This window comes from Nothobranchius furzeri, chromosome 12 (assembly GCF_043380555.1).
Source record: "Nothobranchius furzeri strain GRZ-AD chromosome 12, NfurGRZ-RIMD1, whole genome shotgun sequence".
Taxonomy (NCBI): domain Eukaryota; kingdom Metazoa; phylum Chordata; class Actinopteri; order Cyprinodontiformes; family Nothobranchiidae; genus Nothobranchius; species Nothobranchius furzeri.
In genome coordinates, this window is record NC_091752.1 from 19567169 (window position 1) to 19710828 (window position 143660).

The 143660-nt window shown below is 41.3% G+C and overlaps 6 protein-coding genes and 2 long non-coding RNA genes across 17 annotated transcripts; 3 read left to right on the plus strand and 5 right to left on the minus strand.

Moving 5' to 3' along the window:
• Window positions 1-5293: 5293 nt before the first annotated feature.
• On the minus strand, window positions 5294-60950 carry prim2 (DNA primase subunit 2). Of its 2 annotated transcripts, none has more exons than XM_015944428.3 (14): window positions 60834-60950; window positions 59995-60147; window positions 58914-59026; window positions 57230-57324; window positions 57027-57147; window positions 56007-56102; window positions 52870-53007; window positions 43910-43977; window positions 40519-40591; window positions 40079-40264; window positions 15576-15702; window positions 15092-15174; window positions 11138-11206; window positions 5294-5637 (listed from the first exon to the last, which is right to left on the minus strand). In XM_015944428.3, the coding sequence occupies exons 2-14, from the start codon at window positions 60137-60139 to the stop codon at window positions 5407-5409; spliced, it is 1545 nt and encodes a 514-aa protein (XP_015799914.3). In that variant the 5' UTR covers window positions 60140-60147; window positions 60834-60950; the 3' UTR covers window positions 5294-5406. The 2 variants fall into 2 exon arrangements, with proteins under 2 accessions (XP_015799914.3, XP_015799915.3); XM_015944429.3 differs by having other exon boundaries at window positions 60859-60882.
• LOC107375729 (uncharacterized) lies at window positions 45587-47610 on the plus strand. 2 transcript variants are annotated; one of them, XR_001571731.3, is made up of 7 exons: window positions 45587-45818; window positions 46291-46342; window positions 46493-46633; window positions 46878-46967; window positions 47043-47161; window positions 47237-47306; window positions 47385-47610. It is a non-coding gene; the product is annotated as an uncharacterized lncRNA (long non-coding RNA). The 2 variants fall into 2 exon arrangements; XR_001571732.3 differs by having other exon boundaries at window positions 46496-46633.
• A 3760-nt stretch (window positions 60951-64710) lies between the features above and the next one.
• rab23 (RAB23, member RAS oncogene family) lies at window positions 64711-69788 on the plus strand. The gene is made up of 7 exons (XM_015944427.3): window positions 64711-64940; window positions 67473-67688; window positions 68657-68742; window positions 68919-69075; window positions 69156-69238; window positions 69321-69413; window positions 69496-69788. The coding sequence occupies exons 2-7, from the start codon at window positions 67534-67536 to the stop codon at window positions 69627-69629; spliced, it is 708 nt and encodes a 235-aa protein (XP_015799913.1). The 5' UTR covers window positions 64711-64940; window positions 67473-67533; the 3' UTR covers window positions 69630-69788.
• Window positions 69789-76290: 6502 nt separating this feature from the next.
• Window positions 76291-79491, minus strand: bag2 (BCL2 associated athanogene 2). Its single transcript, XM_015944426.3, has 3 exons — window positions 79113-79491; window positions 78819-78928; window positions 76291-77223 (listed from the first exon to the last, which is right to left on the minus strand). The coding sequence occupies exons 1-3, from the start codon at window positions 79235-79237 to the stop codon at window positions 76829-76831; spliced, it is 630 nt and encodes a 209-aa protein (XP_015799912.1). The 5' UTR covers window positions 79238-79491; the 3' UTR covers window positions 76291-76828.
• A 3029-nt stretch (window positions 79492-82520) lies between these two features.
• Window positions 82521-95922, minus strand: znf451 (zinc finger protein 451). Of its 2 annotated transcripts, none has more exons than XM_015944425.3 (13): window positions 95796-95922; window positions 94930-94986; window positions 94636-94719; window positions 94445-94558; window positions 93179-93290; window positions 92943-93093; window positions 92723-92849; window positions 90952-91111; window positions 90719-90866; window positions 87176-88644; window positions 87033-87095; window positions 82799-82855; window positions 82521-82655 (listed from the first exon to the last, which is right to left on the minus strand). In XM_015944425.3, the coding sequence occupies exons 2-13, from the start codon at window positions 94984-94986 to the stop codon at window positions 82615-82617; spliced, it is 2583 nt and encodes an 860-aa protein (XP_015799911.3). In that variant the 5' UTR covers window positions 95796-95922; the 3' UTR covers window positions 82521-82614. The 2 variants fall into 2 exon arrangements, with proteins under 2 accessions (XP_015799911.3, XP_070398489.1); XM_070542388.1 differs by having other exon boundaries at window positions 92699-92849.
• A 3091-nt stretch (window positions 95923-99013) lies between these two features.
• On the minus strand, window positions 99014-100162 carry LOC129166772 (uncharacterized). The gene is made up of 3 exons (XR_008565674.2): window positions 100035-100162; window positions 99774-99817; window positions 99014-99138 (listed from the first exon to the last, which is right to left on the minus strand). It is a non-coding gene; the product is annotated as an uncharacterized lncRNA (long non-coding RNA).
• Window positions 100163-100590: 428 nt separating this feature from the next.
• On the plus strand, window positions 100591-105601 carry LOC107375723 (leucine-rich glioma-inactivated protein 1). 2 transcript variants are annotated; one of them, XM_015944422.3, is made up of 8 exons: window positions 100591-100991; window positions 101198-101269; window positions 101670-101741; window positions 101834-101905; window positions 102424-102495; window positions 102866-103047; window positions 103132-103296; window positions 104644-105601. In XM_015944422.3, the coding sequence occupies exons 1-8, from the start codon at window positions 100795-100797 to the stop codon at window positions 105459-105461; spliced, it is 1650 nt and encodes a 549-aa protein (XP_015799908.3). In that variant the 5' UTR covers window positions 100591-100794; the 3' UTR covers window positions 105462-105601. The 2 variants fall into 2 exon arrangements, with proteins under 2 accessions (XP_015799908.3, XP_015799909.3); XM_015944423.3 differs by having other exon boundaries at window positions 102866-103035.
• A 1716-nt stretch (window positions 105602-107317) lies between these two features.
• Window positions 107318-140387, minus strand: mark1 (MAP/microtubule affinity-regulating kinase 1). 6 transcript variants are annotated; one of them, XM_015944418.3, is made up of 19 exons: window positions 140161-140387; window positions 132229-132429; window positions 123978-124031; window positions 116642-116690; window positions 116185-116250; window positions 115908-115978; window positions 115585-115641; window positions 115252-115488; window positions 113688-113807; window positions 113478-113577; window positions 113274-113386; window positions 113040-113193; window positions 112261-112442; window positions 109475-109566; window positions 109237-109377; window positions 108905-109156; window positions 108681-108707; window positions 108062-108106; window positions 107318-107973 (listed from the first exon to the last, which is right to left on the minus strand). In XM_015944418.3, the coding sequence occupies exons 1-19, from the start codon at window positions 140209-140211 to the stop codon at window positions 107628-107630; spliced, it is 2358 nt and encodes a 785-aa protein (XP_015799904.3). In that variant the 5' UTR covers window positions 140212-140387; the 3' UTR covers window positions 107318-107627. The 6 variants fall into 6 exon arrangements, with proteins under 6 accessions (XP_015799904.3, XP_070398490.1, XP_015799899.3 ...); XM_070542389.1 differs by having other exon boundaries at window positions 112989-113193; XM_015944413.3 differs by having other exon boundaries at window positions 109475-109569; window positions 112989-113193.
• Window positions 140388-143660: the final 3273 nt, after the last annotated feature.

A 143660-nucleotide genomic window follows, 5' to 3' on the forward strand; every position in this document is an offset into this window, starting at 1 on the left:
GAATGCATATCATAGAATAACTAAATATATGGGTGATTAATAAAGAGGTGGGGATTATTAACCCCTTAAATTTACAGGTTTAGTGAATGCATATTATAGAATAACTAAATATATGGGTGATTAATAAAGAGGTGGGGATTATTAACCCCTTAAATTTACAGGTTTAGTGAATGCATATTATAGAATAACTAAATATATGGGTGATTAATAAAGAGGTGGGGATTATTAACCCCTTAAATTTACAGGTTTAGTGAATGCATATCATAGAATAACTAAATATATGGGTGATTAATAAAGAGGTGGGGATTATTAACCCCTTAAATTTACAGGTTTAGTGAATGCATATTATAGAATAACTAAATATATGGGTGATTAATAAAGAGGTGGGGATTATTAACCCCTTAAATTTACAGGTTTAGTGAATGCATATTATAGAATAACTAAATATATGGGTGATTAATAAAGAGGTGGGGATTAATAACCCCTTAAATTTACAGGTTTAGTGAATGCATATTATAGAATAACTAAATATATGGGTGATTAATAAAGAGGTGGGGATTATTAACCCCTTAAATTTACAGGTTTAGTGAATGCATATTATAGAATAACTAAATATATGGGTGATTAATAAAGAGGTGGGGATTATTAACCCCTTAAATTTACAGGTTTAGTGAATGCATATATAGAATAACTAAATATATGGGTGATTAATAAAGAGGTGGGGATTATTAACCCCTTAAATTTACAGGTTTAGTGAATGCATATTATAGAATAACTAAATATATGGGTGATTAATAAAGAGGTGGGGATTATTAACCCCTTAAATTTACAGGTTTAGTGAATGCATATTATAGAATAACTAAATATATGGGTGATTAATAAAGAGGTGGGGATTATTAACCCCTTAAATTTACAGGTTTAGTGAATGCATATTATAGAATAACTAAATATATGGGTGATTAATAAAGAGGTGGGGATTATTAACCCCTTAAATTTACAGGTTTAGTGAATGCATATTATAGAATAACTAAATATATGGGTGATTAATAAAGAGGTGGGGATTATTAACCCCTTAAATTTACAGGTTTAGTGAATGCATATTATAGAATAACTAAATATATGGGTGATTAATAAAGAGGTGGGGATTATTAACCCCTTAAATTTACAGGTTTAGTGAATGCATATTATAGAATAACTAAATATATGGGTGATTAATAAAGAGGTGGGGATTAATAACCCCTTAAATTTACAGGTTTAGTGAATGCATATTATAGAATAACTAAATATATGGGTGATTAATAAAGAGGTGGGGATTAATAACCCCTTAAATTTACAGGTTTAGTGAATGCATATTATAGAATAACTAAATATATGGGTGATTAATAAAGAGGTGGGGATTATTAACCCCTTAAATTTACAGGTTTAATCTATCCATCCATTTTCTGAACCCGCTTGTCCATGAAGGGATACGCCGGGGGGGGGGGGGGGGGGGGGCAGCTCTTAGACATGCTGACATTGTGGGGAACGTTAATCTGGGAAGGGGAGGCCTTGGACTAAAAACTAGCCGCCCAGCCTGGAGAACTGCTACTGCTCCAGCACAGAGGAAGATGGTGGTGGATGAGGTGCAACGTCAGAAGGAATCTGCAAGGTGGGCCAAGGCAGTCACCCTTGGCAAATGGGGACGGTGGACACGGTGGGAAGGTGTCGAAAGGAGGGGGTTGTGCTGGAGGGATGTATGGGCCATGGAAGCTAGGAATTTGAGCTTTTCCATCCACATATGATGTCCTACCAACACTATCTAATCTCCACCAGTGGTTTGGTGAAGATCGTGGGTGCATCCTGTGCTCCAAGCCAGCCTCCCTCCGGCACATACTGACTGGCTGTAAAACCAGCCTTACCCAAGGACGATACACTTGGCGGCACAACCAAGTTTTGAAATGCCTTGCTGCTGCACTGAAGGAAAAGCGATCCAGCATCAATGCCCTTTCAGTACCTAACATCTCAACACCACCATGGGCAACTGCCTTCGTCCGTGAAGGCACAGTAGCCACTAAGAGCAGCTCTAAATCATCAGAGAGAAGCCAGCTGTGCCTAGCACGTGACTGGAAGATGCTGTCAGACATTGGCCAACAACTGGTGTTTCCCTCAGATATAGCTACCACCACCGTTAGGCCTGACCTGGTTCCATGGTCCTCCTCCATAAAGAAGGTTTACATAATCGAACTCACCGTACCCTGGGAGGATTCCAAGGAGGAGGCCTATGAGCGAAAGCATCTGCGGTATGCTGACCTAGCCGCCGAAGCAAAACATCGTGGCTGGAATGCGGCGGTTCGCCCAGTGGAGGTCGGGTGCAGAGGGTTTGTGGGAACATCTACCACAAAATTATTAAGGGACCTAGGAATCATGGGCCAGAAACAGTGCAGAGCCATCAAAGCTACATCAGAGGCTGCAGAAAGAAGCAGCCAGTGGCTCTGGCTGAAGAGGAATGACCCCATTTAGGCCCCCAAGTTGTGTGCCAGGCTGTACACTTTCATGGCTAATTGGACTTGGGACACAAGCTGAGGTCTGACCAACCTACAGCTGGCCGCCTCTGAGGAGGGTGTGTAGCGCTAATGGCCGAAACACCCCATGATCCAGAGGAACACTACCGAGGATGCGTCCCAGAAATTTTTTCCTGCAATTCTACCATCCACCATTAAGTAGACCAAGCACTTGTATGTTCTTGCACAAGGAAATACGATCTGATCCTGTGTTTTCTGGAATCTTACACCTATTATTTAGCACTTATAAAAATAAAGTGTCATAAAAGGTGATTGGTGTCAAAACATATTTGATTCGGGTTTGTTAAATAATGAATGCACTTCTTCCACACAAAAAAACTGCTCTATGTCATTTTATCTTATTTACAGATTGTTGTTACTATAGTAACATTGGCTCCATTAGGCTTTGCTTTGAATCAGCTTAAATTCGTTTTTACCTTGACAAACGGTGTGATTGCAGCATAATTCAAGAGCCAAGATACTTTGTTAATCAACCCACTAAAAAGCAAATATTTCCTGTGAATTAACACCCTTTTAACAATTTAATTATCAAGTATGTCGTGCTAATTTTTATGCGGCTCAAGGGCGAAACGTGCCTTTCTTGGATGGAATCAAATTCCTAAAAATAAGCAAATGCACACAAACAAAGCAGAGCTGCCTCTGGTGAAGCATAACTCCGAGACCATCAAAATATGGCTCCTCCTGGGTGAAATTATGTTAAGATGAAGACAAATGGAGACATCAAGCACTGAATGAAGTCCGTTTAATTATTATTACTATGCAGGAATAATCGTTTTGGTTTTTGTTAACTCTTAAAATGACTTATCAGTTTACAACATATAATGAGGACATACATATAAAGCAGCACGTGTTTCAGTAGTCAGATCTTACATTTTTGAATTATTGTCAGCTGTCATTATTTATTATATTCAATAAACACAATAACTTTCCAATCTTTTTTCTCCTTTTAATTCAAGGAATAAATGGGTGTGATAGCTTTTAATTTAAAGTGAAGAAATATGTTGCCATGTGTGCATCATAAGTGAGCTTAACACAGCAGGATTTGGAGTCTTATTTCCTAATTTTCAAACATCTCGCCTCAGATTGGATAACAGCAATGCAACTCTACGGCTGTTTGCTCTGTGACACGGATGTTTTATCTCCACAAATAACTCAAGCCGGGAGTGGTTCTGCTGTGTGGTGGAGTGGCTAATGCTAACGGTTAGCTTCTACCAGCCGAGATGTTCTCTGCTGTATCCTGGACGCTAATGGCGTGTTTGATTTTCCTCAGATGTCTACCCAGAACTGGGAATGACTTCACACTCGATTTAACCGCATTCTGGTTACCTTCGTTGGAGAAGTCAGGATTTCAATGTGGCGACCCCTCTGAAAACTGTTTAGTCAGCTATCTGCAAAAACAAATGACTACTTAACACATATGCTGCTCATCTGCAGCTTAGAGTTGCAAGCGCTACATGTAACATTGATTTTAAAGGCACTTTTATAAGTGTGTCCTGTTAAATTAACACATTTCAACTGAAACTTGTTGATACGGAGAGCTGCCATACTGGATGTTGTGGTCAGGATTTTAAAATTTTTCCAACTGTCTGAATGGGAGGTCCAAATTTGGGGGGCTCTTTAGTTGATTTTTCCCACTCGGAAGTCACAGTTTCTGAGTTTCCAACGACAAAAAGCTGTCCCCACCCTGGGTTAAGACGGGCGAGCCTATGAATGTTTTAGTGACAGTGTGATGTAAATCTGTCAGGCTTTTCAAATCCTAGCTAATGCAGGAGACAGGTGTAGACCATCTTCATGTTTAGCCTGCATGAAAAACTCAAGTGACAAAATTATATTCAGAAATAATCATTAAACTTTTTTTTTTCAGTGTTTCACACCTTTAAACCAGTGTCACCACCTACCATGTGTCATTTTGTAGATTTCAGAAGGAAAACACAAACCTGCACACAGATGATGCTCAAAATATGCAAGCAGGTTGATGAATAATGATTGTAGGAACCACCTGAAGAAGATAAACAGTCTCAGAATGAGGCCAGCTGTGTCAAACGTAGTCATGCTCTACCAGATATTAGACATCAAGAGTCTCTTGCTGACAGCAACCTGCCTGACTCCAAACTGTTATCCAGTCACCTTATTATACTGAATAAATCCTCCACGTCAAGCACCGGTCATGGATTTAATTCTAGATATGTGCAGCTCTAATGCCCCAATGTTGGTTCAAACAGCAGCAACAATACATTTCATTTATTCATCAAAATTTTATTTCTAAGAAAAAAAGGATCAACTTTACAGATCTACTAAAAATCCTGTATTAGCTCTTGCTGCAGCAGCATCACAGCAGTATAAAGGCTTTTCTACTTTTAGACAGCCATCATTTATTTTTCTCCTGCAAATTATTAAGCAGACAAGCTCAAGAGAGGAGGGAGGGAGTATCTCTTGACCACGCATGCTTTGAATAAATTGCCCTGCGCACCATGAGGCAATATTCCAAGGCAGAGTAATACAACTGTGGAAATAGTTTATTTTTTCATCCATCCTCCTGTCGCCATTCATCCACACTGCTGCCAGCAAATACAATGACACTGTTTCTGAGACGGCAGGGGAATTCTCAACTCAATAACACCCCCACACAAGCCATCCCACCCCCATTAAAAAATCCCTGCCAAGACTGAGGACAGGCCACCAGAGTTCACACAGCAAAGGAACAAAACAAAGTGTTATTTTAAGGACGCTGGTGAGATGAATATTAATGACTTTATTCCAACATGTCGCCAACAGTTTTCATCTAATTTTGCCGATTTCTAAACATGCACAAACTCTGGTACATTTATATATTTAAACAAAAACATCAGACGTCTTCAAAGAAAGCGTTCAGGTCTTTCGTCATCTCAGCTTCATGCTCGGAGTCTGCTGCCTCCTGAGCTGCCGAGAACCCTCTGCTGGAAGAGTTTTCCTGCGACCTCTGTGAAGCATCCACCTCTCGCTTCAGCTCCTTTCCCCCTCCTCCTCCACCCAGAAGCTTCTGGCTTTCTGAGAAGTACTGGTTGGGGTGACTGAGCGAGAAAGGCGTGTCCTCCACCTGCACAGAGAAATGAGAAAGGTCAAAAGAGGATAATAACGGCGGGTTGTCAGAGAGGTGGCATGTTGATTGACTGATTCGTCGTAATGTCACCTTTCATAAAACCATCATTAAACATCACCCTCATTGCTGACGATGAAAAACGGTTTAGTGATTACTTCAGGCTCAGACTGTCACAGCCGCATTAGAAAGGCTAAGTCATCATATATCTAAAAGCCCAAGAGAGGAAATCATCGCTCAGAAAATAAAAATGGAACTCAGTTATCACCAATAAAAGTGTGTCAGGGTGTCAGCTTAGAGCAGCAATCCAGTTTTCCTACTTTAAGGAATTATGTATGGTCTTTTAGAGATCCATAAAGCCTGAGGGATATTGTGATATGCCATTCACAGCGCTCTATTGGTTTGGTGGGCCAATCACAGCGCTCTATTGGTTTGATGGGCCAATCACAGCACTCTATTAGTTTAGTGGACAAATCACAGCGCTCTATTGGTTTGGTGGACCAATAGGAGCATTCTATCAGTTTGGTGGACCAATGACAGCACTCTATTGGTTTGATGAGCCAATCACAGTGCTCTATTAGTTTGGGGTGGTGCAGTGGCATCAGCTGGCATATGCTGGATGATGCCCGCACTGCCCACTCACCACAGCCATGGAATACACCTCATGATCACACAACACTATATTGGAGCAGGCGGAGGGAGACTAGGGGTCTTAGCCACCTCTGTTGTTGCTTGGCTTCCTGGGGCTGGAGGCTAGGAGGGAGATCTGGCCGTCTGGTTGGGGTCTGGGGTGGTGGGTTGCTGTGCTCAGCGTTGGGCGGGGGAGCCTGCTCATCAGCACCCCAGCAGAAAGGGTCAAACTCTGGTTACCGGTGATGGTTGTACCCAATGTGCAGCAGTACCGGGACCAGAGTGAATAGGGTGTGTATGGGGAGCATGAGTGGGTGTCCGGCGTGCATTTTTGTAAGTCTTGGGTTGTATGTGCATGTGTGAGCATGAGGGAGGGAGCGTGTGACTGTGTTTGTGTATGACTGTATATGTCAGGTGGGGCCTTTGGGTCCTCCCCTCTCCTGGAACTTCTCTTGATGATATAGATCTCTGTCCCCCCTCCCCCTGCCACACCTGGTGTGGTGGCTTGTGCCTTGGTCTGCCTGAGTGTTCGTGGCAACCGGGTCTGGGGGTTTAAGATTTTGGCATCTGCCTGTTAGATCCCGGTGGCTGCCTGGTGGGGTCTGGGTCCCTGGGCCTGCTGGGTCCCCGGCGGGGGTGGTCGCCCCTGGGTCCCGGGTCGCTGGGTCCCGGGCTCGGCCGGCTAGGGGGTGGGAGGCTGCGGGCGGGCCTGTGGGCTTGCCGCTGATGTCTCCCGGGACTCTGCCGGCTGCTGGTTGTGGCCCCCCGGGGCGATCCTCTGTGCCTCTCGAGGGGGGCGGGGGCCTTCCTGGTTGCAGTCTCCTTGGGGTTCCTGCGTTCTGGGGCAGCGCCTGGATCTCTGGGACTTGGAGCTCCCCCCGTCTCCTGCGCATCTTTGGGGGGCGGATCTGTGGTCCCTCACACTCTCTGTTGGACGCTCCTATAGATAAACCTTCAATAAACAAGCGCGTGTACACACACAGGTGCTCACATGGTGCTCTCAAAAGTATGGGCTTGGGCACGTTAAACACAGGTCTTAAGACTATGGTGGGCACTTAATGCGTTGTGATTTATTATCGTGATTCTTCAGTTAAGCAATGTTGATTATATATATATATATATTCTTTTCATCAAGTTGACGCAGTGATAGGTTGATCTTGTTGTATTGTTGTTGTGTCCCTTTTTTTTGTGTCCCTTTGTTTTTTTTTGTCTTTTTTTCTGCAGGTCTAGAAGCAGACTCTTGTTCATTATTGTTTATTTTTGTGGAAACCCCCCCCCACCACCTTTTCTTTTCCTTTCTCTTTCACCTCTGTCTCCGTGTCTGGTCGGAATTACAAAGCATTCAACAACAATAACAATAAAGTTTTAAGTATCAGGCATGACATTAAAAGCAAACGCTTTGATGCTCCACCTGAGAATAAATCTGTAAGGCTTGTCACCAGCATTCAGACATCAATTCTGCTTGCTTCACAGCCAGACAGGACACGGTAAAAAAAAAAAAAAAAAAAAAAAAAAAAAAAAAAGGTTGGTGGGCCAATTACAGCACTCTCTTAGTTTGATGGGCGGGATGATGCAACAGAGCGAAACAACTAAGGCAGTGGGAGCTTATTTGAAACAGCTTTAGTATCGACTTTGGACTATTTAGACTTTGGCTTTTCTTTGAGTCAACAGCAAATGGAGGTACTTAAGTCTTTTATTTAGAAAAATGATGTATCTTCATCTTCTCCGACAGTGTATGGTGGATTGCCTCGTTGACTGGCATCCAGAGCGGTGAGTATGTCACATTGTTTGTTGCCCAATAGCGTGCAGAGACAGATGACCGTAGATTCCCCCATGACTGAGCTCTCTCAATGGGTTGTGGCCAGACTCAATTTTCACATATATGGGATGGCTTGCCAGGCTAGTCTTACCCTGTAGGCAATCTGTCAATTATTTTTTGATAATTTTTCTGCCACAAGAGGTGCTCTCTCAGGAAAAAAAAACTCCAGGATTCTGCTTTAAAACATAAAAAAAATTAAGTGCAAAAATGTTTTTTGTGTCACTTTTAAAATTTTTGCACCAGCAGCACAAGAATAAATTATATCAAATCAAATCAACTTTATTTGTATAGCACTTTTCATGCAAAAAATGCAACTCAAAGTGCTTCACAGATTAAAATGACCCCATAGATCCCATATTCCCATCCCAGCCCCCCTCCCCAAGTATAAAACAATTGACAATTACGGTTCCCCTCCCGCACCCAACTTCCACTTCCAAGGTGAACATACAATCACCCAGACACTCGAACACGCACACACACACACGAACAACAGAGTAAACAATAGGCTGACTTCAGATGGGTCAGGTAATGAACGACACATCATCAGTGGAGCCATCTGCCCTAACAGTAACAGATCCACAGCAGCAGCCAAGACACCCGCCCATGACGCCAGGGGGGGAGGGCGGAAACCCCCCCCCCCACTACCCAGGCACTACCCGAGGAGCGCCCCGGCCGCCGCCGCTGACCACCGGCCCCAAGGCAGAGGGCTCCGCAGAGGAAACACTGGAGGATTAAAATATATAACTGTAAAATAACAAAAGCTAATATGGATAGAAAGTAACTGATAAAGTGATTATAAAGATGGTAAAAGAAAACATAATCATGTAATAACACCAAGATGTAAATAAAATAATAAAATTAATTAAAAGAGATAAATAGGTATATATATAAAAAAAACAAATATGACAGGTGATACAGGTAGATAAATAGTAATCAGTTAAAAGCTAAGCTAAAAAGGTGGGTCTTGAGCCTATTCTTAAAAGCCTGGACGTTCCCTTCGGCCCTGAGGTCCTCCGGCAGCCCATTCCAAAGGCGAGGGCCGTAGTACTTGAAGGACGCCTCGCAGTGGGTGTGAGTCTTAACTTTAGGAATAATTAGGAGACGGCTGCCAGAGGAGCGCAGAGACCGCAAGGGTTTATATAGTAAAAGCATTTCTGAAAGATAAGAAGGCCCGAGACCATTAAGACACTTAAAAAAACATTAAAAGAACCTTAAAATCGATCCTAAAACATACGGGGAGCCAGTGCAGTGATTTTAAAACCGGAGTGATGTGCTCCCGCTTCCTAGTCTTCATCAGGACACGTGCTGCTGAGTTTTGTAAAAGTTGTAAACCTGAGATGCTCTTTTTGGGGAGACCAGAAAGCAGCGCATTGCAGTAATCAATTCCATTGGTTATAAAAGCATGCACTAGCGTCTCCGTATTGGCCCGAGAGAGAATGGGGCGGACTCTGGCGATATTCTTAAGATGGTAAAAACCTATTTTTGTGATGTTTTTAATGTGGGGGATAAAAGTCAGCTCAGAGTAAAAAATAACGCCCAGATTCTTCACTTGTAGTGATGGATAAAAAGGCATTGATTGTAGTTTAGGTAAAAGTTTCTCTCTCTGGGCCTCAGGACCGATGACTAAAACTTCAGTTTTGCCTTGGTTTAGCTGGAGAAAGTTTTCAGTCATCCATGATTTAATATCTAAAATGCAGTTAAAAAGTGTTTCCATTGGCTGTGCGTCATCACGGAGATGTACAACTGTGTATCGTTAGCATAACTGTGGAAATTCACCCCATTTCTCCTGATGACGCTGCCCAGAGGGAGCATTTAGAGGTTAAAAAGCACTGGGCCTAGAATTGAACCCTGAGGCACACCGCATGTGATGCTGTATATGAACTAAATAAATAACTCAACACAGTTGGAGGACAATTTTGTGTTAGTGTTTTACCTCTGCATTCTAGTAAAACACAGAGAGAAACGGAAAGATGATTGAATTTTTTAAATGCCATTTATTTTCCTACAAAGAGCTCAAAATTTCGAAATCACCGACCTCCTCAGCTGTTTGGATTAAACACTTAGAAATTCCGTGTCTGTGCAAGTTTTCCTGCAAGGCCACATGGACTCATTTCACAGATGACTGCAGATCCTTTTTTTTAACCGACTGCTTGCAAGGAGCAAATTATTCTACGTGTAACGACTGTAAGTAAACAAATAACCCATAAACTATCTATAACTCTTGATAAGCAGCTGCTGAAGTAGCCTGGGGTTAAAACTGGGCCTGCTCCACACAAAGAAAGAAATAAGGACCGACCTTCGACCAACTCTGTTTATATCAGAATGATCCTAATCGTGCAAGAAGTACAGTGGACCTGGGTTTGTTCCAGAAGAAGGAGCAACATTTAAACTGTAACAAATCTTTGTTCCGTTCAGAGAACTTGGAGGGGTTTTGCTGCCACGGCACACTAGATCAGATTAATCTTCTTTGTTTTACTGTTTTTAATATTTGTTCCACAACCCAGGCCCTGGAGTTTGTTTTTAATAAACCCGTGCATCTTTCAAATCCGTGTATGAATGTGTGCTCACTGTTATTTTTTACAATACAAAACCTATAGGTTATTCATTCGACTGTGTATCTTCTAAAATCAACTCAAAAACAATCACTCGAGCTCAAACGTTGTACCTCACGTTGAGGAAAATGACAAAGTCGAGATAAAAATAAACCATGTTGTTAAAGATCTTCTTCGAGTGTTTCCTTGTAGGGACGCGTCACACTGTCCTGAATGGTCTGCAGGCACACTGTGATATGTTGTGAGTTTAAACACTTGCTAAATTTGGGCGGATGACTCAGACATACAAAGTAAAACATTAAATTATCCAAATATCCAAAACAGGTTGGAAAAACATGGAAAAAGCTCTAAAACCTGAGTGGCTGAGACAGCCGGCTAATGATAGATGCGATGACAGTTCTGGGTCTCCTGAGGTGTAAACTGGGTCTGCGACACACATGCGGCTACATTTAGTACTCCCCCCTCACACACACACCCATCAAAAGAGGTGAGCACTTACATTGTGTGTCAGCTCAAAGTACTTCTGGCACGCCAGCTGGTAGTGCATTCCTTTGACCAGCTCCATAATCTACAACAAAAAGGTGAAAGGTACAAAAGAGAGGTTGCACATTAAACACTGATGCAGTCCATTTATAGAGTCAGCATCTTTCACTGCTGCAGATTAGTCGTTTTAATTAGGTTTTGTTGAAATACAAGCACACTTCATTAATCATACGGACAGCAGAGGCATATTTAAGAAAAACCTTTGTACAAGTAATTAAAACTGATTACATCTGTTGTTAATTTAACGTAGTTAATACGTAAACTCTATATAATCAAGTACAATTATCTCTATTGAGGTGAACAGTTCACATTTTGGCTTACAAATTTCTGTGGATGCTGATCTCCAGGTTGCACAATGTTACATACTCTCAAAATAGTTCAAAATGTAGAATTTTCAGAGCTATTTTGCAGCCAATGAATCCATATCTACAGTAGTTTATTGACGTCAGCGTGAGGAAAAAACAAAGCACCTGTATCTCGTTATAACAAAAGTTTCTTGTTATGAGATATAAATCATTCTCATAATAACAAAAGAAAAGTAGTTTTAACGAGATAGTTTCTCGTAATAATGTGTTTAATATTTCATAACGAGAAAGGTCGTAACAGTAAAATGGCGATTTTATGTTGTGGCGTTGTACTTAGTTATTCCAGGTGTTGATGTTAAACGTAGACGACTTGTAGAAGCAGGGCCACAACAAAAGGGGGAAAACCACAAAACAATGGTGCCTAACTCAACAAATTACCCTTGCTCGACTTCTTGTCAGGAGCAATCGGAACCGTGGAGTTTGATGCGCTCTGTAAGCGTAGTGCATAAAAAATAAATTGGAGCACAAGCATGTGCCCGTTATTAATTTATGTAAATAGTTTTTTCATGTGAAAAAGCAGAAATCTACTTGAGGGTGGTTTTCTTTGTTGTTTTCAAAGTGGAGGACAGCTTGACCAAAGTGTGGACAAATAAGCTCCTCTGGCAACTTTCAGCCAGAAAATGGAAAACTCCCTTTTCTCTGTGTCTCCTAGATGAGAAACATCCCGCGAGATGTCTGCATTTTGCCGTTATGAGCTATCTCTCTTTATTATAACCGTTTTTACAAAACAATGCCATCAATTAGCGCTGCGGCACTCGTTTGCCGTTTCAGCTGATTTTGTTCAAAATGTAAAACTTATTTCCAGTGTTTACTTTTATTTTGAATATATTTGCCAGCCAGAGCTCGGCATCAATCTGCTTAAAGTTCCTCGCACTTACCGCACTATCGCACTAGAGGTGACCGTTCATTTGAAGCTGTAGCTCCTAAGCTCTGGAATAACCTATCCCTCACTCTGCGTCCTATTGATTCTGCTAACAAGTTCAAGAGTGAGCTTAACTCATTTATTTGTTCAGGCATTCGTCTAGTTATTTTAGGGCTGTTGTGTTTTCTGTGTGGTCTTGGCCTTTTATGATATGTATTTTATTTTTTATTTATTTTTAATAATTGGTTTTATTCACAGTTTTTAGTTTCTCATTTTTTTTGTTTAAACTTTTGCAATGTTGTCAAGCACCTTATGGCTTAATTCCTGGCAAAGGTGCTATAGAAATAAAGTTGACATTAACTCCTCACGTCATCATGACACTTCCCTTTGTTGCGCCATGGCGTAATTGCTGTTTATAACACAGACCATTACCGCAATATTACTACCAAGCTAGGTGGAATGAATGCCGCAAAATTCGCGCCACACCATGCCGGCACGGCGCGTTTATAAGGCACACTGTTGCAGTAATATTATGCCGATTTGCCGGTATGGTGCATCTTGTAAAAAGATACATACTATTAGTAGACACTCTCATTAAAGTGAAAATATGCAAATTTTTCATATTTTTAAATCATTGTCTTGAACTAGTATGTCCTAAAAGGACCCTTTACATGGTTAATGACATCTTACTCAGACCACCCCACCCTCTGTGGCCAGAATGCCAGACTGGCAACTCCAGAGTTGGCGGGCTACTCCCTGCTGGTGGGACGAGCTGTGGAACGGAGTGGAGCTAACATGGTGGAGCTGCAGTCTAGCGCGTTTCCTGCATGTTTTAGATCGTGAACATAGCTGATTTGCTTGATTTAGTGATGGATCGCTCCTCTAGAAACTAATGAGAGCTGAGGGGACATTTCAGCAGTTAGATTAAGGTGTTAAAAAGAAACTCACAGTGAGGGGATGAGTTTCTTTTTCGGTTTAAGCACAGTGAATTAATAACGGACACTAGGGGGTGCTGAAAATGAAAACTGCCAAGTATCCCTTTAAATCAAGATATACACCACGTTAAAACAAGAAACTGTCTCGTTATTATGAGATAGTGCTCCTTTATCTCTCCCCACCACCACCACCAATGGTAATAAGCTTCTGTACACATCTACTCTTGTGTGCTTCTGCTAGATTAACTGATGTTGTGGCTGTATATACAGCGTGGATGGCCTGCAGCAAAGCAAACCCAAAGTTTCCCCTCTTCCTGAATCCGCTTCCTTCATAATCCCTTGCATCCCAGCACGGCAGCCTCTGGCGTGACACTGCCACCAGCATGCTGAACTCCACAGCTGGTGATGATGGACAGGTAATGAGCTATGAACAGTCTCTGCCACATATTACAGTTTTCACTTTAGTTTCAACTTCTTCAGTGGAAAACGAAATGCAATTTTGCCATAATGTGCACCAGATTGATGAAGAAATGCTGTTCTGTCATTTATTTTTTGTCTAATCTGGATGATTCCATTGGGATTGGAGAAAGAATTATGACATACTTCTGAAATAAGGAGATTCTGCTTTATCTCATTAATCTTTACAGGTCAGGACTCCCAAAAATACAGAAAACAACTAAAGTAAGTAATGTACAGCTTTTTTTCTACTTCATTAAAAAGAGCTTTGCCCTGTTGAATATACTGTTGTATCATCCCAGCAACACTTTCTGCTATTAAACAATAAATCAATAAAGACTAGATTTTCTTACACCATCCTCATCAACAAAACAGAGATCTCATTGTTCAGAATCAATCCAGTATCCGCCTCCGTTAGGAATAAAGATGTCATCTTGTTTATTGCACACAACAGCTTTTTCAAGCTTTGATGAGCTGACCATTATAGTCAAATAGATGATTACATGCCCAATCAACTGTTTCTATTTTCTATTGAAGTAACAACACTGATATACATAAATGAGAAGAATTCCTCACAATGTGGCCAAAGGCTCAATTCTGAAAAATAAATCAAAGGTGCTTTCTCATTTCAACTAGTGTGAATAATTGAGTTTTTGTTCAAGTTTTGCTTTTCTAGTTAATGATTGTAATTAATATATGATGTTTGCAGCAACCTCACAGCAAATTTCTGTTTATTTTGTTACAGTCTGATAATAAGGCATTGATTAGTTTGGTCTAAACTGTCAAAGTCAATGTTTTAGGTAACGCTTTAAACGGTTAGATGATTACACTAAAACAGAATGGAAGAATTTCTAAATTCCCAATGCCAAAAATACGGAGGAAATCCCCCCAAAACATTGCAATAAGAAATTGCGCTTGTTCTGGTTATTTAATGATTTTTCTTACATAGCACTTAATTAATTACAGCATACTTTCATTGAATAAAACTTCTTAAAAGTTTTAAATGTCCTTGAAGGGCTTTTAATCCTGATCAATGCCATCAATCACTGCTGATGCAATCATGATATGCTGACGTTTTAGCAAAGTCCTGAAAGGGACGATATTATATGGAGACAAGACGACTGAGCCATCGTATTATTCCTGTCACCTTACGCCCTCCCAGAAATTCTCCGGAACTCCTATATTGGAATTCAGCTATAGTTGCAGTTTATTGCAAATTTTTGAGGTCAGAAGAAATAACAATCAAGATTGTGTTGTTGGAAACAGATAATGATGGTCTGCGTGTCACCCACCTGAACGATTCCACTGGGAGACACTTTGAAGACCTGGAGCTTCTGCTTCAGCAGTTCGGGGTCACTGTGACGAAATGGACACCCTACCAACGGGAAAACATTTATTAAAATAACAAAAAAATCCAAATCAGCCTCTTTTGTACATTCGTTCTTGGTGCTTTTCATAACACAGCCAAGTAAAGATTTGTTTTTAACTTTTAAGCTGACAAGTTTTGGCTAACGCTGTAGCCTTCCTCACAGCATACGGCGTTAGCCGAAACTTGTCAACTTAAAATATAAAAACAAACGCTGTGTTTAGAAAAGAACCAAGCAATGGAATCTAAATCAGCTATTAAGACAATATACAGCAAACAAATGTGAGACTTCAGTTCACAGAGCACAAGTAAAGAGCTAAAATGACTTGTGTTGGGATTATTTAGGCCAACTATTCAACTAAAAAGCTTGGATAAAAGAGCTGAACACTGTCCCAAAGCCATCTTCTTACCGTGATAGTCTCCTTGGCTTGGTGGGTTTGATAAAATCACCTTCATGCAGCTGTAAGGCGTGTAGTCTGTCCGCTTGCCCTCTTTGCCAAACATGTGGCGGATGCTGTAAGCATATGCTTTGTCAAACTGAAAGAGAAAGAAAGAAGGGAGGAAGAGAATGAAGGAATTAGTACGGATGAAAGTGGGAGAGAGACAAGGTTGGGGTGAAAGAGACACTGTCGTACATCATGTCAGTTTTGACAAGGAGTTTTCCTAAATGAAATATAGAGCCATTAGAGCGGACCTGCCACAGATGTGTCGCCACACTTGAGATAGCTGCTTTACAGGTCCTTTAATGAGGCCATCCTTCTCTGTGCATTTGCCCCCTTGTCCTGCAGAGCCCTCTTACACGATATTAAAAACAGTGCTTTAAATCAAAGACTAAACGGAAGGTAACTCCAACGCTATCAATGTTTATTTAAAAGGGACAATGGACATATACATGTACTGTACCGGACAGAGCTGAAAGCTAATTTTCATTGGCAGTGTCTGGGCAGAGCTGGATAAAACAACACAATAACAAACTCAAAGACGAGCCACACAGCAGCTCCTAATTTAAGGAACAGCAAAACAAATACTGACATCTAGCCTAAAAGATTTACTCTTGATCCTACAATTAAATCACACAAAAATACTCAGCTGTTTCTTCACACTAGATTTTGCAGTAAACAATAACACAGTTGTCTAAACTGAAAAGTACAGGGCACAGCACAATGTGCTCTGCCTTTTTACCCCCTAAAAAAGTCTAACATTTTCTTACTTAGGAATAATGTTACAATATTCATCCCAGCAGCAGACGTTTGTGAGCTTTTAGTTTGAAAGTGTATTTCAATGTGAAGTTATTGTAACACCTTTTCATTAAGCGTGATTCGGCAGAGTGAATGATCCGTTTTGTTGTAAGAAATGGAACTTATCAAAAAAGACCCGAGGAACAACGTGTTCCTTTAGAAGCGCGAGGACAGAAAAGAGTTGCTGATGTTCACCGAGGAAAATGTAATGAAGTCATCGCCAAACAGTTGAGACGAACGTCAGACAAAATGTTATGTTGGCAGATGAGATTGTTATTGCAAAATAAAGGACAGTTTGAAAAGAAGAAAACAACTGAGCCTGTGAATAGTCAAAAAGACCTGAGGAGGACGTGCTTGGCCATCTGTGTAATAAAGTCATGGTCGAAAAAGTGAATAAAACCAAAAACTGGATCAATCTGGGGTTTTATATATATATATATATATATATATATATATATATATATACACATATATACATATACATATATAACTAACCATTATATTGTGTAAGGTTATGAAGTTCATCATTTTCAGCTCCACACAGCTGCCCCCTGTGCACAGTAACACCCGTGTAGAAAAGCCAAGGTCGGGTGTTCCTCAGACTGTTTACATTCCAGGAGAAGAGCCAGAAGGAGGAGAAGAAGCTTTACTTAATCAAAGTACTTTATTTGTGATTAAAAATATTAAGCAAAACATATGTTGATCAATAATAATCAAGTGAATGATCTGTGAAATAAATATGTCATGATTTATGTTTAATGAAAACAGGACTACTGCACAGACAGACTGACCCTCATCTCCATAGAAACGCATGACACATTGTTCCAACCAATCAGAGCTTTCGGCTGCCGCAGGAGAATCTGGCTTGTTGACTTAAAGTGTCCAATCCGCTTTACTAAAACTTTCAACAATTCAGAGATATAAAACAAGGCAACGCCATTTTAAGTCAGTTCCATTTTGACTTCAGTTCTAGTCACCGTCATCCTAAAGAAAAGCACAGACTGGCCAGATGTGTTTTCTTCTTTAAACTAAGAACTGTGAAGCTGGAGATTTTCGTCGTTTAACAACCAGACGACATCCTTTCAAAATAAGAGCACCTGCTGACGCCGCTGAACGGTACCGGGGTCGACCCTCCAGACGGGCTTTGAAACGCTGCGACCGCTGCGCCGACAGCTCCAGCGCACATCCGAGGTCTCCAGACCTGGCATTTCCTGATCTACCTGGGAGGCCCCCACTGGGTACGTACACGGCAAAATAGCGGCTCATGTCATCACTTTATAAGCCTCGTGATATCTAGTCATAACAAAGACTACCAGATTCAATGACGTCAGCCTAAAGAGTCTGAACAAACCACACACACACACACACGCACCAACACAACATCCAAATCCATTTTCATCCATCACAGAGTTAGTCCTGGTAGATTGTTTAGAATTTATAATTAAGAAATTAAAGATTCTCAAACGATCCCATCTCTCTCTCTTTTCTTGTCTCAAAGTCAATACAGAGTGCTTAATTAAACTCCCTGATGATAAAAACAGCCTATTCTTCTGTTTATAAAAAGTGAACTACTAACAGTGTATTAAAATACAACTTTAGATAGTTTCATCACTCTATTCCGTTACAATTGGATTGCTACTGATTGTTCTGGATTTAACATATTGTGTACAATGTCTCCAGGATTAATACTGATGTTGTTTTAACAATCATTGTCATTTTTATAATATATCAAATTGTGTATAGGAGTGTAAGTTGAATTCATTACAGTGTTGATACAGTGTTGATTTAAGTAATATTGAGATAACTATGGTGAATATAATATGGAGGTGGGATTAAATAAGTTATTCTTCCTCCCACTCCTTTTCGAGCATTGCCTGTGTGCATGATTGTTTCTTTAATTTAATTCAGTTTTGTTTGTATGATGTACAAGGTTGCTATGTATAATATATACTGTATGTGTATATATATATATATATTTTATATTTTTGAATTTTCTTTTTTATGTCTTGAAAAAAACTTAATATTTTCATTTTCCTTTACCAAAATGTTTTTTTTTTTGGTTTATTGTTATATGTATGGTGGCCCATAGATGTTTAATAACAAATAGAGTCCCAATGGTCATCACACACTGGTGAAATTCGTCTCCACATTTGATCCATCCTCCTGGGGAGCGATGAGCTACAGCAGTGGCTTCACTTGGGTGATCTAACCCCCAAATCCAACCCCATGAAGGTGCGTGTCAGGCAGGGAGGCAATGGGTATTGGATCGCATTTTTAAAGTCTTTGGTATGACCCGACCGGGATTTGGACCCCGATCTCCCAGTCCCAGGGTGAACACTCGTACCACTAGGACACTGAGAAGGTAAAAAATAAAAGGCAGAACAAAAGCTAAAATGAAAACTAAAAGAAAATTGAACTTTTAGTGAAATGGGACTTAATGTATACTAAAACTTAACTTATGCTATTACCTTAATTATGCCAAAAACACAAGTATAAAAGACAACAGTGTTTAGGACCTGGAGCCTCATTTATAAAACTTGCTTATTCACAAAACAGGGTCTGGAAACTGTATGTGACTCGCACACACACTTAGTGATTTATAAAGGAAAACTTGATGGTAAAATATGCATGACTTTAGGCAAACTTTGGACATTTTTGGGATTTAATCAGGCCCCCACAATGCGCCTCAAAAATTGAAGCAATCCTGGAAGTACCAAAAATTGCAGTTCCACCCTCATCGCTGGGGGCTGGTGTCAGAAGCGAGCAAATTCTCATCGACTCCCATGTTAAAAATACCAATTTCACAGCAGAAATAAACATGTTTACAGCCTGGTACCAAAACATGTTTTTGGTTTAAATGATCTAGTTTACACTCATGACAACTCTGAGGGGTGTGAATTTTTTTCTCACTCTTCTGTTTAAGTGTATTAAAAACCTAAAATTCTGTATAATTAATGAGCATCAGACCCACGTGACCACAGAGCTAGCTCCAGGGAAAGGCCTCAGTAGAGCCTCGGCCTCGCCTGAAAACTGTTCCGGGATTTGAGTCTCTGCGTTTGTGTATTCTTTTTTGGATATTTTTTGTGCAATTGTTGGACAAAATGACTTGCTGTGGCATTAATTGCACTAATAGAGCGTCCAAGGAGTCTCCACTTCATTTTTTTGGTAAGTAAAATTATATTTATGTATTTTAGGTCACTGCCGAGCTGAGCTTAGATTTTAACATATACTGTTTAACCATGAAATTTAAATGTAATAGGGTAAAACCCAGTACATTTAACATAATGCTGCACTTTAGAAAATGGGTTGAAATATAACATGTTGGTGGAGCTGGGTTCTGACTATCGGCTTGTGGAGCTCTCGGGAGACCGATGTTTTCCACCCGGTTCTCCCCTCCCTGCAGCTCCGCACATCTCTGTCTGATCGCGGCTGCTGTGTGCTGCGCGGGCTGCCGGCTTGTGGAGCTCTCGGGAGACCTCTGTGTTCCACCCGGTTCTCCCCAGCGGCAGCTCTGCGCATCTCAGATTGCAGCGGTGCTTGTCTGCTGTGCGGCTGCTGGCTTGTGGAGGTCTTGGAGACCTCTGTGTTCCACCCGGTTTTACCCAGCGGTCAGCCCGGCGTATCTCTGACTCAGAAGCTCTGGTGTTGTGCACAGTTAACTCCGGTTGTAGCTAGGTTGCTACCTCCGTTAGCTTAGCTCCCACCTCCGCGTTAGCTTTGGCTTAGCTTCAGGTTAGCTTGTAGCTAGTTCGACTGGGTGTCGTCAGTTGATCCCAGCCTTACACCCCCACCCTCAGCTCCACCTCTCTTCCATTTTATGGAATTGTCTGGGCTTGACGGAACCTGTGACACGGTCAAAATGGCAGTGGTGGCCACCTCCCATTTATCTTCAAAAACGCATTATTGGAGCCTAGCAGCTTCAGACCCATCTCTAAACTTCCGTTCATCTCCAAGATCTTGGAAAAGGTTGTGGCTAAACAACTCACAGCTGCTCTTGATGAACATAGCATCTATGATAGCTTCCAGTCAGGTTTTCGTACAGCTCATTCTACTGAAACAGCTCTTCTTAGGGTTTCTAATGACCTTCTGACTCTCAGTGATGCAGGGGACTGTTCTGTTCTGGTCCTGCTGGACCTGACTGCAGCCTTTGACACTGTTGACCATCACCTGCTACTGGAGAGGCTGAGACACGGGGTAGGCCTATCAGGATCTGCTCTGGAGTGGTTCTCCTCTCATCTCTCTGAGCGCTCCTTTTCTGTGGCCGTCTCCAAGTTTAGGTCCTCCACCACCTCTCTTACCCATGGTGTCCCACAAGGTTCTGTGCTGGGGCCTCTACTCTTCCTCCTCTATCTGCTTCCTCTTCAGCACATCCTCAGCTCCTTCAAAGGAATATCCTACCATCTTTATGCAGATGACATCCAACTGTACATCTTTAAGCCCCATGAGATGTCTAAGCTGCAGCTGTTACACACCTGCTTAGACTCTATCAAAGCCTGGATGGCTGGGAGCTTTCTACAGCTGACTGAAGATAAGACTGAGATCCTCATCTGCACCCCAGACAAGCTGGTTCCCAAAGTCAAAGACTCTCTTGGTCAGCTTGCTTCCCACACCAAACCTTCAGTCAGGAATCTTGGCGTGACCTTTGACCCAGCTCTCACCCTGGATTCTCATGTCAGTTCTCTTGTTCGCTCTTCCTTCTTCCATCTCAGGAACATTGCTAAGCTGAGTCCCATTCTGTCCCGCTCTGAACTTGAGACTGTTCTCCACACCTTCATCTCCTCATGCTTAGACTACTGTAACTCACTTTTCACGTGTCTGAGCAGAACCTCCCTGAACCGTCTACAGGTGGTTCAGAATGCCTGTGCTCGGCTTCTGACCAAGTCCTCCAAACACACCCACATCACCCCGCTTCTCCTCCAGGTTCACTGGCTGCCAGTCAACTTCAGGGTTCATTTCAAGATCCTGGTTCTGGTCTATAGGGCCTTACATGGACAAGCACCATCTTACATTGGTGATCTTCTTAGTCCCTACACCCCCAGCAGGTCCCTGAGGTCCAGTGATCAAAGCCTACTGGTTGTGCAGCACCAGGCTAAATAGCAAAGGTGACAGATCATTTGCTGCTGTGGCCCCCAGACTCTGGAACTCTCTCCCCCTGAGTCTGAGATCAGTGGACTCAGTGGTCTCCTTCAAAAAGCAGCTGAAGACTCACTTGTTCAAGCTGGCTTTTGTTTGACCTTCTTCACCACTCTCTCTTTATTCTGCACTCCCCACCTATTCCACCTTCCTCAGGATCCACTGATTTCCCTCTTTCCTATTCACTCTCTCTCTTTCTTAAAATTTTTTTCTTTTAAATTGCAATTGCTTATTCTTGCTCATTTTAAATATATTTTTAAACATTTTCTAAATGCTTTTTATATTTTTACAAGTTTTATATTTTTTGTTTTTGTGAAGCGCCTCGTAATTTTTATCTTGAGAGGCGCTATAGAAATGATATTTTCTTCTTCTTCTATGGAAACCCATTGTCCAATATTTATATGTCGATGGATTTAATACAATTTTTTTTTAGAACAATAAAAAAAAAATACAACAAACAGTATAAAAGGATTAGAATTACGGTGCTGAAGGAGTCAAAAGCCAGTGAGGCTTACCTGAAGCCTTCACTTTTGGAGACTGAAAACCTGGCAGCACAGCAAGTGAGATCGTGAAATGCTTCATTTAGGATAGACTGCGCGCGCACACACACACACACACACACACACACACACACACACACACACACACACACACACACACACACACACACACACACACACACACACACACACACACACACACACACACACACACACACACACACACACACACACACACACACACACACACACACACACACAAAATCAACAATCAACCCCCATCTCGGAACTGAGAATAAAAATTATACCTGTACAGGGTATATACAGCAATCCTTAAGTAAAATTTACTACTTTTTAATACTTTTTTTTACTACCTTCAGAATTTTTTTAAAACCATCACAACACTAAATTGCATGTGTTAATCAGCGACCTATTTACACATATTTTAACATATATAACATACAAAAAGAATAGACTTAGAGACTCACTGATGTTGACAACGTATTGCACATATTTATTTTACAATAAGCCAGGCACTTCTTTTCAGCGGTTCAGACAGTTGACCACGAGGCCTGAAATGATGCAGAACGACCACTGAATATGACGTCATCATTATGTGACCGGATATGCTTAAGTAGGGCTGCTCGATTGTGGCAAAAACAATAATCACGATTATTGTGACTGAAATTGAGATCTCGATTATTTAATACGATTTTTCAATTTATGTAATTTTTATTTTTTTATTTTTATTCAGTCATAAAACTGCTCAGGGCACAATCAGGGCAAAAATAAACAAGAAACAAGATGATCACTAAAATAACTCCTGATTCCCAGTATAAAAAGACCAATATACTTATAGCTCCTAGTTTATGACCCAAGGGCTATAGACCTTGGTTTAACTCATTTAAGTCTAACCAGTACAGACCCAAATACCAATATCTTGCTAATACTGACAGCAAGAATTATACAGTGGCATTTATAACAAATACATGCAAATTGATGTTCACTAAATTTTGCATAACATTTATTGAGTCGTGTCAAGGTGCTGTAGGAGAGTGCACTAGCACCGTGTCCTCAGAGAGATTAGTTATTTATCAGCGTGAGGAACTTATTTCTACCTTATTTATAAACTATTTATTTACAAGTCCATCAGTTAATGTAATAATTGTCCCAACCACAGCTGCACCCCCCACCCCCCAACCCGGTCTCACAACAATCGGGGGCAAGCTGCACATGTGTTTAACGCGCCGCACGCGCACATTTAGCCGTTTTTATCGGCTCAGGAGTCCGCAGGTGCGGTGTGTGTGTCACTCACTCTGGTTACTCCAACAGGGAGCCGACTCTGAGAGCTGTTTCTGTAGCGACTGACACATCACTACATCATTCCCTTTCCTAATGTCCTGAAGAACGGTCCGGAGTGTTTAGCTAACTTGCAGGAAATGTCGACGACAGTTATCCAGAAAGTAGCTAAGGGTTACCAGAGATGTTTCTGAGGTGTTCGCTAGGTAGTTGGTACTTTTAAGATTTAAAAAGTCAAGAAGGGGGTCTGAGAAGCTGTTAGAAATAGCGTCAAAGTCGCCAAGTTGGCAACACTGTGGAAGAGCGCTTCATTTGCAACTCAGGGCAGCGCAAGTGGGAGGAGCAAATAATCGGCTCGTTTTATTTTTATAATTGTTCAAAACATTTCATTCGGAATATATTTCTATGTCGATGTTGAGAATACGACATCTGATAGTCTGAAAAAATAATACCTAATTTGGAAAAAATAATACCTCTGAGACCAAATTTAACACTTTTAATGGCCTTAAATTTGACTATTTTTATTTATCACTTTTTAATACTTTTTAAAACCCCGCGGACACCCTGCTGTATACTGTTTTTAAGATTTACATTCACAAGAATTACTTATTGGTGCATTCATTGTGCAAGGATTTGGTATGATCCTTAGGTTTGTCTAATAATAAAGTAACTCCCCAAGTCATTAATAGATTTCTTCATTTTGAACAGAGTCTGGACGGGGTGAGGTAGAAGGTTTTTTTTTTTTGTTTGTTTGTTTTTTTTTTTTTGCTTTATACATAATTTCAAATGAAATATAGTGGAATGAGTTGCTGAACTTCAGAATGTTTAAATGGATGAGTACTGGATGAGTTGGATCACTGTAGGGTTTATTACTGATGATTCTTATGGCTTTCTTTTGTGATAAAGTTAGTGATTTGGTATTTGTTTTACATGTATTTCCCATACATCTTTAAAACAGCAATAACTGTTTTCTGTGAGTCTTGGCTGTTTTTGTCAAACGTATTAAAAAAAAAAAAGATCATTTATGGATCTAACTCTTTGAGCTTTATGTTTAAATAGGTTGGTAAAACAGTGAAAAATATTCCAGATATAGCATACCCCTAGGGCTGCTAAAATACATTATGTGCTGTTCCAGTCCATTGCTCCGATTCTTTGCCGGTGCCTCTGTCTGCTTCTTCAAAGTGAGGTTGGGCAGACTGCCATTTACTGCAGGTAAAACACTGATTATGGATAGAAACTTCATAAAAACCCACTTCAAAGATGTGGAATAATTCTTTTAATCTTCATAAGTGTATCTATGACAAAATACATAGAGGTTTAAATGAAGTTAACTTATGCAAGGCTCTGACTTTTCAGTCTGGAAAATCCTTAATATAATCTCCCAAAAAGCCAAACATCAAAGTCAAGAACACAAACACGCCCGTATAAATACATTTTTAATGTGTTTAAATTTAGCAAACGTTCTCATGAACAGATATCTGGGGTGAACTTAAAAGATGCCTCACACTTTTTTTGATCAGGGTCATTTTATACAATCTTCACAGTCAACTCTTTTTATTCAACAGTAATTTTGTGAAGCCATTAAAATCTATTTTGGTGACCCTGTCGGTTAAAAGAAAAACTGAAATGCACACAGAGTGCACCGAGAAAGGTAGACTATAATCATGAGGACTGCACCCACACATTAATGTTCAAATAAAACCCTTGAACTTGCTAATGTGACAAGCTGCAGTGGCAATTTAAAACCTATCAAATCTTTTTGAGTACAATAAATCAGATATTAATTATGTAGAGCTTGGAAAGATTCATTTTCTGATTTAAGACCTCTTTTCTTGATCCTCCATGGAAACTCGACTGGCACTAACGAGGGTTTCATATGTGTTGAATGAAATGATGCAAACATTAAAGAGACAATGTGTAGGTTTTACAATTAATCTCTGGAAATATCCATTGAAATGTTATTGAAAATGAATTACATGATGCCCAGGTGTTGAAAAATATTGGCGGCTTTGTGACATATTACCATGAAAATTGGGTCTAAAATACATGGGAGTGGGTCTAAGTTGCTGGGCAACGCCATGTTTCCTTCTACAAGACTCAGTGAGGATGAAAGGCATTTACTGATTTTTAAGAAATGGTTACAAAACTTTTGCCTTTTTACACATTTACCTCTTTACTTGTTGCCAGTGATGAAAGTGCATCTGATGTGCTTAGAGGCTGAACAATCTGACGAAGTACTGGGAGTGAATTTTGGGCTCCAAGGGACTTTTGACCCTAATGGCCATCCGTTGGTAAGTTCTTACTCGAACATAAAAATATAACTTGCTTGCAATGATTTACGTAGGTACTGCTCTCTACCTCCAGGGAAAATATACACTGTCACTTTAAGAAGTGGTTCAAAGTGACACAAAGACAAATATAATATATTAAATTCTGGTGATAAAGCTTTTTCACATTGAATGAAGACCTTGGTAAGATCTTAAAGGTCTTGCTTACTGAGAAACAATGTAATACTTGTTATTTTAGCAGTAAGGATTGGTCATTTTGAGCTGCATTTGCATGCTGAAAGTGAAAACTTTCAACACCAATAGGGAGCCTAAGTCACACCCATCTACTTCCAGACCACGGGTCCAAAGAAGAACGAAAAAATTAATGCAAGTCAATGGGGCTGAAAACGCTATTTTCCAAATCCGCTTGTTTTGTGCCATGGATTTCGCATATGATGTCTGTGAATTTTAAAGACACATTTTGATACCAAGAATGCGCTTATTTTCTCTCAGGGGGAAACATTATTTTAGGCTTTGTGTGAAAATAAGTCCAGGACTACAAATGCGCTTCACGAAAGTGACGTCATCGAACCAGACATGGAGAAAACTGAGGGAAAATGGCTGTAAGTTCAGCAAACTTCCCACACGAGGAAAGAACCACCATAAATCAGGCCATTTGTTAAGTATCATCTACTTTGGGGAGAGGCGATTATGTGATGACGTCACATATGCGACTTGCCGATTTCTGGTGTGTAGTCATGCTAATTACGAACTTTTACAAGCTAATAAATCTCAAAGTATGTGACTGGTGTGGTCGAAACACCCATCATTACTTTTCATTTAAATTGCAGTACAACATATGTGCTATCCAGGGTCTAAGGCAAAGCGGAGCCGACCGGAATGGGAGGAGACTTAGGCTCCCCATCACCTGTGTTAGCCACTGAAAGGAGATAAGTCTCATTACTCATCACAAATTGGTGAAATTCATCCCCGCATATGGCCCATCCCCGTGGGGAGCAGTGATTTGCAGCTGCGCTCGGGAACAAATTGCTGGTTTAACCCCCCAATCCAGCACCTTAAAGCGTAGTGTTAAGCAGGAAGGCATTGGGTCCCATTTTTAAAGTTTTCGGTATGATCCGACCGAGATTTGAACCCCGATCTCCCAGTCCCAGGATGGATGTTCTACAACTAGGCCACTAAGAAGGTTGCGACAGGATTAGGTTAAGACAGGAAAACAATTGAGTGATAAAAATCTAATCTCTTATACGTCAAAGGGAACATTAGATGGCCTAACTCACCTTGGCTTGTGAACATAGGAAGGATTGAGCAGAGTGCATCTCGGCTAGTAGAAGCTAACCATTAGCAACTCCACGACATGACAGAACATAGTCAGGCTTAAATCATTAGTGGGGATAACACAAATCTTGCATTTTTACCCAAGGAAGAAGAATTAACAAAAGCAGCAGCGTCTTCTTCTTCTTCTAATTCTGTTAGCCAAGCAAAGGTAAGGCATTTGCATATCATAAATATGCATTATTTCAATCCCGCTCCTCCTTTTACTCTCTGAAACAGGCGCTTTTTCTTCATTAATACTAGCGACAACAGCAAATTTATTGAAAAGGCGACCAAATGAGAAACAGTCCATTAGAGCACGGATAGTCTTTGCTGGGTATTGGTGAGGTTTTTGAGCCTGTATGAAGAACACAGTGATGCCCCGGTTGTGCATGATAGAGTAGGATAGGTCAACAATGGTTTTGAGATTGCAGAAACCTTCCATTGACTGGTGATGGTGGTATTTCATCATGGTGTAAGCTCATCTAGATTCTAGGTAGTGTGATGGGATACGCATACTGGTGTGTCAAGAATTTTAAGCAGCACAGGCCACGTTGAACCAAAGTCTTGGCTAAAACTCAATCACACAGTCAGGCCTGCGCTACTGTGGTGCGATTTTTTTTTTTTTTTTTTTGCACATGGTAGCATTCTGACATGATTTGAGAGATCTGTGTGCATAAGAGTCATGTAGCACAGTGTGATTGAAAGCATGTTAAATTCTTCATGGGAACATACTAAGGAGAGAACTACTTGTGTCTTAAAGCCTTCATACCAACATGTTCAAATTCACTGCGTCCAGCCATGTTCTAATAGGTTGTAGAGAGCATAAAGTTTTAATCCAGTGTGAAACAGCCTTGGCATGTGAATGTGGCAGTCTTTAATTCCCCCCACAACTTTTTTTTACTGCCAGCAACACTCCAACCTACACTACACGTAATCCTGAAGATAACACTGACCACAAAAGATGGATTAAACTAAGTGAGACCAACTCCTCCAACACTTCTTGGACCATGACACATGCATTAGGCTCAAGCCACAATGACTGATGTCTACAATCCCTTGATGCTAGAAAATACTGATTGAAAGTTGAAGTTTTTGCTTATCTACACAGGACCTTTTATTCAGTAAAAGCAATACAATGTGACAAACAAAAGAAAAAAGTGCATGAAGTTTAGGATTCATTATGGTGGGGAAATGGATTACCTTTGTTTTTAAAGAAAGTTGTTTAGAAATAAGCAAAGTTTGAAATCAAAGGCAGTGGCAGCTTGAGCTCCAGTCATAAAGCTGCACAAACTGTTCGTGTATATGCATGCAAAGAAGAAAATATCCAATTTTAACTTCTGTAGTTTCATCTGCCACAAGTTTTCCATCCGTATCTGTCATTTTCTAAAGTGCTACTTTCTTTCTAGAGTTGGGGCTTTTGTAATTCAAAGGCATACCTTTAATAAGCTTAAAATGTCTTCAAAGGAAAAAAGAAAATGTAAATTACCATAATAACGCCATGTTTCAGGTAAAATACAGTACAATCCCGGTGTGATAAAATCCATTTTCAGATGTTACACTTGGAAAAACATATTTGCAGATGGCTGAATTCATTTAGCTGCTTCAGTTTTCACGCTCCTGGTGTGGCTCCTGCTGGCTCGCTGTCACACTGTCATGGCTGACTGGGATGCTTGAATTGAATAGAGCCATAATGTCATTAACGAGCAACACCGGAGCGTCTCCTGCTACATGATGCCACAAAAACATGTGTTGTGAAGGACACTTGCTGCAGCTCAACAAAAAGCAAATTTGTGAGGATGCTACTAACAGAATGTGAGAGTCAGTGCTCATGTTTTTTGTTCAAACAGCTGACATTGTTTTAATTCATTAGGATTTAAAAATAATTTGTGACAAAAGTTGCAAGGTAGTATGGTTATTCAGTGACAAGCTGTAAAATTAACTACGATGGTCGAGTCAGATAATGGTGTTCTTGGTATTAAATGAGGCTTTTAATGATCGAGCTCCATTGTGTCTTAAAGACTTAATAGTGACATATTTTCCCAACAGAGTTCTTTCCTGTCTATCCTCTCAGGCCCAGGGCTTATTTGTGGTTCCTCATGTGTCTAAAACCAGTAAAAAAATAAAATAAAAGAAGTTTGAAGCTTACCAGTTAGATAAAGTTCACAGTTGGGGCTGGATCATGTTATCCTTAGTGAGGATTTTTTTCTAGGGATGTTAAGATCATGTTTTTTTTTTTGCTCCCGATCCAATTCAGAGTCATTTGATTTTAGGAATCTGCCGAAACCGAGTCCTGTTTGGATACTTTAGAAATGCATTGAGAAAAGAGGAGAACACGCTAGAGTGGTCCTTCCTATTATTTTTATTAACTATTAATGGATTTCTGTCTTTCTGTACTTAGGTAATTTCTTTAGTTAATCTGCCTTAAAACATTTGTTTAGGTAGTACATCAATAAGAAACATGTTAATATTAATAATATATTTAAAAGTAAATTGTCATTATCATTTATATTAATAATAAATGTGTTAATATTAAGAATAAATGTAAAAGTAGCCTTGTCGCACATATTTCTAATTGTTTACTCAGTGTGCAGCTTTTGTTTTTTTAAGGTGGCTCATCAGATTCGTAGTGTTGAACACAGCACTACTTTTTTCCACCACGTTAAATGCCCAGTTTGGTCACATTAATGAAATTCAATTCAGTTTACTCATATAGTGCCAAATCATGGCAAGAGTCTTCTGAAGGCACTTCACAAAGTAAACATTCCAATAAAGTTCTGTTCATTAAGCCAATCAGTAAAGTTTCCTAAATATACAGTGCACGTGTCTATAACATTCCCTTCTCTGTTTGTTTAAAAATACATTCAAATTCCAGACATTTTCTCTCTCAAGGCGACAAGTATGCTCTGTGTTAGCTAACAGCTACATGTTATGGTGTGCGAATTCCCAGGCTACCTTAAATAGCGGGGCTTTACGAAGTTGTCTGTGAAACGAAGAATACTGATGTGGAGGAACTAGTTCAATTTAAAACTAAGCCATTGTTATTCCGTTAGAAAATCTGTTTCTCAGGATGAATTTAATAATGTTGGTTGTTTTTTAAGGTTAAATACATTTTTTCCCATCCGATTCTGATTTCCTGATTTCACGTGATTGGACCAGATTTCTGATCGCGTGATTGGATTGGAGCATCCCAATTTTTTTCAGTTGTTATCAATCAATCAATCAATCAATACTTTATTAATCCCAGAGGGAAATTAGAGTTTCAGTACACACAATTCAGAGATCAGACATACATGGGCAAGACACATGACAAGAATTGGTGACTGTGGTCATTCTCAACCCTGAGTCGCTCTATCTTAATAGAGATAAGAGGGTTACATGAGGATTGGTTCAAGTGGAGGGGAAAAAAGGCACTTCAGAGTTACCCTCCACTGGGAGGGCAGCTTTGCTCTGCAAAAAAAAAACACCTCAGACAGATATGCAAAGAGTCTTCAGACATCACACAACATAAGTGTCCACTAGGTGGGGTGGTGGGTTGGGACTATACATACTTCAGTTCCTGCAGCCACGATAAGCAGCACATGTCACCTCAGTGTGGATAGGGGGAGGAGCATTGAGGGTTGGAGGGTTGCAGTGACCCTGGAACGTTTCAGCGGTCTTCCCGCAGTCCCGCCCAGGCTGGGATAGGAGACAGAGTTGAGTTGCCATAGCGAAGGCACATTCCACATATTTTCTGAGGGGGGAGTTTTCGTTGAAGCCTTGCAGGCTCAAGGGCGCCAGATTCCGATTAGAAATTGTTTTGGGGCCAGACAGATAATTTCCTCTCTGTCTTACAGTTTGTTGGTCCTCAACCTCTCAAAATCCCAATAATGGACATTAAACTATCCCAATCCGTGCTGATTCGTCCACTCTCTCCTTGATGGCATCCATCTTTTGTGCCAATGAATGAATCTCGGCCAAAGTTCCAAGCTTAGGATTCATCTCAACAATTATGTGAGTCTGTGAATTCACAGCGCGGTGCAATCCATCTCTGAGCTCCGGGATCAGGCCAATATTCCTCGACAGCTCGTTAATTTTCCGGTAAGCCAGGTAGCCTCCGAGGCCAATGAGCAGGAAACCTGACACCAACACCACAAATATCCACATGTCTTCAGAGTCCTCCACAGACAGCTGAGATAAACAAATCAAGTTCCACTGTTTCCAGGAGTCCATGATGTGTCCAACTGGGTCGGTCCTGGAGGGGCATCCAGGAAACCCTTCTCCCGTTCTCATCGTTGAAAACATTGTATCAATCGCGTTGAGTGACCAACTGAAGAGATCCATTTTAGTGAATTTCAGTTTCCAGAAAAACGCAGAAGCAGCCGTGCACACAGAGACAAAGGGCCTTGAGGATAAGATATGGAGGAGAGGAGGAAAAAAGCGTCTGCACCCTCCAAGAGCTGGAAGAAGGCTGTGGGAGAATTAATATTTTAATGGTATTTTAAAGGTGTAAAACTCTGATAAAATATTTTTATGATATTTCTATTTACCGCAATTTCTGGACTATAGAGCACACCACAATATAAGCAGCACCAACAAAAAAAAAAGATTTTCTACACACACGCCACACTCAAAATACAAGCCGCGACGCAGCAGCCACGTGCAGGTCTCTGGCGCACAGCGCATATATGGCCATAGCATAAGATAATTGGATAGAAAGAAGCTACACAGATTTTCCGTTGTTTTAATTCAACAAAACAAATTTTAAACACGGGTGAACGTGCCTGCATGTTTAGAAAGAAAACAGCACTGACAGCATTCATATCTCTGGGTGGTTATAAAATAAAAACAGAACTGACGTTATTACCGGTAATTTGCATGTTTAGAAGAAAAGAACAGCGCTGACACAGCATTAATAAGCCCTGGATGATTAGAAAATAAAAACTGCACACAAAACATGCCTGGTTAGTAAATAAAACACACTTGATACACGAAGAAGTCATTCGCTCTCATCTTCCTCTTGCGCACTAAAGCCATTAAAGTCCTCTTCTTCAGTGTCGGAGTTGAACAGCCTCAGAAGAGCTTCGTCACATACCTTTTCTGTGGCGATGTCAGTGTCGCTGTCCGTGTTGCTGTCATCATCCCCGGGTGAAGCTGGCTTGAATGAGTTCTTCCCGCTGCCGTCTCCGGCGCCGAACCATGGATTCATTCATGCCAAGCTTACGTGCGGCAGCACTGTTTCCCTCCTTTACTGCCAGATCGATGGCCTTCAACTTAAATGCGGCAACATATGAACTCATTCGTGTAGTTACCATGATGGGGGGGGTATGGATTTGAAAAAAATTCTTCGTCGTGCCGGCTGCTTGCATGTGCTAAATTAAAATGAGCACTTTCTTCGATTTCCACTTTTGACTTCCACCTGTTTCACTTTCTGCTACAGCGCCCCCTGGCAGGTGAAGGAAGATCTTCATTATCAGCCGCATGGTTCAAAGCGTGGGAAAAAAGTAGCGGCTTATAGTCCGGAAAATACGGTATATTTGGTCACCGAGTTTTCCATGCAGGCTGAACATGAAAATAATCTCCTACAACTATCTCCTACATCGCTTCGGACAAAAAATAGATGGTGAAAATCTAGCGTTTGAAAATATTTATTTTACCATTATTGTTTTTTTCTTTTATTCCTTTCTTATAAAAGTAATCTCTGGCTTGGTGTTTATATCTTTGTTCTGTTCTGCAAGACAAAATTAAATCTGTTTTAAACCCAATTCATTATAATGAATTAGGTTTAACTAGACTAAATGAATTTTATTGAATAGGAGAGGATTTGATTAGATTATTCTGAATTAAATTAGATTGAATGCTATTGATTTGCAATTTGAAGGTCTGCATAGCTTTTAATTGGTCATGAAATAAGCCTTTTTTTTTAAATTTCTGGGAAATAAAATATTGTTAATTTTTAAAAAGAACAAAATAAAGTGCCATTTAAATACTTTATTTGTTCCCCAGCAGTGATTTAAAAAATGTGTCAGTGGAAATTCATTAACTTCAAGTAACATCTGTAAAACAAGTAGTTTAACAGCAGTCCTAGCCCAAGGCAACAACACGCTACAATAATGTGGCACAAATAGACACTCCTCCAAATGAATGGGTAAACTTCTGTGGCAAGAAGAATGGATAGATCAACTTAATTTCATCAATTCTCTCTCCCTCTAGTCTAATTTTACATTGCCTCTTCCTTCGGGCCTCCCTTTCGGCACCGCTGCCTCTCATCTTCTTTCTGTGTGCCTGTCGCATACTAATGAGACAGCTTTGTGCAGCGTGCCACAAAGTGCAGTCCCTGACACAACACATACATCACTGTGAAAGCTGCGAGCTGGTCAGTACCATTCTGATGCTGCCTCTGTAAGAACAAAAGCGGGGCGTTTTGTAAGAGCCATCACAGCCTGTGCACGGTGACTAGGGCGCCTCAGAAATGGGACACCAAAGAGGGTTGCAACTCGACTTCTACTGATGAGAAACAAATTCCACAGTCGATGGGGCACTGCTTCATTTTACTTTGCATAATTCAGACTCTTTATGAATATTTTCTCCAGCTTAAGTTATTGCACTCTTATAATAGAAGATCATTTGAAATCTTTGTGCTGCTTAGAACACTGAAAATCTGCACAGAGTGAGGGAAGCAAGAACTTAAATGAGCCAAAAACTATTTTGGAGCAGAATAAAACCTTTTATTTACGTTTTATATGTGATAATTAGGCGGTCTTGTGTGTTTGTGTGCACCCCTGTCAACTTAAGTGGATTTAAGAGACCCTGTCCGGACATATTAACAATATTTCCACATTTAAAATCTTTTATAAAGTATTTATGGTGCTTTAAGGTTGGAGTTTGTCACTTCTGATGTCTTCATCTCTAAAGTACCAACATTGACCTTAGAACATCTGCCGAATAACAACTGCCAGACTAATAAAAACCATCCAAGCACAACAAGAGAGCTGACTATTCTGATTATCATGGTTTACAACTATACTGCGAATTATCATTTTTATTAGGCGTGTGCTTCAGTATTTAGTGAGTGCCCTGATTATTAAATTGGGTATGGGGTGGAGGGTGAATCCCTGTTTGTTGACACACCCTAAAGGTTATTTACGTTACACAACTCCAGACCACTGAAATCAATCCAGCTCATGTTCCTCAGTCACACGAACCTCCTTTAAAACTAGGTTGCTCGTGTGTCGCTCTCAGGGATGCTTTGGGTGTATTTCAGCAGCACAGATGCTGAATGATCATAAAACTACTAATGAGATATAATAGGAACTCCACTGGCAGCAGCAAATCTACTCCTCTCAGTCTGAATGTAAATGAAACTGTGTTCCAGTCGGAGCGCTGGATTTAATTTTAGGATGGTTATTTTTTAAAGGGACATTATGGAAGTTTGACAGCCAAAGCATGTATAGAAATAATAAAGGTCTTCTTCATACATTCTCCTGCAATGCCCTGGTCCTGTAGAATGAGCCCTGGCATCTTTACTGTGACGGCCTGTTTTTCTGTAAAATCACAGAAAAAGAGAGCTGCTCGGGTCGAGCAGGCTGCTTCATGCGCGTTCACATTCAGGCATCGCCCGTAGCATTTGCTATCAGTAGCTTTAGCAGCAGGTAGTGCCAACTCAGCAACTTTGTCGCTGTTCCTAACACCTAGTGACAAAGCTAGCTACATTTCTGAGGACCTTAGCTACTTCCTTCTAGATATTTCCTGCAAATTAGCAACAAAATAGCCATTTTCGCTCTGAGCCGTTCTTTGAACGTTGTTTCAGCTGTCATCAAGGATATAAAAGTTACGGGTACAAAAGATGTTACCAGCGCATAGCTCATCTAGTTAGACGTCGGACTCTCGTGCTGAAGATCCGGGTTCGATTCTTGGTGTGAACATAACTTATTTAGAATTTATTTTTTACATTAATGGTATGTTTTTTTACAGTAAGATGCCCAAATTTTTATTTGAGACTCGCCGAACGGCATTGAATTCACAGATAAAAAAGATGTGGGTTCAACTTTCATTTTGGAACAATTTTTCAAGCAAGGGAAGGGAATGAGCTGTGAAGCTGACGGACTGACCCATCTTAAACCTTTGTCATAAACTGTGCATTCTCCTGTCCTCTGGGCCCCAGACACCCACCCACCCACACACACACACACACACACACAAACACACACAGGACTGTCTCAGCTGTTATTTTCGTTAAGGAGTGTGCACGTACAGCATGCGAGCCTCGTGCACGACCCTACTATTGAAGCTGCCGTTATGCTTTTGGCCTGAGGGGGCATCTGCGAGCACAAAAATTCAAAACTCCCTAAAGTCCCTTTAAGGTATAATAGTTCCATGGTATACAGGTCCTTCTCAAAAAATTTGCACATCATGAAAAGGTTCTCTAAACGACATATTAACCAAATCACCTGAATCAACTAATTAACTCTAAACACCTGCAAAAGATTCCTGAGGCTTTTAAAAACTCCAGGCCTGATTCATTACTCAAAACCGCAATCATGCGTAAGTCTGCCGACCTGACTGCTGTCCAGAAGGCCATCATTGACACCCTTAACCAAGAGGGTAAGACACAGTAAAGACATTTCTGAATAAATAGGTTGTTCCCAGGGTGCTGTATCAAGGCACCTCAGTGGGAAGTCTGTGGGAAGGACAAAGTGTGGCAGAAAACGCTGCACAACGAGAAGAGGTGACCGGGCCCTGAGGAAGATTAACATGCACTTGTATTGGAAATGGTAACAACATTTATTGTCTGCTGCTAACAATGTAATAGTGGCATGTCTATTATGTACGGGTTAGGGTTAGGGAGGTGTTCCATTTCGCCTTGGCCTCCAAAATGCCTTGAGACGGCCCTGGGTGTGTGACTGAGTTTTGAAGGTGATCTGAATTGTATCATGTATAAATATGACATGTGTGTAACTTATTGTTTTATACAGGTAAAAACGTGTAGTGGAGATAAATCTACCTACATTTGACCATCAAGTTTTGTTTTCTTGTTTTCCTGTCCTCCGTCTCTCATCTTCCTGCATCTCCTCTAAACTCTCCAGAAGAACTGCTGCCTGGCTTCTTACTTTTTCACCTCATCAGTTACTTTTGAACTAAGAAGATCAAAGGGATCTCCTGACCGCAAAGCGGAGTGCACGTATCGATGCTGCGTCAGTGAGGTGAAATCACCGCAGCACACGATGAGCGGAGCGCGTCAGGAATGATTAAAAGACAGAGCACCAGAGGATATAAACAGATATGAACGATCATTTGTTCATAATAATGTTTTGTTGCGTCACCTTGACAATGTATCATGCGCCGGACGCAGCGGGCGCACCAACGATCAGCGCTCTGCGTCTTCTCCTCTCAACAGAACCCCGCTGCTGAGTCCAAAATATTAATTTATTAATAATATATTAATAAATATTGTAATATAGGTAGAAACGGGATCTTTCCCTGAAATATATCTAGCCCCCATAACTCGATCCCTGCTCCTGGATGAAAACCCGGACATGTTGATCCATGTAGGAAACCCCCCGGGCGCCCCGGACAGAGAGTGAAAAGTGGACATGTCCGGAGGAAAGAGGATGTATGGTCAGCCTACAATAGCACCAACCATAGATATGTACAGACTAGCGAGAAAATCAATTTTGATCTTTTTCTGCAGCGGTTTTAGTGCTTTTCGGTGCACCGCTGCTGATGCAGCGCCCCTATAGTGGCGCAGCGCTGCAACTGCAGTTAAAATAACATCCATTTGCTGGGGGCAGAGTGAAATCAGGCTGGGGCGGCACAAATTAGCTGGAGGCGGTCACCTCGCAAATCTGAACGCAGGAAAAACTCTGGTGTGTTGCTGATGTTTTTTAGGATGCTGTGCTACGAACAGGATAAGGTAGAGTCATGTGACTTTGTGTAGTCACATGACTCTACCCCAACAGTTCTGTGATAAGAAGGGAACTACAGTTAGGAAAATGAGTATGATTCAAATGTTGAAGCAGTGGGTGGGTGCACTGGGTAGCGGCCAGCGAATGCCAGCGGCAGCAACTGAATCCAAAATGTTGCCAAACTGTTAAAAGGTTTTTTGTAGGAACAGGCTTCTCCTCGACTAAATCTTTCTCGCCATCGCTGTCACTGTGAAGCTGTATGGGTGGTTATCGTCCATTTGCCGTTATCGAGGTGAAGTGCTCAGTATGTCATGATACTGATTTGTGGTCATATCACCCAGTCCCCGTTTGCACAAATATTATTCCCAATTATTGCTGGGAGCGTCGCTCCACGTCTCGGTAAACAAAAATGTTGGATGCTCAGCGATTTTGGTAGGTGGGAACTTGGAAGGTGAGGGGTGGTTCTATGTTAATTTACCGAATTGTTACATCACAATCGGGAAGTCTTTTTAATTGTCTCATTTTAGGCACATAATTCCTAAACCGAACAACTGAGAAAACAGACGAATGGGATTTTTTTGTTTCAGGTGTTTAGAAACCCACACGGCAGCACAAAAGACGCTAAAATAAGATTTTCTTATTTTCCTATTATTATTCTTAAAGACAACACAAAATGCTTCAGCAAATGAGAATATTGGAAATTAAATAGAAATGAAAGACATGCACACCAATCAAGCCCTAGTTTGCTTCAGATTAGACACAAGCAAACAAAAGTTTGTTAATGACGAGTCGATCCCATACTACCCAGAAAGAGATCAATTAAATCCATGTATTGATTTTATGTGATGTATGAATGTATCGGTGATGCTGTGCTGGGATAGAAGCCCTTGAAACCTCATGTCATGCACTCCATCTTTAGATCCCTCCAGTGTCATCCATCACTTTTTCATATTTTGTGCATTATCATGCAGAATGGTGTGGACATGGCACTCGTCCATTACCCGCGTGTTGGACATCTTTTCGCCTGCTTTGCATGCTCTGCTGCATGAGATTCACAAAACTGCTGGGCGTCCAACACTGCACAATTCTGATCCAATGGCAACTTGATCCAATGAGAACCGAGGCTAACGTCCAAATTGCTGCAGCAAAGCCTTTTCAGATCAGAGAAAATGCCTCTTAAGAGGTATCAAAGTCTCTTGTACAGCTAGGTTACACTGTTGGATATGCATGATGAGAGATTAAGGCTTAGAAAGAGCCCGACACAAAAATAAACAGAAAAAAGAACAAAAATATGAAGACTACTGAATTCAATACCCTCTCAGTAATCCTCTAAACAATGTCCTGAAGAAACCTGTGCACTCTTTGAAGGCCAAGGCTTTGCACTTTAGATGTGTAGTAAAATTTTCTGTCCTAAAACTCTTCAACAAACCTCACAAAAGGCAAAATTGCACAAATTAAAATACATCCATCAGAGAGATATGCTGACATAGTCACCTTGTACCAAATCTTTCAAGCAGCCTCTGACACAAAGACAACAGAAGCTGACTGCACTAAGTGACCTTAATCCATCAGAACATGCTTATATCGGGACCCTGATTCTATCTCAGGCATCAGATTGGATGAGACGTCTGTAAAAAGTTATCCAAAACCAACAAATGGTCAGCACTTTACTGGAAGAGCAGCTAATTAATTCTACTATTCAGCATCAGGAGTTGGAGCTTAGCTCAGCTTTCTGTCCAGCTAGCAGTGATGATTAAAATTAGGTTCATTAATCTCCCCTAACTTGAAAATAATGATAAAAATGAAAGCACTTGGCTCTAAATATTTTATTCTGTTTCAAATTTGATTCTGGAATGTTTGTTTCATGTGTCTCGCAAGTAATGTGTGGACAGCGAAAAGCGGGTCGTGTCATGATCACGTGTTCGCTGTAAATCTGAAAAAACTTTGGCGGCTGCTAGTCCGCTGGATTGATCACTGCAGCTCATTCCTGTTTTCTGTTGAGTTTACACCCTTGTCTGATAGTGGAGCCAACTGTGCACCAAACTATTTCCATTTTACTGTGAAATCAACTAACTTCAACCAATAAAAGGCTACAAAATGGCTTGTTTTGACTAGCATCAATGGATTTTCAACATGTGTAAACAGTGTTTCCACCATCTGTAATGGCAAAGGGGGTGGTCCCATGAGCGGCGTGACATCACATGCAAAGGGTAAATCATCAATCGTGTAATCGTTTCTGAAAAGAACATTATTGCACCAAATTATCAGCACCGTCTGACCACTAATGACCAAAAGCCCCCCGATCACAGCAGCATGTAAAAAGGAAACGACAACAGAGCTAAATGTAATTTAAATAATCTAAAAGTGCCCCGCCCTTTTGGTGTTTTGAACATTTCAAACAATATAGCAAAAAATTCTCCAGAAAAACATCTACGGGACTTTTAAACCACATAAATACAGTTTTTAAGTGTCTGCATCCTGAATAGAGGGAGGAAATGTATGAACAAAGTAAAATCTGAATCAGGAGCACGCCGACGATCAGCCTGGCAAGATGAAGAGTGTGATTTGTCTTTAATAGTCTTTGGTGTACAAACATGTTTGTAAAAGAAAAATCGATACAACCTGAGCAATTACCCATTTAAGAGGAAGTTATTTTCTTCAGTCAATAAAGAAATGCATTGACATTTATAAGCCCGGACTTTAGATCCATGTACGCGAGTGGAACTCGGTCAAACACATCTGCCACTGTCAAATGACTCAACTGAGAAAATTAACGCCGTACGTGTTGATGCCTGGAATACAAACGACACAATCTAGTCAGAAGTAGTTTTCTATAGAACGCGACAAGGCTTTCATGTAACTTAATTTTTAAAAGCAGTATAAGACTAATTGGCGTGATTCGTTTTGATTTGAAAAGCAGGAAATGATTTTTGTTCTTTAGGGTTGCTGCTGCACGCCGAGTCAGCGCCGTCTCCGTGGAGGCTTTCTTCATGCACAACTATTTAATTTAACCGTTTCTGTCTCCTGCAAGTTGTAATAAATTATACCCACTTTACTCTTCATTAGAGTCATATCACCACTGTGAACAAATAACACAGGTAAACTTTCTTCATTAAGTGAAGCTTTCTGAAATTAACGGCCTCCATCAAGATCTGAATAACAGTTGAGATGCAGAACCTTGTTCAGTCTTGCCGTGGTGTTTAACGCACAGATCAAACCAGTTTAACATTACAGGTAAATGCTTGTGAGACGTAAGTTACCTTGTCTCCATCCACTTTGCCCCTTATGAACTCCGACCTCCAGAACTGTAGAGCCTGCTCCAGAGAGAGGCCGATGCCTTTGAGGAAGAGACCGTACTGCATCCTCCCTCCGTGGCGAAGGTGGTGGTTCTCTCTAAGGGCCTGGTGGAGCTGCCTCATGCAGAGCGGGAATGATTTTCCTGAAAGCTAAAAGCCCTCAAATGTTAATGATTTGCATAAAGACATTTGCAGCAAACATGAATGTGTGCCTGTGAATGATTAGTAATATTAATAATAACACTGCTGTCATGGGAGGCACGGAAATCAATATTTTTTGGACCACCTTTGGCTTACATTGCAGCAACATTTTAATAGGCTTATGAAATGTCTTTTTCCATATCTGGGATACAAAATGAACCTTGAAGTTTGCGTTTCAACCAGAGACGATTAGTGCAACTTACTGAATCAATCTGTTCCAAAGAGATTTTCCCAACATTCTTCTGGATGCTGTAATCCTGTCCCAAATATGCATGGCTGCAGGAAGATATGAAAACATCAGCACCATGATAATGAGGCCATTTCTCTGTGATAAATGACATTTTGAATGCAACCAAAGTGGTTCAACAAAGCTGCATTGTATAACAGTCATTTAAAGAGAGATAGATCTATATTGCTGCATTCGATATTGCATGTGTGCTTCAAATCAACTTTTTCTTTTCAACAAAGCAGCTCTCGCTGTCAGAATTAGAAAACCCTTGCAAAATGTGTTTCTGTAACTTGCCTAATTTAAAACCTGTACATTTATTATGTTAATTTAAAAAACTGCAAATTAACTCATTAACTGCCAATGACGACTAAAGTCGTCATTTGCATTTTTTTTTTACTGTGTGGGCATCGGAACGAGCCCCCGCATCGTGAGAACAAACATCTCAGCTCTAAAGCCGATCTTTATCCGCATACGTCACACGTCACGTGATCAGGAAGCAGAAAATCCATGTGTTAGGAGATCATTTTGGGCCGCTGCTGTAAAAAAAAGTGAGGCGCAAACCTGAAAAGCTTCGGCCGATCACAATTCAACAACGGATTATGAAAGAACGGATAAACCTCGAAACGCACGGATTCTTCCTGATGTAAGAGGTGAGTCTCCACTTTGTTTTGGTTGTTTTGGCGTCGACATCATCCTAGCGTGCAACGTTCTGTGACTCTTAAAAAAACAGCAAAAACGGAGAGAAACGCTGGCAGCGAAGGGCTTTAGCGATCAGGAAATCGCTGGCAGCGAATGAGTTAAAACAAAATTACAGTAACTAAGAAGCCTAAACATTTTAAATAAGTCACTATAAAATTGTAAATTAAATTTTAAATTTAAAAAAAGCTATAAATGATGTAAAACAATAAGCTTCTAAACCTGCAGAAAGAGAGAAAAAAGGGGGGACACACAAAAATACAACAGAACCAAAATGTCATTGCGCCAGATGCATGAGGATTTACAATAGTGACAAATTTAAATGAAAAGCACACGCTAATAACTCATAGTGCATTCTGCACCAACCACAGCAGTGGGGTATGTGTCACAAACACCCAAGTCCATACTTGTGCGAGCACCATGTGAGCACCTGTGTGTGTAGATGGCTGAAAACTTTCTCCAAATAAACAGCAATAAAACTGAAGCCATCAATATTGGCACTCCACATCAAACACAGTCTTTCCCCCTTAGCAGTATCCCCATTTTTGGCCACAACATTCCCCTTTCCTCTTCTGTAACAAATCTCGGAATCAGACTCGACTCTAATCTCACATTTGACACCCACATCCGCCACCTTGCAAGGACTCCTTTCTCCACCACAAAAACATTGCCAAACTTCACCCCTCTCTTTCCCAGACAGATGCAGAGAAGTCAATCCATGCATTCATCTCCTCCAGGTTGGGCTATTGCAACGCCCTCCTTGTTGGGACCCCTGGCAAGAGCCTACAAAAACTCCAGTACGTCCAGAACTCTGCTACCCAGGTCCTAACAATGAGGCGCACATATGATCATATCACTCCTGTCCTGAAATCCCTCCATTGGCTGCCTATCCGATATCAGATTCAGTACAAAATTTGCCTTCTCACCCACCAGCTCATCTATGGAACTGCCCCTGCCTATCCAAGCGAACTTCTCTCCCCACACACCGCGCTACAAGATACCTCCGCTCTACCACCTCTTCACACTGGCCGCACCAACCAGGTCCTTCAAGGCAGTGGCCCCTTGACTTTGGAACTCTTTTCCAGAGTCTCCGAGGGCTCCACAAGACATTTTTCTTTAATAAGGCTTTCTGGAGATATTTTTTTATGACCTACTGTGTGATCTATTGTATTGTGTTGTTTTTAGATATAGCCTGTATTCTGCTGTAATGGTTGTGTTTATCTATTCTTGGATTGTTTTTATCCCAAACTTTGTAGCACTTTGAGATTTCTTCTGGAATGTAAAGTGTATTATAAAGAAAATGTACCCTTATTATTATTATTAACTCATTCACTGCCATTGACGACTAAAGTCGTCATTTTAGATCCAACCGTGCAGGAAGACATGAAAACATCAGCACCATGATAATGAGGCCATTTCTCTGTGATAAATGACATTTTGAATGCAACCAAAGTGGTTCAACAAAGCTGCATTGTATAACAGTCATTTAAAGAGAGATAGATCTATATTGCTGCATTCGATATTGCATGTGTGCTTCAAATCAACTTTTTCTTTTCAACAAAGCAGCTCTCGCTGTCAGAATTAGAAAACCCTTGCAAAATGTGTTTCTGTAACTTGCCTAATTTAAAACCTGTACATTTATTATGTTAATTTAAAAAACTGCAAATTAACTCATTAACTGCCAATGACGACTAAAGTCGTCATTTGAATTTTTTTACTGTTTGAGCATCAGAACGAGCCCCCGCGCTGAGAGAACAAACATCTCAGCCCTGAAGCCGATCTTCATCCGTATATGTCACACGTCACATGATCAGGAAGCAACACATCCATCTATTAGGAGATCATTTTGGGCCGTTCCTGTAAAAAAAGTGAGGCGCGAACCGGAAAAGCGTCTGCCGATCACAATTCAACAACGGATTATGAAAGAACGGATAACGCTCGAAACACACGGATTCTTCCTGATGTAAGAGGTGTGTCTCCGCTTTGTTTTGGTTGTTTTGGCATCAAAATCATGCTAGCGCGCAACGTTCTGTGACTCTTAAAAAAACAGTAAAAACTGTGAGAAACGCTGGCAGCGAAGGCCGTTAGCGATCAGGAAACGGCTGGCAGTGAATGAGTTAAACAGAGCGCACATTTTGAGCGCTTGTCTTGGCTAGTAGAAGCTAACTAATAGCAACAGCATCTCCTCATGATGGAATATGTTCAGGCATGTGTTATTTGTGGAGACAAATCAATGTGGCGTTTTTTACCCAAAAAATAAATGTGCAAATGAAGGCAGCAGAAAATTTGCGTTGCTCTTAGCCAATCAGACACATGACATTTGCATATTATGAATATTAACGAATTTCAACCCCCTGAAACAGGAGTGCCATATTTTTTTTCCTGACAGGAAAGACTCACAAGGCATTCCTTCATAATAGACCACAAAAAATGGAACCTTTGGGACAGAAGTGTCCACTTTAGTCTTGGCGTTTCTCTGATAAGTCTCTCTAAATGGAAGCCTTGCAAAAGTTCTTCACAATAATATTCAGAATGGTTCCACACAACCCCACTTCAAAAGGTCTCTGAACTACGGCTTTAAATCTCCAAATTTTCTTGGTGCTCCACCTTTTAACTTTTCAACAAAACCCTTGCAAAATGGCTGTAAAGTTCCTATTCCTCCTGCTTACCTGAGATGGTTGAGGAGTGGCTGGAGACGCTCATCGGAATGCACCGCTGGTAGCGAGCGAGCTGTCAGCTGTAGAAAAAGATGGGCATCACATAAGTAACGGCACTAGGTCTTGGTGAAAGGATGGCTTGGCTTTACAGGTCAGTGCAGATGAAGCATTTTAAAAAACCGTTCACTTCAAACCAGCTCCTAATTACAGCTCTAAAGTGTTTAGGACTACTTTATTCAAACTAATTAAAAACATTTCACCGAAGGGCATTCATGCCAGAATATCTTTAATTAATTTACTTGACTGTAGTTTGTGCAGTGTTCTCGCTAACAAAATTGCACTTGTAACTTCTTAGTCAGCTGATAAATCCTGCATCTGATGTGCTTATTCACACTGACAGTTTTTTAAAGTGAGTGGAATATTCACACACCTTTTCTGAATATCTGTTGGCAGTAGCAGGGAGCAGACAGTTAACTTAGTGTGAGAACGCCTTTAAAGTGCTCATGCTCAGACAACTGCATAGAAACCCGGCGCCACAGTGCCATCCTAAAACATATGTAGCATATAAAACAACCGTTGGCTAATATTTCACAACCCATGCATTTTGCAGCTGTGACTGGTTAAAACTTTTGTTTTAAAATTGATTTTTTTTTCCCATTATTGTTTCAGCTAAGGGAAATAACCAAAACAGGAACAAAAATTGTTTTGGAAAATTGTTCAATTCCAACAGTTAGTGGTCCAGATAATTACTTGGGAAGAGAAGAATGGAAGAGCCAGAACCAAACTGCTCTTTATATTTTTGTTTTGTTCTCTCCTCTCATTCAGGCCCAGCCTGTCTAATGTTGGAGGACACGTATTTAGACCAAAGCCAATCAGAAAGTCTGTTTGCCAACATCAGTCAGGATGCAATTAGACTACCAAACAAAAAGAATGTCAAATTATGACTGCAGCCAAAACTGAATTCAACAGCCAGTCTGTTGTTTTATTAAAAAAAAGAGAGACAGGAAGCATTTGTCAACAAAACATCTGAACTTTTTCTTCTCAAAATAAATAAATAAATAAAAGAATACATACATTTTTTTAAAATGCAAAATCAGAGCAAATAAAGGCGTAGAGCAGAGCTACTCTGAACCCACTCCAAGATTAGATGGCACATGAAAACCACACTCTAAAATCACACTTCTGTAATTCTAGTAATCACACTTCATTTAACCAGAAGTGAGGTGCAGACGAGTTATTCAAATCGCCAAAAAGCATTTTAGATCAGTGACTGAGTGGAGCCCAAAGTTTGACAAGAACACATACATAACGTGGAATAACACTGATTGAAGGCGACTTCACTGTTAAAGAGCAAGTCACATCAAAATCAACTTTTTTTTAGCTGATAACTAGTATAAATGAGTGTTGTAGACATGTGCAGTTATTAATTTTGCATTTTGATGCATTTTCTTTGAAAACACTAAATTCTGTCTAAAAATGTCAGTCTAGTGCCATCTTCAGCTCAAAAGTATCGAACACGTTTACGTTGAGTCTGTTCTAGCCACCGGCTAACAAGAATGATGCTAAGTATCCAAGAACAGTACTACGTAGCAGCTCTGTGGCTGTAGGTTATAAAAGCACAGCGGTCTCAAGCAGCCTTGTAGCAGTCGGCTCGGTTTAGGGGCAAGTGAGTTGTGCTGTAGTTAGCATTAGCATTGTGTCAGAGTCCCAGCAAAGCTTCTAGTATTATAGTTATTTAGTTCTAGTAGCTTGGCTGTTAATATTGTAGTTAAGTGTTTTTTACATGTTACTCTTTCACCAACTTGATGTGAATTTTAACTGGTTTGAAGAGCATTTCACATTAGTCCAAGCCATTCCAGTAATTAGCCGGATCCCGCCAACTGCTGCTTCCTCAAAACGGAGATTTTAGGTCCAATTTGAGGTGAGTAAGCTAAATAATTCATTTTAACAGCTTCTAAAGATCGTTCCATACCTGTAATTTTGCAGCTATATTTGCTATATTTATAATTACAAAGTAAGAGAGACGTGGACATGGTTCACGTAATTTAGACAATCAGTCCACACTGCTGCAGGCTTGGAGCCAGTGTTGTGTGTGTTATAATGTCACAAACTGGTTCGGGTTAAGTTTTTGTGCCAGTTAGTAATGTCAGTGCTGATGCAGAGCAGGAGGGACACTGGAGTAGCTCCTCCTGCAGCAGACCTGACCCGGTTCTGAACTGGTGCTGAGTCCGGTTCTCATTAGAACATGTCTGATTCTGGACACTGAGTTAGCTCTGAGAGCAGTCCAACCACTCACCAGCCGTGTTATAAAGCACATATATGACAGTTTGTTTTGTACATGATCTAAGTTACTAAACTCCCACAACAATGTGATAATATTTTTTCTGCCCAAGACTGATGTCATTTTCCACCAGCCTGGACCGGTCCAGGCTAGAAGTCTAGCAGGTGAGTTATTTTTAACCATCTGTCTTTCTTTACCTTCTAGATTTAACAATATGTAATAATTTTAGCTTATTGTTACACACGTGTGTTGCTGCTCTTAAAAACAACTATAAATATATTTGCTGTTTCTTTATATTTCACATAACCTCCCAGCAGCAGTATGTTGCGACACTGGGACCATGATGGGAATTCCACCCAGAGCAGCTTCTACACTCCTGAACAGACACACTGTGTGGTGGAGCTTCTGAGCAGCTTCCATCTGAATGACAGGACAAGCTCCATGAACTGATCCAGGTAAAAACATTCTAAATAATAATATTGTACTCTGTATTCTGTTTTTTTTTTTCACACATCTCAGCCTGGCTGCTCACCACTGGAGAGGAGTAGCTTCCCAGACTCACACTAACATCCTGTTTTACCTCAGGGCCTCCTGATCCATCAGAAAAACATGTAGCTCTATCCTCACTCCGCTCTCCACGTTTCTCATCATCTCTGGAAGCTACCTCCCACAACACTGTGATGTTATAATTTTTTTCAGGTTAAATGAACTCAAGTAATCTGCTGTCAGACTGACTGTTGCAGCTACAAATGGTCCAGACTAACATGAAGCCTTGCAGGTGTAGTAAAGGTGAGTTGTTTTTTTATCATGTAATCTTCATTACAACCTTTGAGTTTTAACATTTACTATGTTTTTGTTTCATAGCTTATTGCTACACGTGTGTTGCTGCTGTGAGCTTGGAGCTAGATTACATCATGACATCATGAAAGAGGCTACCGATTCTGGCCCTGTGACACTTGGTATCGCGTGAGCTGATTCACCTGGTAAATACATTTTACATTAAATATTTTGGTTTTTGCTATCAAAAGTAAATTAACTAATAACCTGCATTATTGCAGGACACTAAGCAAAATATGGACTCTACACCATGAGGCTGGCACACGTCAAGATTCTATAAGAGCACATAAGGTGAGCAACACCACAGGTTATTATTATTATTATTGTACACTGTCCTGGATTTGTTTTCTTTCTGCATCTCATCATTAGCCTGGCTGACCACCTGATAACTCCAGTCATCTGGCTATGACAGCATGAGTGTGTCCTCACACACCTGTAACCTATCAGCTCATCTGGCAGAATAGAGAGAAGAGACAACACCACATCTCCTGTTCCTGGAAAGCCTTCAGTCATCCTTCGATGACTGAGAACCTCCATCAGCTCCGTCTCCTGTCTGCCTACAATTATTATAATAAATATTGTGTTTGACAAGTTCTGTGTGCTGCCAAAATGTCTCATTTTAATTCCAGTTTTTATATTTTAATGGATATTTATAAACTGCATTAATTGAATTATCACATTGTTGCATGTTTAACTAGCTCTATTGTGATGAATTAAACTAGTACCTCACTGTTAAAAGCTTGTTTAAAACTCAAGCGTGTTTAAATATTTATGGACATGAACAAAAACAGGAAATATATCAATTGAGATTTATTTGCATAATATAACAAATAACTGTTTTAAGGGGGAAGGAATCATTCAAAGGCACAATCTTCTGGAATCTCCTGATCCTAACCACACCACCAGAGGAGACCCAGCTGCAGACGCTTGAGGATCACCTACGACCAAGAGAAAGCTGGTATCAGTAATGAAATCAGGGCAATTTTAGGTGGATGTTTGTGATTGTGTAAAATAAATGAACACATTACAGAATTTTCTCATGGGGTATTTTTATAACTTTCTCTGCAGCAGACTGTAACTTGAGCCCAGGGCTCCTGGAGAGCTGCTATCCAGCACGTTTCAGTGGATTTTCCTGCTTTAACAGGTTAGATTAGCTGTTAAGCAGCTCAGCTATTTGCCGCTGATTAAAACCAGGTGTGTTGATGCAGATAAACCTCTAAAACATGATTGATACTAGCTCTCTAGGGCCGTGGAGCCAAACCCTGCAGCTAACCTAGTGCTATGGCTAACGGCTACTTACCATTCATAGCTGGTTCTGTTGGGTCGGCTCCGGTGGTTTCAGGCAACTCAAAAGCTCAAAACAATCAGGCTCGGGTCCGCTTGTCTCCTCCAAATGGACTTAGTCCCTTTTTTCTCATCGTCTTGGTAAGGAGGGGGAGAAACGTCCTCCACTTCTAATGACTGCTCAGAGTGAAAAAAGCTAGCTTTGTCTCGTTACCCATCCGTCTTCGTCACTGCCGTGGCTCCGCCCTCTCGGTGCGCCAGGCAACGCCTACTAAAATTGCAATTTTCAAAATTGATATGTGGGTGGAGAAGGACTCTGAGGCAGGGTTGAACTGCCCTTTAAATACAAGAGGAAGACAAGAAAATTCAGTGTTGTCACTGAACAGAAATGAACCGTTGTTTACACTGCCAAGGCACTTCCAAAGTACAGACAAAAGGAAGTGACAGTTTTAAGACTAAAACAACTGAATCTGATGTCTACTGACTCGCTGCTTGTTTCTCTTTTTGGTTTTATACATACAGCTAGAATAGTGCTAATTATTCCAGAGCTCCATTCAAAAACGTTCAATTCTACATATTTGTGCCGGCAATATGGTAAATGGTCTGTATTTGATATAGCAACTTATAGGGTCCTGGAACCCCCCCAAGGTGCTTTACAACACAATCATTCATTCACACACATTCACACTCTGGCGGTGATGAGCTACAGTTGCCCGGGGGCACACTGACAGAGGTGAGTCTGCCGTCCTTCTGAACACCATCAGCAGGAAAGGTGGGTTAAGTGTCTTGCCCATGGACACAACAACAGCATCAGATTGAGCGGGGCTTGAACCTGCAACCTTCTTATTAGCTCCTGTGCCACTGTGCCCCAATAGAAAAACACCTATCTGTTAATCTCTAGCACGTACAAATGTCTGAATGCTTGAGCATCCCACCCACTCTCACCTAAATCAGCTGTGAAGCAGAGACAATCTGCTATACTGAGAGAAAAGCTCAACCTATATATTAGGGCTGCAACAACGAATCGATAAATTCGATGAAAATCGATTACTAAAAGCGTTGGCAACGAATTGCGTCATCGATTCGTTGTGTCACACAACTCTTCCAAAAGCGCCCCCCCCCCTTCCCGCCCGCCGTTGCGCGCAGACCAGAGCAAGTCAGATCAGCGCGAGGGAGAGCCGGCAGATCAGCGCGAGGGAGAGCCGCAGATCAGCGCGAGGGAGAGCCGCAGATCAGCGCGAGGGAGAGCCGGCAGATCAGCGCGAGGGAGAGCCGCAGATCAGCGTGAGGGAGAGCCGCAGATCAGCGCGAGGGAGAGCCGCAGATCAGCGCGAGGGAGAGCCGGCAGATCAGCGTGAGGGAGAGCCGGCAGATCAGTGCAAGGGAGAGCCGGCAGATCAGCGCGAGGGAGAGCCGCAGATCAGCGTGAGGGAGAGCCGGTAGCGGCAGATCAGCGCGAGGGAGAGCCTGCAGACTTGTGTTGCACAGCGATCCAGGCAGCTGCTTCCAGCGCACGGTCCATTCTCAAAGTGGCGCAACCAAAAAACTATAATTAGCACACGATCATTCATGTCTGCACATGTTCTCTATTTTCTGTCTTATTTGTGCCTGAAGCGCGCTACTGCGGAGCTCATCACCTGTGCTGTGGTGATGTCACCTCACGCAGCATCGAAAACGCGCTCTGCGCTTTTTGGTCAGGAGATCCCTTTGACCTGCTCAAAAGTAACTGATGAGGTGAAAAAGTAAGAATCCAGGCAACAGATTTTCTGGAGAATTAAGAGGAGATGCAGGAAGATGAGAGACAGACAGGACAGGAAAATAGTTCAATAAAAACAAGAAAACAAAACAAAGTGTTGAAAAGTAAAATGTAGGTAGATTTATCTCCACTACACGTTTTTACCTGTATAAAGCAATAAGTTATACACATGTCATATTTATACATCTGATACAATTCAGATCACCTTCAAAACTCAGTCACACACCCAGGGCCGTTTCAAGACATTTTGGGGGCCAAGGCAAAATGCCCCCCCCCCCCCCCCAATAACTGGGCTCCCCAGAAGCCTCTGTGTAATTCATGCCCTCTCCAGTAGTGTTAGTTATATGGTGTTTATAAAAGCCCCTCAGACATTACTGACATGTTCTAATATTATCAGATGAAAAACTAAATTATCAGACATGCTGTCTCATCTGCTTCTTTTATAAACTTGCAAAAAGTAACAAAACCATTTGAAAGCCACTATTTGTGGATTCTCTGAAAGTTTCCATGGAGTTTGTGACAACTTATTTTTTCATTGATCCTATCGTCTAATCTCACAGCTGAAACAAGCATCCTTAATAATCTGTGCACAGGAAGCTTACCGATGCTGTAGTAAAACAAAAGGTATAATAATTTATTATTAATAAAACCTTGTTGCAGCACTAAAGCAGAAAAATTAGATTTTGCATTAAATATGCAAAATATTTACATATGAATTGTTTTAGAGCCCTTTTATTGGCAGAATCTGATATTAATTTAGTTCTTACAAAAAATGGGTCCCAACATGGTTTGTGTGGCGTTGCCATAGTGTGACGTCATAGGCACAGATCCCCTGTCCTCTTGTTTGGAAATGGAAATATGGTCACCCTATTAAACAAACTGTCCACACGAGGCTTTTGCGCCGCACAGAGACGCTTCGCTGCCTACGACTGAACGTCAGTTGAGAGTCAGTCTCATGCAGACTGACCAATGAAGAGAGGGCCTCAAGTTAAGACCCTCTCCTCATTGGTCAGTCCACACGAGGTGGGTCAAAGGTTACTCTGGGCGGGTTACGTGTTGTCAGGCATTCAAGTATTGAGTATATTTACTGCATATTACAGTAAAATATTCTGTATGTGACCACATTATGGTGATCCTCGGGTCGTGATGATGGAGCCCTTGAATATTGTTGCCCAGGGTACAACAAAGTGTTAATCTGGCCCTGGTTCCGCCGTCACATTCCCGCAGAAACTGGTTGATCACACCGTGGCCAGACTACTAGCATGTGGTTTTACAACCACAATGTCCTCGGAAGCAAAAACGCTTTTAAAAGGGAGGGAGGAGTCCTAACTGTTGCTGCAGGCGTGTTGTGTGAGAGTGCAGTTATATACTGGTTAATATATTTTTGGGTTCAGTTGCTTTCATGTGGCCTTATGTGAGTCTATTTGGGATCATTGGAATGATCAGCAGCATTTCTTGATGCGACTTTATGGCAGTTGCCCAGGGCATCATCGCAAGGAGGATGGCATTCATTTACTTTTGTTTTATTTGGTATTTTTTCAGTCATTTTTGGAAATAGTGATCAATTTTGATTAATTCACAGCCTATGTTTAATTACATTTAAAATAAATGTCAACAGATGAGATCAAACAAAACAGATGAGAATTGCCCTTAAGCTGTTTAACTTGGACCAAGCATTTTAGGTCACAGATAGATGTAGCTTAGGGTCTCTGTCTATACACCTTATAAGACAATTTAGGTGATGGCATGTTGTTTTTCTGCTATTGAACTGTTTTCTAATAATGTGTTAAATAAAGTGAAGGAAGGAGAGAAATAACGTTTCCCTAGCAGTTTTTAAAAATTTCCCCATGTAATCCGATTAATCGATTAATCGTGTCGAGACCCCATCCGATTAATCGATTATCCAAATAATCGTTTGTTGCAGCCCTACTATATATATAATAGTTTAGAATCTATTGATGCAAAACCAGTTTTTTGCTAGATTTATAATGCAGTGACAGTACATTTTTAACACATTGTGCAGCTTAAAGTTGTTTTTCAACATACTGGTGTGTGTGTGTGTATGTGTATATATATATATATATATATATATATATATATATAATTTTCTTTTTGTGAAATTTCCAGCAAGTCACCCATCATCGAGTGCCTAATTAACTGAACAAGTCTTTTCATGTATGGTACGGTGCCGCTGGCTTCGCCTGTTGATAACGCTCACGCCACTTCTGCAGCTTGGACTTTTCGCTAAGACAGAGCTCAGCCACAGTTGTCCCCTCGCATACGTAATGAGAAAGGCCTCTGGTTCTGAAAACACAGCGTTTCACGTCCCTCGGGGTGTTCGGTTCTTAACATGAGCGTTTCGATACCGCGCCTTCGTGGACCCCCTGCCACGGCTTTAAAAAACATGGTGCCTGCAGGGACAATGAGCTCTTTCCTGCTAGTTTTTACCAATCACCCCTCCAGACATTTTATGTCATGTGTGCACACTTACTTCCCTTATTTGAACCCTGCATTTCTCCAGTTTCCCTCAGGCCACTGAAGGCAACTGCTGCAATTTAACAATCTGTCTAATGGAACCAGGCATTTTGGAAACATAAAACGCATTTGAGTAAAGTGCACGTACACAGAGAGGCAACTTAACTTCAAGTGTTGAAGGCATTATACTTCTTTGCATCGTTTCTAGGACACAGTAAGTTGGTGATTTTTCAAGTGACTTAAATGTTGATTTAAACTCCTTAAAATGCAATTAAAATAGCCGTGTTTGTTTCTTATTGGTGCCACAAAAATAAAAACACAAAACCTGCAACTACTTACTGCCAGAGCTTTGGACAGCCTTGTGCGGAAATCGTTGAGAACAATGGTGACGATGTCCTGATGAGGAATGTATGCGTAGCCTTCCTTGAGGTACACTTTCCTTGTTCTCACAAGATCAAGGGCATCTTGAAATGGAACCTTTTAAAAAATAATAAGAGTATCACTAATCTATTTGAATTTAAGCAATGAATTAAAAAATATGAAGCACAATGAATTTCAGGATTAAAAGGCTACAATCTCCCGTTGTTTGAAACCAGAATTTAAGCTTTAAGGTGACCCATCAATCGGGCTCTGAATAAAGGTTTAACATGTTTCAACACAATCTAAAGACAAATAACCAATGATAAATCCTGCTTAAATGCAAGACAATAGTTACCTTTTTAAATATTTTTAACCAAAAGGCTAAGAACAAGTATTCGGCATATTTCTAAGTGAACGTCTGATTCAATGGATGTTCCTGACCATAAACGGATCTGCTGTGCTGTGCCACTGAAATATCCCGGTCAGGCGACTGTCTGGGTAATTATATCGAACCGTCGTGGTATGCGCGTGTCGTTTTAGGAATAAAAGGAGTACCTGACCTGGGGTATGATTTTGTTAAAGGCTCGGTAGAGCGGCTGGGTGGGACTTGTGATTAACACTTGCTGATTGGTTGCAGCTCAGTGGGAAATGACATCAGCAGACGTCGCCAATCAAACAGCATTTGTAAAATTGGAAGAGTTGCTAGTAAAGCTAAATGGAAGGAAAAGAAAATGAGCAGTCGACGCTGCTTTAACATCAGCATTTTTAAACTTTTATCTAGGGTACATACATCGCCCAACCGATACACTGGGCCAATGTTTAATATTGTTTACATACCTGCATCGACCGATGTACTTTTTTAGTTCGACCGATTTAAAGTCAGGCACATCCCCGGGCATCCCGGTGCTGCTGCCGTATTTAATTTAAATATATATTTATGTTCCTGAATAACATCTGAATAATAAATGCTCCCAAAAATTATTTTCAACTCAAAATGTTTTTATTGACCAGTTTTGAACATTTAATAGTTGTTAGATGTCTGATTTCAACACTGAGCAGTGCACAACATTAATATTTAACAGTTGGTGAAATTCTGTGAATTAAAACGGATTCAGCTTCAGAAATGTGGTGCATCAACTGTTGTTAGTAGTGACATTTTAGCATGCAGACAAGGTGGAAAACGTCTAGATTAGGGTCATGAAAATCGTCCCAAAAGAGCAGCATATATCGACCACCGGCTGACCATGACCTCAACATATCGGCATTGGTATCGGCATAGCCAATATCAGTCGACCTCTACTTCCGACGCCAATAAATGCAGCAGAAATCCCTCAACAACGCCATGATTTTTACTGCTTTTTGTCTCCTGCAAAGCCCCATTAAACTGTTTCTTCTGATCACTGAACACTGCTTTTTACATCACACAGGCACTCTCTCAACATGTCCCCTGAATGCAATAAAATACAACGCGCTTTGACAGAACAAAACATCTTTAATGTTATGAATGTCCGTCTGTAGCTTGGGCGCTTTTGGAGGCTGATCAGTGATGTCACTCACTGCCGAAGAAGTAGCAATATGCTGACATCCTAGCAAAGTCCTAAAAGGGGTGATTTTGCATGGAAGCCATTAGTGTTTCTCAATGCCAAGAAACCTCGCATTGATGTCTTGGCCCCGCCCCGGTTGCCTAGGGCAGGGGTCCTCAATTATAATGGTCCAAGGACCACTCACAAAAAAAAGACTGGGGGTGGGGGGGGCTGTAATGCACATAACACACAAGCTTGCACTATAAAGCAGGACAACACCTGTCCCCCTCCAGCTCGGCTGTGTGACTGCACTAACCTGTCCTGTGGGACCCTCACCATGTGACCCTCATGTCCATGCTGTCTCTGGAGGAGCAGATAGGAGACAAGACCTCCTGTAACTTAAAATGAACCAAAGCTTCCTCCCAGTTTCTCTTTAAGCTGAATTTAACATCAGTTTATCATCATGGAACAAAAGAATAAAGTGGAACAAGAACATCCATCTTCTATTTCTCTCTCCTTTTAACTTCTCCGTGTCCCTAAACAAAAGAGACAGGTGAACACGCTGCAGCCGCCGTCACTCACCCCGCTCCCTCCCCAAGACCGGATCTCCGACATCAAAGCACTCGGTCTGACTGAGCGCTTCCAGGAGAAATAATATTGAAATTATGAAAATAATAATGCGTGTTTGGAGGAGTGTCCTCCGATCCTCTCTCTCTGTCGCTGATTGAGCGAGCGGAGCGCGCCACTCGACAACCCGCTCAATTAACATAATTCACGGCCCTAATCCAACAGAACTGGTCGGGCTGGGTCTCAGGTTACAACTCTAGCGCTCAGCCCTGCAGAACCACATAAAGGCAGAACAAAGTTTCCTACCCGGTAAATGTGGGGAACACCCTCTCTGACAGATCTGGATGCTCCGCTGGTGCCGCTGTTAAAATAACAAAACTACGTTCCACTATAACTGATTATGGTACTCTTCTATGATGCAGAATCGTTTATGCCTGTATCTCATGCATTGACTATTTGATTATTTTCCGCAGCTCTGTCTGTCCTACACCTCCCGGTTGGCCGTCGGAGGTGTGGGTGGGGGGTGCAAACAACACAGGACAAACAATCATGCACACACACCTAAGGACAATTTAGACAGACCAGTTAACCTAACAGTCATGTTTTTGGACTGTGGGAGGAAGCCGGAGAACCCAGAGGAACCCCACGCATGCACAGCGAGAACATGCAAACTCCATGCAGAAAGATCCCAGGCTGGGAAGCGAACCCAGGACCTTCTTGCTGCAAGGCAACAGCTCTAACCACTGCGCCACTGCGCAGCCCATTTCCTGGAACTCATACAGTGGAAATGCAACTACTGTAGTTTAAGACCCCCAATGCCTGAGGGACGCCGACACGTCAATCTACAAATGGACACCAATATGTACAATTTGGCGAATTGGTTGCATGCCACAGTTTTGCATCTTACAGTCACTGCACTGAATCTACAGAATGTACCAACATTAGATTTTTAATGTGTATTAAAACATGAATCATGGTAGTGAGCAGAGTGGCATCCATCTCAGTGGAAGGAAATGAGTGACTCACTTTGTAGAAGTCCTGATCCTCTACAGTGATTCCACTGATGGCGTAAGTGGAGCTGACAAGTTTCTCCTTTAACTCCTTCTTCTCTTTGAGACTAATCTGAAAAAAAAAAAAGTTATTGATGACTTTCAGCGAGGAGCTTCAAAGACTAACCCATCCATCCATTTTCATCCGCTTATCCGCAGTCGGGTCGCGGGGGCAGTAGCCTAAGTCGAGAGGCCCAGACTTCTCTCTCCCCAGCCACTTGGGCCAGCTCCTCCGGGGGAATCCCAAGGTGTTCCCTGGCCAGGTGAGAGACATAGTCCCTCCACCGTGTCCTGGGTCTCCCTTTAGGCTCCTTCCCGGTTGGACGTCCCCAGAAAACCTCACCAGAGGCGTCCAGGAGGCATCCTGACCAGATGCCCGAGCCACCTCAACTGGCTCCTCTCGATGTAAGGGTTAATCCATCAGCAGCGAGGGCTCGCCGAAACCAAATAGTTAGAGACTAGTACATGATTTGCGTCCATGACCGGTTCAAAACGCTAATAGACGTTTTATAAAGTTTCAGTATTTTTGTTCATAGATATTTTATAAAGTGAAACAAATCCTGCCTAATAACATAATAAAATGTCAGAAGAGCATAAAAATCATGTCAATAGAAATAACTGTTGCATAAAAATCATGTCAATAGAAATAACTGTTTATTTAAAAACTATCACATATGAACCACTTTTCCTTTTAAATAAGAACAAAAACAGTAATATTTAAAAATGAAATGAGATTAAGCTTTTAGTTTGAAAAGCTCTAATGTGGCTAAACAGCGCCACCCAGTGGAGAAACAATTAAGTATCCATACACTAATTTTTCTGCTTCATAATTATTACCCATCACATTATTTAAAAATACCTTGAGTGTTTGTTTCCTTTGCCAAATACATTTATGTGTTGATCAAAATTTAATTTAAGCTCCCACAAAACAATTGATCAACATTTGACAATTAATAATTCAATTAAATGAGCAGAAAACCAGGGTTTAATGACTTACTGCGTCATACTGGAGATTATTCTTGTGAAGAAACTCAAGCTTTTGTTTTGAAAGCAGTCCATTAAAGCGATAGCGGAAAAGATCAACCTCCTGCTGAATGAACCATCGCCGCAGATCTTCCCTTTAAAGACAGAGTAAATTTAAAAGTCTGTTTTCTTTTGTTTAATTAGGATTCCTCAACATGATTAAAACCACAAACTTACGTCTGACAATAGGCCAATCTGAGAATGAAGTGGGAGATATGGTCCTTTCTTCGCTTCTCACTCTCACTTGGTCCACCTGGAAGTTTTCTGTCATCCTTAAAGAATAAAAAGATGTTTATAGTAGTGAAAAGTCTCAGAACAGTACTACTAGATCAACATGATTTCTTCTTTTTATGTGGCTGTTGCTTATCTTATAATTTCTCCACATCTTGAGAATCTCAAAAGTATTTTCTAAACCTGAAAAGTTTGTGGATTTTAAAAAAATTAGAGGATTAATCAATCTAAAACAAAACAAATAGCTCAATCTAATTCCTAAAGTGTGTACTGGTTTCAAACTGCCCAGTCATAAATAATAAAGTCACAAAGAAACATAAGAAATTGTATTTATTTCTAATAAATCCTAGCCCAATACAGTCGGTGGGACTTAAAGACCAAGTTCACTTGTTTTTTTTCCCCAACACAGCTGCAGCGGTCTCAAGTAGAAATGAGTGCCTTGTGAGTCGATGTGGTGGTAAAAAAGCTCGGGAGCTCCTGTTTCAGGAAGTAGAAATAAGCCAGAGCAGAGGGGAGCAGAAAATGGCAGGATCAAGAGTTGGACATCCCACCTATGACTGGCTAACAGCAACGCGACTCTTCCACCGACTCACCGTTTGCTTTGCTACTTTGATGTTTTATCTCCACAAATGACACGCTCCGGAAGGAGTTCTGCCATGTTGAGGAGAAGCTAATGTTAACATTTAGACTCTGCTCTCTCCTGGACGCTAAATCAGCCTTCCCTGTCGCGAGTCAAGATGGGTGAGTCCATAAAACCTAATTTGACAGCGTGATGTGCAATTGTCACTGGATTTCCACGTGTATTTTCTATAGGTGGCTAATGCAGGACACTTAGCATGCATGTTAAACTCTGAGTGACCTATCGTACTTCAAAAATAACAAGTAAAAAGTGGTTTCTCGGTTAACTTGGCCTTTAATGTAGCTTACAGGCTTGAATACATGAAGGTGGCAACTGTTGTTAGGTGTACTTTCTGTATTTTAAGTACAACGAGGCCCTAAACTAGTCAGTGTAAACGTTAGAGACAGAAAAGTGATTCTATTGGCTTGACTAAGTCTGCACCTTGAACATAAACGTCTACAAGCTATGTTAGCTTTCTAAGTCCACAGATAAAAATAGAAAATTGCTGTTTTATATTAAAAGGGAAAAAATAAGGATAACTTAGAGACCAAAAACATGAAATAAAGTAGTAACCAGACTAAACAATTTTGAGTTACCAGTTATTGGTTGTGTTTACACAGCATATCCTCATACTCAAGATTAAAACAAACAATAATAGAACTCAAATGTTAAGTATTTGTGGGAACTAGTACATTTTGAACTCTAAATAAAAGCAAGGATTGACACCAGACAATGGAAATATACCATGCCAAACTCCAGTCCTCGAGGGCCACACTACCACGTTTTATTGTGTTCCCTGTTCCAACAAATCTGACTTCACTCAGAAGATGACAACAGACTTCTGGAGAGCTTGGTGAGCTGCTGCATAAGTTAATCAACTGTGATGGAACACGGGAAAAAAACGAAAAGGTTCAGGATGCCGGCCCTCGAGGACTGGAGTTTGACACCCCTGTGCGAATTTAACTCTTAACATCAGAATAGTTTATAATCAAACAGCAGAAGAATACTCACAACTTCAGACCTGTAGGGAAAGTTCAAGGTCTTCAGCTCAGAATCCAGTTTCTTCGAGTACTGCTCTGACTGTTTCACATAACTCACTCCCAGGTTCTCAACCGTCTTCAACACTGCAGTGGCACCAAGAAAAGGCAACATTAGGGACGTGAATCTTAGAGCAACTCACGATTTGATTCGATTCCGATTCTCTGGGTGTCGATTCGATTCAGAATAGATTCTTGATTTAAACTCAATTCACAATCAATTTTAACAAAGAGTGTCAGTTCTAGGATTAACCACTTTGTTGTACAAGTTAGTTAAAGCTATGGGACATTTTTATTTTACTTTAAACTGGTCATGCTCAAAAAATGCAAATTTACAAGGTAAACTAAAGTGATTCTAAAACTGTAAACAGAAGCAATCTTTTGACCAAAAGGCAACATTTATTTTTGCTTATCTTGTATAATATAACAAATCTTTAGTTGCCTAACAGTAGCTTTGAAAGTATTACGGTCAAATACTTTTCAAGTACGTGTGGAAACAAGTTTAACGTTTGAGTCCTCAACCTGTTAAAAATAAGTGCCTCAGATTTATTACAAAGGAAAATGTTTTCTCTCATTTATCAATAACTTCAAATAAACACATGAGTAATCCTGAGTACTCACTCATCAACTTAGAAACTAAATATGAGAATACCTCAAATTAACGAGTATGGAAAAAATTACATTCTAGTCCCCACTTATCAGCAGATTCAAACATAAATCATCTCAATTTATGGGACCACAAAAGTAAACGGAGTACTGACTCTCCTAACAAAGATTAAAAAAAAACAGACAAAAGTGCATCTTAAACCTGTAACGTGCCAAACATTTGAGTTCTTGGAATCGATTCGGAACCTTTGTGAATCGATTCTGAATCTTTATAAATAAGAATCCCGATTCAAACTTGAATCGATTTTTTTCAGCACCTCTAGGCAACATTGTTACCAAGCTCTTAAAATAAAATGCATCTTGATATAATAAAAAGTAAACCTGCAAAAAAAATAGCTAAACAATTTAAATAAATCTAGATTTTGTTCACGAACACTGAATGGTCTTACATTTCAGTCTGTCCACAGCAAAGGTCTCAAATTCAGAGAGAGAGATGTTTTCCAGAGGGGGCTGCCCGTAGAATTGCAGCGGCTGCACGTAGAGCTCAGTCTGGATGCTTGTCCCGAACTTCTTTCTTCTCCCAGAAAACAGCATGGTGCTTGCTGGATTAGGAAAAATAAATACCATAACTATAAAAGTTAACAGATCATGTTTCATTCAGATCAGGTGTAACTGCATGTTCATTGGTTCCGTATATGAACGCAGTAACAACACAGGAGGGAAGCATAGGCAAATAATTGTTTTTTATTCTTGCTAAATTTAACACCAATCCAGGTTATACCTAATCTGTAAAGGAGCTGCTTCATGAAAAATAATAATGTATGTAGAGATTGATTGGGGCACCAAATACAGCTCCCTCGCTGCATTATTACAAGTTTTAGTAGATATTGTAGAAGATTACTGCCCCGTTTTTATTTTTAATAAATTATAAAGAATGAAAACAGAACGCAAGAACTATTTTTAGGGTAAAACTCAGCAGCTCAGAATGACTACGTCATCAACACTCGCCTTTTAACCTGACAGCGGTTTTAAGATGCTAAAAGTATCTACGCAAACACTTAACTAAACTATGACGGCTAATTTAAACAAAGTGTGCACAAACCGCAAAAAACTAGCGGTTTATAGACCAATGAGGAGACACTAAAACTCCTTAGACCAAAACAAACCGACTTTCAAGTGTAGAAACGTCTACGTTGACACGGTGCTCGCTAACACTGAGACAGAAACGAGCTAGCTAAACTTGAGCTATCGGAATAACGTTTAAACTTCATAATCAATGTAACTTTACCGATAAAATATGGAGCTGCTCTTACTGACACAAATCCCGCCAAACAACGAGAGCTTGTTTAACAAACGCGGGTAAAGAATGACGATACGCCCAACACAGGAAGTGGAACGCTTACGTAGAGCGGTGAGCGCTCGTTTAGTTTTTTACGTTGCCCGTCTGTGGCATTTCATCGTGAAATACAAGAAAAAACGAAATGTAATGGGCAATTTCACGTTGAAATGTTAAATCCAAAAGTGTTAGCAAACGTTTTGGCTAAAAAAAAAAGTGATCGTATTTGCACTGATACGTTTTAAGGTATAACTGGGTTACACAGAAACACCTTTAATGCATAACAAACGCACACTTGAAAAATAAATAACAGTAAAAATAAGTTCTGAAGTGCTTTTAGTTAGTTTAAGGACATTCTGATTATTGGACATTTCTGATAGAGATTTTACTTCATAGGTCGTGACTGTAAACACAGATACATATAAACATTTTTCTTTGCTATCTCAAAACTTTCTTTTTAGAACAAATGACAATACGTTTAGAAATTAAATTTTAAAACCCGTAAAACTTCATGTTAGGTTGTATAAAGTCTATGAATAGTATTAACTAGTTCAACATTATTATTATTATTATTATTATTATTATTAGTAGTAGTAGTAGTAGTAGTAGTAGTGGCAGTAGTAGTAGTAGTAGTAGTAGTAGTAGTAGTAGTAGTAGTAGAATTATTGTTGTTGTTCTTGTTATTAACTGTATTATTTCCTGCTATTTCAGCTGATAACTTTATTTTTTCTATAAGTGTTTTCTCCCCAGAAGAAGCTACAATGATGTTCTGCTGAGCTGCATGGTGGGGGCTTGAATAATGTTGCTAACCATTTAAACATTCTCCTTCTCCTGATAATAACATTTTACTTTCTTTGACATTGAATGTGCTACTACTACTTTACCCATTTAATTATAGATCCACTAGGATAAATACAATAAAGTTCATCTTCCACCAAATAGAATATTTACTAAGAAATCACGATGTAACCATAGAAACATTACTTGGTATAAATGTTGTGTGTGTGGATGTGTGTGTGGGTGGGCTGGTGTTGGTGTATGCGTGTGTCTGCTCTGTCTTCTCGACCCCCAGTGAGTCGTGGTGGACGGCTGCTTATACTAAGCCAGAATACTCTGTAGGTTTCTTCCTGTTAAAAGGGATTTTTCCTCTCCACTGTCACTAAATGCTTGCTTAGTATGAGGATTGTTGTAAAGTCACTGACACTAGTCAATGACTTGACGCAATCTGCTGGGTTCCTTAAAAAGGAAAAAAAAATTCCGATTGGTTTAATGAACTGACCTGTATTGGAATGATTACTATGTGAAGTGGCTTGAGATAACTCTTAAGGTATAACTGGGTTACACAGCGCTATATAAATAAACTTGAATTGAAATAGAATTGAAAATAGAATTATTGCTATTATTATTATTGTTGTTGTTATTATTATTATATATGTTTTTGAGACACTTAGCTCTTCTTTACATATTTCTACCAAAATGGAACATCTCTTAACTATACTGATTTAATTCGCCAGACTGTAAAAATATTAATATTAATTTTAATATTTTGTTTTCCTAATGAATACATCTAATGTGAATGACCAAAAATATAATATTCATTGGTGGGATTGTGATTGTAGATATTTTTGTACTTTCAATTCAATGCAATTCAATAATTTTATTTCACTCAAAATTTAAATATACAAACCTCAAATCAGAATACAATTGCCAACCAGAATACAAGCATTCTATTGAATACAATAATTCGAATGAAATAGGGGGAGGACGAAGAAAAAATCTTATATGACCTACCCCCTTTAACTAAGACAAGATAAATTACAAAAAGTACAAAATGGCCTTATGCACAAAAAATAAACCGCTCTCTTTCTTCCACAAATAATATCAATACTAAAACATTAATCCTCCATCCTCAACTCACCAAATCATACGATTTTAGCATTTTATCTTTCTACATTTTTTTAATTGATCAGTAGTTGTACATTTTTTTAATTCATCATCCAGGTTATTCCATAATTTCACACCATATATTGAAATACACATTTGCTTTAATGTAGTACGAACAAATATCCTTTTAAACTCTGGTTTCTTTCTACTCTTATCATTTTTTGGGATCAAAACAAAGAACCTTTGTAGAATAGTTGGCAGTAAATTATTTCTAGCCTTAAACATAATTAGTAAAATTTTCAAGTTAACTAGGTCCTTAAATTTCATAATTTTAGATAGAACTAAATATTTGTTAGTATGTTCTCTCGGATTTGCTTTATATAGAATTCGCAAAACTTTCTTCTGTAACACAAACAAAGGATTAGTGTTTGTTTTATATGTATAATTTGCCCCAAACCTCAATACAGTAAGTTAAATATTGTAAGATAAATGAATAATATAATGTCTGAAGCGTTGAAATTTCTAGAATACTTTCGACTTAGTTTAAAATTCCAATACTTTTAGATATTTTTTGTTTTATATATTTTATATGGGATTTCCAAGTAAGTTTATGGTCCAAGAGAACCCCTAAGAATCTGACTTCATTTACTCTATCAATTAAAAAAAACATCAATAGACAACATAACTAAATCATTTGTTTTTCTGTTACCAAAAACCATGAATTTTGTTTTATTCCAATTGAGAAATAATTTATTGTCATTAAACCACTTCATAAGTTTAGACATCTCACAAACCATATTTTGAATAATAATTTCTAAATCATTTCCAGAACAAAATATATTCGTGTCATCAGCAAACAATATGAACTGTAATACTTTGGACACATCACAAATGTCATTTATGTATAGAATAAAAAGCTTAGGGCCCAACACTGAACCCTGTGGGACACTGTGTGTAATTTCTAGTGAATCTTAAATTTCATCATCTAACTGTACAAATTGATTTCTATTGGTCAAATAACTACTTAACCAGTCATGGGTGATTCCACGTATCCCATAATCCCTCAAGCCTGGCAAGCCAGACTAAATAAATGTATTATTTACAAACTTTGCAAAGCAAGAATTTGGTCTAGTTCACTAGGCTATAATCCCTCAGCTTGGAGAGTAAAATACTATGATCTATTGTGTCGTATGCCTTTTTTAAATCAATAAACAAACCCACTGTATATTGTTTTTTCTATTGCTGATGCAAGTTCTTCATTTAATTCCAATAAAGCCAGGGATGTAGATTTATGTGATCGAAACCCATACTGACTCTCACTAAGGAGGTTTTCTTCTCAATAAAGTTATCTAGTTTCTGGACAAACCATTTCTCAAGCATTTTAGAAAACCGGGAAAGCACTGAGATTGGTCTATAATTATCAAATCTATGTCCATCACCGTTTTTAAATATTGGAATTACTTTTGCAGTTTTCATTTTTTCTGGAAATGTACCGCTCTGAACAGACAAATTACAGATATAAGTGAATGGTTTAACAACATAAACAACAGTTTTCTTTACAATCATCATGTCAATCCCGTCACAGTCTGTGGAAGTTTTATTTTTACTTTTCCCTACTATCGTCAAAACTTCATTTTCACTTACATCCCCTAAAAACATAGACTGTAAAAAGACTTTAACTTGACGAATAACATTGTAAATTTGCTTAAATGGCTATGTAAAATCTGAAAGGGAGGAAATAAATGTGATTTGATTTTATACTACAACGGTCTGCCATACAGTCTTGCCGTGGTTTCGCTGCTTAGCAACAAGCGTTAGCGAGGCGAGCTAGCGGTTTCCCAGTTAGCCAGTCTCCCCCCCAGCGCATAAAGCTGGAGCGTTAGCTTACAGAATGAGGGCAATGCGTTTGTGTACGTATAGTGTTATAGTTTTACACGTTTGAGAAAGTATTCCCCCACTATTTCAAGGGAAAAATTACTTCGTGCCTGGAAGTTAATCAGAGCCTTTCTCAGGGAGAAAAGTGTCTAACCTTAGCACGGTAACCTTAGCACCGTAGTTTGGCGTCTCCACTGGTCACGGAGAGGAGCTGAGGGAGGATGTAGACATGTCCGTGTGGGTTAGCTGGCCGGTTAGCTGATCTAATGTCGAAGGAGAAGTTTTGACAAGATATTGCAGGTAAAACCTAACACAACTTTGTGAATTTGCTGGCGTGACGTTCATTTTAAACCACATATGTTTGCGTCTGTTAGCTGTAAGGACAAACGGCCGACAGCTGCTTTTTACTTTAAGTCCTGTCAGCTGCTATTCAACAGGTCGAATCTTGAGGCGAGGCTGGAAGAATTTTGGGGGAGAACAAAAGCTGCGGAGCAGACCTAAATGCATTTCCTCACATACTGAGGCAATTCAAAAGATTGTTATCTGTGTGCATTATAATGTTTCCAGCTAAGGCCTAAATAAAGGCAAATCTGTAGAAGAGATAGTCTTTTCAGCATCTATAATTTAATCAACTTAGCTGCTTTTTCCTTGTCTCTTAAATCTTATTTGTTCTATATTGGACAGTTAAGAAATAATTACAGAAATCAAATTCTGGTTTTGCTTAAAATGCTTTCTGAGGGAAGTCTAGTCTCGCTTGTGTTGTTAGGATTATGCTTGTTGTTCTTGGAGTAGAAAATGCAGGCAGATTTTAATGAGATGCAACAAATGACTTGTTTAATTTCTCTGTATTTATGTCAGCTGCTTGTCTTTTTTGTGTTTGTGTGAAAAGTTTTCGTGCCAAGGCTTGTAACTTCCTGTGTTTCTTTAATCCTAAAACAATATTTACACAGGTACATGAGACTGCAAGGCTTAGAGGTTGCGTGCAAATCCAAAAGAAAGAGATTCTTCACATGGGTCACTGTTGCACTGAAATCCATAACAGATTTCCTTAAACAAGATGAGCCCAGACTTGTTTATTTTTAGCCAGTTTTTGATGCTACAACAACAGATGAATCATCAGTCTTAAAATTGGCCAGTGCATCTCTAAAGCCACGCATATTGTGATTCAGATTCAGTCAGTCAGGCTGTTGGAGTGCTCAGTCACACATCAGGTTGTCAGAGTCCACTGAGAACGGCTTTGGAACAATATGTTGTTGAGCATTGCACTTAGTCACAGCATGCAAATAGCTGTGGAGGACCTCGTTGCCATGTGGCGGCCAATGGAAGAGTAAACATAAAGCCAGACGGCTGTAAAAATGTACAGCATTTTTATTTTAGCATGCATAAATATTAGTTCAGTAGATAATTGCAGCAGCTCTTTATGGAATAGAAGTGATTTATTCCAAGTGAGTGAATGAGTTATACGGTATAGTTGTTGTTAAGGTGTAGAACACTGAAAAACCTTTCTTCTGATTATAATTGGTTATAACTGCAGTTTTTCATGCAGGCTCAACACGAAAATAGTTTCCTGCATTAGCTTCTGATAAAAATAGACAGTGATATTCTAGGATTTGAAAAACCTGACAGATCTACATCATGGACTAACCCATCTTAACTTGCAACGAGGAAGGCTGTTGTTATTTTAATGTCCAGAAATCAGTAGAGACCGTCTCGGCTAGCTTAAGCTAACCGTTAGCATTAGCAATTCCACCAAACAGCAGAAACTCCTTCAGACTTGTATTATGTGTGGAGATGAAACATCCAGTCAGTGGTAGAGTTGCATTTCTGTAATCCAATTTGAGGCGAGATGTCCAAATATTAGGAAATGGGACTCCAAATCCTGCCGTCTGATGCTCAGCTGTGATATGGGTCACTACGAGTTCTGGGAAATAGTGCACCGGTTTATTTTCCACCCCCCAGGGAATTACTTACAAGGCATTAATTCCTACTAGAGACCACTGCAAATGTATTGATCAAATAAGTGAACCACAGCTTTAAAATGACGATCTTTATAAGTTAAAGTTTTATCATTGTTGAAATTACATCTTGGTTCAGATCCTGATCAGTGTCTTCAAAGTGTTAAGACAAAGAATTGTCTTTGGCAAAAAGTAAAAATGTCTTTTTTTTTAGTAGACTTCCTTTATTCTAGCACCCTTTTAATTTCTTATATCTATGAAAAAGTAGTACTTTGGAAAGCTGAAAACTTGAAAAAAGGTAAACATTCCTTTCTTCTGGAATATTGTAACCAATTAGATCTTTACATTATTCAACTACAGACGCCTAACTATAAAGCAATCTCTAATAGGGGTGTGTATAGTCAAGAATCTGGCGATACGAAATATATCACAATACAAGGGAGACGATAAGATATATTGTGATACTAAAAGCCAGATGATATTTGCTATTTTTAAAACTGAATTTATTGTAAAACTCAGGCCAGATGCTTCCAAAACAAATCCACTGTTATTGCAAAATCTTGTTCCATCAGAATGAAGGCTGTAAAAACGGCTGCCACCTAGCAGTCCGGTATGAATTTTGCCACACAAAAGAAATACAGTAAATGTTTGCATTGTAATTCTCAAAAAAAAATCAACACACTGCTTTTAAGTATCGATTCAGCATCACAACACAAAGTATTGAGATATTACAGCTTATCGATATTTTCGTACATCACTACTCTCTAACAGGGCATAAAATAAACCAATCAGAAATCTCAAATATGATTGCGTCATTGATTCTCTAATTTTTCTGTTGGATTCATTTGCTGATGAAATCTTTGTTCGACCTCTACAGTTGGTGTTTGTTCAAGTCACGTTGCTGAGATTACCGAGTGGGGCCGAGAGAACCAGCCGCCATGTTAGAAGAGGACATGGAAGTGGCCATCAAAGTGGTCGTGGTTGGCAACGGAGCTGTGGGCAAGTCCAGCATGATCCAGCGTTACTGCAAGGGTATTTTCACCAAGGACTACAAAAAGACTATTGGAGTGGACTTTTTAGAAAGACAGATTGTGTAAGTAGCTAGTTTCCTAAAAGTTATTTTTTTATACTGTTGATGCTGTTGCATTTGTGTCATTTAAAGGTGGAGTAGTTTGTTTTTATGGAGCATTCTTTACCATGTTGCTTAAAATGCTCTACACATCTATCGTGAACGTCCTGTTCTTAACGATTGGATCATCCATAAAACAGCCCTCTGACTGTCCCTCCCATCTCTGCACATACCTCTCATTGTGCACAAATTACGCATCTTTATTTGGGGCAGCTTAACAGGGGGAAAAAAAAGCCAGAGCTGGGCTAGTTAGTGTAATGGATGAAATGCGTTGTTCTGTTTGCAAATTTAATTTAAGGATTTGTTTTACATGTTCTGTTTAGAGTCTGCCTCCGTTGTTGTTGGGAAACATTCAGGTGATGGAGCTGTCGCCTGTGAATGCAGCCTGTCCTGTCGGCTGGCAGAGCTGTCTGTCAACTTGTTGCCTTTGCAGTGTGTGCGTGAAGCCATCTGAGACAAGAGAATTAGTGGGAGGAAGTTTGGGTCGTGTTCTGGAAGTTTTGACCTGTTGTTTGTTTACCCGGATAGTTGGTGGAACTGAGCTGCTGTACTGCTTCATTTTTCACAAAAAAAAACCCAACACTATATTAGCTAGTATGCTAAATTGTACGGTTCCATTGGTGCATTACAGTATGAATTGGAGCAGAAAGGGTGCCAGCAACAGGTCATAAACGTAAAATTGAACAAGCATTGCGCGTTCCTGTATTTTGAGCAAAGGGGGGCGGGACCTTCAACTGGTGTATTTTTAAAAAGTAGCTTGCTTGTACGATAAGCAAAACAACATTTGCATTTGTAAAATCATTGTATTTGTTCTAGTAATTTATTGTTAATTGTTTAAATTAAAGCCAGATATTTAACATCAGGACTGATAGAATCCTTTATTGCTGTTTGCTATTTAAATATTTATACTGTTTCCTTGCTGACTGCTGCAGTGTAAATGATGAAGAAGTCCGACTAATGCTGTGGGACACGGCGGGACAGGAGGAGTTTGATGCCATTACCAAGGCTTACTACCGAGGTAATATCACAGCTGCCCTGGGCGACTGGTTTCCCTCATTGCTACAGAAAGTTTTTGGGGGGGTTTAACTACAGCAACAGTACTTTTAACCAAAGTAATTCAACTCGTGCAGAAAAAGAACAGACATTTCCAAATAAAAGGTAAAGCATGATTTGTTGTCGTGTTTTTGTGTCCAGGAGCCCAGGCTTGTGTGCTGGTGTTCTCTACCACAGACAGGGAGTCGTTCCAGGCTATTGACAGCTGGAGAGAAAAGGTGGAAGCAGAGGTCGGGGACATTCCCACAGTTCTGGTGCAAAACAAGATCGATCTTCTGGAAGAGACTGTAATACAAAAGTAAGTGATGGATTCTTTTGAAATAGAAGCAGCAAACCCAAGAGAAACTGATGATTTGTATTTATTTTTTACTCTTCCAGTGAGGAGGCTGAAGCGTCGGCTAAGAGGCTGAAACTCCGCTTTTATCGAGCTTCAGTGAAAGAGGACCTTAATGTCAATGAGGGTGGGTAACAGAAAAAGTGCACAGCTACTCTGACACAAGTGAAAGCCTGTTCCATATAATATGTCATTACATTTCTTTTCAGTTTTTAAGTACTTAGCTGAAAAGTATCTTCAGAGACTCAAACAGCAGACAGCCGAAGAAATAGACATGGTTCACACGACGAGCAATAAAATAGGTAAGAATGTGTTTTTTTTATTGTTTATTTCAGCTGTTTTCGTGGTAGGAGTGCTCCACTAACATTTAAAATTTTCCCTAAGGTGTTTTCAGTACCATTAGTAGTAATGTTAACAACCAGAGCTCCAGCAACGGCAAAGAAGTCATCACTTTGAGACCCAATAAACAAAGGACCAAGAGGGGGAAAAATCCTTTTGGAGGCTGCAGCCTGCTTTAGAGCAGACCCTTTCCATTTAACCCACTGTATTTTCTGCACAGACTAGAACATCCATTTAAACATTACTTTGATAACGTGTTGGTAATCTGTATTCAAAGCTCCCAGAATGATGCATGTATCTTCGTTGGCTCAGCCTCAAAACCCCGGCCCTCCCTGTGGTTGCCTTAAGTATCAGCAACAGCTGCAGCTACAAAACGTTTCAGATCTTCCAAAAATGTTCAGAAACTGTAAAAGTATGCGAGTACTAGTGGATTTTCTCCTGATTACAGAGGCTTTTTCAAACCACAAACCTGTCAGAATGTGTTGGAGCGAAAGTTGCACACAGAAATCTTCTCCCACACGACTTTTTCAGCCACTCGTTGCTGCGTTTGACATGTTTATGTATTTAGCAGATGCTTTTGTCCAAAGCGACATACAAGTGACATGTATGCAGTGCAAATAAGTTTGCATGTGTTGTACGATATATCCACATGGTTTTGTACCATATTTTTCTAGGGACCAGAATATGGTTCAAACTGCACGGTTTAACCCCTGAACAGAACTCTATGGTGAGCCACTCTGTACAAGTATTTTTGTATAAATCACAACAGTGTTGAGTGATTATTGTGCCAAATTTACTACGATCGAGTTGAGGATGGATTTTGATGTTAGTGATTTGGATGTAACTTAAAGAGCAAGTCACCCCCTACCAGAGTATTACTCCAATCCCACTTCCTGTTTGAAAAATGCAACAAATGCTGTCGCCTAGCAGACCGAAGGGGCGGAGCCACTAACAAATACACACACACAGGCTCACAACGACATTGTGACATCATATCGTACCAGCTAACATTCTAGGGCAGTGGTTCCCAAACTTATTTAGCCGCGCACCCCCTTCTATGTCCCGACCATGTTGACGCACCCCCCAGCCCCACATCAGGGCATGGCCCTATATGTGCTAAACCAGGGGTCGGCAACCTGTTCCCATCAAAGAGCCATTATTACCCGTTTCCCACAGTAAAGAAAACACCGCAGCAGCCGCGGCGTTGTGGGCGGGGCCTACCCTCAGACAGCTTTAACCAATCACAACAGGTGACAGCAGCTAGTACCGGTCGCTCGTGTACGTCAAAGTTATCTTTCATAAGAAGATAATCAATAAAACGATTTATATAGAATGGATCCAGAAGTTGTAGCCCGTCTCTGCCTACAATATTTTGATATTTTTCACCCTGTTGGTGGTTTTACTGAGCAGGTGCCACTTTTGTCATACGTTTCTTTTTAAAACATGTTTAGACTGTTCAGAATACAAATCCAGGCTCTGTCATGTTTGATTGTTGTAATTAAACTTTGTAGGTAGGGAAGGTCAGAAAAGGATCCGATCAATTTGTTTTTCCCTCATTTACAGTGACGGAGATAACGGCGCAGTGCGCCTGGCTCTGGTGTTAATCAAGTTTAATTTGTAACTGTTTTCACAAGAAAACAGAACAGTTAAAAGCAGGGCTTGTGTTGACCGGACAGTTCTCGTATTTGGCCGTTTATTTTGACGGAGAAAGAATAGAAAGAATTACCCCGACACATGCAGACGAACTGACACTTTATTCGTTTCGCAAATCGCAGATGTAGCTAAATCACTCAAGAAAAGATTCCCATCTGAACATCTGAGCTGGACACTGCTCAGCGCAGCTCACGGTCAGCGCGTACATAAGGTGCACAGCGAGCTGAAGATGTGGAGGGGGGCTTGGAGCGCGTTGCAGAACCAGAGCGCATGCGGGAAGATTCCTCCAACTGAAGCAAGAGTTTTCCAAACCCGGTCTCTCAGAGAGACTTGTCACTTAGAAAATGTTCCCTGATGATGAAACTTTGGCTGAATAGTGCTTGTTCCTGTCTCCAATGTGGCGTCTGAGGAGAGTCCCAGAATCTCACATCGTCTTCAGCTCAGAAAGCGCCTATGATTACGCACAAGCGTGACGCGTCAACCCGGTCACACAGTAAGACTGGGTTGGACCTGTTCAGGTTCACGCAGACAATCTTTACATTTAGAATTGACATACAGATGTCAAATTTATGCAGCAAAATATAAAGCATTTTATTTAAATATCCAGTTATTATTTTACAAGCACAGAAAGCTACATTAGATGGATGGAAGAGCCGCATGCGGCTCCAGAGCCGCGGGTTGCCGACCCCTGAGCTAGGGCATGTGCGGAGGACACACACACACACACACACACACACACACACACACACACACACACACACACACACACACACACACACACACACACACACACACACACACACACACACACACACACACACACACACACACACACACACACACAAGCAAAATATACTTCTTTTCAATTACGTTTATTGGGCCCACTTACATTTTCTTAGGCCCACCCACAAATGAGTTTCTGGGATTCTGGCTACGCTAATGGTGACTTTTGACAGACTTCTCTGAACTCCGCAGCCATTACACTTTTCACCTCGCTCACACCTCAGCGGCAGCTCGCGCACCCCCAGGGGTGCACGCACCACACTTTGGGAATCCCTGTTCTAGGGTACCTCTTAGCCAATAGCGATGGCAGATTTAAATTAAACTGCAGTGCAGAGTTTTTACCTGACAACGTACAACACTGACAGTTTTAGGCAGAAAATTTAAATTAAAACTAAAATGCACTGAAGTGCAAAACTATTGACAACACGTGTCTGCAGCACGATTAGACATGCATTTATATAGTTTATCAGGGAAAAAGAAGTTGATTTGGGGTGACTTGCTCTTTAATATTTCAAGAATGTGCTCCTCTGGGTTACCAAATGTCAATAACCACTTAAAACTGAGTTATTTCCGATACTTCTGTTTACACTGATTTTTTTTTTTTTTATCTGAGGTTAAACGAATGACCCTCAGCTCCTTTAGTTCAATCTGAATTATAAATAGTAAAGCTATGCTTTTCTTGTTTTCACCATTTTATTTGTGCATTAATAAAATATATTCAGTCATTATTTCTAACATCTGAGAAACTTGGCATGGCTCGGCTCCAGGTTATTTTACTAACTATTCTAGTAATCGGTACTTGTAAATATCATTTCTGTATACTTTTAATAAAGAAATGGTGTGATCAGGAAGGTAAAATACAACATTCAGTTAGCCCGCTGACATCTGTGCCTGTGGTGTTTGTGTTTAAAGCAGGATCTCAGTGGTTTCTGGCTGAAAGTGTTTTAAAAAAACATCTGGACTGGACATTCAGCTGGTAATGTTTTTGTTTGTGCCTGAATGTGCTGGAAAATGTTTCGAGTTGTTTTTTCAGTTGAGGGCACTTTAAGAAGTAATTTCTCAGTCTTGTTTTATGTCTTTTTCTACTTAAAGAGCAAGTCACCCCCTATCAGAGTATTACTACACTCCCACTTCCTGTTTGAAAAATGCAACAAATGCTGTTGCCTAGCAGACTGAGATGGAGGCATTAACAAATACACACACATACAGGCTCACTACAACATTGTGACATCATATGGTACCAGCAAACGTTCTAGGGTACCTCTTAGCCAATAGCGATGGCAGATTTAAATTCAAATGCCGTGCAGTTTTTACCTGACAACGTACAACACTGACAGTTTTAGGCAGAAAATTAAAATTTAACTAAAATGCACTAAAGTGCAAAACTATTGACTACACGTGTCTGCAGCACGATTAGATACGCATTTATATAGTTTATCAGAAGAAAAAGTTGATTTGGGGGTGACTTGCTCTTTAACTTTTTTTTGCAAACCTCTGGGGAACAAATGGTTGACCAAGCACACACACATACATGGTAGTGTGGAAAAGTCTTGTATTAAAACTTTTGTCTGGATTGAGTTATAATAAGTACTTTATATAATGGAACAGGACTAAGTACACGTGCATGCAGATTTCTAATTGTCAGATTTGTTTTCATATATTATAGAATGTATTTATCCTTTTTTTTAGTCTGAAAATCTAAAAAGGTGCTTAAATTGCTTTCCATTTCAAGCCTTTTCCCCCACGTGGACTGTGCTGTTTAGGGGGAGCGATGGTTCATCTTCAAAGCATGCAAGTCTTCTTCCACATCGGTGAACGTTCAGTCATTGTTGCAAAATCTTGTCTAAGTTTACAACTTGTGAGCATTCATAATCCAGCTTTTTACATTATGGCTGAATGGATTTTGTGCACTTTATCATTAAAATGACATCTTAAATAATTAACCATATACTGTAAATGTGCTGTCTCTCAGGTGTAATAATGTTTTACTTGTATTCCTGCTTTCAGACTCATGATTTTGTCAACTCATTTTATAGGCTGAGATCAGCAGGTGTGTGTACAGACATCACAAACTGAGATGTGCACACTATGTGCGCCCGATGCTGTGTTTGGGAGACAGTGTTGGATAGCAAGCTGATAAATAAAACAAGTTATTTTTTCCTTGACATGTTTGAAGTCATTTTATTCTTCATTGTATCAGTTTTGTTTGTTTTACTTGTGTGTATTCCCACATTTGTCATAAGTTGTTTGATGTGCAACAGCACCACTGAGGTGATTTATTTCTTCGTCCTGCCAAAATAAAGTTGTACCTCTGGATTTAACTACCGCAAAGAGGTTCAACCCTCTTGTTGGCTAATAGCTTATTTGGTCATTATCTTTTAGCTGGAAATAGGTTATTTAACACAAGCTGCTTTGGTGCAGTGAAAAGCTTACTCGCTTCTTTAAGAGAAAGTCACCCCCTTCAAGAGCCTAAAGCCTGGGGCACAGCGGAGGCAGATGCGCCGCGCAGCAAAGCGCCCGCGGTTTTGAGAAGTCAAGTGGTCACTCAGGACGCTACTGAGCACTTCTTGGAAAGTTGCGTGATAGCCACAACATAATGAGGGACTTGAGAACAGGAAGCGGGAAGTGACTATTGTTTATACGTGATCAGACTTTTTGTGTTTTTAAGACTAATTTATTAACAGTGGGTAAGTATGCTATTTATTAAAATATTTTAAGATCAACAGTACTTTAAAGTTATCAAAACTGCAGCTAGTTTTGGGCCGTAAAGCCATTCCGCGTCGTAATGTCTGTTGTAAAATTCTCCACAATGTTGTAAATAGCCACTACGCTTGAGATAGAGCCGGCGACTATCTTCAGCGCCTCGTGCGGCACCCCCCATGTGCCCACTCTCATCAACTATAATGGTTTCTATTTAAAATGACGGCGCGGGCGCAACACTGCGCGTCCACCTCCCATGTGCACCAGGCTTTACTCCACTCCCATTTTATGTTTGAAAAATGCAACAAATGCTATTGCCTGGCAGACCGAGAGGGCGGAGCCTCTAACAAATACACACACACACACACACAGGCTCACAACAACACTGTGACATCATAGTGTACCAGCAAACGTCAAATAGCGTACCTCTTAGCCAATAGCGATGGCTGATTTTAATTCAAATGTAGTGCAAAGATTTTACCGGAAAACAGCACAACACTGACAGTTTTAGGCAGAATATTGAAATAGTGCTAAATTATTGACTACACCTAGCTGTCTACAACACGATTAGACACCAACTTATTAAGTTTATCAGCAAAAAAAAGTTGATTTGGGGGTGACTTGCCCTTTAAGGGTCTCGTTCACTGAGAAACGGTGTAATACTTGTTATTTTTTAAATACGATCTGGCACTCTGAGTTGCATATGCTGAACATGAAAATTTTCCTCAACCCACATTGCCTGTATTAGCCACAGAAAGGAAACAGACAGAAAAACGATCAGGTTGGAAAAAGTCACTGTGGAAAATTAGTGCACGGATTCACCCAACTTAGATAGGAGAGAACAGAGAATGACCAAGCTAGCTAGCTAGATGCTAGGCAGTAGTATTAGCAACCATAACATGGAACACATTCAGGCTTGTGTAATTTGGGGAGAAGCTCATCCACGTTGCATTTTTTTTACCCAAGAAAGGAGTGAAGGAAGGAAGCATAAGAGTCGCATTGCCGTTAGCCAATTAGAGGCAAGATGTTTGAAAATCATGAATATTAAAGAGTAAAACGTGTAATCCTGTCATTTCCCACCACCCCCTGTACCTCTGACAAACTTCTGTCCTATATGAAACAGGAGTGTGAGAGCTTTTTTCCCCCACAAAATATAACTTGCAAGGCATTCATACTAGACTACATCAAATGTATTGAAAAAAATGAGTGAATGAGACGTTTAAACAACCACTCTGAGCGACATTCTGTGGTCATGGAAACTAACTTGACCGTTTTAAAGGAGTGGGTGACTCATTTAATCAATACATTTGCAGTGGTCTCTAATAGACTTTGGAGCAATGGAAGGTGGTCTTGTGGCCCAATGAAACCAGGTGTTCCCCGTTCCAGAGAGTACATACAGGTGATGTACCAATCATGCCTAGTGCCAACTGTACCAGCCTTTGACCAAGGTCACTGCAGTTTTGTCAGGTTTTAGTTCGGCAGCATTATCTACCCCAAGAATGAGGTCAGCTGACTACTTGAATAGACCAGCATGTTCAATGGATCCATCAATGGATTATTTCTTCCTGGATGGGACGGGTATATTCCAGACTGATCATAATCAAATTGTGGAACTGTGGTTCAGGAAGAATGAGTCATCATATTCACTGTGATTTAGCCACCAGAGTTAGAATCTTAACCCGACTGAAAAAAGGTGTTTCAAAATGTTATTATAGAGTGTTTTATTACATTTTTGTTAAATACAAAGTGATTTGTGAAAAAATGCACAGCTTTATGTGATTTGTGTTGCCTTCACACAAGGAGGAAGTGTACAAACATCCATTATCCTCTCAACAGCCCGTACATTGTAGATGAGGGTTTAAAAAAGGAAAGTGCTGCACCATTCCTGGCTTCAGATAAACCGGCCTGGACAACAAGTCAGAATCAGTCGTGTGTTTTGATCTTGTTCAAACCTTGTGTCAGGTTTAAGTAAATTGGTGAACGTTCACAGTAAACGCTGTTGACCGTGCAACCAAACAAAATCAGCATAATGGGCGATCATTGAAATCTGTGCATGCTTCAAAAAGATGGACAAAAAGGTGTGCTACCTAAAGGTGAAAGGTTAAAATTCGGTATGGCATTTTCCCATAAGACCTCTCCTTGCTGCTTCAAGCAGAGTCCATCTGAAATTAATTAAATGTGTAAAAGCTAACTATAGCTTTCTGTGAGGTTAGTGGAATTCAAGACACCTCGGCAAAGGGTCTCAGTGACCCCCGTTAGCTTTTGTGCCCTCCAGTTTTTGGTGATCCATTATCTTGATGTTCTTTTCGGCATTTTCAACGTTCCTCAGCAGAGTCTCCAGCCTTCGCTTTATCTTCTTCTGGTCCTCCAGAGCGCAGCTGATCACCACGGTCTGAAACTTCTGGTCAATAGGGACGAGCGGTGCCTCCGTGACGCAGGCAGCGTGCAGGGCCAGCAGCTGCTGACGGCCACCTTCCATGTCGCTCAGCAGCTTTTTCACAATCTCGTCTATCATAGACGTGGCCTTGAGTAGTGCATCCTCCTGTTGGGGGTTTCTGATTGTGCCAACAGAGATCTCCACAGACAACGTTCGGCCCATCAGACGGTTCGCAGTCAAAGATAACTCTTCCCTCTCACCTAGAAGACATGTAAACATATTACTAAATCTTTATAGGAAAGAAACTGCTTTTAATGCGGCTGTAACAGCACATCAATAGTCATTTCATATTTCTAAAAGTTTATTTCAATGAGTACAAGCTCTGATTTGTCTGAGATCCCACCCCACACCATAATACTGCCCCCACTGAAACCTGTTAAGCAATATTCATGATGTTCTCCATGATTCTGCCAACTTGTCAATAATAACAAGCTGACACCAAAATACCACTGATATTAATTGGAAGAAATGAATGCAATAACATTTCCAAACATATTTTTTATTGGGATGGACGATGTTTCTCTGGAGCATTTTTTGCCATATTGCTTGTTATGGTCATCACATCGTACAGCAACCAATAAAGTAAATGCTTTGTCGAAAAACTAATAATTTTCATTTCCTCTGAAACATGCAATCCCGTTCTTAATGACTGAATCATGATCCATCCATCAAACTCCCCTCTGACAGTCCCTCCGCTGTATGCGCATACCCGTATTTGTGGATGTATTGCGCATTCTTGGCTTAGAGTAGTTGAACAGGAAGCAAAGTCGGAGCCGGACTGCCTAGTGTTTAACGGACAGAATGTTCGGTTATGTTTGCAAATTTTATTCAAAGATTAGGTTATAACTCATCTTTTCTTGTCATCTAGAATCTTCTGGTGCTGATCTGTAACAGGCCCTTTTGCGCCATGAGAATCTATCGTGGCTGCAGGAACTGAAGTAGGGATAATCCCAACCCACCTCCCCACCTAGTGGACACTTATATTGTGTAATGCCTGAAGTCTGTTGCATCTCTGTCGGAGGTGGGTGTTTTTTTTTTTTTTGCATAGCAAAGCTGCCTTCCCAGTGGAGGGTAACTCTGAAGTGCCTTTTTTTCCCTCCACCTGAACCAATCCTCATGTAACCCTCTGATCTCAATTAGCACGACTCAGGGTTGCGAATGACCACAGTCACCAATTCTTGTCATATGTCTTGCCCATGTATGTCTGATCTCTGAATTGTGTGTACTGAAACTCTAATTTCCCTCTGGGATTAATAAAGTATCTTTGATTTGATTTTGATTGACACTCACGGCAGTGACTTTTGCTTACAAATGTGGTCTGCAGTAACCAAATTTGACCACAGGATGTCAGTCTTACATAATGCACCTTTACATAAAGCCCTTCTTTCAAATCCCTGACCAGTTGAGAGGAGTTTCTAGGTGAACCATGGAGCTCGTGTGAATCATACTAACTTACATTAATGAGGTTTAATGGAGCATAAACCAACATGACTAGACGGTCTACCCTGGTCAGACTCTGGATTTAAATAATGAGCTTTAAGGGTTAGGCCTTTTTGTCTGTTTACAGCGGAACCAAATCAATAAACCAGATGTAGGCTATTGACTCACACGATCCAGAGGTGAAACATGAGCCTGGTTCACACAAACTGGGTCTGGGTGAGATCAGAGGAGATGGGATTCTGGTAGAAATACATTAACCGTACTAGTTCCCCTTTATAACCGCGTATCTTCCCTGGCATTAAGCCGTGCGTGACTTTTGCGCTTATGTAAGTTAAGAGAGAGTTAGCAGCTTCACCAGCACAGATGTTCCTCATTTCTTGACTGTTCTGTATGGACTGAATCATTTCCAGGATGCACTCCCTTTCCTGCTCCATGGCAGATGCTGCTTCTCGTAAAGCCTCCACTCTGACACAGAAAGAGAGACAGCATATGAAATAACACGCTGCAAACCAGTTATGTTTGTTATGAAAAACATTTATTGTCACATTGCCCTGTTTACAGTGTTTATAAAAGGTTTATGCCAATAAATGTTAGCGGCCGGGGCAAATAGCGGCTCCGTAGCACACATGGTACAACAAGGGCCTGTTACCTCGTTTCCAGCTGATCCAAACTTTCCAGGAGTCGCCCCGAGCGGTCTGCCATAGAAAGCGTCCTGCTGAACTTGCTGCAGAGGGCAGCTTCGTTCATTTTCGCTTGTATTTTCGCTTGAGCCATAATGAAGACGAAGATGATGGCTACAGTGCTTTCCCTCGGTGAGCGCAAAATCCAGTGTGTGTCCCTCCGAGCCGTCCAGCTGGGTGTAAATCCTCGGACTGAGGCAGGCAGCAGCAGCGCCCCATGGGGGGAACATTTCCTAACATGGACTTCCTTCACTCCGGCAGAAAGTTCCCGAGGAGACCAGAGCTGGAGCTCCCAATCGTAAGGAGCGTGGACCAGCAGAGGTCCGTGAGCAAGCTCCTCCAGGTCCACGGAAATAAAAGACCTATAATGTTCCAACTCACTTTGCAGTTTTAAGTAATGTGTCTTGATTTATTTGGGCATAATTTTTATTAGGCAGATTGGTAAAGTAATCAAGTTATTCTGATAAACTTATCCAGGCCTATATATATATATATAATTCATTTTCACTCCAGACTACAGATGAAAGCCTGTGGTGGTCTGCAACCCGCAACTCTGGAGCCACAGTGGACCTTCCAGAATGGCTTTTACTTTATAATAATCATAGATATAATAGAAAAAGTGAGATTTAAGCAGCCTTTTGTTATGGATTAATTGAACTGAATTCCCACAACGCAGTGACACCTGTCATCTAGAGGTGAAAACTGCATTACACCCCTAGGCCTCTCAGTTTCCATGATTATGGCCTTTTTATGAACAGTCATGTTGTGCTGTTTATCATGTATATTTTAAAGACTTACTTGTCCATAAGAAATGTTACCAACTCTGCATCAGTCTGGGCTCGTCTTCCCTCTGATCACCTCTCCGTCCAATCTTCTTTTCGAGCTCCCCATGTGTATGTCGTTTGATGGCTTCCGGGGGAGCTGATTACCCTTTTGGGGGAGCCGTGATTTCAACCTCCCCCAAAAATCGCCAAGAAAATTTCAAAAAGATGTATTGCCTTGGTTATCACAGTACAGGCTTTTATGGATTAAAAGAAAATCATAAATAATTCTTGGAAGGGGGGAAACTCCAGGTTGCTGCTTTAAAGTACCCATGAGATTTTTACATCTATTTTTTAAAAATAATTTCCCTAAATATAAATATCTGGTACAAAAAATACATTCATACACTTTTGGCAAAAGTTTTCTTCCTAAACTCAAAATCTAATAGGAACAAAATGGTGTAAATATTTATGAGACGTCTAACCTTAACCTCAGAATTCTGATTATTTTTCCCTCAGAAAAGAGAAAAAGAACTTCTTCTTCAGTGGCCCTAATCCTTTTATGTAAATAGTTCAACAATTATAAAGATCTTGTTTCAAAAGGTCCTGTAACAGTTACCCATGGTCCAGAGAAGCTGTGGTGGACGTCCCTTAAGGTGGCCACCCTAATGCGTCATTCCCTGTTTTGGGGACATTTATAGAAATGATTAACAAGAATTATTTTGGGGAAAACTACATCCACACAAACAAGGTGATCCCAAACCGACACAAGCAGATTTCACAAGCTCTTGAAAAAAATTCCATCTGTTCATTAGAAGTTACCTGTTAAACTGTAAATCAGCACAAGTGCATAAAGGCTCCATCTGAAAACTTCACCAATATCTGAATGAAGTGTAAATCAAATTTAATTTACACACACACAACTACCTTTTATGTGTTAAAAGTTACAAGACATCAACACATTTATCTGAACAGCAATAAGACAGAAATTCTTCTTGTCGGAACCAAATGTATGATTACTAAATCAGTTTTTCCCTCTTTTCCATTCGACAATAGCATCCCATCTCCTTCATCACAGGTTAAGTCTGGGTGTCAATTTGGATACAACTTTGTCTTTCTCTGCTCACATCAACGCTCACATCAATGTGGTTTGTTTAGCCTAACTGACTACTGCAACTCTCTGCTTTCTGGTGTCTCACAGAAACTCCTGCAGAAACTACATCTGGTACAAAACTGCAGCTCGTGTCATCACCAAAACTCCGCTCTCACAACACATTACACCGGTTCTGGATGAACTGCACTGGCCGCCAGTTGCTTCTCATATTCAATTTAAAATTCTCTTATTGACATTTAAAGCTCTGAATAATCTTGCACCCGTTTACCTAACAAGCATTCTTCTACCTTATATCCCATTGCGTACTATTCGTTCATCTACCAGCAACTCACTGACTATACCGCCTGTGTCGCCTGTCAGTGCGCCTCAGGGCAGCTGTGGCTACATTGTAGCTCATCACCATCAGTGTGTAAATGGAAGAATGATACACTGTAGTGTAATGCGCTTTGGAGTTCTTGAGAGGCGCTATACAAGTGCGGGTCATTTATCATTTATCATACTACAAGTTCGCTTGTCATCTATGGGTCTTTGGTCCTTCGGCTCACAAGCCCCTCGGCTTTGGAATAAACTCCCACCCACAATTCGCTTGACTAATGATGTGACGTTCACGAACAAATCAATCTTTTGAACAGGTTTTCAAAGTGAACGATGAGAGCCGAGTCCCTGTAGAGAGCCGTTCATCTTGTCTTCCAGTAACAAACCTCCCCGGAAGTGGGTAAAGCACGTCCGCTCAAACCTCACCCACCGCTGACGGACGTAGGAGGAACCAACCCTGTGCGCCCTCACGGACACCGCAGGAACACGTTGCTCTTAATACCCTCCCGACTTCACTTCGTTCAAAGGAGCCAGTCTTTTGAACGGCTCCCATGCACCCCATCCCCAATCCCATCACTACGCTTGACCACCTCTGTGCAACACTTTAAATCTCTTCTCAAAACCCACTTAATTAGGCAGGTGTGTGGTGTACTCTAGGTGATTTTATCTTTTTATGTGATTGTCAGTGTTAAATTCTCTTATTTCAGCGTTGTTCTATTGATGCTATTGTTATCTTAGTTTTTATTGACCGTTTCATTTTGCACTGCTTGTACAGTTGGTGTACTGCTCTTAAGTCTGTTGTTCAGCGACCTTGAGGGTCTGAAAGGTGCTTACAAATAAAATGTATTATTATTATTATTATGCAGGCCCATTTGTGCCATCATCTAATGCACATCTGTTTTAGTAAATCTGGCTGATGAAGAAAACTTAACACAGATAAATAAGTTTAAGTGCCAAGTCAGAAATAAGGTCTTGTATTAACACCAGTGCTGCACCAAACATACAAAACTCATCATTCTGAGCCGGTTATGAAAGCAGAAACCTGAGTAGGAGACACACTTAGCAGTGAGGTCACAAGGTCAGCGTCACGGGTACGATCGTGTGTCGACACACCCAAGTGTTTCTGTCTCTTCAGCAGAAGAGTTGGCGCAGGATCTGGGTTTACTGCTCCGAAAGAAGAAAGAAACTGAAGAAGAACAAGCGCAATTTATTTGAATACATCTGAACACAAAGACCTTGTGCAAAACATTCCTATGTGAGCGTAGAGCAAACTAAAACTCATCAGAACTCCAGAAGGCTTCTCTGGAGAGCTTCTTCCAGCTCTGTGGGGACAAACAAAAGCACACATAACACGATTTTAGATGACATACTTTAAAGAGCTGCATTCTTACCCAGCCAACAATCACATGGAGCTTTAGCTGTAAATACAGGAAATACAAAAATCACATCTTCCCTGCCTGCATACCTGCCAACTCTCTCGCCTCCTCCGCGCTCAAAGACAGCGCGCGCCTCATTTCATCATCTGAAACAAAAAAAAAGGAGCAAAGGATTATTTTAAGGCTTTATTCAAAAGTATAAACAAGTCATGTGGTCAGAATAAGCGTTACTCTCCCATCCTGAGCTCTGGCTCTTACGATGAGAAGTATTTGTTTTTCATCGCAAACATTTTTGATGGTCCCCAGCAGGCAGCCAGGCCTGCACACACCAGGGGTCACAGCTAACAGTCCTTATGAAAAAGACAAGAGCAACTATTGAGAACTGCATGTTTCTGATGCTGTCAGTCAGACGCGTTGATAAAACTTTGATTCAAATTGAGCTGCATTATAATTTTAAAGAGAGTTGTGATAAGTTTATGGTCCGGGGCATTCAAACTTTCCGAGGCAAAGGGCCAAAGTTGCCACGTTAGAAGTCCTCGTGGGCCTAAAAATGTGATAATAGTTATTTCATGGTCTTTTATTTACTGCTAATAAACTAACATATTAAAGAAGTCCTTTAATCACATTTATAAAAATAAACAGTTCCTGAGCGCAGCCTCAGCTGCAGCTCCCCACAGGGATGGGTCAAATGTGGAGATGTCATGTCACCAGTGTGTGATGATGACTAATGGAACTTGACTTTAATACGTTTGCAGTGGTCTACAGTAGGAATGAAAGCCTCGAGGAAACAAAGCTCAGTCACGCCTGTTTCAGCACGGAGACATCAGCCAGAGGAGAAAGTAGCTTCAGACGGCAGGAGTCTTATGTCCTGATATTCAGACATCAAGCCTTGGATCGGTTATTCATTTCATCTCCACAAATAACCAGAACCAGGAGCTTCTGCCCTGTCGTGGTGTTGCTAATGCTAACTGTTAGCTTCTGCTAATCAAGGTGTTCTTTGCCATTTCCTGGACGCTAACACGACACCAGCCTTCCCCGTCATGAGCAGTGTTGGGCATCTTATGTTAAATAAGCAATTAGTTCTAGTTACAAATTACTTTTTCAAATAAGTTATTCATAATGTTATTATGGATATCTGGAATTTTAATTTCTACTAGGAACAATAGAATTACAGATATTTGGAAAACATATCCAGTCTGCCTAATTAATGTTAAAAAGACCAACTTATGTTTTTGGGGATTCTGAGATCTCAAACACTCGTCTCTGATCTTCAAACCAACACGGTCTGCTCATTTTTGCCATTTGTAACACCGGCTCGAGGTGGGGTGGCGGGTGCAGGTACAGTCGGTCCGGCTTTGATCGGCTTACTTTCATGCGTGATCAACACAACACTGGTGCAGCTGTCAGAAAGCCTGACAACCGCTGTGCTTCATTCAACTACATTATAGTAACGGAGTAACTTTACATGCTGCAACCATGGGAGAAGTAATTAATTAATTACTCTGCCACCTAAAAATAATGCTGTTAGTAGCACCGCTATTCTTAAATGCTGTTACTCCCAACACTGGACACGAGCCAAGATGGGTGAGTCCATGAATGTTAAGTTACAACGTGACGTAGATCTGTCAGGCTTTTCGAATCCTAGAGTTTGACCATCTCTCTTGGTCAGCTTGCTTCTCACACCAAACCCTCTATCAGGAATCTTGGTGTGACCTTTGACCCAGCTCTCACCCTGGATTCTCATGTCAGTTCTCTTGTTCGCTCTTCCTTCTTCCATCTCAGGAACGTTGCTAAGCTGAGTCCCATTCTGTCCCGCTCTGAACTTGAGACAGTTCTCCACACCTTCATCTCCTCATGCTTAGACTACTGTAACTCTCTTTTCACGTGTCTGAGCAGAACCTCCCTGAACCGTCTACAGGTGGTTCAGGATGCCTGTGCTCGGCTTCTGACCACGTCCTCCAAACACACCCACATCACCCCGCTCTGAACATTTTCTAAGGGACAAGTTTCTCAGAGAGACAGGGTTGGGAAAACTCTCGCTTCAGTGAGAGGAATCCTGCATGCGGTCTGGTTCTGTGACGCGCTCCAAGCCCCTGATCTACACATCTTCAGCTCGCTGGCCACCTTACGTGCGCGCTGACAGCGAGCTGCGCTGAGCTCAGTGTCCAGCTCAGATGTTCTGATGGGAATCTTCTTGGTTGATTTAGCTACCTCTGCGATGTGCGTAACGATTAAAATGTCGGTGTATCTGCAACCTTGAGGATTCTCCGTCAAAATAAATGATCAAATACGGGAAATATCCGGTCAGTGCAAACCCTGTCATTTAACTGTTTAGCCTTCTTGTGGAGATTGTTGCCAACAGGAACATTAAACGTGATTAACACCAGAGCCATGTGCACTGCGCCGTTCTCTCCGTCACTGTAAATGAGGAAAAAAACTAATTGATCGGATCCTCTTCTTACCTTTTCAACATCGTTTAATGTAAACTTTTGTTCTGTACAAAGTTTAATTACAGCAGTCCAACGAGACGGCGGGTTGGGCTGGATTTGTATTCTGAACAGTTTAAACATGTTTTAAATGGAGACATGAGTGACACGTCACCTGCTCTACTATTAACCCCACTTACAGGGTGAAACATATCTAAATACTGTCGCACAGACGGGCTACACAACTTCTGGGTCAGTTTTATACAAATTGTTTTATTAATTATCTTCTGTTGAAAGATAACTTTGAGGAACAAGAGCGAACGGTATTGGTTGCTGCCACCTGCTGTGATCTGTTAAAGCAGCTTTCTGCTGCGGCTCCCAGTGTTTGCTTTACTGTGGGAAACGGGTGATGATGGCTCTTTGATGGGAAAAGGTTGCCGACCCCTGGGTTAGGGTTAACCTATAATTGGCCTCTCCTTCCAACGCTTCCCCTACAGTTTTTTCTGCTACTTAAGTTTTAGAAGGCAGTAAATAATAATAAACAAATAGATAAATAACAATAAAACAGGCTTGAACCTAACGAGAGAGTGCATTTTGCTGACTGCAGTTCCTGTAATGGCCACACTGCACTTTCTGCTCTCTGGAAACGACGCAGTGCAGGTAAACTGTTAACAGTGTTGGGCAAGTTACTTCAAAACTGTAATGCATTATTTATTACTTGTTACCCTCATTTTAAAGTAATTCATTACATTACAATATTACTGATTTTAAAATGTAAGGCATTACACTACTTTTGCATTACTCTAAGTTACTTTCAACAAAACAACTTCAGTATGAGTTTGGTAATCTGATGCCTGGTGAACTCATGACACATCCGGTGGAAGGTGATGTGGTGTCTGAGCTAGGATTGCTGTTAAAAACAGATCTTTAGAAGGATTGTTTATGAAATAAATGAAACAACAAACTGTACTCTCAGCATGCTGCCATCTTAGATTAACTGAGCAGGGAGTGAGGTGGTGGGGGCTCCAAGTCTATTTAGCCTTGGTCCCCAAATGCCTAGATACGGCCCTGGATGTGGGACTGACTTCTGGGGTGATCTGATTCTATCACATGTATAAATATTAAAAGCGTATATATTATTGCTTTTCACTGGTAAAAATGTGTATTGGGGATAAATCTACCTACTTTTTTCTTTTCAAGCACTTTGTTTTGTTTTCTTGATTTTATTTGAATAATTTCCTGCCCTTTCTCTCTCTAACCTTCCTGCATGCTGCACGTTCTCTCCGTCTTCCAGAAAAAACTGTTTCCTAGACTTCCTACTTTCTAACGATCAGCCAAAGGGATCTTCACATGTGCGGCACTCCAGCAGCAATGAGTTAAAATCACCGGGGCCCAGATTTACTCAGATGAGGCAAAGCACGTCAGAAAAGTACAGAATACCAGAGAACATGCGCTGATATGAACGATCGCAAGTGAATTATTTTGTTTTAGTGGAGCGATTTTGTGAATGTTACAGCGGCCGCGTAGAGGATGCCGCTGGAGTATTTGAGCCGGTGCCGCTGCATCCTCTCTGCCTGCAAAGCTGAGTCCATAAATGACGTAATATATGCAGATACTGGATCTTTCTTCGGGTTTCCCGCAATTTGAATTTTTAAGAAACGCATCTTGATTCTGGGTTTAAAAATGCATTGTAATTACCGCGTTACTGACAATTGTACCGAGTAAATATTAACATTTTCTTTCCCTGTAATGCCTTACATTACCACATTACAACAAAAAGCAATGCATTACAGTAATTAATTACTTCTGTACCGCATTACTCCCAACACTGACTGTTAACCACCGGTTTCTGGTTTAACACAATCAAAGGAGTTGTGTAATGTGACTCGTTTCCTACCCAAGTCTTTCTCACTGCTGGTTTGGTTGGTGTCCGTAAGCTCCACCCCTGTCCCGTCTGTTTCTGTGTAATAATTTAAAACCACAATCAAGCACTGCAAACACAACAGAAATAAAAGATGATTCTCATTTGAACTGATTCACCTTCCTGGGATGGTGTGATCTCCACGGCGTGTTTTATTTCAGCAGCGCTTGCTTCCGTCTGTACGCCCTTCCTGCAGGGCTCCAGCGCACAGTGCTGCCGATGGTAGTGTTTATGGAAGCTTGGCACGCCGGGAAAAATCTCCTGGCACTCTTTGCATTTGACCACAAAGGTCTTGTCCAGGTTCAAGGCCGCGTGCGTTGTGTGGATGTGCGTTTTCATCTGTGCGTAAGTCGCCACAGACACGCTGCAAGGAGCGCACGCGTACCGACATCTTCCTTCTGCAGACAGCCGTCTCATGCAGCGAGTGTAAGCAGCTTTCATGTCACCTTTGCTTTTTTCGGAGCCCATGCATGGACAGGTGAGCTGAGCGGTTTCCTCGGCGACGGGAAGCTCAGGGGCGTCCAAGCAGTAGTAGTCCCTACTGTGAAGGCTCCTGTAGTGTTCCATGAACTCGGCTTCAGACTCGAACTGCATGCTGTCACAGAGGCCGCAGAAGTGGGAGCTCTTCACGTCCCCGCCGTGCTCGTTCACACAGTGCCTGCGAACCGTGGACTCTTTGAAGAACTTCTGCGGACAGTGACCACAAACAAATCTCTGAAAGCTGTGGCTGCTCGTGTCGCCGCAATGCTCGAGGACAGCCGCCTCAGAGTCAAAGACGTCCTCGCACATCCTGCACATCCACGTGTGTCCTGCTGTTGGAGACGTCTCCACTGCGTCCTGCTGGGCTTTGGACGCAGAGAGCGAGGTGATGTTGCTGCTGGTGGAAGGCTTAGCTTCGAGGGCTGCGGCAAAATCATGCGGCACTTCTTTCTCTGTGAGGTAGGTGTGTCCTCTGTGGGCTTCCGACACGTGGGACAGAATATCTTTCAATCGGGGCTTTTCCACTCGACACTTTCGGCAGAAGAACAGGAAGTTGGAGAGGTGTGCTCCGCCGTGAAAGCGACTCATATGCAGACGGGCAACTGAAGACTCTCCCATGTGTTTGTCGCAGACGCCACACTGGTGGAAAATCTGGTTCGCAGCCAGAAGATGCTTCGAGGCTGTGGCCTCTTCTGAGAACTGTTGACCACACTCACAAAACCACGCTGACGTCGAGCTCCTGCTGCTGCTGCTAGCATTCAGACCTGAAGCTAGTCTCTGTCTTTTAGCCGGAGATCCGTCGCTTTCACCTCTATCATCGGTTCTCCTTTGCAGAGACGTCTCAAGACCCTGCAGCAGCCTTTTCTCCCGCGCTACAGCCGTGCTCTGCTGAATTTCACTAATCCTGCTGAACTGGAGGAGAGCTTCGGCCATGGACGGGTTGACATCAACGTTGTGCTGCGTGGATTCTTCGTGACTCTGGATTTCAGCCTGGCTCAGGAAGACTTTGGAGCAGAGGGAACACTGTCCTCGAGCTTGCAGCTGTTTCATAACTTCCACTATTGTTGTGTCAGCTTTGGCTACAGCACAGCCATGCCTGCACTGCACACTAAAAAAAAAAGGTAATAAACCGTTAAAAGTCACTCACAAATAAATAATACTTAATAGGGATGCTCCGATCTGATCAGGTGATTTTAAAATGATCTGGATCAGGTAGAAAGGATCGGGTTTAAAGCTGCTTTAGCGAATCTACTGAACAAGCTAGGTTTTGAATGCAAACACGGTCACTCACCCCTCCGTTGCAGACGGGGGATTCGGACATCATCACATCTAGCTGTTAGCTAGCAGGCTAATGCAGAGCTAACGTGTTGCCTCAGAGTGAAAATGTCTGCAGTTTGGACGCATTTTAAACCGGACAGCAAAGGCAGGGCAACAGACACGCGCATACTGGGCACAGAGCTGCGTTCAACACTACGAATCTGACACGCCACCTTAAAAACGAACATCCTTGTCTTTTGGCTTTTCCCTTCAGGCATCAACACAGCGGGTCATCTGTGTCCATTTAGTTCTAGTCTAACACACCTGCTCACTACACCCAGATCACTGAAGCAAACACACGGAGGCGGCGGACACTTAAAAATACGTTAATAAGCTAAAAGAAATTGCCTACAGACAGCAAAAAGGTCACAGCCGAGACGGCTGAACTGACCACACGGGATGACTGTTGCTGGTTTTGCAGCCTCCTGGAGCCGCGGTGTGACAGAGGACGCTACTTTTAAATACATTATATATTAACACGTTTCTTATCAACGTACTTCTTAAACAAGTGACGGTTTTTAGCAGAAAAACTAAAGAAATCATATAAATACAAGAACAAATTAACACTTAAATAATAATAAAAACCTTAAAAGTACAACTGGTGTGTTTTCCTCTTTTCTTATTATTTTAATTCATTGCTGAAGAATCGGATCAGGACTCGTATCAGCAGATACTCAAAATGAAAAGACTTGGCCTGGGGCAAAAAAAGGTGATCAGAACTAGGGTTGCAACATTAATCATTTTGGTGGTACGGTTAGTCGAAGAAATAATCACGGTTTCACGATTATTTTACACCAGTTGATTTCACGTTTGTATTAACATATAGACATGACAAACACATACCCTATAAAGTATTAATAAAGTGCATGATTACAGTCTCTAAAGGTTTTGAACCCCTGAAGCGATCTACTGCTCCTTTTCAGAGATTCTGCTCAGAAAAAATTAGTAAAATCAAAGTAGTGTCTGTCATTTTCAAATGAAAAGTTTTAAACTTACCTTTAAATACCTTTAAAAGTGCTGAACACTCGTTTAATCTATACATTTGAAGTGGTCTTTAGTAGTAATGAATGCCTTGTAACACTAGCGCACCGTTTTCAGGACTTAGAAGTGAGCCACATCCCAGCTGAGCCTCAGACGGCAGGATTTGGAGTCTTAATTCCTGATGTTTGGACGTCTCGCCTCAGATTGGATAACAGCAACACGACTCAACCACCGACTTGCAACGTTGATGTTTTATCTCCACAAATAACAGAAGCCTGGAGGAGTTCTGCTGTGTGGCGGAGTTGCTATGGCTGACAGTTAGCTTCTACTATCTATATTTTCAAATTTCATCAGTAAGATTATTTGGACATGGGTAAATAATATTATTGTTATGTAGAACAGGAATTAGAGTGGTGTAGTTGATTAAATGTTAAAATGGCTTGTCAAACATAAAACAACACTACTAAATGACCCCTTGTTCACAGACTGTTCTAATATTACTGCTAAATCACTTCAGTCACTAATGTAATGTGACCCAGAGCGTATTTGTCTGCGTGATGATGGGAGTGTCGCAGCTTTTTTCTCAGCAGATGGACTTTGGGAGTCCAAAATATTCCCTCGCTGGAGACCTCAAGCTCTTCCTAGGTGGAAACTGAGCGGCCTCGCCTCGGTGGTTGACGTCGCTGGTTCTGCTGCGCGTGTCCATTTAGTTTTGCTTTCGTTTTGGTCCACTAATTACTTTTTGTTTTATTTGCAGTGTTGGAGACGTCTTTACGGTAGGTAAACCGCAGCATTTCACACCGTGGTTAATACTGAGACGGGTTAATCCCTGCAGCCCTAATCAGAACATCCCTGTTATTTAAATAAATCAGACGCCAACCTACTTAAAGTGAGCCTGAGCTGCTTGATGAGAAATCAGCACTTTGAGGCATAACGAGCATCGGACGGTGAAGGTCGACTCTTTGCACAAGGCGATGAGACGATTCTTGACGAGCTTTGGGACGGGAACTGGCTGCACCGCTCCTCTGGTTTCTTTAACGAGTAAAAAAAGCAAATTAAAAACAAACGTTTGCTTCATATATTTGAGGGTTTACTGAAGTGAGAAAAAAACCATTACCATCCATTGCAAGAGACTCCCTGAAGTGGTTTTTGGCGGACATGTGCTGAAGGCACTCATCTCGGAGGTTGAAGAGGAGAAAGCATTCAGGACACGCAAAACACACAATCTGCTGATAGTTCTGGTCCAGGCTGTGCCCACTGGCGTTAGCAGAGTTCACCTAACCAAAACGAACAAAACACCAGGATATAACTCTGTATTCCATTCCATTTATTTGATAGAGCACATTTAAAAACAGCATGTGAGCCGACCAAAGTGCTGCACAGGGATAATAACATATAAGGTTAAAAGAATAATATATAAGAATAAAACAGCAAGAGCATAGCACAAAGAACCAAAGAGAAGTCAGTAAAATCGGTAAAAGAACAGTGCAAATAAACCTAGATAAAATAGCTAGGCAGTAAAAGCAAGGGAATAAAAGTAAGTCTTTAAGCGAGACTTAAAAACCCCAATGGAGGGGCAGAGTCTGATATCCAACGGGAGATCGTTCCAGAGTTTAGGAGCGCAGACAGAGAAAGCTCATTCACCACGGGTTTTGCAGCGTAGACGGGGAATCAGTAGTAGGTGTAGGTCACCTGAACGGAGAGTCCTGCCCGCACATAAGGAGTGAGTAACTCAGATATGTAAGTTGGTGCTAAGCCATTCAGCGCCTTAAAAACAAACAATAACATTTTAAAACGTACGCAATAGTGCACAGGAAGCCAGTGAAGTCTTGCTAAAATTGGAGTGATGTGCTGCCGACGGCCCGTATTAGTCAGAAATCTTGCTGTCGCGTTCTGTATCAGCTGAAGGCGAGATGATGCGGCTTTTAAAATACCAAACAGAATTGCATTGGAGTAGTCCAACCTTGAGGTGATGAAGGCGTGAATGGCTGTCTCGAGGTGGCGCCGATTCAGAATGGGTTTTAGTTTGGAAAGACGTCTCAGCTGATAAAAACATGATTTAACCATGTGATTGACATGAGGGTCCATTTTTAGAGCCACGTCCATTTTAATTCCAAGATTAACAATTGTTTGATTAATTTTAAAAGGAAGAGCAGAAAAATCAGGAGCGGAGGAAGACGAGCCATTAGGAGTAATATCAATAAATTCGGTCTTAAAATCATTCAGCAGCAGAAAATTGGCTGACAGCCAGCCTTTAACCTCGCCCAGGCAATCAAAGAGCGGCTGGATGGAGGTAAAAGTCTTCAAGGGAACATCAATCTGGCAGTCGTCCGCATAAAGATGAAAGTTGACCTTCCTAAAGATCATTCCCAGTGGAAGAATATAAATACTAAATAAAAGGGAGCCAAGAATAGACCCCTGTGGCACGCCCCAAGGAAGAGCAGCAGAGGGAGATGAACAATCGTCCATCCTAACTCTAATAGACCTGTTGTAGAAATAGGAGCGGAACCAGTCAAGCGCAGATCCCTTAATGCCGACCAAACTCTCAAGGCGGGACAATAAAATGTCATGGTCAACCGTGTCAAATGCAGCTGAGGGGTCCAACATCACCAAGGCAACATGGGAACTGGAATCAGTGGCTAAAATAATATAATTAAAAACCCTGATGTGAACGGATTCTGTGCTGTGATAGTCTAAAACCAGACTGAAATTTATCCAAGACGGGGCAACATTTTATTATAAACAGCCTGTTCCAACACTTTTGACAAGAAGGGGAGCTTTGAAAGTTCCCGAGGTCAGTTGGGTCTAAGCCAGATTTTTTCAATAGTGGTTGAAGCACGGCATGTTTAAAAAACTGTATTTACCAGATATAAATGTTTCGTTATCACCTTAGACTGAACGTGTTTCTTCCACTCTTCTTTGGTCTGAAAATGCCGACCACAGGCAACGCAAGCAAAGAGCTCCGACGGACTCCCGCTGAGATGGATGGATGGGTCACAGGGAGAGTGATCAAACCTGCACACGAGGGACCGAAGATCAGCAAAGGTGGAAAATATCGGCCAACACTCCAAATAAAAGCTGCTGCGAACAGCAGAGTAATGGGATTACCTTTTTAAGTGCCCACCAAGGAGGGAAATGTTGTCATAAACGCGGCCACAATTGATCACTGGACAAGTGTGTCGAGCTGAGGCGTTTCTAGAGAAATCGGCAGCTGACTGTCTTCGGCCCCAGTCAGCACCGATCCCACCAGGTTTAAGGCCTAAACAAACGATGGATCGGATTAATTGAATCAGTCACCTAAAACAGTGATACAATGTTTAGGAAATTAGGATTACAAAAGTCACCTGGCATCTTTAACCACATGTCCACACAGTGCTTTGCCTCCTGATTCCGCCCGTTTGGAGAACTAACAGCCAGCTCGCGCTGTCCGTGAGCTTTCTGCATGATTTGTTTTTCCTGAAAATCAAAAAGAGCTGCTATGTTAGAAGTCTGAATATTATTTTACAGACTCACAAAACACAAGTATCTGCTGATTATGCAGACATCATTAAAAACTAAATAAAAACTTCAACTCATTCAACTTTATTCATTTATGACTTGTTTTAAGTTTTTTGAGCAATCATAGTAACAAAATATTAAAATTATTTTTTATCTTATTTTACTCCTGAAGATCATTTATGTTGTCTATGTAACATCTACGGTGTGCACAAGGTGGCACGTTCGTCCCTGCAGCTAAATCAGCCTTTATTCAGACCCTAACCTATTTGACATTTAACCATTTTCATATTTTTTGTGATAAAAAATGTTAAATATATTCTAATTTCACCTAAATATTTTAGCTTTCCAGTTTGTTTGGATTCATAAAGATGAAACAAAACCACTGTGAATGTTAACCGTTTAGAATTAAAACTTCATCTGATAACTGCTTCTATAATATTTAAGCATCTTTTTCAATATGATGTAAAAAAAATGACACTTTAAAAAGTGACAATGTGTAGTTTTTCCCTTTAATCTCTGAAAAAAATCCATCAAAATGTGGTTGAAAATGAATTAAATAATGCCCAGTTGCAGCTTCGTAACATAAAACCATAAAAATCGTGTCTAAAATAATTAATAACACAAAATGTGGAAAAAAATATTTCTGTTCCATGAGTATCACTCAACCATTCTCATGTGCTGGCATCAACAAAATAATATGGGAGATGTATTTTAGGAATAGTGTTTTACTAGTATTTATACTACTACTAAAAATATACGTGAATAAGACTATAGTCAGATGACCCGATGGGGCTCTGCGCCCAAACAAACGCTAATTCCTCAGATGTCAGCTCAAAATCGAAAAACTAATGATAATCCTACCCAGACGAGATTATTTCCCCGTGTCTCAATCCCAAAACAAAGTAAAAGTGAATGAAACAGCCAATTAATGACGCCTACAGGCACAGAACATTATGTTGTGAAAACAGCAGGTGACTTATTTACTTATTTTCTATCTTTATTATCTCTTGATTTAAAAAAAAAGATTTTTATATATTTTTTTCCAAGTGAACACTATTTCGTATACAATGCCATGAAATGGGGATACTACTTAATGCAAATTTTTTAGTTACCTTGAATGCTTTACATTTGTCTGCTCTTTCCTTTTTCTCTTGAGCCACTTTATGTGCCAGCCTGTCCAGCGTGGACATGACCCGTGCTTTGTTTCGGGTGACGCTGTCCTCAAGCTGCAGAGGACATCAAATGAGAACATTTTCCAGAAGAAACGAACACCAACAAACCGTTTATCTGTTCAGATGCTTACCGTGACCGCCCGAGACGAACAACCCTCGTCATCGCTGTCACTCAGCAGATCGATACAGTCCAGCACTGGTCTAAGAGGGCCTTCCTGCAGGACGAGCAAAGTGAGCTGAAACCTGAATGTTTGCTGCAATAACCATAGTTTAAATGTCACTCTACACTGATCACCACGCACCACGCAGAGGTCAATGCAAAATGTGTCCAATCAATATCAAAAAGGTGGAAACTTGGTTGTTACACCGGATTAACATTTTCTTTTTGTTGTCCTGAGTGCTTGTTAAAGATACACGTAACTTACTGATACAAACTCCACTTCTTCAGCCTCAGAATCGTGTCCTTGGGTCGGTGAAGACATCTTTACAGGAAGGGAAAAAAAGATTTTGAAGCTGCAACAAAGATTCTAAACATGGCTGTAAAATGTGGGATCAAAAAGGCATTTATGTACTCATTAATGAGCATGTCAGGCAAGTATCTATACTTTTATCTGGGAGATTAGAGGTACAGACAAGATTAAATCTGTTTTGATTGCGGATAACATGGCTTTAATTAGGAATAGTCACACTAAAACATGAGGAAATGGCTGCATATGTTCACTAGTCACTTGCAGTCATAACTGTATAAACCATAATGACTTCAAACTTATTTACTGCTCCAAACAAACTACCTACTCAGGCGTATTACACATATTTTTCATTACAAACAAATTATGTAAAAATTCAACACGTTTTCCTCCATAAATAACCTGAAACGCAACTATTTCCATCAGGGCTGTTGTAATATAACTTCATACCACAAGGGGGCAGCACTGAAATCCACTTGGAGGAAGAGATTGGAGGGCGCGAGAATGCAACATTCAATTGCTGCTGCAAATAAACGTAAATAACAAACTCAGCTGTACTTCATGAACGTTATGCAATTATTTTGGACATAAGACAAGGAAAGCACTAAAATAAAACATCCAGTTTGTCATTAATACGTAAAAATGTTTTCTTCATATTTAATCCACCTGGATAAAGGCTTACTTTGTAACCAATATCCGGGGCTGCGAAGGCTCTCAGTATGCTAACGTCCGGCTAGCGGTTTACGTTGACAACTAGCACAATGGCTAAACTGAAATCAAACAAACTTGCTAAAGTTTAGACTTTGCAAGATATTTGAAATTACCAGAGTAAGTAGAATGTTTTTGGTACGTAGCGCTGATCCTATCGGCTCCTTCGTTGGCGCAGTGGTGGCTAGCTTCTACAACAACGTGAAGCAGCTAGTCTGGTCTGTAACGTCACTATTAGCTAGTGCGTTTATTTCGTTTCACGGCGTGCCTCGCATGGGCGGGGTTATGTTTTTTTATTGTCTTCCCCCAACAGTTTTTCATTTTTATTTTTAACCGTTTGTATAATGTTTATAATATTAAGCAGTTTTTTTCCATAATTGTGAACTTTATTCTTTATCGAGACCGCAGACTCAAGCCGATTGTATCATCCTATTGTTTTTGAGACAGTGCCCTCTAAAGGATGAGTGTTTAACTGCAACTGTAGTTTCAAAACATGCTTATACGTCAAAAGTTAAATACGGTATGTAAGATTTTATTTGAAGTTAGAATTTTAAATGTCAGAATTTTATTGAAGCATTTAATTACTGGTGAAGCATTAGAATTGAATAGAATAGAATAGAATAGACAATTTATTCCACAGTGGGAGAATTAACTTGTTAAGGCAGCACATACACCCTGAGAAATAGGAAAATCATAAATACACAAAGGCATAGACTCTTACTGAAACCTTCAACACTCAAAAAAATGAATAAAAAATAGAGTAAAAAGAGGCTTTATTTATTTACTATAGTGTATTACATCAAACTATTAAATAATTGATCAGTTATTATTTTATTTGACTTTTTGCGTTATTTTACAGACTTCAGGAGTATGTCTGCCCGCCTTTTCAAAACTCTTACGGGCCATAGTGAGATGTTGTAGTCAACTTCAATCTCAGTTTTTTTAATTATTTTCCAGGAGGAAAAATATTTGATCACTTTTGAGTTTAATGATATTTTAAACACATAAAGTAGATTATGCTTCTGTTCATGCAGGCCTTGCTGTGCAATCACGTATATAATCGTTTACCTAAGAGACACTTCCCCTCATATGTCAGTCATTATTTAAAGAACTGATCAAGTTCATTGGATGAGAAGTTAAATATCTTCACGAAACCATGAAGTCCAGTTTTCTTCATCTGTTCTAGGATTACCATTAAGACTTAGAACCATATTAATAAACATAAATTTTTATTCTATCATCTTTATTTTCCTCTAGGAAACAGTTCATTGCAGACACCCAAAACTAAGACAGGGTTATTTTTTCTCCTGGGGAGCAGCTTAAGTAAAGAACTTTGTTGCAGCATTTGACATGTTTGAAAATTAGCACACTTTTGAGTTGAGATGCAAGTAGAATTCATACATTTCATCATCTGTTCTTCTCCCTTTGAGATGGAAAATCTATGTCTGTTCCCACCATCAGGTCTTGCACCTGATCTTGTGATCACAGCTCCTGAAGAAACCATAATTTTATGTGAGGACATGTTGGATGTGTCCTGTTATCCTCGACAACTTTCTGTTTCCCCATTTTGATCCATGAGATCTAATATCTGCTCCTGATTGTTGCTTTTCCAACTTTTGGTAGACTGGGGGTAGAGGACCAGTTCACAGACTGGTTTAATTTTGATGGTCAGTTATCCCGTGTCAGGAAAATTTAGGTAGCCGGCATTGGTGATCATTCTGTCTGTTTGATTTTGCAGGCTCTATGATCTAAATGATAAAACAGAAATGCTTGTAATTGTGTTGCTCTTGCCAGAGCCATAGACACATGTTCATTTCTGGACAGAGCAACGCCAATTTATCTCTCTAATTGTTTGAAAATGGGAAGTTCCCACCATCGCCATTTTGGCTGTGTCACACGTCTCGCCACGCTTAGACAATCCAAAAATGGGAAACGAGGTGGAGCTGAGGGAGGGGCTTTGAGGGTGGGAACAAATGAACCAATGTAGCTTCTAGCTAGTTAAGCTAACCCCCGAAGCTAGACGGAGCTCCGGACCGCCTGTCTTCCATACGAGGCTAGTTGTATCAGTCGCCTGTGGAGCTCTAATATGGACATTTAAAACATAAGTAGAGCCTCAGATCAATGAAATCGGAGCTGGGTGCCCTGGCTGCTTATGCGAGGTCATGCTCTGCCACGCTGTTGCCCTCTGCTGCCCGCGCTCTCCTCATCGATGACACAGTCCCATGCATGATCTAACGATTAGACTCCATCGTCTCTGTTCATGATTCCATGTCCGTGTCTCCTTATGTCTATGGCTTTCCTAATTCATCTTTTGTATTTTTGTTTTTTGGTGTTGATTATCGCTCTTCTGTCCCAGTCCGTTATATGGTTTTCCCTTGTGCAGTGGTCTGTTACTGCACAAGGGCGACAATGTCCTTTGCTGCCTGTAGATAAACAGAGAAGAAGGTGACGTCACCAACAGCATCACAGCTCTGAAGATGGCCACAGGAAGTAGTCGAAACAGCACCAAACAGGTAAAGAACAGTTTCTCGGCCTCCTCAGGCGATGGGAGCGTGTGGCCGCCTGTGTTAAGCAGCTGTTTCTGGCCGAGACACTGGAGAGGCTGGGCTGCCGCAGGGCTGTCGTTGTTAAAGGGAGAGGCAAATTACAGAAACTCGGCAAACCTTCATTCTGCGGTGGTGACCTTGCGGATCATTGACCGCAGTGGACCAGCAAAACCCAGAAGCTTTTGCTAGCTAGCCTCATTCAGCTTCCATAGCTCGAGTTTCGGTACCCAGTCAGCCGGCCAACACGTTATATTTCAAACTATTTTTGACCAAGCAGTTTTATGTTAAATGCACACGAATGCACAGCATTTTTCCACATTTAACCAGTGAAATGAAGCACAGAAAAATAAATTCACTTACTGATATAAATGAGCACAGACTTCTTCAATGATCTGTCAGTGCAATCAATACCAGCTAGCCATCTTTGTCCAATAATTCTATGATTAACATCCAAACACGAACACACAGGACACAAAGTTCAGAGAATTGAAATGGCCAAACATCTAGTAGAAAGATGCAGAAGCTGAGGCCTTCACTGGAGCTAACTGCTAATGCTAGCTCTGGCGTGGCTCTGACGCTCATGCCACCTGTCAATCAAATCTAATTGTTCATCATTTCAAGCATTTATTTAACCTTAAACAGAAAAGTTACAAAAATGCAAACCCTCAGAGTTGTCATGAATGTAAACTAGACCTATTAAAGCTAAAATGTTTTTTGAACCAGGCTGTAAACGTGTTAATTTCTGCTGTGAAGTTGGCATTTTTAACATGGGAGTCAATGGAAACTTGCCCTTTATGGAGCCAGTCCCTAGTGGATGAGGATGGAACTGCAATTTCTGTCACTTTCGTGTTGGCTTCCCTTTTGGCAGCCTGAGATTTCCCTCAGTGGGGAAATGTTGGTGTCACAGCAGCAACTACAAGAAAACAACACACAAATGATTCAAAATATTAAAAAATCAAAAAGCTAAATGTATACACATGATAAGAATAACATATAAAAATAATGTGTGGATCCAAAAAGGCGTTTAATGGGAAACTGCAAATGCAATGCATAGTTAGCATGCCAGGAATGCCAAACCTTAAAATTTTCATAGAATTAAAAGAAAGGAAGGGGACACTACACTCACTGTGGCCACAAACTCGTTGGATACTCTATGTTCCACTACGGTGATGAATGGTGACATTTATGGAGGCCAGACACTTCCCATCATTAAGCAACACAACAATCACATCCAGTGTTTTCCACGTGGTCCATCAAATCTTGTGAGAAAAATACTTCTGTTGCTTTGGGACCCCGTTAAACTTCTCAAAACCCGTGTCCACATTCATTCTAGTCTTGGAAGAAGAAGCTCCATTCTTTCACTTTTCCCTCTGACCCAGTTCACAAAGCCCACTTCCCAGAGCATGATCCTTCTTCTCTAAATGCCATGCTTTCATTGTTACAAGCTAAATGATATTACCGTTGTAAACAGACTATCTGATGGGCTAATCCCATCACGCAGACACGCAGAGACGTGTGGTCAGAAATAGAGTAAATTTATTTAGAGACCTTTTAACGTGGTTCTTCCCAGAAGGATCTGCTGCATGCAGGAGCTGCAGAGAAAACGAGTAAACATATTAATCATAAAAATGTAATGGAATCTGAGTAATTTAATAGTGAAGAAGACCTTAATGTGGTTCAAGAGGACTGTTTGGAACACTGGGATGGATAATGTTTCACAGCAATGAAGCAAACATAATGTTCTGCATGCAGAAAAATGAGGGAATGAATAGGGCTTTGTGTGAGGGTATGATGGGAGGTGGGGCTCACCCACAAACAACAGATGTCTAGATGACAGGAGGGCTTCCCCACACCCCTCCATCACTGCTAAAAAACATGTTGCATCCTACAGTCACCATGGAAACGGCGTAGAAATCAGGAAACGCGTGCCAAAATGTATATTTCTTGCGGACAGGATTCCGTGACTTAACATCAAATGTGAGAATATTGCAGCCTTCTACCATCATGCAAATGAAACTGGTTTTTAATCGCGCGTGCAGGTCGTAACTTGTGCACGTCTGCGCCACTCTTCAGCAGCGATCTGCTGGCTCATGTTGTGTTTGCGCTTTGCCCCCCTACAGCTGATCCACGAGAAATTACACAATTGGGCGGAATCCTCCAGGAGCTTGTGCGGTTTGCTGGATCCATAGGCGTGGTTTTGGATGGAGATGCTCAGTCTGCTCCTGCTGGGATCCCCACCTGCCCTCACGCGCCGCGTTCGTTTGTCACAGCGCCAGCTTGCGTTTTCCTGAGCTCCGCACACCCCGGCAGACTTTTTCATTAGTTTTTTTTTCTTTTCTAATAATTGATCACGGGAGATATTGGTTTATTTTTCCGTCCTGGGTGTTGTGTAATTGCAGTTCTGCGCGGGGACGCGTTGACACGAAGCGGAGCGAGGCGCGCAACCCTCGGCGGAGATCCACCGGAGCGGACTGCGCGTCGCTCGGCCTCCTGGCGGCAGAGGAGCGGAGCCACAGCGGAGGACCCTGGTTCATGTGTACGGCTGTTAGACGCGCAGCAGTTTGCAGGGATGAGAAATACATGCAGAACAGCCCAAAGGTCGCTCCGGCTCGGCTTCCTCCTGGTGGCGTCTGTTCTACTTTTAGTGGACAGCAAGAGAGCCAGGCAGCCGCGCTGTCCCCTGTCTTGTACATGTACCAAAGACAACGCGCTGTGCGAGAGTGCAGGCTCGATCCCTCGCAGCTTCCCTCCCGATGTCACCTCTCTGTAAGTCTAATTTATTTTCTTCAACCCAACCCCTCATTTTTTGTAAGAAGATGCATAAATGCTCTGCTGCTTGTGAGGTGTTTTCCCTCCCCAGCTGCTGCATCATGCACACAATCCAAAGAACAGCCTGCATTAACAGTTCGCATGACACAAGTCTGCTGCAAAGCTGAACAATGTTTTATTCTCCCATTTCTTTACTCCCTTAGATCATTCGTCAAGTCGGAATTCACCGAAATCGCTAAAGAGAGCTTCATCCACACGCCTGCCCTGCATCTCCTGTGAGAAATCAGTCCTGAGCTCATCTTTTGGGGACGCTTTTCGATCTTTTTGCATGCTGTCAGTCCCCAGTGAGCTGATCAACGCCATGTTTAATGTCAAAGATATTCCTCTTTCACTGCTGCAACACTAAATAGCTGATTGGTTTGACAGGGATGCGAAAAGATCCTGCGAAAATGCCATATTCTCTGAATTTGATGAAAGATGGGGGGTTTCCTTGTTTAACCCTTTCTTCTATCTGAGTCATGACTGGGCTATCTATGCACCTTTTAGTGTCAGGCTGCAGGAATCCTCCAAATGCATGACTCCTTATCTGAAAAGTCAGTTAAATTTAAATTAAAAGTTCTTTGGGGAACATGTCACAGATGACTACAAAAACTAATCCTGAGGATTTCTCTGCAGCCTTTTCACAGCCAATGACCTGGAATCCATAAACGAGGATGCATTTCTTGGTCTTCCACACCTTGAATATCTGTGAGTCAATCCTGCAAACCTGCCATGAATTCTCTTTTTCCAAAGTCGTAAAGTCTGTCCTTTCTCCTGCATTTACTCAACACTTTCTTCAGATTTATAGAACACAACCAAATCCGATCCATATCGCCACACGCGTTCCGTGGACTGAAAACCTTGGTGCACCTGTAAGTACTTTCTTCCTTGCATAAACAAGACATCTTATTTATCAAAAAATAGCAAAAAATATCTGAAAATACCCCCCAATTAAACGCTGACGAAGGTTGTTGCACGGCTTGCGTCGTCACACAGATGTTTCTCACAACACTGTGCAGCTGTTAAAATGATTATCAAGCAAATTGTGCTTCTGCCAAAACAAAATTCTGGCACAAAAGGTGAAAAACATCATAAAATAAAACGTGTGTTTGGCTTCACGGCTGATAGTTAGAGTTTTAGGAAAAGAGAGAAAAGTTTCAGCGATCAGATCGGATTACTCCTTCTGTTTTGGATTAGAGAACGCCACGAACTGGCCAAGGAAGAAGCTCGTAAAATTGTTTCCTTCTTCATTAAATTCCCAGTAAACAAAGTTCCCGACTGTGTACTCACTCCGTACCTGCACACGAAACACTTTCTAACAGTGACGATGAATATGCATTTGAATAAATACTAAAATTGGAAGTAATTGATTTTTTTTGCCTCTGTGTAGGAGTCTGGCTTACAACAACCTGGAAACTCTCCCCAGAGATTTGTTCAAAGGTCTCGAGGCCTTGACTAAAGTGTAAGTATGATTTTTAAATGACAAACACAAAGTAAATGTGTTCTACAGTAAATAATCTCTGTTCTATAAATAGAGAACTGCGTCACTCATTACACTTCAGCTGAGATTTGACAAATGTGTAGGCGGCCTCAGCTTTTCACACCATTAAAATTACATGCAGCAACAAGCAAGATAAAGCAACAGCCATCGATCCTTCGGTGAAGCTGTTTGCGTCTCCTTTCCACCGTCGCTTGATGTCAATAAGAGCGCAGAGAGAGGTTGTGGAGGCTAAAGGGTGCAGTCACACCTTGCCCACTGCAGCTCTGCAGATTTAAGCTCAGTGAAGAAGAGCCGAGTGGTTCTTTTGTCATCATCGCTTCTCTCCTTGCAGAGACTTGCGTGGGAATCACTTCACATGTGACTGCAAGCTGAAATGGTTGGTGGAGTGGATTTACAGCACCAACGCCACCGTGGATCAGATTTACTGCAAAGGCCCGGCCTCGCAGCTGGACAAGGACATCAACGATCTGGCTCCTCAGTCTTTCGACTGCATCACTACAGGTGGAGTTGCAGGTGCACTTGGTTCATTTATCAGCTTCAGCGAAGCCTGTCCGGGCATTTTAACTAGACTCTGCTTGTTTTGTTTCCTCCCCACAGAGTTTGCCTTGTACCAATTCCTGAAGTTTGAGTCCATTTCCGTGGAAGCGTTTTCCTTTGGGAACGATCAGTTTGTTGTGTTTGCCCAGCCTTTCATTGGGAAGTGCAGCTTTCTAGAATGGGATCATGTTGAGATGGTCTTCAGGAACTTTGACGATATTGACAGTAAGTTTGTTCATTCTAAATGCAGCATGACGCTGTTAGTTGAATTAAAGGGGATATATTTTGACTTTTTCAGTACCTTCCAGAATGAGCCGTGTCAAGACTTTGTCTGGGCCACAATGTGCGGGTTTCGGCCATCCTAGACAGATCTTTCGTTGTGAACAGAAGAGAACAGTGGTGCTCGTGAGGGAGACTCACAGCTTATTGAGCACTCTAATGACCAAATTCGGCATTCAACAGTCTACAAGCAGTGTCAGAAAATCTAAAACTCTGGTCTGCAATCGATCAAATAAAAATACACCTAGGGAGTGTTGCGAAAAAAACTAGTGACGAACGAGTCAACATGCAAGAACATGTGGACCAATTCTTTTTGGAGTTAGGTTCGAAGTCTAATAAAAGAAGAACGCTGGTGCTTTTTCTTGTTTCATCGTTGTGGTCTTGGGTAGCTGTCGGCTTTTAGGGAAGTATGCTTTTTGGCGAGTATGCTCCTGACGTTAGCATGTCCTGCTAGAGCGAGTCGTCGTGCAGCTTGACTCACTGATATCTTGGACCGTACAGCATGCCACCTCTCTTAGAGTCCTCACAGTGTGACATGAAGCTGTCCTTTGCGACAGCCGAAAAATGCAGTGTGGTCCAGGCTTTAAGGAAAACAAGCTGTTGCTGGCCACGCCCACCCATTTCCTGATTGGCTGGCCATGGTAATCTGGGTCACATTCATGCTGTCTCTTGGTAGAAGACTGATCACAGGACATACTAATGCCCCTTTTCCAACAGCACGGGTTGGTATTCCCCCCCCCCCCAACTTTTCAGTTCCTCCATCATTGCTTCATTGCGGTTCCAAGCGTACCGTACTGCTTGGCTATGGGGTGGACTCATAGGTTAATCCAGAGTTTTCCACCTGCTGCCTGCAGCTGTTTCTGGTTTCAGAGTCTGATAAAAAGCCAGAGACCGAGCAGAACGTTCAACATCGCGGCCATTTTTGTGCTGTTTTTGTGAGACAAACGAATCTTGCACTATGTACCGATCCCCTCGCAGAAATGAGAAACAGTCCTCACTTCGCATCTTCGCTAACAAAAACGTCAGATCCATAACAATATTAATGGGTGTGAACTCAACAGTAAAGAGGGGTTCTATGCTAATTCGACTGACTTGTTTTAGACACATAATTCCTAAAACCAAACACTGACAGAAATCGGATGAAAGTTTTTTCCGTGTTTGGAGTGCCTATAGATGCCACATGGCAGCACAAAGGGATGCCAACAGTCAAATTTGCATCATATGTCCCCTTTACAAGGAGGTGTAAGATTGTGAGAAACCGGCATCATCTTTAATCATTCTGTTTTGTCACAGGCACATCCACAGTCGCCTGTAAACCCCTGGTCATCGACAAACAGCTGTTCATAATAGTGGCTCAGCTATTCGGAGGCTCACACATCTACAAGCGGGATATCTCTGCCAACAAGTTCATTAAGCTTCAGGGCATCGACGTCCTGAGAATCCGTAAACCAAACGACGTTGAGACCTTCCGCATCGAAGGAGAAACCTTCTTTGTCATAGCAGACAGCTCCAAGGCCGGTTCCACAACTATCTACAAGTGGAACGGCAATGGCTTCTACTCCCATCAGTCCCTCCACCCGTGGTACCGTGACACCGACGTGGAGTACCTGGAGATTTCCTCCAAACCTCATCTGATCCTGTCCAGCAGCACCCAGAGGCCCGTCATTTACCAGTGGAACAAATCCACAAAGCAGTTCGACAGACGCACTGACATCCCAGAGATGGAGGACGTTTATGCAGTGAAGCATTTTTATGTCAAATCCGACCTTTACATTTGTCTGACGCTCTTTATCGGGGACTCCAAGGTGATGCACTGGGACGGGGCCCTCTTTAGAGAGTTACAGACCATGCCCTCTCGAGGCTCCATGGTGTTCCAGCCCTTCAACGTGGGCAGCTGGCAGTATGCCATTCTGGGCAGCGATTACTCTTTCACCCAGGTCTACCGCTGGGACGCCAAGAAGGGCGAGTTCGTCCGCTTCCAGGAGCTCAACATCCAAGCGCCAAGGGCCTTTTTTCCTGTTTCCATAGACAACCGTCAGTTCCTGCTGGCCTCCAGCTTCAAAGGGAAGACTCAGATCTATGAGCACTTGGTCATTGATCTCAGCAACTGAAGGGATTCTTTTGTTTTTTCTTGAATGTTTAGTTATTTTTGTGATCTTTTTTTTTTTTGTTCTTTTTGTGTGCGTGTGAAGAAATCTATTACAGCGGAGCCGAACAACTCAGACACGAACGGAGCAAACTCCCGAAGTCCATGCATGCATCAGTTTGAAGACAAAAGCACGCGTCTCAGTCGAATATTTCATCCGAGAGGCATGAATCTCAAATTAGAATTAGAAGCCAATTTTTCGTGAAACTTAAAGCATGAAGGACCTCGTGTGGGTCATGCGGCGAAGTTTTCTTTTTGAGATCAGACTTTTAGATCATTTAGAAATATTTATACATTTATCTCATGTCTTTATCTACAAGAAGGTAATAAAAATGTACTTTTTAAGCTAACATAGAGCAAATCTGCCAGGCCAAATGTTTACATTTTTCTGTCTTTCCAAGATTTGTAAATGACGCTTTTTGTAAGTTTAAGAGGGACCACGGCCGTCAGATTCGTAAATGTTCGAGGGTGATTTAAACTTATGCAGACAAAAGAATTCTACAGATATATCGTGAGCCTAACTGTATATCCTTACAACTTACATTTTTATTGTTAATGGTTTGTATAGTGTTTAAAGTATCGAGCAGTTTTTCATAACTGTGAATTTATCTGAACTGTTTCAACCACTTTCAAGGGACTGAAATGAAAAACTGAGAATATTGTTCATGATCTTTATCTTTGACTAACATGCAAGCAAAAATACATCAGTTGTGTCACGACTTAGACCGACTTCATGTTATTTAGAGTCAATAAAGATGAATATTTCGTCCGTGCTTTCCTGCATGACATAACTTTAATGTGACAATCGGGATGCCAGGATCTGCCTGACAGGAAATCATTTTGAAGATGTGTTGTGCAAATATGACAAAACATGTGAAAATACATTAAAATAAATACAAACAAATAAAATCCTTTTAATCTTCTCCAACAAAGTGCACGCCTCAAATCTACAATGCAACACATTACAGTGTAATGGAATAAATACAATAAAATCAGCTGAATAAAAAAAAAACTAGAACACAAGCAAAGTGATACACAAGTACCTGCAGAATCAGACCGGTAGCAGGACTCAATCCAGCTCCACAGCAACATTTCACACGTTTCACTTCTGGTGCATCCTACCCTCCAAGCCCTGTGTTTTTGTAACTGAGGACTACAGGCGGACACGCGCATGTTCACCCTGAATACTTGTGCAACTGCAGCAGGGATCTCCAAATCACCTGCACCCACTGCGGCGAGAAAATAAAGTGAACACATTTGCAGTCTTAGTTAAAACCCAGATCTGTGTGATGCAGCTTCATTGTTTTCTTTTTAATAGGCAAACAAATATATAACATAAAAGGCAAGGGAACACGTCCCTTAAAATTCCACAAAATAATTTAGCGCTCTTTAAATTAAACTGAAAACACTATTTTTTTACTTTGTGGTTCTTACCCCCCAAAAAAAGGAAAAAATAAAATAAAATAAAACTCAACAGAAAGAATTAAACTCTAAGAGGCATGAATTATATAAGGAAATAACTCAACCCCATGAAAAAAAAGACGGTATTAACAATTAAGATTCTGTACAGAACTAAAAATCAATATACAGTACAGTACCTGCAGATGTTATGCATACAGTACAATTCTCTTTATACATAGTTTTAGTATGGGCTCCAGCCTGATCTATATACTGCCTTAACACAGGCGGAGAAGCGGTTATTTTAGCTTACAGTAATTTTAAGGATCATTCAGCGAAAAGTTAGAATTTGACGTTGCAATTAAGAGAAAATCAGGCTGCTGAAAACATTATTGCAGGATCTTCGGTTGCATACTGCATGTGTTACACGACTGCATCCTCTGACACGTAGCAGCAGGATGATGAGAGAGACGGGGCCGGTCGGAGGGAGAGAGAAAAAAGAACGGAGGGTTAGTTGTTTTTGCTATCTGTCCGTCACGGACTCCTCTGACCCACACAACCCTGTACAGTACATTCGCGGCCGGCAATGCGCGTTCATCAGCTGAGTCCACCCTGATTCTGCGTGGCGAGGACCCTTCTGTGTTGATTCGGTTTTGTAAGTCAACACTAACCCAGTGATGAGATGAGACCGTAACCAGAGCTCGCCGAAGCCTGAGCGGTCCTCCATCTGCCGTCACAGTTTGAGCTCGTTGGCAATTTTGCAGGCGATGTTCTTAAAGGCGATGGACGTGCCTGATATCCTCTTGAAGCGCACGCCATTGAGTGAGAGACGGGGCAGCTTGCAAACTTCCATCTCCCATTGGACCAGATTGTCCTGGCGGGCGTCGCCGTGGACGCAGAACAGCAGGAAGCGCTCGCGCTGCTCGTAGTCGCAGCTGTTGGCGTCCAGAACTTTTCGGATCTCTCTCATCATGTCGGCGGGCTCCATGGAGGAGGTGGTCTTCATGCTCCAGGTGAAACGCAGAGAGCGGGGCTTGGTGTCCCGACTGCCGTCTTCTTTAGAATCGCCGGATGCACTCCTACCCCAAAGGACAGAGGGAGACATTAACGGAAGAAGAAGTTGGTTCGAGTCTAACTGAAATCTAAATCTCTCGATCCAAATCTCACCTCGGCGTTTCCGTCCTGGCACTGGCCTCTCCCTCACTAGGCACCCTGAAATAAACCCAAATTAGACTTGATACATCTGAGCTCAAATAGCGATCACTTCCCCTGCCACCCCACCCCAGTCATCCCCGAACAAAGACGGGGGTGTCAGGCATCATGCCAGGAAAGAATCCGCAGTCCTGGGTGTCAAGGCTCAGCACACAACGAGGTACCGTTAGAGCTCACGTGTGCATCATCCCACCTTTCCTTAACCACCACTGATGTGTAAAGGAGAAGAAAAGTGGCTCTAAATCTGCGATTCGTCTCCCGTGATTAGTCTCATCAGTTCTCTAAAGCTCAGCATGAGGATGGAGGAGAGTAAGGAGAGGGTAGCTCGTGGCGGCTCCAGAGGCAAACACCTTAGTGGAGACAAGCTGGTGAGCTTTAGTTTAGTCATAAAGGCAGTGGACACACAGGAGGAGATACACGACATAACCAAGGTGTCAGAAGGCAAGGCTGTGGTGTGCTGGTGGGCAAGTATGTAAGGGTGTTAAAACATATGAGGAGAGAGGTTTCTTTTTGTTTTTAAAGTTATTTTGGACCAAGGGGAGGGACACGAGCAGCAAGCTTTAAGTTCTCCTACCTCTGGGTCGACCTGAAAGACATAGCTCTAGGCGGGAAGAAAAGAAGAGAGAGCTGTAAGCCTCTAGCAGCAGGATGGTGGCAGTAGGAGCTAACTGAATGAAGCGGGTCGGTCTTTTGGTTGCTTTACTGACAGAAAGTAAGTAGGAGGCCCCCAGCAAGGCTTTTCAGTTATGACCCCAAGAGCTAAAACACTCCAGAACTGTTTAGGTGCACGTCACTGACCTGCGGACAAACTTTGAGGTGATCTTGCTGATGATTCCTGTAGACGTGCCCCTGCGTTGCTGTGCCAGAGCCCCCGTGTCATGGGACAAGGTGGGCGAGGCCGGGGGACCGTTGTACGTAGCGCTGCGGCGGTCTCTCAGCTGAGATCCGCAAAAGGTGCTACGACTGGTCGTCCCGCGAGGGAACCGGTTCTTCTCAGGGGTGCTAATACTGTGTACAGAGGGAGAGGTGGAGGGGTCGCGCGGAGAGGAGCTGCACAGCAACATTAAAGACGGTCAACACTGGTGAACTAAAGCATTCTCTATCAGTGGAGGGGTTGAAATGTTGCCCACCTAGATTTGAGCTCCGTGTTGTCGTCGATGGGGGGCAGTGTGCTCTTTGAAGGGTGTCCTGATGACGACATGGACTTGGTGTGACGTGGTCGTGTTGAACTCAGAGCTGTAGACGGCGTGCTCCCCGACACCTCGCTCAAACTGAGAACCAGAGGCAGGAAGAATCACAAAACAAACACTAAAACCTCCCCATCCACGGGCGCTCACGTTAACATTAAAAGTGTGTGTCGTGCTTTACCTGCTGTCTTTTCCGTTGGGAATAGCTGAGTAGCGATCGGTGGAAGACCGCTCACACACATACGTGTTCCTGCGAGTCATGGAGCCATTGGTCTGCTTCAGAAAGAAAAACAGAGTTTTAGAGTTTAAAATAAAAAAAATTCTGTGATACTTTTAGTTTAATCTAATTTACATTTTTTTTAATATATTTTCAACAAACTGAGTTTTGGACTTTAAAAAAAATCTACTTTAGTGTTTGAAATATAAAACCTAAAAAAACTGAGATTTATTAAACCATTTAAATAAGAAGCCGTAACTAGAAAATTAATTTGTTCAAATCGAGTACAGTAGTACGCGCCCAAAGTATAAACATAAAACTGTACATCAGATTTTGCATTCATCTACATCAGATGAATGAGATCTAAAAGTCACATCTTTATGAAATTGCAGGTAATTAAACAAATACCCAACATATGTTTTATCTTTCAGTTAACCAACAAATAGAGTAGGGCAGAAAAGTATGTGGCAGCCATCGATTGTTCAAGTTGTCCACGTAAAAAGACGAGAGAGGTCTGTATACTTTCTCTGTGAGACAGAATGTAGAAAAAATCCAAGAGACCAGATTGTATGGCTATAAAATAATTTATTTGTATAATGGTGCAGAAAATACGTATTTAGCACCTACAAAGAATTCTGGCCCTCAGATCTGTTACTTCTTTAAAAAGCTCTTCTACCCTTCACTCGTTTCCTGTATTAAAGGCGCGTGTTTGAACTCGTTATCTGTGTAAAAGGCACCTGTGTCCATGGCCAAGACCAGAGAGCTGTCTAAGGACACCAGAGACAGGATTGCATATCTGCGTAAGACTGCCATGAGCCAATCTACAATAGGCAAGCAGCTTGGTGAGAAGAGATCAGCTGTTTGGAACAATTATTAGAAAATGGAATAAATACAAGATCACAGAAGATCTCCCTCGACCTGGGGCTCCATGCAAGATCTCACCTCATTGGGTACAAATGATTTTGAGAATGTTGAAAACACAGCCCAGAACCACACAGGGGTGGGGGGGTGGGGCGATCAATGACCTGAAGAGAGTTGGGACTACAGATAAGCCGGGCGTACGCTGTACGACTCTTTCACTTGTTTGAGCCGATTTTCCCCTCGTGCAAAAATCTACAAGATCGGGGTGAATTTAGCGCTGAGCGTCGTGTAGTATACACGGGGTTACGAGAGGCCATTAACACCATGTGACCAGCTACCGATCAGAAACTATATCAGCTGGGAAAGAAGGAACTATAGACAACACAAACTTAATATATATTGAGCTTTTTATAATTCATTTTGTTTTATTTTAAAATTTTTAGAGGATTCAATAGAATATTCGAATACTAACATATTCGATAGCTGCAGCCCTTGTTTGGAGGTGGACGAATGCTGAGTTACATCCCAAGAAGACCATACACACAGTGAAGCATGGGGGTGGAAACATTATGCTTTGGGGCTGCTTTTCTGCAAAAAGGACAGGATGACTCATCTGTATTAAGGGAAGGATAAATGGGGCCATGTATAGTAAAATTTGGGTTAAAAACCTTCCATCAGTGATGGCGTTGAAGATCAATGACAATAAAGTTGATTCTGATCAAACGTAGCTGGATCTTCCAGTATGACCATGATCCCAAACACACCACCCAGGTAATGAAAGAGTTGGTGCATAAAATGCATTTCAATGCTCTGGAGTGTCCCAGCCAGTGTCCAGACCACAATTCCATTCAATTTATCAGAGAATCTGTGGATGTAGTTTAAAATGCCCTGCTCTAGACAAGATCTGCACGGAAGAATGGGCCAAAATACCAGCTACAGTGTGTGCAAACCTGATAAAGACCTAAAGGAAACCTTTCACCTCTTTTCATTTCCAACCAAGGTTAAATGAACAAACTTTTGTTTTTGACCAAATACTTATTTTCTGCACCATTACACAAATAAATTCTTTAAAAATCACACAATAGGATTTCCGGTATTGTTTTACATTCTGCCTCACAGTTGAAGTGTACCTATGATGAAAATTAGACCTCATCTTTTTAAGTGGGGCAACTTGCACAGTCGGTGGCTGCCAAATAATTTTGTGCCTTAATGTATATTAACCTACATTTTTTCTCTTCTGTATAAAAAATGGTAAATGATTTTCAACAATTTCTAATTTTTAAGATATTATGATGCACACAGAGACTGCTGCTTGTTTGGCAACCTAGAGGGTTTTCTAACCATTATCCATTACATTTTGGGATGAATATAATATAATATAATATAATATAATATAATATAATATAATATAATATAATATAATATAATATAATTAGGGCTGGGACTTGATTAAAACTTTTAATCTAATTAATTACAGGCTTTGTAATTAATTAATCGTAATTAACGCGTTAAAGTCCCAGCCCTAAATATAATATAATATAATATGATATTGTGTTTAATTGTGATAAAAATGCTTAAAGTAGTTGAAATGATGGTGAAAGTGTTAAGTAAACAAATAAAATTCTTCTACATTAGTTGGCATACTTAGGAAGAAAATGCCCCCATTTTATATGAATCCCAATAGGTCTGACTCTTCTAAATGTGCTGCAGCATGGAGAGCTTAGATATTGACGTATACTTTTTATAATGCATAACTAAATGTTTCTAATGGGTGACAGTTGAAGCTCATCGGAGCACTTTTGCTTCCTTTGACAAACTCTTTTCATAGTCGTCACTTAGAAATGTTTAAAAGGACAAACTGACAGAACTCTGAATGTCCGCTCCCTCACCCCTACATTGCTTGTAGCTTTCTTCCTCTCCTGCACCCCCAGCGGCGAGGCAGGAACGTCTCCTTTTGAAGTACTCAGCTCTAGCCGGCGTGCTCCGTCCCACTCCTCCCTGTGGTCACTCTCCACGCTCAGGGCCTGACCTCGCTTTGAGTACGATACTGCTGGTGGAACGGACGGACCCACTAAAAAAGCAACAAAAAACTCTTCATATCCTTCAGTAACGTCATCGGATTTCTAAGTATCTGTTATGGTAGCATTAGGCAAAGCCACTCAAAGCCAAAATTTTACAAAGCCTCATTTGTCAGGTACCACACACGACAGCAACTCTGTTTTAGAACAGTCACAGAAGCCAAGGTGAGCATGTACAAAGCAAAGCTGTCACCCCTCCTCATGCTTTGAGGCGCTGTTAGAGGGAGCTGCAGAAAAGCAGCCGGCCACAAGATGGCGCCACAAACGACGGCTCCACATAGGAGGAAGCTGCCACACCAGTGCAGGATTCAGACTGAGTCACTGATATGTGCATTTTACAAACTGATTATACAAATAAACCTGTTAAGGTTTAACATTTTTATATTAACCTATTTAAAGAAAACAGTAAAGCTTTAGTGTCTTGCTCAGAGGCACATCGGTGCATTAACAGTTAACCACCAGTGACTGATAGTAACTTCCCCCTACACAACAGGCAGCCCACAGCACTCTCAGAGCTGGGAAATACAAGGTTACTTTACTTGGCTTCTCTACGACACCACCAACACCACCACCATCATCATCATCCCCACCATGATCACTGTAGCGACGCTGCTTCTGATTGGCCGAAATGCTGCGCGTGACCTTGGGATGGGCGGGAGAAATGCTGGAGCTGTTGTTGATGTCGCTGGTCGGTCGCTGTCGTTGACCCAAGACGCTGTTGGTCAGAGGCTCGCTACCCTCAAACTGCAACAAGAACGCAGACGAGAACCGGTCACATCACATGACGCGGCGGCGATGGCGCAGAGGTGTCAAAGGGGACTCACCTCTGGAGCTTTTCGACCCAACAGCAGGTAGGTGGCCATGACCTCATCGTACTTCTGGCTTTGCAAGGACTCTGTGATCTCATCTTTAGGGAAACCCATCGTCACCATAAGCTCTGATGGAGGAGGAGGACAAGTGAAGAATGTGATTTTGAGCAGTTGAAACAGGTCGATCATGGAATCACCAACAAACACAGCGAGACGCACCTATTCGGGATGAATCATTAAAGTCGGGTTCAGGCTCGGTGTAAGGTTTGAGCTCCTCATCATTGTGGCCCACATTCATCCAGTGATCTTTCATGATTTGCTAATTTAAAAAGATCAAATGTAGTTTTACCGAATTACGTATCTGTTTTAGTTTGTTCATAGTTAACAGCAGCAGTGATGGTGTGAGCGGCATCGATCATCCGGTGTTACCTCCAAACTGCCTCGTTTGACGGGGTTGAGCACCAGCAGCTTCTTCAGTAGGTTTTCACAGTCTGTGGACATGTAGAAAGGAATGCGATACTTCCCTCGCAGAACCCGCTCTCTCAGCTCCTGGGCATCCCCGCAAACCCAGACAAATTCAAGAAAAGACAATGACAATTAGCATTTAAGCTGCAGAGAAACCAACATTTAAAAGCCGATTCTCCTTTAGGTCTTTGTTGGATTGTAGAGTTGAAGTAGGGTTCACCAAACATGAGCAAACAAGTAGTGGATGAATCAGGCGCTGATTTCAAACCTGATTGGTGCAACGAAAACGCTGAACCCAAATATGAATCTAAAACTCTTTTTTTTTGTATACAGTTTCATTCCAAATTATACAAAAGTTTTATTTTAAATGTTGTTAAAGGTTAGTTAAACGTTTGGACAGGCCTCGACACTTCATTTGACCCTGTTATCATAAATGTTTGCCAGTGATGCAAAGCAGATACCAGACACACCGGAAAAACTGATTTCTAAGAAAGTAAAACAGCCAAATTTTTTGGACTTTTAATTGGATTTGTAGTCTAAAAAGAAAAAAAAAACTGTCTAGAAAAACGGCACTGCTTAAAATTAGGTTAATATTATTAAATATGATCTGATTTTCAAAACTAGCTCGTAGCTAAAAAAAAATCCAGCATTTGATTCTTTTGCTAGTTATAAAAATTCTAGCCAAACAACTTTTGCTGACCCACTGGCAGATTTTTTTTTTACTCAAAAGAAGAAAATTTGGATCATATTTAAGAAAATATATCTTATTTTAAGTAATGCTATTACTTAAAAATTGCTTAATAAAGTAACGTATAAACAGTTGTAAAGATCAGCTGATTTACATTTGCCCAGTTTTTAAACAGATTGTTTTCAAAGTCTTGAAGGCCTCATGGTTGTTTATATGAGTTTCTGAGTTTGAGACCTGACTTAACGTCTCCTTTAGAGCTTTTGCTCATTTTACATCATTTAAAGGAGAAAATAGATTAATTTACTGCAGGAATCAGTTCTGATTACTGAGCCCCCACCCAGGGACAGTACATGAGTACATTCTTATATTTTAAGGCCCGAACCAGATAAAGTTTTAAAAGTAGTGATGCACCAAATTTTTGGGCCGATACCGATATTAAGATCACTGTTATGGCTGATAACTGATATTTGCAGATACCGATAAACTGACATTAATGCTTCTAAAATCAGCAGATTTTGTATAGAATGAAAATTATTAAAGCTTAATTTACGTTATCATGTACACACACCACACACACACTTACGGTTCTGAGATGATTTCATTCACTGTTCACATGACTAAACAATTACACATCACCCCCCCCCCCCACCCTCTGAAACAGGCAAACAAATGGAGACAAGATGGAAAAAATATCGGTTGTTAATATCGGCCCAGTTTTATTTATCAAACTGATATGTTAAATAACGACTAACATCGGCCGATACCGATACTGATGCCGATATATTGTCCATCCCTACTTTAAAGGTAACTTTCATTCTTATTGACCGTGTGAACGCCAACCTTTAGGTTCTGTCCGTCGAAGGGCAGTGATCCGCTGACCAGTGTGTAGAGGATAACCCCGAGACTCCAGACGTCCACCTCTGGACCGTCATACTTCTTTCCTTGAAAAAGTTCAGGAGCAGCGTACGGCGGGGAGCCGCAGAATGTGTCCAGCTTGCTGCCCACCGTGAACTCGTTGCTGAAGCCAAAGTCGGCTATCTTGATGTTCATATCTGCATCCAGCAATAAGTTCTCAGCCTGAGAACAGAGACGACCAAGCAGGCAAATGTGTTGTTTATAGTCCAAGACACAAAGACACGGTGAGAATAGATCAGAAAAAAGAAAGATTCTCACCTTCAGATCTCTGTGCACTATCCTCCTTTGATGACAAAACTGCACCGCAGACACAATCTGAAATGCATCACACGTTTTAAGAACTCTCCTAATATTGACAATTTGTGCAATTTTATGGCAGAATCCAATGACATTGGATGTTGTTGCACAGGGTTGGCTACTAGATGTCAGCATCTAAAAGAAAATCTGCTCCCTTAAACCAAGCTATCGGCACTCTGCCTTTCCCGTGAGTCGGTGACAAAACAGAATTTTGGTGTATGTGGTATTCCTTTGGAAAACAGCGATGGAATGACGACTGGAGTGATGCAAAACCGATGACTCACCTGTCTGAACTTGGCTCTGGCCTCTTTCTCCTTCATCCTGCCGTGAGCCACGAGATAGTCAAACACCTCTCCTATAATAATAATAATGATAATAATAATAAAGAAAAAAATCAGCTAAGTTTAGGTATTTTTATTGCCACTAAGAAATCAGCTATTATCCAGGTTTGTTTTAAATTCCTCTTTTTTGGTTAGAAACACGACTTTTGTATTTAGGTCAGACTCAAGCTACAGACCTGAAAACATGCAGAGAAAACGAAGTAATGAATGCTTTACTCACCACCGCTTGCATATTCCATCACCAGATAAAGTGTCTTTTCAGTTTCAATCACCTCAAACAATTTTACTACATGAGAAAAGCACAAAGAAAAGGAAACTAGTTATTCTGATGCGAGGAAACATTTAAAGAGACTCCAGGATAGCTGAGAAAAACAGGTGAAGATGTCACCTAGTAAGTAAGTAGTAATAAGTACATATAGCACTTATCACAGACAAAGAGTCACAAAGTGCTTCACATAGATCAAAACAAAATCAAACCAAGTCATAAAATCATAATGATCTCAAAACAGAATTAGATTAACATCAGAAAAAATAATGTCATTGATCTAGAAATCAATAAATTATCAGAAACTGCAGGTTTGTAAGTGTGGTCTCTTTTTTAAAACACTTTTGGTTTATTTCAGACGTGAGCTGCGGTGGTAAAGACACACACGCAGCGGATTCCTGTTGGATCTTACCTATATTAGGATGATTGAGAACCTTCATTATTCTGACTTCCCTGAAAAGCTGAAACACAAAAAAGGAACATTTAAAGATCTGCAGGGAAGTACTGAATCCTAAATGTGTCTGAAACTGGATTACAGCAGAAGAAAGAAGGCCTGGGGATCATAAAGAAGAAGATGTTGTACTAAACTCTTCTTCACATGGATGCGGTACAGAACTCCAAGCTGCAGGCAGGTAAACCGCATTATGACCGTTAACAACAGTCACCCAGCAGCATCACACACACTGATGCCTGCAGTAAACTCAAATATTTCCATCCAGCCTACAGAGAAACAACACTAGCACTAAAACATCTTCAAGTCCATTTCCTCAGAGCTGCATGTACAACAGCTGAGTGCAGTCAGACAGGAAAACCCTAAAACGCCGTCTCCTCTGTGTCAACGTGACTCTTTGAGTCAGCTGAGCTCCTGCGGCCACGTAGAGGTGCTGTTTAATCATTTACGTTCCCCTGATTCCCCAGGCCCGCTCTGGCGTCACGTTACAGCACTGACTTGACAGGGATTTAGCCCCTACAGTACAGCACAGCCACCTAAGACACTACACAGATTTTAACCCTTTATTACGTTTGTGTAAAAATATAAAAAAATAAAAGAGCTCTGACTCCTTTATCTTTTTTAAAAAGAGTAGAATGACCTTCATTTGTGAATTTAAATGTTGAATTGGTGTGTTTAGGGGATAGGTGTGAGCATATTTGGGGCAGCAGTAGCTCAGGTGGTAGAGCGGGTTGCCTCATGATCGGAGGGTCATGGGTTTGATTCCAGCTCCCGCCAGGGGTATCCTGCTGTCGTGTCCTTGGGCAAGACACTTCACCCAACTTGCCTGTGTTAGTGGTGGTCAGAGGGGCCGACGGCGCCAAATGGCAGCCTCGCCTCTGTCAGACCTCCCCAGGGCGGCTGTGGCTACAAGTACATCACTAGCAGTGTGTGAATGTGAGTGTGTGAAAGCGTCTTTGGGTGACTAGGAAAGCGCTATATAAGTTCAATGCATTATTATTATTATTATTATTATTATTATTATTATATCTGTGTATAACTTTCTCTATGACCCTCTGGGTTTCACACAAGCTCCAGGATATTATGTGTGAGTGTGTGTGTTTTTAGGTCATCAAACACAGCTAGTGTGAGCAGGCCCAGCTCAGTCTCAGCTTGTCTATTTGATAACTTCCCCATTATTAATCCAAATAAATCATCATTCATCTGTTCCACAAAGCTAAGGAAAACAAATTTGCAAGCCACAACAAACGGCGTTTTCATTCATTACAACAAACACTGCTGATGTAGTTTTTTACTGTACAGATCATATTAGATTAAAGCAGAAATAATCTAAAATTACAGTAAAACAGAATTAAGTTTCAGTAAATAAATTCCCAGAAAGTGTAACTCAATTCTTTATTGTTATTATTGTGAACAAAAACGGTCGAATACTTGCATTTAACTGATGTTTCTTTTAACTCTTTTGTGCATGAATGAATCTTAGATCACTGTTGTTTTTTTTTCATTGGGCTTTTTAAAGTGTTTGAAACATTTACTCATGTAAACAACAAGTTTGACTTTGAAATACAAAATAAGTAATAGGATAGTTTTATTATTATCATATCATTGAGGGAGTGTATTAAGTTAGGAACACACGCATTCATGAAACTGCTTGTGAGTAGCTATCCACGGATCACTTTTACTTTTAATTTAGTGGTTATTTATTCTTTACTTTTGGTTCTTTGTTGTTGAGCTTAAAGCAGAGATCCAGAGTACGTTCTCAGAGGGCACCACCTAGAGGTGGAAACGTGTTGCACATTTAAGCCCCTCACTGTGTCTTGTAAGCAGCTCGAAAATGCAGCTCAGTCACGCGTGCACATGAGCAGGGGGCTAACGCTAAATGGTGGTCAAATCTAATTGCATGGGGTTCTATGGAAGGGGCTTTGCAAGAAAAGAATGGTCGTATTCCCCACATGACATCACAGAATCAGACTATCACTGTATGGATTTCTAAAAAGAATCATACATAATTCCCAAAAATGAGAAAACTATGGATTTCTGCTTTAAAGATGCCATTTCTTCTTCCTAAAGTGTAGTTTTTCTTACCTTAATGTGCATCTAATGTTCTGAAAGGTATCACCCTGAACGGGTAATATCTCATTTGCTAAACTGTCTTTTCACCTTGAACTCAAAGACATCCCTATGAAAGATATTTGCATAATTCTAGCTAGCTTAGCACAACCTGAGACAAAAGCCCTTTTGCACACACCGGTTACGTATTAAACCCGTTTTAGTGAAACTCCAGCTTTGCTGCTTTTCGATTTCATGCAAAACAGAAACGACTCTCAGTGTTCCTACATGAAATCCGGCACTGGAGAAAGCTGCTGTGAGCACGCTGCTCATGCACATTTAGATTTTGTTTCTCACCTCTGAAAGGTCTCTGTTTGTTATCGGACTATCGTATTTACCTACATGAATCTTTCAGGCCTCGAGTGGTTCAGAATAACAAGCAAGCCCTGCTCCATATTCATCAGCTGCTGCTGCATGGGCCTCAGAGGTCCCCCCCTCCCATGGAAACAAAGTCAATTAGAGTGGAAACACACTGACACAATAACCAGAAGATGTCCCGCAGTGCCAGACATACATGTAAGTCACAGCGTCACATCTGCATCCGTTTTGCTCCTTCTGTAATGGATAGAAGGTTGTTCGTATTCCAGATGATAGTCTTGAGTCAGAATCCCCCCCCCCCCCCCCCCCCACACACACACACACACGCTTTGTCTCGTTCACTCTTTCGGGCTTGTTTGCGTCACCGCCCTGAAGCTCCTCACGTGGGAAGCACGCGTGCATCCGCTTGGAAACAAAAACTAGAGCAGATCTGAACAGGGCAGTGGAAAACGACAACAAGCACAGAGCCTGTCAATACACACTCAATAGAGACGCAGCCATCATGGAGGCCGGCGGGAGATAATGAGTTTGAGATCTTTGATCCAGCCTGCTATCGGTATTGATTATATCCACAGACACGGAGGGAGACGCGGGATGGCATTAATCACTTATGTACTGTGAACATGGTGAGTCAGCTATGATGATCGAAGGGGAACCTCAGTTCAGAAAAAATTAAAATGAAAGACCTAAAACGATCGTTTCTGCTGATTTAAATATCACAAGCCTCACACACACACACACACGGTTCCCAGTGCGCCTGAATGTTGGTAGTCTGTTCCAGTGACCTATTTCCAGTCTCCCAGAGGCATCCAGCCACCCAAACTGGCCTTAATTACAGCCGAGTCCATGTGCAGAAGGAGCAGAGCGGAGGATATTTGACAGGGGACACTTACAGGAACTGGCTGCACTATTTCAGACGCTGCAGCACAGCTGCTCCTTCTACAGAGATTATTGATAGGATGAGGAGCCTGCAAGTCTTCATCCCTCTAATGAGTATTATAATGTGTGAAAATGGTACTTGAAAGCATCACAAGCGGTAAATAATCACTGCTTGTTTGTGACAGAAAGGCAGGGCGACACAAAGAGAGACACACAAGGGCAGACAGAGAGACCAAAGACAAACTGTCCTTATCTCATCGTTCTCTGCTTCAACACAACACAGATAACAAAAACACAACTCTTTTTCACCCAAATCATCGTCAACCATGTCAAACCCTGCATATCTTAGCAGCTTGAACATTCGATTTGAGCCGTGATTCACCTCAGACACTGTGCTGTCTGTCTAATCACATTCCACTTGTCTGAACAACACCAAAGCTCCTCTGGCCCATGGGCTCGGCTGCATTTCATTGGCTAATGCAGAGTGGCAGGCAAAGGACCGACGTAAACAGCGGCCATTATGAGAGGTTGACCCCACGGTGGCCGGTTTTGCAACAGGCAGGAAACACAGAGCCGCTGTCTGTTGTTTGCAGCTCTTTTTGGCTTCATTAACCCTCTCAGGCTCAAAATAAGTTTTGATAAAAGGACAAACAACTAAGTCCTTCAGGGGTACTTCTGGGTTTAAAAAAATGCTCATGAAATATGTTTGTGGTGTAACCAGGTAGGTAGGTTTTAACTGTTGCAAATCTGCAACGCCTGCCTCCAGAGGGTTAAATATCGAGAAAAATCACAGAATTCCACACAAAAATGAGACCAAAAGGAGGGAAATTAAAAGAAGTAAAATAAAATAAAAGATGTGACTCTTACTTACAGATTAGAAGGCAACAGGAGTGTGGTGGGTGGTGGTATGAGTGCAGTGTTTGTTTAGTGGAAGAGGGGATTTACTGAAAGGCCTATTTTAGTGCTGAAATGCCTTAAATCCATGACCACGTCAACATCCCTGACCACAGATGACATGTGATGCACTTCCTGTGGTGGATGTAAGGAGGCGCTTTGGAAGCTCAGCTGATCTAATTTCCTGTTCGACTCAAACCACCACAGAGTCAGATACAGGGCCCGGCGAGCAGTAAGTCAGACAGGATCAGACCAGAGCTTCTCTCTGACCTTCAGATCCATTAGATCCACCAGAGAAACTCTGCTTAAAAGAAGAAGGGAAACGCCAAGCCTGACGAGATCAGTGTCAGAAAATTTTTAAGACGGATTTCAACTCTTTGTTTTATAAAACCAAGTAAATCTGTAGATTGAGAGAAAATAATGATTACACACAGGATGTGAAATGTTGCCAAAACTGAGGTTCTGCTGACGTTCTGCCAGCTACAGCACGATTCAGCGTGCATCTGCGTGTGCATGTGTGTGTAGCTGCAAGAAAGTGGCTCTGGATCTGCAGGATGCGCCTGCAGTGCCAGATGGTGAGCCTGGCTCCTTTGAGACCACAAAGAGGGGTCAGTGGCATTTTGACAGGCTAACATGGAAGAGTAGCTGTTTATGGTGACTGGAGGAGTGATTTAGTCCAATCAGACCCCCACAAAAACTGTCCAAAATACAGATTTAGAACAAAATCAGAGGTTATTTTATACCAGATTCACCATGAGCATCACTGTTAACATCAGGTCTGAGCTAGAGGTGGAAAATAAATTCTCAGATGCATTGATTTTAAATGCATCAGCTAACAGTAGCTGGTGGTTGAAACATCCACATCTACTTTTGCAAGCGTGAATTAGCATTTAGCAATTGTGTGTTATTTTTGAGTTAATGATTTTCTGACAACTGATTTGTCCAATCATGCTGAATATTGCCCATTTTCAATCACCAGAAACCTTTTCTGTGCATTTCTAATGATAACAAAAACATAAAATGTCACTTCGCTTTTCAAATATATAAACTACAGATTAATGATCATAATCTTTCTGAAACAGACGAGTCTAAGCTGTTAAAAGGGCACCAAAAAGTGATTGAGGAAATTTCTTAACATTGAAAAAAAAATCCTGTTTGTTTTGCAATAAGTGTGACTAAATGCACATCATTTATTTGATAATTATGCCTCTTGTTTCTAGCTGTCAATAGGAATGGTTTGCTCAGCAATAAATATTGGTGTTTTCCCATGACACTACAAGGACCGCAGTGTCAATAATGAAGGAGGAGGAGGGTGTGCAGAGCCTCTTAAATTTTACATCCGTTCATGAGTTTTTTCTCTCTCATCGCAAAGGTCACGGTAAGAACACAGCGAGCAGCATGAGCACCAACAGCTTCAGGGATTTAGCAGTAATTCAGTTGACACTGAATGCATAAATGATATATTTTTTACGAAATCATTCTGGTTTAATCTTTTTTTTATTCTACGTGTCTTCTCATTGTTTGATTTAAAATTCTGGTCCTTAACTTGCAACACGAGAAACAACTCAGACCCAAATAGTTGGTGATTCTGTGCCCTTTTGTTGAGATTTTAATTGGATAGAGATAGAATTGGACAGAGTCAGAAAAGGAACAAAGCAAAAAAAAAAAAAAAAAAATTTCCATCAGGGAAGAATATCGGCCTTTAATGTATCCACAGGAAAGCTTTCACAAAGACAGCACGGGACATGCCGAGTCAGTGAGACAATCGATTCAATCCAGGAGACGACTGCTGCATTACAAGACAAGCTCCTGCAATGCAGATGGCACATCTGTATAGCATTACTGGAATCTATAGCAGAGGGTATAAATATGCTCATACCTGCAGCATCATACAAACACACAAACAACTGTAACATATGTGCACAAGTGCATTCATGCTATCACACCAACAACAGCTCAGCCACCATAAAACGCTAAAGACTTCCCCGTATTGCCCCTCTCGGGTCCACTGCAGCTGACATATTAAAGGCACACTGAATAATTGATCACAGGCATCCCGATTGGTGTGCAGGCTCACATGATACATCTGCCCTGCTACGTTCATCTCCAGGCAGCAGACGACACCACCCAAAGGAACAAAAAAAAAAAAAAAAAATACCACTCACGACCTCGACAAGACCCAGTTGAGTCACCTCATGAGCGGAATCTCAATGACACAAGCACAAACACACGTTTCCAGATCACCACTCGTTTTGCACGGATGAGAAGCCACACATTGGGTGCTTAAACAAAGGTAATTTATCTCAGCCTAATTAGCTAGAGCTTGAATTTCTCACAACGTCTTCACGCCGATTGGCTGAAAAGCTGAAGTCATATTCTTCTTTAGATCCAAGACGATTACAGCACAATGCTAGGAACACGCCAATGCTAGAAATGGCTCATCAGGCTAAGAACGGGGCTAGTTTAAAAAACTGAGTCTAACTGTTCCCCTCTTTAGTGCTCAGAGGAAACATTTAAAAAATAAAAACTGTAATTTCTGTGGTTTAAAAAAATCTGAAACTAATTGTCTTTCCAATAGATAAAAAGAAGCCAGTAGTCACGCTAGGACGTCACAACCATGAGAAGAATTCCTCAGTTACTCGCACACGTGATCTATTTTTAGACACAGTAGGTGATACTGGCTGTAGCAGCAAATGTTTTTCCATTCGAACAGTCTAATCCACTCTAAGGAATGCACAATATGCATATAAATGTATGTGATTGCATGTAGTCAGGGAAAATATCCAGAATGGAGCTTGGTAATCTGTGTAAATGGTTCTGATTTGGTTATTTTGACTCCAGGACAAGGGTGAGTAACAACCACGCTGGTAAGTGTATTTTTAGCTCCTCTTCACAAAACAACAGAGTGAAGAATGAGGGGGGTGGGGGGGTTGTTGAGGTCAAAACAGGTCTTGTGGTCTCTCCTGATTGCATCATGCAAACCAGCACATCCTGAGTTCAAAGAACAGAGAAACAGAGCAGCAGGAGTGACTAATGGAAGAGACGTGAGCAATGTAACCAAGTCAGCATTACCAGGTGGCCGTCAACACCAACTCACCTTCTGTAGACTGGTCGGATTCAGCTGGGTTTTGTCTATAATCTTCACCGCTACCTAGAAAGAAAAAAGACACAAAGAAAGGGAATGAAAATTAAATTTGGATATTTATTTGTGCTTGATGCTACTTTACAATTAGACTCATCTGATATTAAACTGTATGTGTGCAGCAGCCGTGCTAGTGTTGGTGTACCTGACTGCGCAGGTCAGAGATCGACCACTGGCAGCGGGCTGATCCAACCTCAATAATCACCCCAAACAAGTGCACACAGAACAGACACGCTCGCCTCACTTTCCAAAAGCTCAGCAGCTTTTACAAAACCACTAGCTGGGCTAAAGTGCTGCGTCACCAGTAAGACCACACATTACGCTGATAAGTGATTGATGAGGGGCTTTCAAAGTATAACGCAATTACACATTAAAGCATGAGAAATACATACAGCCTATTGTCTCTGCACCACACAGTCATTTTTTACACACAAGTTAACGATAGCTTAAGTATTATGAATTCTAGCTGTTTGTAGACTAACCACAGATAATTAGAACAAAATCTACTTTAGCTGCATTACAAATAGCTCCAGTTGTGCGCTGGTTAAAAGCTTAAAAACCACAGAAAAGCTTTATGGTCTCTATAAGCCTCCTGGGATTCTTCAACTAACTGAATTGAAATGTTTCGTATGTGTTTTCACGTCCTTTCAATTAAAATTCTGTTTCTTTTTGAGTGAAAATACCAATATTTTAGATATGTGTGTAACTGAATTTTTTTCATGTTCTCTGGTTTTTAGAAATAACACGAGGTGTATTTAAAGTCATGTTGACTCTGCTACCTCCTTAGATAAAAAGGCCACATGAATGTGTCTTGGCTAATAGAAGCTAACGGTTAGCATTAGCAACTCCACAACATGGCGAAACGCCTTCAGGCTTGTGTTATTTGTGGAGATAAAACATCCACATTGCAGGGCAAATGAAAGTATTGGAAGAGTCTCAGTGCCATTAGCCAATTAAAGGCAAGATGTCCGCTTATCATGAGTAAGTAAAACTCCACAAATTCTGCTGTTTTTAGATCCTCACTCTCAACGTGAAGAGGACAATTGGATATCACTGGTAATCCTTATCATCATCATCTTCAATTACAATATGCATTATTTTGAAAGTATTATTTCTTCCAGATTTAATGAGTTTTTGTGAATGTTTTTTGCGCTTCGCAGACTTCTTGTTTCCACCCTTTCATGCTTTTCAACTCAATAACTAGCTTGTCTTCTATGTCTAACATGTTTAATTGTAGGACTGTTTTTAACAGCTTCTTGCCCTCCATTTTTAACAGTTAAGAGAGGAAACTGCCTTTCTGAGATTAACGATACCATGACAGCTATAATTACAATTTATTATGGCAGCACTCCTTTGACTCAGGCCTGCTGAGAGCTTAATAAGCATGCTTCAATGGATGCAGACTCTGGTTTTTATTCCAACCAGCCCAATGAAGGGGAAAACCAGAGAGCAAACGCTGAGTCGTGACAAAGAAAACGCAGGTTATTCATCAGGAACAGGGTTTCCCCAAGATCAGCGGTACAAGTTTTAATTTCATCCTCAGCCGAGAGCTAAATCCCACAATAACACCGATGTGGCGGTCGTGAAAATAACATGGCCCTGCAGGGTAAATAATAAGACTGCACAAAGACCCAGAGAAGAAATAGAAATAGTGAAGGTGGTGTCTGTTTGCAGCCTGTCTCAGATGGACAAATCCACACACAAACTCCTTACCCCCCTTTCTGCTTCCACCTGACAGTGTGTGTTGATGCATGCACACAGGCGCTAAACTTGTCCTTATGGTCCCGTTCACGTTTGGCAATGACATGCATCCTGAATGATCTGATCATGTGTTCCAGTAAAATCTGATCTGAGAAGCTTGTTCTATATGCAAATAGACATGAAGCCAGGTCACAGTTAGCTATCAACTGAGCAACACTGACTGCTGAAGTTTAGATTATGTTTCTGTAATAGGACAAACTCATTCCTTTGTTTAACTGAATACAGTCCAGGATACTGAAATAAAGTGTATTCAAGTACCCCATAACACAACCAATCCTGTCCTAAAACATCAGATTTGAATCCATCTTTAACCCATGAGTGTGCTCACACTTATATTTAGTTCTGTCTTCTTGTGGTCCCATCATCCTAGACACGTTTTATTTTCACCTGTTCCTATTTTTTATACAGTCATTAATTTTACTTCACACTGCACCAATTGCTCTATCTTACTGGACAATCACTTGGATGTGGTGATGTTTGCATGATTGTGGGTGTGTTTGTGAGATCACACTCTAATGGAGCTGAGGGTGAATAATTCAACTCCAAATCAACAGAAGGGTAATGTGTGTATCAGTGTTAATTATTCAGCGCATTCGTAATGCTGAGGCCATATGCTCCTCATCGTATGCAGGCTTTATCATCGCACTAGCAGAAAAATGACGGATGATGTGGAGGGGAACCTTAGTCACAACTTAGTCCTGTGTGCTGAAGTGATTCATACTTTGCTTTTCACTTAATTTTTCTCCATTTTGATTCATTCCCAAAGTTATGGTCCATGGATCTTTGTATGCAAGAGAACAATACAAGTACAATCATATTCACACAAAGACAAGAACAAATTCATTATTGCTAGGCATAGAGCAAGGCAGGCCCGATATATTGTGTGGCTGCATGGTGGCGCAGTGGTTAGCACTATTGCCTCGCAGCACGAAGGTTGCAGGTTCGAAACTCGGCTGCGGCCTTTCTGCGTGGAGTTGCGTGTTCTCCCCATGCATGCGTGGGTTTCCTCCGGGTACTCCGGTTCCCCCCACAGATCACAACATGCCCTATAGGTTATAAATTGTAAGTCGCTTTGGGTAAAAGCGTCTGCCAAATAAATAAACGTAAACATATTTGAAATCAATAACTAATATCATTACACATAAAAATATACATGAACCTACATGTTTTCTTACTGTGACGTGTAAATCAAAGCAGGCTCTGAATAATGCATGCACATTTCTCTTGGAAATATTGATTCCAGATTCTTTATATCGACTCCTGCACTGCTTGATCAGCACAGTTTTAGCTTGTATGTCTGTGCCAGTGAATTTTTGCTCTTTAAACATCTTCTCTGTACTGTATGAAAGCACAAAGAGCCAAGAATCAGACGCTGATCATCTCTAAACTAGGGAATAATCTGCCTGATTCAACAGACAGCTAATTCCTCGGACAATCTGTTACTGTGTACATTTTAAAGTGAAACGAATGTGTAGTACCGCTGAGCCAGTATCTATCTCTATCAAGGTTGGGCGATATGTTACATTTTTCTAACTGACGTATGTCAGCCCAACGCATGACAATGGGAAACATTTTTGCGTAGACGTTTAGATGTTTTGTGTACGTAAAACGAGTGATCTACCAATCACACTCGTCACTCGTCCTATTGCGGAATCAGACCATGAGGGGTCCTCGTGAGAGATTGCTCTCCAAATTTCATTGGCTCCATTAAACAATGTTTGCACCACAACTGGTTTAAGACACGTGAGAGTAGGGAGAGGCACTTTTGTCTTATCGGCCACAAGGGGGGTGGGTGGGTGGGTGGGGGGGGGGGGGGGGGGGGGTTGGTCACCTGTTTGATCAGGTAAGATGTTGATCCAAAGTTTAAAGCTAATATGAAGATGCTAATGGGAGTTATGATGAGAATGAGATGCATCTGAAGGAAAATTGGAAGGTATGCAGTGCCACATAATGTTTGATTGTGAATGTAAGTTGGGTGCGCTGTGGACTAACTATTTTAATGAAGCCCTTTTACTGGATCCTTGAGAATGCCACGATGTAAGCCAGGGGGAGGTTAGGACCCAAGATGCAGAACCAGGATGACACAAGGCAGGAGTAGTAGAAAAACGTAAAATCCTTCATTAGGAATAATTGTCCAAAAGAAAATCCAAAAGGGCAGGTAGCCAAAAACCTAAATCCAAAAATCCTAAAGTGCAAACCTAGAGACCAAGAGAAGAAGAGCTCCTTTAAAGAGCAAAACCTAGAGACATCCAAATACCTAGAGACCAAGAGGGAAACGAGACAATGCTGACACAAACAATGGACCGACAACACACTGAAGCCCCCTTCAGACAGGCCATGAAAAGCTGAAATGTTCCGGAATCTGTCCGTAAGACCTTTCTGTCTGAATACAAACATCCGGATAACGTGTTCCGGAATTTATCCGGACGAAGCCCCTAGTAACAGGTCCGGACTTGTTACGGACAGGGTGGCAGCTTCAGACTGGTGAGGTAGAGTTCCGGACAAGGGGGAGGGGGAGGAGGAGGGGACCGGGGGACGCTGTGCGCACTACCCCGCTGCCGTAGCATGCGGCGAACCACGGCAGCTCGCCTCCTACGGTACCGTCTAGACGCGCGACGGAGTGCTTCACACCGCTTCAGTGATTCCTTTAACCATTGAGCTTCATCATCCAGGTCTCTGATGCGTCTTCGTGTGCGCAGAATTATGCTTAAGCGCCTCGTGATTTTTATCTTGAGAGGCGCTATAGAAATGATATTTTCTTCTTCTTCTTCTTCTTAACATAAGTCCGATCCTACACCCCACCCCACCCCCCCCCCGCCGCTGTCAGACATCTGGAACTTTTCCCTGCTGTGTGAACGCAGCCGAAAGGACAAGTTCCGGTACAAAAGTGGTGTGTCTGAAAACACAGTTCCGGTTAAAAACCGGATTGAATTGTCCGCAAATGTTCCAGAATGTCTATCTGAAAAGGGCTTTAGACGCAGGCAGGGTTATATACACAGAGAGAAACAATCAGGGAAACAGGTGACAGGTGTGTGGGGAGTGATATCAGAAGGGATCAGGTGAGACTAATTAACTAAGTGGGGAAAACTGACTAGGTAAAATTAATCTACAGAGGACTAAAGATAAGTGAACTCATAAACCCTGAAAACTAGACACCAGAAGAAAAACACTAACAGGGATAACTAAATCTGAAATCACTAAGGGGGAACCTGAGGGAAACCTGGAGGGAGCTGGAGACCTAAAGGGGCACAGGAACCTAAGGGGAACACCTAAGGGGAAAACCTGGAGTGGGCTGGGGAACACAAGGAGACACATGAGGGGGACGAAGGACACAGAACAAGACAGAGGATGTAAAGAGACCATTTTTGAAGAAGAAGAAGAAGAAGAAGAAGAAGAAGAAGAAGAAAATATCTTTTCTATAGCGCTTCTCAAGATAAAAATCACGAGGTGCTTCACAAAAACAAAAAAATGTAAAAATATAAAAAAGAATTTATAAAATGGTTAAAAACATATTTAAAATGAGCAAAAAATAGACAATTGTGATTAAAAAATGTTAAGAAAGAGAGAGAAAGTGAACATGAAAGAGGGAAAACAGTGGATCCTGAGGAAGGTGGAATAGGTGGGGAGAGCAGAACAAAGAGAGAGTGATGAAGAAGGTCATACAAAAGCCTGAACAGGTGAGTCTTCAGCTGCTTTTTAAAGGAGACCACTGAGTCCACTGATCTCAGGCTCATGGAGAGCAAGTTCCAGAGTCTGGGGGCCACAGCAGCAAATGATCTGTCACCTTTGGTCTTTAGCCTGGTGCTGCACAACCAGTAGGCTTTGATCACTGGACCTCAGGGACCTGCTGGGGGTGTAGGGACTAAGAAGATCACCGATGTAAGATGGTGCTTGTCCATGTAAGGCCCTATAGACCAGAACCAGGATCTTGAAATGAACCCTGAAGTTGACTGGCAGTCAAGGAGAAGCGGGGTGATGTGGGTGTGTTTGGAGGACTTGGCCAGAAGCCGAGCACAGGCATTCTGAACCACCTGTAGATGGTTCAGGGAGGTTCTGCTCAGACACGTGAAAAGAGAGTTACAGTAGTCTAAGCGTGAGGAGATGAAGGTGTGGATAACTGTCTCGAGCTCATAACGGGACAGAATGGGACTCAGCTTAGCAATGAATGGAAGAAAGAAGAACGAACAAGAGAACTGACATTTTGTTTGAGATGGCTCCAATCTGGAAGTGAAATGAGGTTTTGAATGTTGAGTTGGACATTATTTGAATTTCCAAGTGGTGTGACAAAAGTGTTTACTGTGTCTACAGTTATGGTTGTAACATTGATTGGCTTATACCTTTGGAATTACATGAATCCCAGCTCTCTGATGATGTATAATATGTATGTGTACATATAGAGTTTAGCAAAATTATTCTGATTTGACCTGTACGTATGCAAAGTCCCATCCATAAGACTAATTCATAAGCATAAAAAATATTCCTCTTAAAAATTACTGGTGAAGAGCACGGCCTTTCATCAATTACTGATAAATTCGTCCAATCGCCCAACCTTAATCTTTATGTAATTTCTCTGTATTCGACCTCTTCAGTTGACAGGACATCCTCAACAATCTGAAGGACTCTCGCTTTGTTTATTTCTTCCTCTGAGCTGTTTCTGATGAATAAAATGTTTAATTTTAGATGTTCGCAAAATCCATGCTGTGGTAGAACACATGGGTTTTTGTGGGTTGTTCTTTCCACCCCTTCTCTCTCTCTGACCTTTCCTGCCAGCGCTGTGTGCAGCACACTCAATCTGCTCGTTTAACAGCGGCGTTAAAGGACACAAAACGGATCAGAATGATTTCAGTTAGACCTGAGAGAGCATTTGTGCTCTCATTCTCTGGCATGATGTGGTGCTTTATGAAACTCAGAGGATTACAGCATGCAAATGGAGAAGACGCACACTTATGAGAGGACCTCTGCGGTAGATTAGTTCCATCAGAGAGCTGCAGATCCTGGAAACGGGAATTTTAATTACCAACACACTAAAGTGGGACGTCTATCACTCGGACAATAAACGTGTGTGTGAGAGAGAAAGATCTTGACTAGATCTGACAGAACAAATGTCGCCAAGTACATTACAGTTGTGTCATTAATTCTTTGGACAGGTGTTTTTTTTTTTACTCTTAGTGGAGAAATCATTGCAAGGAATGCTCAAGACGCAATGCCCTCCAGAAGATTTCATCTCTTTGTTGGATTCTGTGACTGCGGGGCAAGTTTCAGTAATAGTGTTTTTTTCCTTTAGCTCAAATGGTTGATGTGACCTCTCCTGACTATTTGACCAGATCTCTATTGGATTTGTTGTCTTTTTAACTCATTCACTGCCACTGACGACTAAAGTTTTCATTTTAGATCCAACCGTTTGAGCATTGGAACGAGCCCCCGCGCTGAGAGAACAAACATCTCAGCCCTGAAGCCGATCTTCATCCGCATACGTCACAGATCACATGATCAGGAAGCAGACCATCCATGTGTTAGGAGATCGTTTTGGGCCGTTCCTGTAAAAAAAGTGAGGCGCGAACCGGAAAAGCGTCTGCCGATCACAATTCGACAACGGATTATGAAAGAACGGATAACGCTCGAAACACACGGCTTCTTCCTGATGTAAGAGGTGAGTCTCCTCTTTGTTTTGGTTGTTTTGGCATCGACATCATGCTAGCGTGCAACGTTCTGTGACTCTTAAAAAAACAGTAAAAACGGTGAGAAACGCTGGCAGCGAAGGCCGTTAGTGATCAGGAAACGGCTGGCAGTGAATGAGTTAAGTAAAAAAATTTAGTTCCCATTTTTCAGCTTAATTATCAGCTTCACCTTTGGATATGTTTGATTCAAAATGTCTGCAAGCAGTGACAAAAAGGTAGCCTGGCAAACCATCCTACATATGTTAATATATAGTCAGGCCACGACCCATAAACAGATCTCAGTGGGGGAAATCTATTGTTGTCTTTTAAACTGTCTCTGCACGCTATTGGGCAAATGAACTCACCATTACGGATGGAGTCAACAGGGCAGTCCACCACACACTGGTGAAGAAGACACAAATATTTCCTTTTTCTAAATACAGGACTTAAGTACCTCTGTCTGCTCTTGACTCAAAGAAAAGCCCAAGTCTAAATATTCTAAAGTTGATGCCAAACCCATTTCGAATGAGGCAAGATCATCTTAGTTGTTCCGCTCCGTGGCATCATCTCGCCCACCAAACCGATAGAGGCTAGTGATTGGCATACCACAATATTGCTCAGGCCAATCGTAGACCTGTTGAGGCTGCTACGGAGCGTGGCTAGACAGACATGCAGAGCAAAATCTTTTTGTTTTGGCTCCTGTCCGCCCGGCTAACAAAACGGATGAAGAAGTATTGAAATAGGAATTTGATGCTTTTTACAAAAACATTCATAAAATTGTATCTCACCTCTCTTCCAGTCAGGACATGCCGTGCCAGCTTCACTTTGGCAAAGTTCCCCTTTCCGATGGTCTTAAGGAGGCGGTAATTGCCGATGTGAGGATGCTCCTCTGTGGAGGTGAAGGAGTTGCGACATCGTGGCAGACTGTGACGACTCGCAGACTTGGTAGGGGGAGCCGGGGGCTCGACAAAGCCGTCCACCGACGAGTGCTGCAGGAAAGGCACACATGTAGATGTCGGACTATGTATCTGGTGTCAAACATAACCAAATAAATATTTCGAAAAGCAAATCAGACAGTTTGAGATTTTTCAACTGATCCCCAAATTGTGACATTTCCCTTGCTAAAAGAGAGGAGACCAGAAAGTGAGTTTAAGTAAGCAGTAATTTCAGTTACAATCGATAATAAAGGAAATAAAAAAGAAGGATTTTTATCTTTCAGGGGATAACCCTTTAAGATATGTTCTTAATGAAGGAGTTGGTGGACAACCCTTCAGGTCTTTTACATTCTTTCTGAGGACTTTTACAACTGTAAATAACTTTTATCAAGGTCAAACTGGCGTTTTATTTGGCTTTTTAGTAGCTTAGTGTACAGCTTTTTCTATAGATTGTATTTGTCATCAAGACCTCAACTTGACCGTTGCCATTAATCACACTAAAATACAAAGTAAGCAAAGGGCTGATTATGGAACAGATTGTAAAACCTTTCCTGCTTGTATATATAATCTCAGCAAGTTGATAAAGTCAACAAATCTTTTTATCTAGGACTGGAAAATATATCAGTTAAAAAAAACATTGGTTTACTTTCAAACAAAACAAAAGATGACCCCGTAAAGTTTATATAACTTTGCAACCAGTGAACTTCAAAGTTGGTAGGCATGCCTTGCTCCTGCTAGCTTGCTGCTTCTCCACCCCTGATGTGTCTCAGCCGCCATCATTTGTATTCTTACCCATCCAGTTGATTGTGTGCAAACAAATCCTATCGAAAAAGTTGTTCTTTAGATTAATGAAAATCAATGCTAGATTAATGTTCTTCCCTAAACTTTACTTTGGGGGGTGGGGCATTCGTCTTTCAGTGAGCCTTTTCCTCATGAATGACCATTTTTTTGTCCTGTTGGTGTGACGAGACAGGATGATGACTGATTGTGTTGTTAAGTAACTTGGGGGGTTGTAGAACCCTAAGAGGGCGCTATACAAATGCAAGCCATTTACCATGTAACCAGGTAAAATGTTTGATGGCTTGCAGTGGCCAAAATACTTCAGAAGCAAGTTTTTCTCTACTCTGTTTTTACATACGCACTGACAGACATCTAAGTCGATCCAGGTCGATCTTATGGTAATAAGCTGGGAGTCTTTATCCTAGTTTACATATACGTTAAAAATCGACCTCTCATATGAAGTTCGTTCCACTCCGTTACAGTAGGTGGCGACATGTGCTCTTTTGTGTCAGCATTCTTCCGGTTAGCTTATGGCAACACAAATGGTAAACAAACACTAGCGGGAGTAAAGCAGATGGAATTGAAACAGGATATGCACAATGGCTGAAGAAACAGACGACAACGCTGCAGCACAGTTTTATTTGCTACATACTGTTTGATGGTGTTACACGGGTTACTTTGTGAAGATATTATCAGAACACCACTTTCATTGTTTTGTCACTTCCAAAACGCGAGCATTCAACCGGTTCGGCGCATTCATTTACACGCCGAACTGGACCGCTAGTGCGTTATCTTGGTGCTTCAGCATGATTAGAACCAGTTCACCTTCAGCAAGACTGTGTTTATATGCATTTTAAAAAACAATGAGTCTTTTTAGAGCAATACTTCAGTTTTCAGATGTGCATGTAAACTCACCGATTGATATGAGTGAACACTGAGATTCCAGCCATGTTTGCCTTCACAACTTTAAAAACTCAGCAGTGTGACCCATACGAACGTATTCCACTGTGTATTGGATGTATTTACATCATGAAATTAGCATATGATGGCTTAATTTTCCAGGTCAAGAACATTTTTACTTCATATTTTGAATAACTTAATATGGCCCACTTAATTTTCCACATATGGAAATACATTTTTTCTCAATAGATAATAAATAAAATGGCTTGTGTTCTACTTGAGACTCCTAACTCCTTTTTCATAAATAATTAACGGGAAAAAAACATTTATCGTACATCACAATTTAGCAACAAGTTATTGAGAAATAAGTTAGGTCCATATCGCCCGGTTCAATTTAAAACCCTAACCCTAACCTACATTTTCAGAAAAATGACAGAGAATAAGCTTAATTTACAAAAAGAATAGCAAGAGCCTCAACATTCTGATTAAAAAAAAATATATCCAAGAATCCAGTATCTGAGTATGACGTAAGTAGTGGTATTTGCTGTAGCGTCCACAAGAATTGCGCAGTCTCCTCTGGACTGCTTCCTCTCCTCTACAACAGCTGCTGATGTCAGTCCAGGTCAGAGATCCCATGATCCTCTGCTCTTGAGCACCACACCCAGCCAGAGAATAAAGCCTTGGTCTGGTTACTCAGGCTCCCCTGCTCCTGTTTCACTGGGGGGAAATGCTACACCCTGCAGAGTGCGCATCACCTCTGATACATCCTGATGGAGGCGAAGCTGTGATGTAAGCATACATTTCCCGGCATCACAACATGGCACAAACATAGAAAATATCACCTGAAATATCAGGAAAATGTGGATATTTGTTCTTTACTCACTGACTTTTGGGTTAATAAGGCCACATACACTTTAGTCTTCCAAACCACTCATTTATTACACATGTCCTTTGATGCAAATATATTGAAATATAAAAGCTGGAAATGAGCCAATTCTATTTTGCTGCGCTAAAAAAAAAAGCCTTCCTTCTCTCTACGCAGCGAGATGTTATGCAATGCAGTCAGGCTCCTGTTGGGCCCTGGGGCAGCGTGCTGAAGTCCAGCAGCAGCAGAGTAGCCTGGCTGGCTGCTTCAGTGATGCTGAGACTGTGGTTTAATAGCCACCTAGCAGTCATACGTCTGAGAGAGCAGCATTAGCCAGACATTTACATTAGCCGCTGATGCATTACTGAACACAGCCAGCCAGGGTTCAGTAATGCATCAGGATGATCTGAGGGTCAATATGACCATGTAAATTAGGATTTGTTAAGCTTATATAGCTTTGTAGGGAAGGAAGTCCAGTTCCTTGTTTAGATTTAAAGGGGACATACTATAACTATAAGTTATGATAGTTATATGCTATATATAAAATATGGTCAAGACAATATTTGCACAAAAGCCCTCTCATATAGAGATTTTGCAGTTTTATTCTTGACAGTTTCAGTACCTTCCAGAATGAGCCATTTCCAGGGCTCTGTCACTTTAAGAAAACAAGCTGTTGCTGGCCACGCCCACCCCTCCCACTGCTATAAGCTGAGGAGTTCAGATATTTGCAAGGGGCTTACCCCCAAATTCCACTACCTCCGCTCCGCTCCGGCACGAACTCTGGAGCAAAATCGGCCCCGTTGCAGTCAATCAGAGCAATTCCACTACTGCGGCCGTGCTCCGGCAGTGTGGCGCAGTGCGCCGCCCTCTGTTCCGGCGTCCGACAAAAATAGAATCGATCCTATTTTTGCCGGACGCCGGAGCACCTCCGCAGTAAATGACAGGAATCACAACCGCCCAACAGGAAAAGGAGCAAGCACAACTTCCGTTTTTCACAATAAATCGGTAAACAAAAGGCGTTTTTTGTTTCATATGCACAGGTTTAACAACTTTTAACAACTATCAATGGCGGCTGAACTTTAAATGCACAAAAGTAAGCCATAAATACAGTTTCCACTATCAAAGTAGTCACACTTTGTTGATCCAAACACTGCTGATCTCTCAACACAAATGATGGGCAGATTAAACAGTTCATTTCGATGCTTCTCCCACACAACGGGTGTTTGGATCTAACTTCCCTGTTTATTGCTCGGACTGTATCGCAAGATCTTGAAAATCCCGCGCATGCTTGTTTGCCCACCTCAGGTCTCCGCACCGGAGCGGAGCCGTTGTAGAGCTGGTACCAGTAAAAATTGAGTTCGGAAGCGAGCGGCTGCGGAAGGCGGGGGCGGACCGGAACGGAGGTAGTGGATTTTGGGGGTTAAAGTAGAGTTGCTGTAGGTGCTAGACCTGCTTGGTGGCCTGGGTCTGCCAGTGCTGAACATTGGTACGTTGATGTAGGAGATTTTGGTTGGTCCAGATAAATTGCCGAAAGTTATGTTGACACTTTAATATCGAAGATTATGGTTGTTCAGGACAAACTGCCGAAGTAAAATTGACACATTAACGTTGAAGATTTTGATTGACCTGAAAAAAATTGCAAAAGATATGTTGGGTGCGTTAACGTTGAAAACTTTGGTTTGCGTCAGCACTTATCAAACAGCAAGGGGGTTGATTATATAAATTTATTCAAAATGTACAATGTGAATTTTTTGGAGAGTCATTCTGTTGGTAGAGTCTGATATTGATTTCAGGGCTTAGCTGGTCAAAAAATAGGGCACAATGTAGTTTGTCTATGGGCATCGCTGAAGTGCGTCATCATCGGCAGACACAGGCTCTTGAGCAGATCTGGTACCTGGAGCGAACACGGATACCTAAACTGCTGCTCCTTTAGTGTCAGTAGGTGAGGGGTGGTTTTATGCTAATATCTATGTATTGTCCGATTTTAGTTGCTTTAATTATTGGTTGATATTAGCATTACAATGTAATTGTCTATCAGTTTTTATACTTTGAATCACGCAATTATTACATGCTATGCACATATTATACATCAAACTTTTAAGATACTTCTTTTACTCACAATGTCAAAGTATAATAGATTTGAGGAAGTTTTTGAGATAATTTAGAATGTTTGGCACAAATAGCCTAACTTAAATACAAGTAGTTACCATAATTTGCTCAGATAATGTTGAATGTTGAAATATGCATGACAGGTGATATGTGATGCTAGTTACCAAAATTATTTAGTGTTTCTTTTGTTAACCCTCTCAGGCTCAAAATAAGTAAGTCCTTCAGGGGTACTTCCGAGTTAAAAAATGCTCATGAAATACAAATGTGGAGTAACCAGGTAGGTAGGTTTTAACATTGCAAATCTGCAACGCCTGCCTCCAGAGGGTTAAGGGACGAACCCCACATATATTGGTTGGTTTCGGTGTTTGAAATTAAAGCTGCAATGGCAAATCTGCTAAACAAGCTAACTTTTAAACACAAACATGGTCACAGATCTCTCATCTGACCAATTGGCTATCATCCCTAGGCCATGTCAGCCTGAATGTCACATTGTTTTCCACAAGTTCAAATTGTGTTTTTAAGTGGTTTGTCCTAAAGTTCAAGTGGTGTTCTGTTGCAAAATGCACGAATGCATTTTGAGAGTGGAATACCCAGGTAAATACGGAAGTGTGGTGTTCCAGTGAGACAGACAACTGGACGGTCCAATCACTGGCTTCGGACTGAGCTGTTATTGGCTGAGATTTTTAGACAAATGCATTAGAACCTCTTCATTATTATAGTCAGGTATTTTTTTTATCTCCACAAAATATTTATAGCCATACTTTGTTGTTAAGAGGCATGAAAAATTATTTTCAGCTAGCATTATTTGCAGATTTACCATTGTAGCTTTAAATGTTAGACTTGATTGGTATATTGAATATCAGTAAAAAGCTGATGTCTAGTATCCCTACTAATTTCTTTTAGTGATGTAACAATAATGGGTATTTTGAAATTAACTGCTTTAGACTTATAATTTCTGAATTTAAACAATGACAGAAAATAGATAGGTGTTTTTATCTGTGTTTGGAGAGTTTCTAGAGCAGGGGTCGGCAACCCGCGGCTCTGGAGCTGCATGCGGCTCTTCCATCCATCTGATGTGGCTCTCTGTGCTTGTAAAATAATGAATGAATATTTAAATAAAATGTTTTATATTTTACTGCATAAATTTTATATCTGTATGCCAATTCTAAATGTAAAGATTGTCTGCGTAAACCTGAGCAGGTCCAACCCGGTCTTACTGTGAGACCGGGTTGACGCATCACGCTTGTGCGTAATCACATAGGCGCATTCTGAGCTGAAGAGGACGTGAGATTCTGGGCTTCTCCTCAGACGGCTCCTGGATGTGTCGCCACATTGGAGACAGGAACAAGTGCTATTCAGCCAAAGTTTCATAATCAGGGAACATTTTCTAAGTGACAAGTCTCTCTGAGAGACCGGGTTTGGAAACCGCTCGCTTCAGTCGGAGGAATCTTCCCGCATGCGCTCTGGTTCTGCGACGCGCTCCGAGCCCCTCTCCACATCTTCAGCTCGCTGTGCACCTTACGTACGCGCTGACAGCGAGCTGCGCTGAGCAGTGTCCAGCTCAGATGTTCAGAAGGAAATCTTTTCTTGGGTGATTTAGCTACATCTGCGATGTGCGTAACGAATAAAATGTCAGTTCGTCTGCATGCGTCGGGGTAATTCTTTCTATTCTTTCTCCATCAAAATAAACGGTCAAATAAGGGAACTGTCCGGTCAACACAAGCCTTGCTTTTAACTGTTCTGTTTTCTTGTGAAAATTGTTGTAAATAGATATAATTTAACTTGATTAACACCAGAGCCAGGCGCACTGCGCCATTATCTCCGTCACTGTAAATGAGGGAAAAACAAAATGATCGGATCCTTTTCTGACTTTCCCCACCAACAAAGTTTACAACAATCAAACGTGACAGAGCCTGGATTTGTATTCTGAACAGTCTAAACATGTTTTAACAAGAAACGTATGACAAAAGTGGCACCTGCTCTGTAAAACAGGGTGAAAAATATCAAAATATTGTAGGCAGAGACGGGCTACAACTTCTGGATCCACTTTATATAAATCGTTTAATTGATTATCGTCTTATGAAAGATAACTTTGACATACACAAGCAACCGGTACTGGCTGCTGTCACCTGTTGTGATTGGTTAAAGCTGTCTGAGGGTAGGCCCCGCCCACAACGCCGAGGCTGTTGTGGCTCCCAGTGTTTTCTTTACTGTGGGAAACGGGTAATAATGGCTCTTTGATGGGAACAGGTTGCCGACCCCTGTTCTAGAGGCATTAGAGACCCACATGGATGCACAAAAGTACTTAAAAAGTGAGTTTAGCAAATTATGTCTCCTTTAAACTCCTGTAGGTGATCCAGATACACCTGCTCTAAAAATAGTGGCAAAATACAAACGTGTCTCCTGAAATCAGACATCAAGTTGACCTTTAAAAGCTGCAGCATCTTTATGAAGAAGCCTCAGAGGAACCCTGATGGTGTACTACAAAAAAGCAAATCTAAAAAACATGGATCAGGGAATTGGCTCATGAACAATCCCTTCCAATCAAGTTTCCTGTGATTTAAGTGATTGCAGTTTAACAAACGCTGCTCTTCGTCGTCCTGGAAGCAGAATAATAGTCCTTCCTCTTCCTCGGGCACTGAGTGTGCAGTTACAACAAGGACCAATAGGTGATGGATGTCACATTGCGATGCTACCGAGCAAAAGTAGGGCAACAATCACCCCCACCCTCCAGAAATATTGACGTCGCGGAACAAAAAAAATACCCATGGTTACTCGCGTGGAGCTATTCCTCACGCGACGAAGAGCCTGGGTTAATTCTTCATATTTAGCATAAAAGCTACCATCCCGGGCAGAAAAAGACAACTGACGCAATGTGTTGTTATTGTTTAGGGTACTGTGTTCACAAACTGGGACAACCAAACTACATATTTAATTTAGGGTTCGTTATATTCAGCTTTTTTTCCTAAAAGAGGAGGAAAATAGAGGCTAAGTTAATTGGTCGAGTCGCTATGCAACACGGTAGCCCCCTCCAGGAGCGCTGCAATTGTTAACCTTTAAAAAACCCTAAATGTGGCTATTCCCAGCCAGAATTCCCAATCCTCCCCACCGGTATTCCCGAACAAACTTACATTCTCGGTGTCACGCTCGTTCACCGTGGGCAATGGCGTTCTGGTCGACATCTTGTGTGCTTCGCAGGCCGCTCGGCGATGCAGCGGAGCTGGGCAGAGCAGACACGGCGCGGAGCCTCCGTCCTCTCCTCTGCACCCCCCCACCCCCCTCCCCCCCTCCGCAGACAGCGGCCCCTTGCTTTTCTCTCTTTACCGCAGCATGGCGCAGCCGGTGCGCCAGATTTTTCCTTATCGGCTTTGTGCGCTTCCCGTCAGGTAGACTTGTGTCAGACAGGAAAGGAGAGGAAAAGAGAGAGCAGCAGGCAGCCGCAGAAGAGAGGGAGCGAGAGAGGGGAGGAGGGGGGGAGGGCAGGCCAGGAAGATGCGTCGGTCTGCGCAGCTCATCTCATACCTCCCACCAGGAAGGATGGAGGGATCTATCTCTCAGACACACACTCCCTTTGTCTCCTCTTTATAGCTCATCATTCAAGTCACCAGAAAGCAGATAGGCACTCAGTTAGAACACTGTCCTTCAGAATTCGAGCTCATCTAACTGTGAGGAGGGTTCCAACATGCGTTTGTGGTTTCCTAATAACCTGTCCTAATAGGTTTTGTAGTATAACTGAACTTTAATTACTCTATTACGTCTGGGATTAAAAATCACTTCCTTTTACCAATCAGTACATTGGGATTTTGTATTTTTAACATTTAGTGATTCTTTGCTACTTCAAGAAATTTTCCTACAACGAGAGTGTCCCTGCTCCAGGATGAGGCCTAGTTCAGGGAGCAGGCCTGTGTCACTTTATAAACTGGACACATTTTGCCATCTGTTGGACCATCACAGCATTACATTCTGCTGTTTATCTGCTCATCAATAAAATGCAGCCAATTTGGTTCAACAACAGCAAAAACAAAACAAACAAACAAACAATAAACAATTATCATTGTCTAGTTTGTCCATGTTCTTTTTTAACCTTGCTTGCTCATTTCTGGGTGTGGCGATGATGCACGTCCAGATGTGCAGGCAAGCTTTGTACACTAGGTGTCAGTCTGCACCTTTAGTATGATGCACATGCGCAGAGTTGGATGCCAATTCATTGTTCAGTCACTTTCTTAGCCTCAATGCTTTTAGAGCCATACATACATCATCATATCATGCTGATATGAACAAGTCGTAAAACATATGTAAATACCCTCTGTTGCAATTTTTAGTGAAATTTCATTTATTTGCAGAATTTGAAAAAACAGAGGTGTGCCTTAGTGCTCGAAGCATGATTAAGGGTTTGTCTGATGCAGTTGAGAGGCCCCAGACCATAACAATGGAAACAGCACAAAACACTGTGTTACAATAACTGATGGATACAGGACCTGAAAGCCACTGAAAACATGATGTCTGTTTTCATGATTTTCAGGAATTTTTGGGGGGCATATTTTTGCCCCAGCTTCCCTTCATCAACAGAGCAAATGTTGGAATTTCAGTTTTAAATGGTAGCAAGTGGATAAATATTGAATCTCTTTGCTATGAGATGTTTCAGCTAAACAGAAGGGTTTCAACACAGATTCTTGGCATGTCGATGGGCATTTTTGGAATTCTGCATCCGATCCCAGAGTGGATCAGATCCCAGCATTGCAGATCTGATCCTCCCTGAGCCCTAGCAACTCAACTTAGCTAGAGAAATCCAGCAAAGCATGCCTCCTTGGCTGTAATTCTGTGTCTACTTTAGTTTTGATAATACTGGGTTTAAGTGTGTGTAAATGTATACATCTGTGCCCGAGATATCATCGGAGATAAACAATCAGTTCAATAAAGCTGCTCTAATGTAATAAAATGAGGTCTTTGGTGCTCCATTTCTAACCGTTGAACATTGTTCCTTCATAACTGGGATTTGCACTCTCCACCTGAGTTGTACTGCCATGGAATGCACCATAATGGGCACTGACACTGGTTTAATGAGTACATGTACACCCAGGGCCAAATGCAATTACATGCTCTCACAGGCAACCACCAAAAAGAGGCAGCTGTTAACAGCCATTCATCATGGATGGTCATGCAGTTAACAGTGTTTGCAGGACAGGAAAGAGTAAAAGATACAGAGGACAAGGGGGAAGGGGCTAAAGTTATTACACAAGAAATGGTGGGGCAGCATCTGTCAGTGCTGGCAGAATACCATCCCTCCCTGTGTTTGACTCTGATTCACCATTGTGAGTCAAGCCACCACTCTCCAGTTGGTGTAAATGTTTGTGCACATCCTGCAGAAGTGTGGGAAATACCATGTGCAGCCTCTGCAGGGAGGAGCATGCACTGAAAATAAAACAATGATGGATTAATATAAATTAATTGTTTACATCAGTTGCACAAAATTACATGATGTTTTTCTTTTATAACTTTATTATGTATTTCCAAAACATTATGAGAACATGAATGTTCCATGTTGAGAGCTTTTAATCAAATTAGAATTTTAATGTATTTCACTTATGCTGTAAGTGAATGAACCACTTAAAATGACAATATGTATTCTCACTGGCGATAGGGGGCAGTACATACCTAAATCGTTGTATGCAAGCAGTATTTTTGTTTTTGAGTAAGACCTTACCAATGGATGGCCATTAGGGTCAAAAATCCCTGGGCGCACAACCTACAGCTAAATGACAAGCACATCAGACACCCTTTCATCACTGGCAATGAGTGAAGAGGTAAATGTGTAAAACAACATTTATGAATGGTGAAGGTTTTGTAACTGTTTGTTCAAAATCTATAAATGCATTTTGTCCTCACAGGCTCCCGTAGAAGGAAACATGGTGTCTAATATGGTGTCGCCAAGAGACTCAGACCCGGTCGTACGTATTTTAGACCAGATTTTCATAGTTCTATGTTACGAAGCTGCCGATATTTTTCAATTCAACTTTTTGATAGATATTTCCAGAGATTAACGGTAACAAAATGAAACATTGTCACTTTAAATAATACCAACATTTTTAATACATGTTTTAAGTTTGTAAATGTGTCATGCCGATAACTTAATCCATTATTTTGTTCTTTTTTTTTAAACATGGAAAATTACCTCAAATTAGAACAAAATAATTAAAAATATCACTACCCACAATGCACCTCAACCACGGCAACTTTCACAGTGGGCGGGGTCATTTTTTAATCTGTAAATTGCCGTTTTAAATTGACTGAATGCATTAGAATGAGGAAAATATACCAATTTGTTGAAATAACTAGCAATTTTAAGTTTTCAACATCAAAACACACAAAAGGGAGACTTAAGTGAAATAGGAAAAATAAAATGAAACAACTTTTTGTCACGACGTGCGCGGAGTGGAGCGGAGGAAAGGCGTGGATCCAGACCGGGGAGGAAACAGGCAGGCAGGTAGGTAGGTAGGATATCTTAACATGGGTTTATTAAGCACGCTGACACTGGAACAATGACACCACAAGGAACACAGAACAGCAGGGGTTTAAATACATGAGGAACAGGAGCTATGGTGATTGGGAAACAAGAGGCAGGTGGGAGCAA

Excerpts from the sequence above, each read along its gene's own strand:
- bag2 (XM_015944426.3), bottom strand. The coding sequence starts at position 79,237 with ATGGCTCAAGCGAAAATACAAGCGAAAATGAACGAAGCTGCCCTCTGC. Across the intron at positions 78,929-79,112 it reads TTGGATCAGCTGGAAACGAG|AGTGGAGGCTTTACGAGAAG; the intron begins GTAACAGGCCCT and ends TTTCTGTGTCAG. Across the intron at positions 77,224-78,818 it reads AATGAGGAACATCTGTGCTG|GTGAGAGGGAAGAGTTATCT; the intron begins GTGAAGCTGCTA and ends CATGTCTTCTAG.
- rab23 (XM_015944427.3), top strand. The coding sequence starts at position 67,534 with ATGTTAGAAGAGGACATGGAAGTGGCCATCAAAGTGGTCGTGGTTGGC. Across the intron at positions 69,076-69,155 it reads GAAGAGACTGTAATACAAAA|TGAGGAGGCTGAAGCGTCGG; the intron begins GTAAGTGATGGA and ends TTACTCTTCCAG. Across the intron at positions 69,414-69,495 it reads CACGACGAGCAATAAAATAG|GTGTTTTCAGTACCATTAGT; the intron begins GTAAGAATGTGT and ends ATTTTCCCTAAG.
- prim2 (XM_015944428.3), bottom strand. The coding sequence starts at position 60,139 with ATGCTGTTTTCTGGGAGAAGAAAGAAGTTCGGGACAAGCATCCAGACT. Across the intron at positions 43,978-52,869 it reads GGCTGTCCAAAGCTCTGGCA|CTGACAGCTCGCTCGCTACC; the intron begins GTAAGTAGTTGC and ends CTTTTTCTACAG. Across the intron at positions 40,592-43,909 it reads CCACTCCTCAACCATCTCAG|CCATGCATATTTGGGACAGG; the intron begins GTAAGCAGGAGG and ends ATCTTCCTGCAG.
- znf451 (XM_070542388.1), bottom strand. The coding sequence starts at position 94,986 with ATGTCTTCACCGACCCAAGGACACGATTCTGAGGCTGAAGAAGTGGAG. Across the intron at positions 93,291-94,444 it reads ACAAATGTAAAGCATTCAAG|GAAAAACAAATCATGCAGAA; the intron begins GTAACTAAAAAA and ends TTTGATTTTCAG. Across the intron at positions 92,850-92,942 it reads CTTGGTGGGCACTTAAAAAG|GTTTGATCACTCTCCCTGTG; the intron begins GTAATCCCATTA and ends CCTCGTGTGCAG.
- mark1 (XM_015944413.3), bottom strand. The coding sequence starts at position 140,211 with ATGTCGACCAGAACGCCATTGCCCACGGTGAACGAGCGTGACACCGAG. Across the intron at positions 116,251-116,641 it reads TCTCAATCATCCTAATATAG|TAAAATTGTTTGAGGTGATT; the intron begins GTAAGATCCAAC and ends TTTCTCATGTAG. Across the intron at positions 115,642-115,907 it reads CCAGAGCCAAGTTCAGACAG|ATTGTGTCTGCGGTGCAGTT; the intron begins GTGAGTCATCGG and ends GATGCATTTCAG.
- LOC107375723 (XM_015944422.3), top strand. The coding sequence starts at position 100,795 with ATGAGAAATACATGCAGAACAGCCCAAAGGTCGCTCCGGCTCGGCTTC. Across the intron at positions 100,992-101,197 it reads CCTCCCGATGTCACCTCTCT|ATCATTCGTCAAGTCGGAAT; the intron begins GTAAGTCTAATT and ends TTACTCCCTTAG. Across the intron at positions 103,048-103,131 it reads CACTACAGGTGGAGTTGCAG|AGTTTGCCTTGTACCAATTC; the intron begins GTGCACTTGGTT and ends TCCTCCCCACAG.